Raw genomic sequence first — 144,179 nt, forward strand, 5'->3', positions numbered from 1 at the left:
CCTGTCGAAACAGCATGTTTCCTGGGCCTACCCTTACATTAGCCAGACGAAGACGACCGGTGATATACCCTACACTGACGGGGCTTCTATCATTTCAACAGGAGTAACAGAAAGCGAGGGATAGGATATAATAGAGACGGAGAGGTAGCTAGACTTGTGAGAACTTTCCAGTTTCTTTGGCAAATTTACAGGGTGGGCCATGTAAAATTTGCTTTTTGAATCGGCTATAAAAAAAAACTAATCCTAATATTGTCCAACTTTTTTTTATTTTGAAGATTGAACATTGTCATTTATGAATGAAAAATAAAATCGTTCAAATGACTGCCACGACTGGCTTTACAGTAGGCCATTCGATCAACCCAATTTTTAAACACATTTTCGATTGTTTGGGCTCCAATTTCATGTATGGCAACTTCGATTTCGTGTTTTAAAGCATCAATCGTCTCTGGATGGTTTGCATAGCATTTGTCCTTAACGGCTCCCTCCCCAAAAAAAGTCCAACGGGCTTAAATCACAGCTCCGAGGCGGCCAATGGATATCGAAATTTCAGCTGATTATTCGGTTTTCAACCGAAAACCCATTGGATGGTCTTTAGGCTTCAGTTCTTGCACCAATTGAACTTTATAAGCCTTCATACCGAGGTCTTTATGCAAAATTCTCATCAAAGAAGTGCGTCAAATGTTCAATTCTTGAGAACGATGACGAGTTGAGGTTGTTGGATGTTCACGCACATTTTCGGCTTCAGCAGCAATGTTTTCGGGTGTACGCACTGTAAGAGCACGTTCACGTGCTGTTTTATCCATTAACGGTTCACTTTCACGAACACGATTAACAAATTGATCCACAAACTGTCTTGTTGGCAAATCTTTTTTTTTGGAATTTTTTTTTACTTTGTAAACAACTTCTGTCGGCCCCTGTAGTTTTGAGAAAAACACATTTCAAGTTTTGCTATCTATTCCGGAGCGCCCGAGCGCCCTTTGTTAATTGTTGAATAACTCGAAAAGTATTTGTCGGATTCACTTAAAATTTTCACACAATATTTGTAAGATATTATTCTTTAAGAAAATGCAAAAAAATTTTTTTGAAAATTCTGACTACACCTAACCCTTAAGTCCCATGCCCTTTGCTCTTCACTTCTGTGCACTTCTCTCCCCAGCGTTGGAAAAGTGAAAAAGTTGAGATAAAAAATGTTAAGCCACACAGATTTGTTGTCAAAAAACGAACCTTTATTCAAATTTCGATGCAAAAAAAAATATATATATATATAATTTAATATCATAAGCTTTTCATATATGTATAAGAGCGGCTTATCGCTTTCAAACTTATGCGCTAATATCGTCTAATTTCTAAATACAATACGATATTTTATACAACTTTTAATTTATGTAATAAATACTGCGATGTTTTCAACTCGCGAGCCATGTATTTTTAAATGATATTTTCATATATTTTACTTAATTTCTTTTTAAATGATACAAGTAATTTAAATATTTTTTATAATTAACAAAACAGATCACATCGATTTCCACTAGCATTGTTGTATGTTTTATACGCATGTCTCACTTGAATCATGCCATAACTTGGCTTACACGCTAACAACCATTAACCAAAAACAAAAAAAATATTTTTACAGCTTAACTGCAATTAAATATATTTTTTTACATTATTGTACGAATATTACAAGCTACACAAAGTTTGTTCTCGAATTAAATATCAAAAAACATAGTGCATAAATATTTGATATTTGCAAAAACAAAAAAGCACAAACTTTTTAAATTTATCTCGTTTTTTCTATTTTTTTTTTTTTAATTTTTATTTTCAAATGTTTCTTTCACGATGCTAAAATTTTGAAGTCGCATCAGTAAATCTTAAATCTTATAAATAGAAATCAAGTCTTTTTTCATGTAAGAAATTCACAGTTGTATCAGTACGAACTGATTTCAATACTCGTGGCAGAGATGAGAGCGTAACGCCTACTTACATATGTATGTATGCACGCATGTAGGTATGATTGTGGTGTGTATCCTTAAGTAACCGTGTGTTGTACATTTAGTAATACAATAAAGTTTATATACAACAACTTTCAGGTCATAAATGTTTTCCATATGCTTCTTGGTACAATAAATACATATTATGTATATGTAGGTATGTTTGTTTGTATGTATAGTTTGTGTATGAGTAATATTTAGTGGGGTATGCATATGCATATGTGAATGTTCTTTGTATTGTGGTGTGGGGAGGGGAGGGGTAGGCATGTGTGGCTTGACTACTGGAGCCGCTCACTACTATGCAATCAATGATCATCATAATCAACGAGAAGAAGAACGTGCGTGCGCCTTTTGCCTCAAGTTCGTTTAAATGACAGAAATTTCGCAATTCAAAGCAAATAATAAAAGATGAAAATTAAAAAACAAAAATTTTTGTATGAAAATTAAAAACAAAATTTTTTTGTAAATATGACAGTTAAAAAAAAAATGTTTGCCTGAAAATTTAAAAAAAAAAAAAATTTGTATGAAAATTAAAAAAAAAAATTTTTGTATGGAAATTAAAAAAAAAAATTTTTTGTATGAAAATTAAAAAAAAAAAATTTTGTTGAAAATTAAAAAACAAATTTTTTGAATGAACATTAAGAAAAAAAATTTGTTCGTATGAAAATTAAAAAGTATTGAAATTGCTTCTCTATTTTTGTATGAAAATTAAAAAAAAAAAAATTCTTTTGTATGAAAATTAAAAAATTAATAAAATTAAAATTAAACAATTTGTATGCAAATTAAAAAAAAAAATTTTTTTTGAATGAACATGAAGAAAAAAATTTTTTTTTATGAAAATTTAAAAAAAAAGAAATTTGTATGAAAATTAAAAAAAAAATTTTTGTATGAAAAGTAAAAAATTAAAATTAAACGTTTTTTGTATGAAAATTAAAAAAAAAGTTTTTTTGAATGAACATTAAGAAAAAAAATTTGTTTGTATGACAATCAAAAAGTATTGAAATTGCTTCTCTATGCAATTGGGAACAACTTTGACTTTGCATTCTGCCGTAATTGCACATATTGAAAATTATTATCGCTTTCGGTTTGGAAATATAAGAGACTGTTGCTTTTTGAAGTCGCTCAAGCTCTCTGCCATGTTTGCGTACAACTTTTAGCGTTGGAGTAGATTTTTAACTGCTTTTGTGTTTATATCCCCTACAAATAATAATAATAATAAATTTTGTTTTTGCCATTTATAGTTATGTATGTTTATAAATTTAATATTTGTTTTTGTTTTGCATGTGTATGTATATATGTACGTATGTGTGTATTTTATGATTGAGCAGCGCCTGCGCATTTACCTATTTTTTTAATTATTATAATTTTTCTTTGGGATTAAAGTACCAATTTCAAAAAGTTTAACGCCTCATGCAGTTGTATGTGCGGACACACAATATTAACCCTGCCTGTTAGTCCTTTCGACTACTAATTATAACGTATAACTGACGTTTAAAAATTTCATTGGCCGCGCAGGGTTAAATTAAATGTTCTACATTTTTTGTTATCACTGTAAAAATTATAGCGCCACAAATCCCTTGCATGTATGTATGCACACGTATTGTATTGACGTACGTGTATATAGGTGAGTGTGTATTTATGTGTGTATATTTATGTATGTATGTGTATATAAAATCAATGAAACTTAAGTAGAGGCATACACGTTCTTTTCAGTGTTGTTTTTGTTTTTTTTTTGTTTCTGTTTTTAGTTTTTTTTGTTTTTGCTTCTTATCTTCAGTGCAATATTTCTTTCTTTATCTCTCTCCATTGATTGATTGATTGATCGATCGCGAATCCTCACTGGGGATTTGTTGGATTCTTCTACGCCGTTAACTGCTTACGCTTGTGCATATGTATGTATATCCCCTCACTTGGAGGTGGAGTAGGATTTTTGTTTGTTCATTAGCAACAACATGCCGGCATTCATGCCCACGCTGCCCCACTTTACGCACTCGGACATCTGCGAAGTAGAAGAATAACAATAATTTAGCTTCGTTTTTTTTCTTGAATACACATGCATCTGTATGCATGTGTGTACTACAGTATTTAGAATTTAAACTAGCTGTGTGTGTGTGTATACCAACCTGTCGCTTCCGCACATCTTGCTGGCGGCTACCATAGCGGCACCAATACACGAAATGCTTGTTATTATTCCACAAACTGTGTTTGGCCTTGCGCGCAAAGGACACCTGTGTAGAAGTGAATTGCAATGAAAATATGTTATTGGACATAAACAAATATATGTAGTAGAATTATTTTATGTTTGTTTTAATCTTCCTTACCTGATTTCGTATGTCCTTTTCGTTATGTGCTGATTTCTCCTTGTCGGCGAAATTATTAATTCGCAGTTCCCAGCCTTGATTCCAGATATCCTCGAGTGTTAGTTTGAGCATTTTAAATGTGCCATTATCACGAATTTTCACACTATATATCTCGATAGTTTCAGGTTTAGGTTTATTGTCTGTAAGAAGAAAAAAATATAAAAAATTATTTTAAAATTGCTTGAAAATAAAATTATTTATTTAAAGAAGGTAACCAGATTTTTCTGCTTGCAAATAAAATTATTCATTAAAATAAGGTAACAGATTTTTCTGCTTGCCAATAAAATTATTCATTAAAATAAGGTAACAGATTTTTCTGCAAATAAGTTTAAAAAACTCGAAAATGTTTTTATTTTATTATGTTTTTTATTTAATTTTTTTTTAATCTAATTTGTTTTTATTAAATTTTTTTTTTATTTATTTATTTTTTTTTTTATTTTTTTTTTATTAAATTTTGTTTTTTATTAAATTTGTTTTATTAATATACATTTTGTTTTTATTTAATTTTTTTTTTTTATTTTTTTTTATTTAATTTTTTTTTTATTTATTTTTTTTTAATTAAATTTTTTTTTATTTATTTTTTTTTAATTAAATTTTTTTTTATTTATTTTTTTTTAAATTAAATTTTTTTTTTATTTATTTTTTTTAATTTAATTTGTTTTTATTTAATTTTTTTTATTTGACTTTTTTTATTCAATTTTTCTTTATTTATTTTTTATATTTTATAAACTTTTTTTATTAAATTTTGTTTTTTTATATAATTTTTTTTATTTAATTTGTTTTTTGTATATAATGTTTTTTATTTATTTTGTTTATATAATTTTTGTTTTTTAATTCACAAAAACGTCGTGGGGAGACCGCCCACCCTTTTTTTACGAACAGTATCGGTTTTTCTCTTAGCGGTCCTTCAAAAACTACATTCCAAGCTTGAGAACTCCAAGGTTTATTGATTATGAAAAGGCTTTTTCGAAATCTTGAAATTTATGTGTTGGATGAGCGTGTGGGAGAGATATCCCTAAAGTCAAGCTAACCTGCCAAAATGATTACTGCACAAAGTTTGATGATATATACAAATTGTAACCAACCGACAAGTATCTGCTATGAAAAAAAAAAAAAAACGAAACCTGAATCTATTTAAATAGTCTGTACCCAGTCTAAGCTAAACTCGATAGTGGCATAAAATGACTTACTAGTGATAAATAATTTTGATAGGCTTTTTAGTGCTTTCCAAGAGTAACACGATCATAGAAACAAAAAACAAAAAAAAAAAAAATACAAAATACAGTTACAGTGCAAAAAAAAAATACCAATACACTGCAAATTTCGTAAAAATTCTGCCTTACTACGATGCCTGTACTGTTTAATGAGGCAGTCACGTTTTTTAAAAATCCTGAATTAAAAAAATATTTTAGAATAAAACTGTAAATCTGCCGATAGGGTGACTAATTTTGCGCCAGGCATGTAGTTTTTATTGCTAAGGCAATAGCACTCCGCAGTTTACGTGCACTCCAGAAGGTGATTTTTTGATTTTTTTTAAGTACAATAGAGTTTAGCTCTTCTGGGCCTGGTTAAATATAGTTCATTTTCCTACTATGAAAAAAAATTAGGAAAAAAATTGTTGAGCACCTCGAAAACGTATTCCAACCAGGAATTCATAATATAACTCTTTACCTAATTTTGATAAAAAAAACTTAAGTCGATTTAGCCATTTTTTCTGTAACACGTTAAACTGCTTGCTTTCCCCGAATTTTTTAAACAATTAATCATTTATAGCCCTGACTCGAGTATTATCTTAATAAAAGTGGAATAAAATGGTAATTTTTCTTATGATAGTTTAGAATTTATTGCTCTTAAAAGCAAAAGCTGCTAAAGTCAAATATGTAAGTGGTTTTGCCATGAGCCCACAGGTTCAGACATCCAAGAAAATATTCTATAGGATTAAACAACAATGCCCTCTCTGCTAGCATGTATTTAGTTCTGGCATAAGTTCTTCTGTTACAAGTTAAGTACTTTATAGATATGAAACTATAATACTTTTTTTTAATGAAGTTAATTTTATTTAATCATGTAAATATTAAATAAATATTAATTAATTTTCCTTCGAAATGGTCACCATTTGTTCTGTGTTAAAAATAGTAAAAGTTTACTCTTCTTAAGTTTGATTATTCAGGTGCGTCATTGAAAAATCAACTGACTTGTGCGGAGGCTACGGCTGCCTACTGAAAGTTCTTGTTTGTCTCTAGTTTTATATTATTTTTGATAAATTTGTTTTGATTGCTTTGTCAGAGTACTGCTCTCATATTTGTGCTAAAGACATACCTACACACACATATACACATTTTAGTGCTAAAAGAAAAATAATTTGATTAAAGTCGCATTTAAATTTACATCTCACAGCAGCTAGCATTTCTTAAATGCCTTTAAAATATGTAAATCGAATATTTTATGCCTAGACTTCGAGCACGTCAGATCTCTGAGGTTTTGTTTTTTGTGAAATAACGAAAAAAGTGTACAAAGGTTAAACAGAAAAGGCGCAAAAGTTTGCTTGAAAATATTCTTGCATATGTAGGTAGGTACGTAGCTATGTATGTATATATACATATATGTATGCTTGTATGAGAGCCTATTTTTATCAGGCAACTCTTTTAGGAGTGCTGTCATAAATCAAAACATGTGTGTTCTCAGCTTTGGAAAATTCAAGGCCCAGTTCATTGTTGTGCCCGCTCGGTGCATCTAATTCTGTTATTTGATTTCGTGCTGTGCTAAATTTAAACAAAGCTAAGACTGAGAAAATAAATATTTAATTAAGGTGGATAATTGCAGTTGAAATTAAAAACTAATATAAAAAAAATCTTGAGATTTGTTTTGATGTTTGTTTGTTATTTTTATTTTTAAATTAAGTATTGGAGGCATACAAAAGCTTGCGCACATATCGCTCTTTTTAACTGTTTAATACTCTGCTGCTGCTGATGCTCAGTGCCTCTTTAGTTTCAAAAATCAAACTCGACTTTAAAGTCAAATCGACAACTCACCTACAAATTGGTTCCAGTGGCGCTAATTTTTTAATAAAAAAATTATGAATATACCATATTTCAGAATAAAATAACATTTATTACAAACTTTGCTTACTTTTCTGCTCTACCTCAATTGTGGTGTAGGAAAATTTTCGTGTTTTTCGTTGTATTTGCTTTGCTAGTGATGAGCAACAGAGATTGTCGGCATTTTCTCCTATATTGTAATGCTATCTCATGTAACATAAAGTGATAGTGCCGTAATTATTGAAGCGCGACCGCTACTAGGTTCTCAGTGAATTTGACGAAATCAGTTGTTGCGCTAATTTAAGCTAACCTAACTTTTTATTTTTGTTTACAAAAGTTCAGTATTTTATCACCTTCTACCTAGTGCTCTCCAACAACTCACCACCTAAAATTATGTTGCGGGGAAATTACTCTCAGAACGCCACTTCAGTCAGCGTAATTTTGTAATGTATCATAGCTGGGTGAGAATTGCTGAGAAATTGATTTTAAAATTACTGAGCATTACTGTTTTGATTTTAAAATAACTCATAGGGATGCATATAGCTTTAAAAACGTCATGCATTTGTTATATGGTGAAAATGCGCTACTTTATCAAGGAAAACAATTTAAAAAAAAGTAAACGCGATTTTTCAGCAACTTTCAGCTTGCACTTTGTTGTTATAAAATTTAATGAGCTATAAATTTGCATACCAAAAAACTTTCTAGAAATTCCATTTAAAAACCGAGATGTTGTTCCACAAAGGAAGGAATTAAAAGTTTTAAGCCGACTCCGAATGGTAGATATTTTTTATAAGGAGTTTTTTTCATGGCAGAAATACACTCGGAGGTTGCCATTGCCAGCCGAGCGGTGATCGCTATTAGAAAAAAGCTTTTTGTTTATCATTTTCGTTGTTTCATGCACGGAGATTCGCATCTACGCACTGCCAAATGGTAGTCACTCATCAACCCAATCTACGGCGGGCACTATAAAAATAATATATTATATTTAAAAAATAAAAAAATTAAATTTTCTTTGCTAATTTTGTAACTTGGCCTATATTTCTTTTTTTACAATTCCTAACACTAAACTCTATGCTTTGATTACTTTGTCACTTGCGCTCATTCAGTGATACCGGCTTTTCAAACTGTAAACAAGCTTTATCAGTTTTCAAGAAAAAAAAGGAAGCTAAAAATATCATCGAAGTGCACATTCCAACCATAATTAACCGATTCACGAGTAAACAAATAAATCTCACATCAGAGATAGACATGCCATATGTATATATGTATGTATACTCATTAAAAATTTATTTAATCGTTTTTCTTTCTACAAATCAATTGTTTGATAGTTCTTATATGATTGAGAGGTTGCTGAAATACGTCGTACATATGTATGTGTGGGCGAGGTACTTGGCATGGCATCATTTCTAAATATTTGCCTACTTCTATATTTACATACATACTACAAAAAATTATCAATAAATATTAAAAAACAAAAAACTAGTATTGTTTTACATACACTTGTTTATATGTATACGTAGATATGTGCACATGTATGTGTGTAACTATTGGCGCGTACCTATTTATAGTACATCAATCAAGTGTCCCCTTATTACGTTTGTATATTATGTAATCGAAATAATAATCCTCTAAATGCCATCGAGGTTAATAAATAAGGCTGCTCTGGTAATTTAGTGAACAGAAGTACTAATCAGAGCTAATCGGCGTTGTGAAATAAGGAACGTTCAATTTATTATTTACATACATATATACATATATGTAGATCGAGATTTGCGAAATGGCCGCTATTGCATTTTACAGCCTTTGAAACTTTATGTTTTGTTCATTTTCTAAGCTACGCACATACATACATACTTGCATATGCACTCGCACGTCATATGAGACTTAATCAGTTAGTCAGCACCGTTCATTTTTCTCTAGGCCTCATACCTGTCTCATCAGCTCTGGTCACATTTTTGTCGCACGTTATTTATATAGTACACGTATCTACATACATACACACATGCGAGTACAAGCAAGCAATTTCCCACTTTTCATTGTTTTGTGTTAAAAAACTTTGTCTTGCGATTGAGGCTTGACTTTTTTTGCGCCTTACTCAATTCGATTGCACATGCTCGAAATCGTGCTCATTCAAATAACGCTCATTGTGTGTGTCCAAAGAAATAAAGAGCAAGACGAGTATAAAGTAACAAAGAGCAGGAAATTGTAGATGGCATATTAAAAGTCTTACTGCAATTAGAGCAATTGATTAGTGAATTACTAATCATAAAGCAGTAATTACACTTATTCACAAAAATACATTGAAAAAAAAAATAGAAAAACAACAAATGTTTTTTTGAATGCTTTCGCTGATTAAACAATTAGCATACACTTGCGATTATTGAACAAAAACTGCAAATACAATTAGAAGTTTGTTATTGCACTAAAAAACAAAACCATTCACAGTTACTCGATATTGTCAGTGTGTTATGTGATGTAGGAGGAGAAGTGTGAAATCGATTGTGGCTTTTGAGAGTTATGAGTAACGATGTTACGTATAGGCTTTTGCATGGATGAGTAGACAAAAGAACGGTAACTGTAAAGAATCAAGTTGTGGTTTTTTTTCCCCTCAAATTATACACCTATTATGGTAAAACGAGTGTACAATTTATGTATAATAAATGAAAATGTTTGATTTCGTCTCTTTTTTAGTGAAATCTTTGATGACATTTAGACACAATAGTGACAATTTTACGTTGATTATAATGTTTCAATACTTAAATTTTATTTCTGGTTCATGCAAATAAACTCTTACTTTTGAGGTTTGCAGTAAGTAGGTGAACGGCAAATAGTTCAAAGGTGACCATATTGTTGCCGTGAATCTATCCCTGCCGGAAATTGCTTTTGCAACAAGTTGATTGCTGCTTCAGCTGTATGACATGTCGCACCGCCAATGTACAGCTTAAGAGCGAGGATACTTTGTTTTGCAATTTTGGTGGGAAAAATAGTTTTAGACTAACAGCAGCGGTTAATATAGATTGATGATAGATAAAAGATGGACTAAAATGTACAAAAATACACACAGTTGTTAAAAATTTTTTTCGACACGTTTCGCAGCATCCCACGCACGTACCCACCGCTACTGGACCAGCTGACGGTAGGTTTCGTCATCCATTGGATGGCGTCTGCCTTCGGTATTAAAATCAGTTGGCATGAAATGATGAGGTCAAAATGACCCCTGGCTCCCGGACTATAATGAGATAACCTTTTTTAGCAAATATTTCGAAAAGCCCTCGGCAGGCATGAGAGTAGTTAAACAATTCCCCGACTATTTGCGACTGCACTGCTAATAAAAGAGGTCTAACAGAATAAATGTTGATTTAAACAGCAAATGCGCAATGTTTGACTTTTATAATAAAAGTTTTGATATTTTTCTTCTTCGATAACCGCATAAATGATTTTGGAGTTTAACAAAGCGCGCCAGTCGTTTCTTGTTCTTAACAATATTATTCCAAAATTTTAAACTATTAAAAAAAAATTTTAATTAAATTAAATTAAATAAAAAAATAATATTAAATAAAAAACATAAAAAAATGATATGAAATAAGACATAAGACTGGACATTATATTTAATTTTTTTGTTAGAAAAGTTTAAATATATAATAAGCTAGTTTTTTTTCAATCAAGCATTAAATATTTTAAAAGTAAATTAAGTGCTTTGCTGATAAGAGCAACAAAGTTTTAATTTAAATTCTAAAATATATGTAATTCATGATAAGTAATAAGTTGTCGATAAGATAATGTGTAAATATGAAGGTGTATTCAATTCGACAATCTTATATAAAATGCACCCAAAGAAGATATGCGTTTATAAGCAGTTACAAAGCAACTTAACTCGACTCAGCACTTTCTACCTGATAAGCACTAAATTGCCGAGTTCTAATATTGGCGGCTCTGAAAGTTTTCGATGCGGTACCAGCTGGTGATAGCAGAGGAAGAGGAAGGCGTTGAAAGAATCAGGTGGAGAAGGACTTGGCTTCACTTGGTGTGTCGAACTGGCTCCAGTTAGAAATGACTGGCGCGCTTTGTTAAATACAGCCAAAATCGCATAAGCGGTTATCGCGCCAATTAAGAAGAAGATGAATACAATTTTTAAACTATTAGTCATCATTCAGAGCCTTCACACTTGGTAATGCGTCTTAATAAAATTTGTAGAAAATTAAAATTTTTTCCATTAAATATGATGATTTATTAATCTGAAAGTAAAACCTGCTAAAGTCAGATAGGTCGCAAAAAAAAAACTAATATAACTCAGCGCTGAGTAGCCACCTGGGCAGCACTGCAATTAACTATAGTAGCACTAATGCATCGAATGCGTAATTTTTTAACAATATTATTAAACAAAAAGTTAGGTTAGGGATAAAATATTTAATTTTAATTGCCCACTTTCTAGGCTCCCGGGGCCAGAAATTCGTTTCCTTATGAATATATCAGAAACTTTCTTAGTTTTCGAAATGCTTCAAAGGAGTCGGTTTTCGCTTGACATAGAGGTAGGTAGGTACTTCTGAACTACATCCTCCGATATACGGTTTACTAGACAGGACAGCCCTTGGTCGGAAAAAACCCGCGTCATTTCCGGTAACGTAGAACCGGCTGCCATGAGAACGACTAAAGCCTCCCGTCGCCGTTCCTGCAGTTTTCGCAATACAATCAGCTGTTCGTAAAACTTGCAAATTGTTACTGGTTTTGCGTTCATGTGCTTTTTTTTTTGTTTTTTGCTTTTTTCCTCGTTGAGAGAGATTTTTCGAAAATTGAGTTACTGGATAGTTTTTACATGAACAGACCTACTGCCGGTAAGCAAATCCAACTGCTATTTATTTGCATCGCTTTAATTATCTAATTTCACTGTGACACTTAAATCCTACTATACTTTTACAAAGGTCACAAGGTCCGTGAGGGTAGCAAACTTTTAAAACATGAAAATGTGTGTGTATCGTCCCTATAGAATATATTGGGCTGTAATGCTAGAACTATAATGTTGAGAAACCGGCTCACAGCAGAAACACTTTCTCCTCACTAAATCGGTCGAGGGCAAGGATGATAGATACCAGGTTTGCTTGTTGTTGTAGCAGCATAAACATTCTCCATACTTACATACGGGGAATGCTGCTGGAGTGACAGTCCTTGGCCGGATATAAATCCGAGTCCTTCCGGTTACGTAGAACCGACTGTCGAGGGAACGTACCAGATTTACTCATTAGGTATGGTGAAAATAAAACAAAAAATTTGAGGGGAACTTTGGATTTTACGTCATTCATTTTGTGTTTCACAAAATTTAGCTTAAGCTTAGTGAAACACGTCGGCATATGTGTCAAATTCGCTCAGATCCGAATAACGGTCTGCTAGGTAGTATACCTCTAAAAATCTCTTCACCATGGGTCAAGCGCTAGGTTAACAACCTTTTGAAAGCATGAAAATATGTTTATACCTATGTTGAAATAAAAAAAAAAAATTCAAGAAAATAACGGCACTAAATGCGAAAAAATTTCTCTGCTGATTTTTGTTTCTTGAATGAGGTATGTACGTACTAACTATTTTGACCGTCCGCTCCGCATACAGGGCAAAGTTCCCCACATCTAACTTCGAAGGTGTTGCGTTCAATTTGTCTACTAGGTTGAGGTGGGGGGAAACATGCGCACACATATGTACATACAATACGTATATGTACTAGTTTGCGTGGATTTACCTACACCTGCATATTTATCGGCACACAATTTGTATGCACTTGCAACACTTGCAACAAAGTATCATAGTTACATATACATAACTACGGACATGGCTAAGTACAATGCAAATAGTATGAAAAATGTTACTTTAAAAATTGATCTGCCTCTTATCGCACTCGCGCACAACAACGCACCAATGGATCCATATACATACACACATATATAAAGAAAACTTACTCAAGCGATTAAAATTGCGATGGATGTGAAGCACGCGACTAGTTATGTACACAAGCACATACATCCATATGTATGTATGTATATACAAACGAGCAGACCTTATGAATCGCCTACGTAAGCACGCCCAGGATTTATAACACGAAGAATTTAACAATTATAATGATAATATAAGTAAAGATACGCGACTGTCTCTAAGAAGTGCTGGCAAATATTACAATATTCGATATGCATGTATGTATGTATGTATGCATAATATATACCTTCATCTACATTTGCAGCCATATATACGAGTATATAATACAATATGTACATATGTACGTATGTTTGAGAGCACACTTTTCCACATACCTACAAGTAAATAAACTTAAGAGTGTAAGTCACTCCAAGTCATCGTGTGGTGAGTAGCGTTTTAAGAGCGCGTGTCCCTAACACTCTTCGGATACTCGCGGCGTGACAGCGTAATAAATGTAAAGTACTTCTGTACATATTCAATTACCATATTGAAAACAATTAAAAATAAGCAATAAACAATAAAGTGTAATAACTAAGGCGCCACTCGCCACGCTACACTGGGCAAATGTGGGGGATTGACGAAATTAATGGCTAAAAGCAAGCACCTGCTTCCCTATATACCGTTCGTTTACCGCTCATACACGTTCATACACGCTACCTTCTGGCTGGCCGGCCGGTTGGCTGTCTGTCTGGCAAAACCGTAAAAACCGGACTGCGGCGAGTATGGCTTGCGGCGACGGAAAGAATGTCTTGCTTTCAAGTTGGCTAACAAACACAAATTTATACAGCCATTGCACTTTGTTAGAATACAGTTTTTGGCTATTCAACATGCGATTTTTTCACCAAATAAGTTCTGTTTACTGTTTTTTTAGCGGTTTTTGTTTTTGCATATTCTCTTAGCGCTCTTCGGCTAATTTTTGTATGATATTTTCAAGTCGCTCCACTCAACACCATTCTGTGCAGATAGTGTGAAATGTGCCAAAAGGCACGTCATTCATTCATTCAGTGTTTCATGTTTTCTAGAAGATTCGCGTCGTCTGTAGTGTAGGTTTTTTTCTTCGTTTACGCGTTAAGTTTTTATTTATTACCAATTGTGTACAACATTTGTACATATGTATGTATATTTGTATGCATGTATACATGTAGGCACGTATTTATTCATTGGAATCATTGTTTAGTCGACGGCATCCAATTTCGATAATTCTACTAAGGTTTTCACTGATTGATGTCCAAATTATGTCGTTTAAGAGCAGTTTTATGACTTATTTGGCAGGCAGGCGATTAGATTAAAATGTGTTTATCCCTACATATGTACGCACATAAGTAGATATTTATATGTGTATGTACATACACATGGTAGAAAAAGTCTGCGTTCACCCACTGTTATAAAGTATTAAAATAATTTAACGTGTTTATCTTAAAACTCTCAGTTATTTCTTTTCACTTATTTCAAAGAAAATTATTCATAGAGGTTATGAACAAAATTTTTTGGAGTTTGAGCTGCGTCGTGTTCAGATAACGGGATTGTAGTACAGTTACTTAAATAGGCTAAGCAGAAAAAGTGTGCGTTCATTTCGAATAGTGACGATTATTTGCATGGCAATTACGTTAAATTAAATTTTAAATCACTCATGTAGTTGACGCGGTTAAGAACAAATCTAAAGAGGGAAAAATTGATATTAGAAATACATTTTTTGTTACTATGGACCAAAGGCGAAAAGAAATAGATATTGGTGAAAGGAAAATCATTGTAAGCTTGTGGCAAAATAGTATGAGCTATCGGGAAATCGCGAAAATTGCTGGGAGGCAATACTCCTCGGTCCAAAGAGTGATAAACAACTTCAAGCAAACGAATTGTTTGGAGTCTAAGTCTCGTTCTGGGCGTCCAAAAAAACCGACGGAAAGAGAAGAACGCAACATAACTATTCTTGTGAATTCTAATCCACGACTAACAGCAAGCCGAATTTCAAAAGACATAGAAGTAAAATACCAAAAGAAAGTACATCCAGATACAGTAAGAAAAATTCGAAAAAGAATCGGATTTCACGGCAGAGTGGCCCGAAAAAACCCTTCATATCGCGAGTAAATCGACTTAAGCGGATGGCTTTCGCCAAGGAATACGTAAACAAGCCACCTGAGTTTTGGAATAGTGTGATTTTTTCAGATGAGGGCAAGTTTTGCATTTTCGGGATAAAAAGTCGTAAAATTATTTGGAGGAAAAACGGAACGGCACTTGGAAAGCAAAATCTGGTACCTACGGTAAAGCATGGGGGAGGAGGTGCCATGATATGGGGGTGTATGGCTAGTTCGGGCGTTGGAAATATGCAGTTTTTTGAGTCGATAATGAACAGACATGATTATCTCGATATTTTAAAAACGAATTTGTGAGAAAGTGCAATCAAACTGGGACTCGGTGAAAGATTTGTTTTCCAACAGGACAACGACCCGAAACACACAGCAGAGATTGTTAGGTTGTGGTTGTTGTATAATGTTCCAAAACAACTTCGCACACCCCCACAATCACCTGACCTTAACCCCATTGAGCACTTATGGGACGTTCTAGAAAAAAAAATACGAGAGCGTACAATAACTAGCAAGGAAATGCTTAAGAACGCGCTTAAAGAGGAATGGGTACCCATAAGTCCAGAAATAACAGCCAACCTAGTTGGATCAATGAAAAGACGCCTCCTAGAAGTCATAAAAAGCCAGGGATATCCAACTAGCTATTAATTTTAAAACATTTCTATGATCTTAAGCCTTTTATTTTATTATTATTGAAGTGAACGCAAACTTTTTCCGTTTAGTTTGAATGGCCTTTTTAATTTTATGTGGTCTCATTTTAAATTTGATTTTGTTATTGGTAGCGAAATATGTGTGATAGTTACGTTTAAGTGAACTTAATAAAACTCATTAAAAAAAATTTCTGAAATATTTATTGTTTTGAACTTTTTCTAATGCAAAGAATATTTGCATAGGTGAACGCAGACTTTTTCTACTATGTGTATGTGTGTGGTGCTGAATTTGCGTGCTTGTGAGTAATCGTTTATTTAATGCAAGCAGTCACAACCCTATTTTAACTGCTTTCAGTCATCATTTTATTATCCTATTTTTGATTAAAATTTTTGTTTCGCAATTTGCATGCATTTCGATTTATGGGGCTGTTGACTGCATTCGCTGTGGTCGAAGGGTTCATTATAAGTAATTGATAACCTAACTATCCATATCTATGCATCTAATCTTTATATAGAAAGGCTGTAAAATATATTTTTGTTTTTCAAAATAATTTTTTTTGTCAAAATGATTTTTTTTTGCAATAAATTTTTTTTGTCAAAATGATTTTTTTTTTCAAAATAATTTTTTTTGTGAAAATGATTTTTTTTTCGAAACAATTTTTTTTTCAAATTATTTGTTTTTTTTTAATTTTTTTTTTCCACTTGATAACCTAACTATCCATATCTATGCATCTAACCTTCATATAGAAAAGCTGTAAAATCTATTTTTGTTTTTCAAAATAATTTTTTTTTGTCAAAATGATTTTTTTTGCAAAATATTTTTTTTTGTCAAAATAATTTTTTTTTTTCAAAATAATTTTTTTTAAATTATTTGTTTTTTTTTAATTTTTTTGTTTTTCAACTTGATAATCTATCTATCCATATCTATACACCTAACCTTTATTTATAAAGGCTTTAAAATATATATTTTTTTCAAAATAATTTTTTTTTTCAAATAAATGTTTTTTTTTTAACTTGATAACCTAACTATCCGTATCTATGCAGCTAACCTTTATATAGAAAAGCTGTAAAATCTATTTTTGTTTTTGTCAAAAAGACTTTTTTTTTTCAAAATATTTTTTTTTTGTCAAAATGATATTTTTTTTCAAAATATTTTTTTTTTTGTCAAAATGATATTTTTTTTCAAAATATTTTTTTTTCAAATTATTTGTTTTTTTAATTTTAATTTTTTTTTTTTAACTCGATAACCTACCTATCCATATTTATACACCTAACCTTTATTTAGAAAGGCTGTAAAATCTATTTTTGTTTTTCAAAAACAGTTTTTTTGTGGAAATGATTTTTTTGTTTTCAAAATAATTTTTTATTTTCATGTTTTTTTTTCATAACATATCCTTTTTTTCATAATTTTTTTTTTCAAAATAATTTTTTTTTCATAATTGTTTTTTTTATCATAATAATTTTTTTTTCCAAAATAAATGTTTTTTTTTAATTTTTGTTTTTCAAATAATCGGTTTTTTTATCATTTTATGACAGTTTAAAAGATATACTTGCAAATTTTTTTATTGAAATTCGTTGTGGTTTAGACGTTACAGTAGTCCTTTAAAAACGAGACCAATTTGAAGTACGGCGCCCAGGTATAAGCGTGCAGGGAAATTTGAACCGTGTTTTTCTCGAAACTATTTTTTCAGAGTTGGCGTTGGTAATTTCTCAAAAAGTACTGAACAGATTGATTTGAATTTTTAATATGTTACTGAGTAGACTTGTGGCTCTTGCGGCAGAATTATAATTTTATATTAAATTTTTCTATTTTTTTTAAGAACGAGAACGTGAAAAAAATCCTTTTTTTTGTTTTTTTAATAAACAGATAAAATATCTAAAAATTTTTTTTTGTTTGGAATCCGCTACCCACCACAGCGAGATATCTCCTGATGAATAATCGACCGATTTTTGTTTTTCAGACGTATCTGAGTAGCCCAATCAGTTACGCCAGTGGCATGTGTTACGTCAGGGGAAACAATTTTTTGTAGATAAAGAATTGATTTAATGCATAAAAACGATTTTCAATTGATAACGATTGACTTTTTTTTTTAATTTTCACGTCTCTAGACCAGAAAGGTGCCTTAAGGGGTTAGGGGTAGTCAGAATTTTCAAAAAATCGATTTTGTTTTTTTTGCATTTTCTTATAGTATAATGTTTTAAAAATATTGTGTAAAAATTTGAAGTGAATCCGACAAATACTTTTCAAGTTATTCAACAATTAACAAAGGGCGCTCGGCCGCTCCGAAGCCGATAGCAAAACTTTAAATGCGTTTTTCTCAAAACTATGTTTTTCAAACTGGTGAACACTGTAACTTAAAAACCGCTACGTAGATTTCAATAAAATTTATACAGCTTTTGAAAAACATAAAAAACTTGTGCCTGATCGAAGGATTTTTTTTTTTCAAAAATTTCGATTTTTTTTTAACAATTAACTGTTGGTTTTTTCCCGAAAATCTGAAAAATATTTCCTGAGGCCGCCATTTTGTTCATTTTGAAAAAAAAAAAAAAGCTTCGATCCGGCTCGAGATTATCTATCAATAAAAATAATTTTTCTCATCCGATTGGTTTTAGATGAATCTGCAAGGACTTGTGATGTTCACCGCAAGGGACTTCTGGAGAAACGGGCTTCACACAAACAGCGATAACTTTTGCAATTATTAATTTTTTTTTTTGAAATTTTGGCGAAGTCAAGCTAAAACATGATGTTTTTATGCTATGTTTTTATTTTTGTTAAATAAATTAATTAAGTAGCAAAAAAAAATTCGTGAAAATCATCATTTTTTCGGGCCTCTGACTACCCCTACCCCTTAATAACCATTTTTTTCCATCAAAATAATTGCCTCTAATCAAGTGAGCCGGAGTGTATAGGAACACACCTAAAGAGTATTGACTAATATCGGTTTGGTTTAACAACTGTGTGACACTATGCATATGTGCGTATGTATGTGACATTTTTTTTGTTTTTCTGTCCTTGTTCACTCCTGTCAGGAGCATAGGGCTTGCGTTGGTTTCGTCAATCTGGTTTGATTTCTGACAGGGTAGTTGGTTGCCCTGCCGCTAACAAATTCTCCAGTTAGCCTAATGAAATTTTAGATCAGGCCGTTTTTATAATTCGAATTAAGGCATTTTTGTCTTCAAACTGTTGTCCATTCTCATAAACCTTACGAGCAGGCCATCCCCATAGAATTTCAATAATGCTGAAATCTGTTCTGTTCAGTATTCCTACTGTAGCCATATTGCATATTATTAATATACATATTTCTAAAAAAAACAAAACAAAAATACAATTAACCACTTTCGCTGTAAATACTAATATCTCCAGCTGTAATTAAAGGTGAATAAATAGCAAATAAGGAAAAAATATATTTCGCTAAAATAGCTTTTGTATTTATAAATTGATTAACGCGTTGCTAACTGGATGCAGCAAGGATTTTACCGCTTTTAAATATTTTTAGACCATAATTATTTTATTTATCACTTTTTGAATGCTCGTGCGCCGATTATTGACCATAAAATGGCTATTAAATGCTAAAATATTATATTTACTTACAATTTTTTTTTTGGATACTTTAATGAATACTTTACTCTATTTGCAAAATCGATACATTTCGAGCACTTTGAGAAGTCGACGCACATGCACATATACATATATGAATACATATATATATTATATTATATATAAATTATATAAATACAATTTAATGCATATGACAAGAATTTCATTTAAATTAAGCGCGTCCTCACGTTGAAATGGTTACATATGTACAACTACACACACACAAATGTATGTTACACAGTATTAACAATTTCGCGAACCATCCACATCGACTCCTAATGGATCTAATTAATCTTAGCATACATACATACGTACGTACACATGCACTTACACACTCCTTCAAACTTTATCTGCCAATAAATCTAACTGGTATAGATTATAAATTAAATGCGTTTGAAAATTAGCAGAGATAAAAGAGATTGGTTTTTCAGACTTTTAACTATTTACGCCACAAAATATATTTTACTACTCAACTTGAAAAGTGAATGCGTATCTACATATAAATTTCACATTCTTCTTCTTCTTCATTTTCACTTCCAAATCTATTTCATTTCCCTTATATTTGGAAATAGTTTCTCGCAATCTACACTGAACACTCGGTTAAAAGTCATTTCCTCGATACTTTTACGTTATTCGGTGGCTAAGGGCTATCACTTTGGCGGTATTCCACAAAAATTTCTAGATTTCTTTATGCTTTCAACTCAGATAATATTCCTTGTTATCGGTTGGGGGGCCGGGCGAAAGAAATTCATTCGAATTAGAAGGAAAAATAGTCTTAACTGTTGTCAAGGTCATGATTTTAGAGCGATTTTGACGTCATTTTTTTAGGTAATTTTTCTTTTGGCGCGATTTGTGTGCGTTGAGCGCTTGTTTTGGGGTCGCACATGAGCAACTGATCTCCAGCTATAACACATTTCATGAGCCTTCTTGTTAGAAATTAAGTTAGGCAGGTGGGTAGGTATAGTGGTAGTCATTTGACACAGCTAGGTCTGCTGTAAGTGCATCGTGATACCACCAGGACTGTCCCCTCTGCTCACTCTACAGTGTCCTCATTGAACCAGCCTGTGGCTTTAATATACATATCTAACAAGGCTTGTTATTTTTATATTGGCTACTTCTGTCAAGTTATTCAGGGAACTTTTTCCTAAAATAATGAGCCTTCTTCTGTCCAGAGTCTCACACCCGCATAGAAAGTGTTCTATAATCTCTTCTTCTTCAATGTCGTTACAGCTTCTGCAATATAGGTATAACGAATGGGTGCTCCCAATCTACTGGCATGCCCGCCAATCAGACAATGCCCTGTTAGGAGCCCGCGAAGATTTCTCAGGTTCTTCCTGTTCAGTTTCAACAGTCGGCTTGTGCGGCCCATGCTCCATTCTGGCCACGGCATTCTACTTGCTGCACAGGTCAGGGACTGAGCCCATAGCCTGTTGGCAGTTCTGATAGTGTGTTTATCTATAAGCATTTTACAAGTTGCTAAAGCTAAGAAATTAAGTAAAGAACTCTAAAAAAAATGCAAGCTTCGGCCTATTTGGGCCAGTTTTTAAAACTAAAGAATCTGAGACATTAATTTCTTTTTCCTTCTTATGACTCATTTGTAAAAAATGCAAGGTCATGTATGTATATATATTTTTTAACATATTTTGTATTGTTTCTTTGCGATATTTAAGCGCCGAAAGCGGTAGTGTAAACATGGCAATCGAATTTGTGTTAATTTGAAATTTACATCTTCCCGCTATTAGCTTAAAAAAATATATATTTTTATATTAGCATCTTCCTGCTATTATTTACAAAAAAAATATATGTATATATTTATATTAACATCTTCCCGCCATTAGTTAAAAAAAAACTACATATTTTTATATTAACAATAAAATATACCGGCGCATATAATTTTCGAAAACATTCGAATTACAAGCCCTTATGCCATACACAAGTAGCTACATACATACATACATACATACACCGATCGTAAATTGAAATTTTTCACGTTCGCATAGATTATCACTCACTCAAAACGTAAACTTCCATTCTGCCTTCATATGACAAACGTCACGTGCCTCTTGCTGCATGACAGGCAAAAAAAAACACGTTATCTAATCACTCATTCGCATACAAATATATGTGTACATATGTATGTACGATGTAAATATGGTATGAATGTGTGCACACATTTTGTTTCTAACTTCAATTAAAACGCGATTGTTTTCAAAAAGCCCAGAACAACTTCACTTTCATTTTCAAAAAGCACACCCAAAACTTGTTCGCTTCAATGAAAATATAATATTAATAAAAACATCTGCTTCCTCTTGGGAGCAAAACGTGTAATTCAGCCGTGCATATTTATCTGTAATTATCTGTACCGTTTGTGGGCTCACCACGCACAGTAATACAGTTACATATTCAAGTATACACTTGTTGTTGTATGTACAATTGGCCCTGCATTTAATCTGACCTAAAAATGTTCAAACACACGGATATATATTTATATATTAGTGTATACAACACAGTTTTAGTCGTCCAACGCTCCATAACCTCCTCATAAATACCACTCGACGAGTACTTCATGTACGTGCGTGCATACATGCATACATATATACTTCATTTATGTTCCTACCAAACCCCAACCCTACCCCTACATACATACTTAGATACACACTTCATTTCATGTTCATACCAAAACCCAAACCCTACCCCCTACAGCAATTGTCCTTCGTACGTTTACTCACCTTTTGCCGTTTTGCACAGGACAATGCCGAACCATGACGTCATTGGTGTTTCGTTTTCATCCTGCGCCCTCATTGGCAACGGCAGCGTCTCCTCATCCTCATCGTCATTGTCGTCGTCAACATCATATTCGTCAACACCGCTGCCTCCGCTGCCGCTACTATTACTGCGCATTGTACGTTTGTTATTTCTGTTGTTGGTGTTGCTGCTGCTGCTGCGCACCTCGACAATGAAGCCACATTCAACGACGGCACAGAAAATGCGCTGCTCATCGCGCTTGAACCACTTAGATTCACGTAGCTTTTGCACCGCCACAGAGCTGCCAAACGTTGAATTTTTATTGTGTAGATATCCCAACAAGCTTAATCCGCTGGCTGCGCTGGCGCCGCCACCTACACCCCCACCTCCACCACCAACACCACCACCGCCGCCGCTTCCTTGTGCTGCATTGTTCGACTGATGGTTGTGACCCTGGAGTGGCCACCACCTCAGTGCATTCACAAAACTATGTGAGCGATTTAGATTGGTGGCTGTCGCACTTGTCATTTTAAGGCTGTTGCTGTCGTTGACTCTGCTTTTATCACTATTACGAGTACTATCACCGTTGCTGGTTTGCTTTGTTGTAAATATGGAACCAATTCTTTGGTTAGCGTTGAGTGTGGTCGAGTGGCTAAATGAACGTATACAATTTGCTGCACCAATGTTTCCCTCGAGAAATGCACGCAAAATGTGCAAGATTTTTGTTATTGAATTTTTTTTACCCTTTCAATATATTTGCAGTTTGTATTGCCAGCCCGCAAATAGCTTTTGTGACTTTCACTATGTTTGTCGTTGTTTCTTTTTCTTTAACAAATTTTCACTGTGAGTTTTCACAAGTTCCCTATTTCTTTAAATTACAATTTGTTGCGTGCCTCACGCAATTTTTACTGTTCACGCTTTCGTTTGTTTTTTAGGCTACTTTTTGCAAAAATGTGATTTTTCTTAATGCAAAATTTTTTGTATAACAAAAAATGTCTTAATTTCTGTGATTAGTTGCATCTATCACTGAAATGCACTTTGGTTGTTTTATTCGCAGTGGGTTGGTTGAATAGAGGAAAATGTCTCGCTTAACTTTTTCTAATTTTTATTTTTGAAATATCTGTTGTAATATTATTTCTTTCATAAATTTTAAAAATATTTAAAAATTCTCCCTGTTTCTCGTAAGTTTTAGCAAAATAAAACAATTAGTCCCGCTCAATTCGAATTCACTTCTGCTCTGCAAGAGACCTTAAAGGCGAATACCAGCTAACAGCGCCGAGTATGTTTATTTAAAGCCGGTTTCACTCGCTGACTCTTGACACTTTGTACCACGAGATACGTTTACCGATGGTGTCAATTGGTTCTCTTATCTCCGTTGGCTCATGAGCCCCCTTCCCCTCAAATACTTTGCTCCATTCATGAGTACCGACGTTCATAGATATGTATGTATGTAAGTGTGGTGAATTTGTTTGCTTCTTTGCTGTTGCCTCATCGCTCATGAAAATCAACCCGTTTTAATCTCATTTTTTCCGGTAGAAAACGTGCAAAAAAAGAGAAAAGAGGTGAATAATATGAAATAGTTCGATAGAGCGTGAGAATTAAAGAGGGGAAGAGAGAGAGAGACAGAGAAATAGAGAGAAGTATATAGATATGTATATACAAGAATGTACGAGTATATAAATGTGAATTATATTTTGTGTTTTAATATTGAATAGGCCTGCATTCGCAGTGCTTGTCGCATACCTTCGTGTTATTAGTTTCGTTTTGGAAGGGGTGTTAAATATGAGTTTTTCTTAGTAGACTTTTGATATGCTCAATTTACTAATTTATTGTTGTGTGTGGTCGTTGATAAGGGGTAAATTGCATTTGTTGGTTAAAAGTTAATAAATAATGTATAGTAAATGGTGGGTTTTTATTTAATCGAGAATGCTGCTTAAGTGACAGTCCTTGTCCTATATAAATCCGGGTCGTTCCGGTAACGTAGAATCGACTGTCGTGGGAACGATCACCTCCGCGTAGTCTGTCCCGGGTAACGCTAAATGATCCACGGCCTTGACTGCCTTTTAAACCTGAACGGTGACGACCATTTTCTTTTGCTTTCGGACTAACTCTTTTCTATAAACAGGGTGCATCCGGTGCATGTATATATGTATGTGCCTAGAACATCCCGAAACCATTATTTTCCTTTCTGCTCTTTTTTAGCTAAGGCATGGAGCACTACGACTTAACTCAAGAAATCGCAAAAAAAGCAATTATTGTTGCTACAGGGTTGCCCATATTCGATGGACCCGACGGATTTCGATGACTCTTTGGGCCCGTTCCAATCGACGAGGCTTGTCCGCAGGCAACACTCTTTGCGTCAATTGAATCTTATACGGGCATAAGTGCAAATTAATGCGGATAATTCGTTGTAAAGTGGTGCGAGCAATGCCTAACTGGTGAGAACGGCGATTTTGGGATGTCCTTGGCGACGCCTTGGTGGGTTTTGATTTGGCCTCTTTGGATTAGAAAGAGCATCACCAGTCGAAAACCTTTCGTACAAACGTTTAATGGTGTTCTTAGAAGGCGCACTTTTCACATTATTTAATTTTGTATACCGACTTTGAAATCTCTAATTTTCTTCTTCTGCGGCCGTTCAATAGTTTATAAGGTTCGCCGTGAATTGGAAGCATCAGGCGGCGATGTAGAAACTGTTGAAAAACGCTTAAAACACGAGGAAGGTTCTGACACTGCCCGATCTGCACAATTTGTTCGACAAGTGCAAGCGACCAACGACAAAGATCCTTCAAATCAACGAGGCCCTTGCAAAGCAGCTTAATTTTTCTGAGGGTCTTATCCGTCGAGTTGTTCATGAAGATAATATCCCGGTATAAATCCTACGTTATGCGCAGAAGACGGCTTATGTCGAAGCAATCACGAGAACAGCCAGTTATCAGTCTTCGAAACAAAATTGAGACGTTATGGGTTTTTTCTGACGAAAACCGGCGGGCGGCAGTGTGAGAGGTATAGAATGAAGCCAAGCTTGAGCGGTGGGCAAGCAAAATTCGCCTATGCATCTGCGAGTCCGTGTCTGACACTGTTGCGAACCCTCTGCTTCAGAGAAGATGGGCGAAATCCTCTGCAATTGTAAACCGAAAGGTTCCGCGCATAACTGGAAGGTGGTTAATGTGGAGAGAAGCGAGGTGCTCTGCGAGTCCGTGTCTGGCTCTGTTCCCAACCGTCTGCTTCAGAGAAGTTGGGGGAAATCCTCTGCTATTGCAAACTGAAACGTTCCACGCATAACTAGAAGTTGGTTAAGGTGGAGAGAACAAGATGCTCTATCGAAAAGCTCTGTTTCTGCTAAATGCTTAGACTATCCGGGCTTTCGGCGAAACAAAGGGGCTATTACGTATGGCTTTGAGAGGGTTGGCCTTAAGCTCTACTGAACTGATGCTATGGGGATGCCCCTAAAACTATAGGAAACACATCTGTTGTTTGCAAGAACTTGATCTTGACTCCGTTCCCAAGGATGATAGGATTGCAAGGTTTGGCCAACCGAAGCAAAATTATGAGAGTAGCTTCGACTGTCACGTCATAGGGTATTCGGCAACAGAATTGTGCCCACTCATTTCACACGTATTCTTAGGATTTTCTAATCAGTCGTTCAGACGGCAACGAAGTGCAAGTGAGCAATGTCTGCGTTGATTTTTTCTTATATTACCCACACAATCTTAGTTTTGTTGTAAACAAATCGCCGTCACATCACCAGTGACGTCAGCAAACCAGTTGATTTCTTCAAAATCGCTGAAAGTCTGATGTTGGCCACACCTTCTGAATTATCTCCACCGTGCGGGAGGCCAACCCTTTTTTGCTTTCCCTGACGCGCCTGATTCAAAAAGTAATGCTAGCGATGCTCATTGCTTATTCACGTAATGCTAGTTTTTGGCTTACTTGGCTTTAAATTAGTCATTGTGACCAAAAAAAAATGTGTTTGAGTCGAAAAAAAAATCAGTACTTACGAGTGTTTTTATTTTTTTATTTATTTTTTTTTTATTTTTTTATTTCTATTTTTTTATTTTTATTTTTTTTTTGTTTTTTTTTTTTTTGTTTTTTTATTTAATTTTTTTTTACATTTATATTTTTTAAATTTTTTTTTGAATTTTTATATTTCAATTTTTTTTTAATTAAATTTTTTTTTTTTTTTGGAGTTGGCAAAAAGCATTGAAAGCCAAAAAGTCTGAGGGGGAGCGGCCTATCGCCTCTACATGGAAATCTGCGCTGCTGTTCAGCGTGACGAGGTTTGGTAATTACTAATACGGATAAGCAGGACTTCACGGGAGGGGGATCGCTTAGTACTAACTATGATACATACATATGTATGTATGTATGTATGCAAATCATAATAAATAATTATGTATTAGAGAAATATTATGAGGGGATGCATTTTCCCCTATTTTTTAGTCAGTTGAAAAGAATGCCCACGTTTGATAAAATACAAATTAAAGAGTTCTTTTTTTTAATCCAATTACATTTCACATTTTTACACTGTAACAAAATTCGTAGGAGGTAAAAAAATATGCGACTTAGGCTCGCTCAAAAGTTTTATAACTTCACATTTTATGGCACACAATCCACTGTTGTCTATTCTTGCATACGCACGTATGTATGTATGTCTGTAGTTAAGTATGTAATAATAAGTTTTATGTTACGGTAATTAATTTCACATTCGACATGAAAACGACAAAATGTAAACAAGTCGAGCTATAAATAAATCTTGAAAGTTATTTTTTGTATTAGAACTCGCCAAGTTCTAAATTTAAGTGTCACATGAGACTGGCACTCATTCAAGCACCCCCCCACTCATAATCGCTGATTATTTTCCATTCATGCATATTAAATTCGTATGTGAGTAATGTTTGTGTGTGTGTGTGTGTGCAAATATCTGGAACGCACTAGTAAAGGCCTGACAAAACTTAAAAAACAATGCCTATAAAGATGTGCCATTCTAATTAACAATCTTTCTTAATCATAGTGGGGGCGTTTTTTTTCTTTTTGTCAGTTATAAGCACATTTCGGGAGGCATAATTTATTAATTTTTTTGATTCTCTATTTTTATTTTCAAATAAATGAATGCCATGCTATTCAAAGTAATATTAATGGCATTAAGAGTTCATTACAAAGATGGCGATTCATATTTATTATGAAATATTCTCTTAGTAAAAAATAAGCGCGGGCGGGTATAGAAATTCACTGCACGTTTGTTTTTCTGAAAAATTTTAAGCCGCACACCTGGCATTTGTAGAACGAATTCTATGAGTCACAAGCATGGGTTAGGTCATGTTTGAAATATTATCGCTAGGTAGCGTAGTGGTCGAGATATTTTGAAAAATCGTAGTTAAGGTACGACTTAATTCATATTCAGTATTTACAGGAAAGATTATCAACTACATGAATGGAAATATTTTTACGAAAAATGCATCCAGCAGGTTGCGCTGGAATCGAGATGTTCAGAGAAATCGAATTTATGCTACGTTCATATTAGGAAATACTTATTTGAATTACAGGAAAAAAAAATCTATATAAAAAAAGATAAATAATTATCGCTTACACCCTGTTTTGGGTGTTCGGCCGAGTTGCTTCTACTGTTTGTGGTGTGCGTGTTAATGGTTTCCACAAATGGAGGGATCTATGTCACCTTCTTATTTAATTTTTATTTTTAATTTTTTTATTTTTAATTTTTTGATATTTAATTTTTATATAGCTTTTTTATTTATAATTTTTTTTTACATTTTTCATATTTAATTTATTTTATTTTTATTTTTAATTTTTTTATATATTTTTTTATTTATAACTTTTTTAAGCTTTTAATATTTAATTTATTTTTAATTTTTTTATATTCTTTTATTTGTTTTTATTACATATTGTATATTTTTTTATATTTAATTTATTATTTATTTATTATTTTATATTTTTTTTAATTTTTAATTTCTTTATATATTTTTTTATTTGTCTTTTATATATTTTGTATATTTTTTTTATATCTAACTTATTTATTTTTTATTATATATGTTTTCAATTTATAATTTTGTTTTACATTTTTTATATTTAATTTATTTTATTTTTAATTTTTTTTTAAATTTGTTTTTTATATATTTTGTATATTTTTTTATATTTAATTAATTAATTTATTATTTTTTTAATTTTGTTTTATATTTTTTTCTTTATAATTTTTTTTTAATTTTTTATATTTTATTTTATTTTTATTTTTAATTTTTTTATATTTTTTTAATTTTTATATTTTTATACAATATATTTTATATTTTTAATTTTTTTATATTTTTTTTTAATTTATGATTTTTTTTTATATTTTAATTTATTTTTATTTTTTTATATTTTTTTAAATTTTTTTAAATTTTTTTTTATAGTTTTATTTTTTTATATTTTTTCTAATTTTTAATTTTTTTTTAATGAAGACATTTTTTTTAACAAAAGAGGGCCACTAAAAAATTTGTTTTTTAATTTTTTCCAAAAATTTTATATACAGTAGGTTCTGTTTTTATGCGGTAGATACGTTCCGCAAGAAACAGCATAAAAAAAAAAACAGCATAAAAAAAGCTACTAGTTCTATAGTAAAACTATAGATACGTTTCAAATGCTAAAACCGCATAAATCTGAAATAATGTAATAAAATCGCATAAAAAAGGGCACTAGTCCCATATTATAACTATAGATATGTTCCATAGACCGCATGAATCTGTGATGAGTTTTTGCTTAGCTGGTTTAGAATCTTGTTTATATGTACAATTCCCGATAGGTCGACATGCATTTTTTAATTAAAAAAAAACCGCACTATTTCAAAACCGCATAAAAAAAAGCCGCATAAAAACAGAACCTACTGTATTTTAAATAGCATCTTTTAGTTTCAAATTTTTTATTTCGAATTTAATATTGAAAAATTTTTGAATGTTAAAAAGAACCGAAGAAAAATTTTGAACTAAAAAATAAATAAAATTTTTCCAGAATTAAATAGCATATTTTATTTTAAAATTTTTCCTTAAAAATTTAAAAACGAAAAATTTTTGAATATAAAACTTTCAGGAATTACTGGAAATAGTCTAAGCTATTTTCCAAAAATTTTGAATAAAGACAAAAAATAACAATTTTGATATTTTTATTAAAAAAATTGCATTCCCTAAAACTTGAATTAAAAAATTGTTTCCCAAAAATTTTGAATGAAAAAAAATTTAAAAAAAGAGAGCCACCAAAAAACAATTTTTTTTTTTCAATTTTTTAAATCATTTTACATTTCTTTAAATATCATATTTTATTTTACAATTTTTCATTTTAAATTTAAAAACGAAACATTTTGACGTGATAACGTCTTATAATTTAATGTAGCCGGCTGCACGCACCAAAAAATGCGTCGTTATCTTGCTCATGCGTCGTTACCTTGCTTTAACTGCAAGCGAAAGCGCGGAACGAACAACAAAGAGGCACAATCGGCTCCCGCGTTCGGCAACGTTCGACATCTGGCTCTCTCCTACTTGAGTGAGCATACATAAATATGTATGTATGTATGCGCATATGTATACGAGGGGTGCCTTTTATATGTCGGGATTTGGAAACCCCTGGTGTTGCAATCTGGCAACTGACAGCTGTATCGCAAAGTTTGACATTTTTTGGCTTTTACGTACTCAGAACGTTTTGAAATACCAGTGCTATTTGTGTTGTTTGCAGTAACTTAAAAGATTCATCTCCGTCCAAAAATGGAATTAAATCGTGAACATTTTCGTGCGATTATTTTTTACATCTTTCGACGTGGATTAACTAAGCAACATTGCATGGATGAACTTAGTTCATTTCTTGGATGGAGCTTCATCAAGGACCAGTGTTTATCGATGGTATAGTGAATTCAATCGTGGTCGTAGTTCACTCCAAGACGAATTTCGTGAAGGTCGTCCAAAATCAGTTGTATTTCCGAAAACCATTGATGCTGTGCGCGAACTGATATTGCAAGATCGTCATGTGACCTATCGTGAGATTGAGACAATCTTAGGCATTAGTGGGACCAGCATACATTCAATATTACATAAACATTTGACTGTCAAAAAAATTTGTTCGCGTTGGATCCCACACAATTTGTCAATCGCTCAAAAAAAGGCTCGTGTCGATTGGTCGAAGGAAATGCTCAAAACATACGATCGCGGGGCTTCGAAACACGTCTATGACATCGTGACAGGTGATGAATCATGGATTTGCGCGTATGAGCCCGAAAGTAAACAGTAGTCGACTGTATGGGTGTTTCAAGATGAACCAAATCCAACAAAAGTTGTTCGCGCACGAAGCACTTCCAACCAAATGGTCCCCTGTTTTTTCGGAAAAACTGTACATGTCGCAACCGTACCACTAGAACAACGCAGAACAGTAAATTCTGAGTGGTACACAACCATTTGTTTGCCAGTTGTCTTCCAAGAAATTAGGAAAACCAATCGCCAAAGACGATTCACCAGGATAATGCGAGCTCTCACACATCGGCTCAAACAACTACATTCTTGAGCACCCAAAACAACGAATTAATGGGTCATCCGCCGTATAGTCCTGACTTGGCCCGAATGACTTCTTTTTATTCCCGTACGTAAAAAACAAACTGAGAGGTCAACGTTTTTCGACACCTGAAGAAGCGGTTGCGGCATTCACATTGCATGTTTTGGAGGTACCTCATTCAGAGTGGCAAAAGTGCTTCGACAATTGGTTCAAACGCATGCAAAAGTGTATAGATCTTCATGGAGAATATTTTGAAAAACAATAAAGTGATTTTCGATGATTAAAATTTGTTTTTGTTTTTTAATGCCGACATATAAAAGGCACCCCTCGTATAAATTCTCATATTTATATTTGCATATGCCTTCTTCCTGTGTGCAGGGTAATGAACCAATTTTCTGTTGAGAATAGGACGATGATAGTAAAAGTAGGAAATGAAAGGGAGTGTTTCGAGTGCAATGTGTCTTGAAAAAGTCAAATCGATGATGGTGCCTCTTAGTGTTGTTGACTTATTAATGTCTGATGCACAATAGAAATTGAACATATCTTTGATGAATTTGATAAATGTTTCGTAATTTTTCACGTTTGTGTAAATGTAACTTGACCTATTCCATTGCGATTCCATTTACCTCCTTCTCTATATCCATACAAAATATCTATCAAACAAATAAAATTAAAATTTTCTTTTGAAAATTGCAACCATTCCATCAGTATTTTCTTATGACGTTGTCACGTTAAACTATCGTCAGTAAACCGACTTTACAGACAACCTCTTTTTTTAATGTAAAAAAAGAACCGAAGAAATTTGTTTTTGCTTACACTATTGAACTTTTCCTCCATATAAAAAATGCTGCACAAAACCATTAATAAAAACTACAAAAAATTCATGCGATCTTAAGTCACTTGAAACTTCCCTTTTATTATGCTAAACTTCTAAAATTTATATCCGAAATTCTAAAAATTCTCATTAAAAGGCGTGGAATTGTGATGAAATTTTGTTGATTTTCTTTTTTATAACAACTATATTTTCATAAAAAATGATTCAAAATAAATAATAAACAAATACAGTGTCAAAATTTGTCAACAAGTCCTTGTGCTATGGTTATTAAACGCTGTGTATACCTGCGCAAATAAATACTCGTATAGGCATGCATTTGAATGTCTAAGCGTGCCAGCTGCCTTTTGATATTTAAATTTCTCAACGGAAGCTTTATAACTGCCTTTAATATTTTTGCATATTAATTCCCTAATATGCAGTGCTTTTGGATGAACACATAAACACATTCGTTCATATGGAAATCACATGACTCCTTCGTATAATGCATACCTACTAACATACATGCATGCAAACATACATACATATATACATAAACACATTCATACATACATTCATACATACGTACCATACATACGTACCATACATACATATCCGAGTACACGAACGAACTGTGCTTAATGAATTCTGCTGAGCTTGGGGTTGCGCAATAGCATCCGCGCTTAGCCGGTCGCATTCGCTGTGTAGGTCAGTTTAGAAAGATAAGGCACACGCATAAACACACATACTTATATATATACATACATATGTATATTTACCCCTTAAATGCCTCTTGCTTAGTTCTTGCGCTCTTGTTGACATGCAAAAGTGAACTGTTTCTAAAATATAAGAAATGTATTATCTTGAAGTTAGTTAAAAAAACTATTTACAATTAAGAAAAAAAAAAAAAAAATTAATAAAATTCTATAGGAAAAGGTCTCACCGCTCAAAAAAAATCGTTTGCTCAAAACTATAAATGTGCTTTCTCTGTTGCAGAAATGGAGATATTCCATTTTAGTTTTTATCACAAATCGAGAAACGCTTGCTATGAATGTTAGGTTAGACCAAGGATGATAGATATCAGGTTTGCCCGTTAGGTATGGTGAACAAAAGATTTTTGAGGGAGACTTTGGATTCTATGTCATTCGTTTTGTGTTTCACTTAGCTAAAGCTAATTTAGCTTTTTTTCATTCTAATTTAGCTTTAGCTTAGTGAAACACAAAACAATGTCAGCATATCTGTGAAATTCGCTCAGAGCCGAATAACGGTCTGCTAGGTAGTATATCTCTAAAAATGTTCCATGAGGTTAAACTATAGTGTTTACCACTCTCTAGTTCCCCTCACTAATTCCCAATGTAGGGGCACCGCTTCGTATGTCTAATCAACTATGAGCTATTGTGGATTGCAGCGGACTCGTAAGTCAGCCAGACATCCAAAGAAGTATGATTGTAGGCAGCGATGCTTCATTCTGACAAAAGCGTAACAGCGAGAGAGAAAATATTCGACACTTTCCATTTCCTTTTCGTTCCTGCAGCTGCCGCAAATAGTCATTAGAGAGAAACCCTATACGCTTCCGATGTATTCCCATTAGGCAGTGTATATTGATGATACCAACTACTGTATTAAGGAAACGTCCATTGTAACCTTTTAAAATTCGCCCTTCGGAATTGCTACCTTCAGTTCTATCTTCGACATTTTCTTTGACATCAAAAATGCCTGAACGGAATCGACAAAAACAAAATTGCACGTAATTAGCTGTTACAGTATTTGGGCACCCTAAACACCATTCACCATTCACAATTTCAGCAGTCTGGCTTGTATTTTTGCCTTTATCTTTTATCTTTTTATCGTATTTTGCCTTTTGAATGGAACAAACAAAGCAAAGTAAAATAATTTTTTTGGTGTGAAATGCCAGCTTGACAACGAGCATAAACTTCAAATCGTTTTTCGATACTTTACGAGATATCGATCACTACAGCCGTCTACCGAGAAAATAATGAATTTCTTTTTCCTCAAACTAATATTACGAAAAAACTTCATCATTCTGCATATACAGTACCCTTCCATTGAATTATGACCGATGATAAAAATTACATATTTATGGCTTTGAGAGCGAATAAAAGCAAACGGTTTTAAAGCATTTGAAAAAAGTTTACATATTTGTTTTTATTAAAAGCTTCTTGACATTTTTGCATTAAAAATATTTATTTTAAACTAATATTTCTTGGCTCCTCCCCTTGCTGTTAAGACGGCCATTGCGGCCTTGCATTGTTGATTCATACTGATTACGCACTGTGTTATCTTCATCTTAAGATTTTGGTCATTATACTACACATCTTCGATGTTTTTCTTAAGCTGTTGTATTGTGGTATTATTCCGCTGGTATACTGTCGATTTGAGGTATGCCCAACAATTTTCGATGGGGTTAAATTCTGTTGAATTACCAGGCCATGGTAAAACCATTATTTCCATTGAATTCAGACAATTCATGCTCCTCCTGAATGTGTGACATGGAGCTCCATCTTGCATAAAGGTATATTCGTCTCTCGGACACTTCAAGGTTTCTAAATATGGCAGCAAAACGTTTTTCAGCACCTCCACATACTGGACAGAGCGCATTGTAGCGGACCTGGCCCCTCTGAGGTTATACATCCCCAAACCATAACACTGGGGGGGTGTTTGACCCTTGGAAGCACACAATCTTCAGAATATCATTCTCCGGCTCTTCTGCGAACAAAATTTGCTGTTTTTGTGACCGCTTCCAATCGGCATTCATCGCTGAAGATGATCTGTAAGAAGAAAAACACAACCGCAAAAAAGTGTGACTATTCATTTCTTCTAACTACTGCTATTTGACAAAGGAAAAAATGTTTGTTTTAAACTTACTTTTTACCAATATTCCGCGTTGAAGTCTCTGTGAAATTGTTGTGCCTAAAGTGTCCGCCGATTTCGCATACACGGAGTCAGTTTTGGCTTTTTTGCTGGTCGTCTGCACAAAACTCCATTTTCGTATAAGCGTCGTCGTAACGTTCTTTCCGAAATATTTACTCCAGATTCCTGAACCTCTCTTAAAATCAACCGACTTGAAGCATTTCTGTTCCAGAGTACTATGTATTTGGACGATTTTGCGATCCTGCCTGGTTGAGGTGATGCGTTTTCGGCGACAATTTTGGCGATTGTTTGAAGTTACCGCTAAAATGTTGTTAGTATTTTTCACCTTTTTGGCAACATTTAACAGACGCCTTGGATATTCGAACGGTTCTTGCTATGTCTGCATAGCTCAGGTTCTTGGCTTTAAAGAACTGCAATTTGTTGCTTTTGTCCCAATGTCAAATCCGACTTTCGGCCCATTATCTAAAAAAAATGGATAAATTAAAAAAAAAGGGTAATCCACGTGACAAATTCAAAAGATATGTATATTTTGTACTTACTGTTGTTATATTTTAGATATATGACTATTCACTATTCAATTCTTTCACTTTTCAGACGATCTCAATTAGTTTTTTTATGCTCCTCACACAAGTTCGAATTAATTCGCACTGGCACTTGCACACTTAACTTTTCACTTATTAACCTTGTTTTTAATACCCAGGGGGTTTTAACCTGTTCTTAGTACCCTTTTTTATTTGGAAAAGCCCAAATTAGATTGAAAATTTTACCTGATATTTGCAGTTTTCAGAAAAAATGCCATCGGTCATAATTCAATGGCCAGGTACTGTATGTATATAATTGGCGCGAAAGTCCTTTTTTGGGTGCTTAGACGAGCTCCTTCTTCTATTTGTGGCATGTGTCTTGATGTTGTTTTACAAATTGATCCCCTTTCAAGCCGACTCCGAACGGCAGATATTTTTTCTGAAGAGCTTTTTCATGGCACAAGTTCCCTCGGAGGTTTGCCATTGCCTGCCGAGAGGCGACCGCTATTAGAAAAAACTTTTTCTTCATTTTGGTATTTCACCGAGATTCGAACCTACGTTCTCTCTGAATTCCGAATGGTAGTCACGCACCCAATCCATTCGGCTACGTTGACCCATCATTCCGCATAGAGTAGAGAATTTCAACTTTTCAAACAGAAACCAATAAAATTGAATACTGTCTTGTGGTGTACATCTGTTCATGGGATAAGCCACTATTATCAGAAAAGCAATCGTTTTCTTTCTCCCATATTTAGCTAGAAAATTTTTGAATTGTGAAACATTTTTTAAATGTTCGCACAAAGAAAGTGCCGAATGATGTGAGAGATGTGCCTTAGAATAATGAAAAACTCAAACTAAACTAAAGGGTTTTCCAATAACAGGTGTTATTTTGGAATGGATTGCGCTATCGAGAGATGATTAACAATTTTTTATGGCCGGAATTGGATGTAAACTACACTGTGTGACAAAAAAAAAATTAAATAAACTTTTATGGAGACCTAGCACAACTTATGGCTACAGAAAAACTAAACAAAATGGTATAGGAGAAATTTCCAATACACCCCCAAAATCTCATTTTATGGCCATAAAACCGTTTTTCAGTAGGTTGATGTGAAGAATCACTCCTAACTTCGCCAATTTCCATCCGATTTCGGATTTGTTTTTTTAGTTCGAAAGAACAAAAACAAGCCTTTTTGACAGTGTGTTGACAATTTTTCTGAAATGACAACTGCCGAGACTGTAGACGGAAGTATTTGGATTTTTTTTATTTTTTCTCAATTTTTTCAACTTTGACATAATTTTTATGATATTATCCGATATTCAGGATTTTTTTTAGTACACTACTGTTATAGTAAATTTAATTTTGCGTCGAATGAATTATATTTGACTGTAATTGAATTAAAATTAAAAGATTTGTGTGAGTTTTAATTTTTTTTTTTTTTATTTTACTAATTTGGTATGTAGACATCGAAGCATCAACCTACTGAAAAACGGTTTTATGGCCATAAAATGAGATTTTGGGGGTGTATTGGAAATTTCTCCTATACCATTTTGTTTAGTTTTTCTGTAGCCATAAGTTGTGCTAGGTCTCCATAAAAGTTTATTTAATTTTTTTTTTGTCACACAGTGCTATTGATCTTTTACGAGAAAAGTTTCCGCACCTTGTTATCTCACGGAGAGGTGCTCACAATTGGTCACCGAGATCTTGTGATTTAACACCTTGTGACTTTTTTCTTTGGGGCCACGTGAAAGAGAAAGTGTACGCCAACAGCCCAGGGTCGATTCAAACCCTCAAAGATGGAAGTCGTGAGGCTATCGAGGACATAGGGCAGTCACTTTGCAATTCGGTTGTGGAACAATTCATGAAAAGGGTATGGTCCTGTAAGCGTGGTCATGGTGTTCATTTGCCTGATGTTATTTTCCACTACTAACGACATACCTTTCTCTTTATAATGAAATAAACATCCGATCATTTATATTAAAAAATAGAGTCTTTCTTTGAATATCAAAATAACACCTCTTATTGGAAAGCCCTATATATTTTTGGCCAACATATAAAATTTTCCATTAATGAAATTCTAGATGCTTCGGTGATTATATTAAAGAAATATGTAGGCCAATACAAATTAGATATCACAAGTGTGTCTGGACTGTTATTGATGTGTTGAATGCTATAATAATTAAATATTTATTATCTAATTCATTTATTTCGATATATATTTTAGGTAATTGACATATAAAATTATCCATTTTTGCTTTAATATTTGTTTGCAGATACAAAAAGTTTTCATACCCAATGCGCTACGAATGCACCAGGTTACTTTAACGTTTTTCCTGCATAACGGTTGTTTGTAAGAGCTTAAGAGAATCGAAATAATAGATATAAGCGGATAATAATTTAACAAAATTTCCAAAACGACGATAAAAATCAATTTTTTTCTATGCCTTCTGTTGCCAACTCCGCCACACTTCTGCCTCTTGGTCCGCCTGTCTATCGCCATCCGTCGATCGTTGTCTTTACGACCCACTTTTCGCTGGCGTCTCCTCAATACTGTTAAATGTAACACTTCGCATTGCAAAACGCATGCCCTTCGCCGTCGCGACTGCTTCCGACCCATTTTCATCGGCTTAGGACAAATGCTCTCAAGCCTTGAATATCGCTCAACGTTGCTCTGTACTCCGGCTGGGGCATCATTAAATGATGATTAGAATTGTTGGCTTATTGCAGCCAGAATGTGAGAGCAGAATTACGTGTATATAGTTGCTGTAAAAGCAGATGTCTTTATATGATTTATAGTATGTGCCAACAGTGAAATTCAACATTTCGCACACGCCGTATCACTAAGCTCGTCGTAGAAGATAACCTTCCGCTATGACTATGAAAAAATTGCTATCACTCAATCCACGTGAACTCGAATGCCTTTAATCCTTTGAAAATGGATGACACTTTGTAAGGCGAATTGGCGCTCCTAGGCTGTTGAGCTCCTTGGTAACATTTTCGCAAAATCTACCTACCTCCAATTTTTGCCACTTGCAGGGTTACACGCGCCAATTCTGGACTTTCTTGCAGTAATTCCAGCGACCAAGCGTATTGGCGATGCATTGTTAAAATTTTTAACCGCGAATTACATATGTGTAGGCAACATTTTTATTAACTAGTTTACCATATTTTTATATTATAAATTGTTGAAGTTGAAGTGAATTTTACTTTGAAACTTTTCCCCGACAACCAAAGTCACCTTGCAATACATTTTTTGAAAATCTGTGAAATGGCGCTAAGGATAAGCTCAGTGATATCACTTGTTTGGGCTTAAGTTCCCTCCTCTAATTCTCAATGTGGGGAAAACGCTTCGTATTCCTAACAAACTATAAAAATATTGCGGATGGCTGCAGATTCTAAGTCAGCCAGACGTCCAAAAAAGTATGAATGTAAACAACGATATTTCATCCGGGTATAAGCGTAACAGCGAGAGAGAAAGTGTTCGACAATCTTACAGAAAATATTATTACACGGAGTGCCATAAAATAGCTCGACTGTCCGAGTGAATAGTGATTATACAGCGCAGCTTTTCTTTAGCTCTACGAATTTCGAATTTACGACAAATCTATTCGAATTTAGTGATGCGCTTTCGTAGAATCTATATTATGAAAATCGTTCTACGATGGATTCATTGATAGGGCTGATCCTTTAAGAGCAACGTTTAGCAATTGCCAGATTTTTTTTGATCATTCGATTACTGGAGTTTATATGGTCGCTGTACTCAAAGCTGCGAAGGGAATAACATTTATACCGTTCCCACTACGGTCGGTTCTAAGTAACCGCAACGACCCAGATTTATATCCGGCCAAGGGCTGTCACTTGAGCAGCATTCCTCGTATATGTATGGGGAATGTTTATACTGCTACTGCTACAACTGAGAACACGTTGTTTGAAAAAAATTTTGTCGAAATATACCTAAAAGTTGGGCTGCCAATTGCGGTCTCAGAGTCAACTCTGACAAAACGGAGGTGATGCTATTCACCAGGAAATACAACCCTCGGCCTTTTAAGCTTCCAACACTAAACAACCAGTGTCTTACACTCGCATCGGAAGTCAGGTATCTTGGTGTAATACTTGACCCCAAGCTCCACTGGAAGCTGCACATAGAAAATCGAGCTAAGAAGGCCAGTATAGCCTTTTACGCCTATAAATCTATGTTCGGCAAACAATGGGGTATCAAGGAACGTGTCGTACTTTGGATGTACAACTTAGTAGTTCTGCCAATTTTGACATATGGTTGCCTAGTTTGGTGGGTAGCCCTTCAGAAGGGCTACAACACCACTAAATTAGAAAGAGTGCGGAGAACTGCATGTGTGGGCATCACTGGTGCTTGTAGAACATGTCCCACTGCTGCGCTCAACGTTATTCTGCACTCACTTCCTGTGGATCTGCAAGTTAAATCCATTACTGCTCAGAGCGCTATTAGGTGAAGGAGATTGGCCTCTAGAGACAATTTCCTGTAGGCCATAGTATCATCTTGAAGCAGATGTCCCTTTCCTTCTCTGTTCTTCGCACTGGTCTCAACATCCGCAAACTGGGATTTGAGGTTTTTGCTAGGGCTATCTTTCCGAGCAGGCAAGACTGGAAAGAGGGGAGAGTCGGCAAGGATATAGGTATCTCTGTTTTCACTGACGGATCCAAGATGGAATCTGGAGTGGGAGCGGGGGTTTTCTCTAAATCAGCCAGCATTTCTGTCCCTTTAAACTGCTGGAAACGAGCAGTGTTTTTCAAGCAGAGGTGTTTGCGATCCTGCAGGCATGCAAAATGCTTCGCGATCGCTGTTGGGCGGGAGACATTAATATTTTTTCCGATAGCCAAGCTGCGATCAAGGCACTGTCGTCGCCGTATTGCAGCTCTCTTCTGGTGAACTCCTGTAAGGAGGAACTCAAACATCTCGAACGAGCAGGAAACATCTCCCTTATCTGGGTTCCCTGGCACTCCCTTATCTGGGGAAATATAGAGGGAAATGAAATTGCTGACGAGCGTGCCGGAAAGGGGTCGATAGAACCGGTTTCAGCTGTCCTCCTCTCAGACATCGGTGTCCCTTTGTCCGTTGTTAAAGGGAAACTAAACAATTTCTTTCTGAAAAAAAGCGCAAGACAGATGGAGGTCTGTCTCATCGAGTGCTATCTCGAAAACACTATGGCCCCAATACGATAGAAATAGAACGCATAAGGTGATGGGAATCCCCCGCCATTCAATTTCCAAACTCATTGCGGGGTTCACTGGTCAATGGGTGATCGGTACTCATGTGGAGAAGCTTGGAATTCCGTACAACCCCTATTGCAGAAGCTGTGGGGATCCTGCAGATAAAGAGACTGTGGAACACTTTCTCTGCAAATGGCCGGGTCTGGCGGCTAGGCGCTTGAGCGTGCCCTTTGGGGATGACTTGAAGAAATTCTCCAGCCTAGATCCTTTTTCTCTCCTCCACTACATCAACAGCACTGGATGGCTGTAGAAGGTTTTCTCTTCCCAAACATTTTTCTTTGCACAGGTAGTGGCCCATATTATGGTATCAAAACGGCACGTAAGTTCTACTTGAAGTGTGCCTGTGCCTCTTGCCATTCTACCTACCTACCTACCTATAGCTAAAAGAATTTCACCTGTCTTTTCTATCCTTATGCCTGCCGTAGTGGATCCACCATTTCGAGTTTAGTAACATAGATCTCAGATTCGAGCTCAGCGGCTCTATAAATTGCAATACTAGCGGGATAAGAATAAATGAAATTTTAAAGCCGGATACAAATTTGATATTCCTGAAGTGAGCACTGGGTTTAGGGAATTGAGACATTTACAAAAGTGGCCGCTTTAATTAAACCTTGTAATTGACAATGAAAATAATAATGTAACTTTGATAAGCACAGCATAAGCATAAGTGTTCCACATTTGATGACTGCCAATGTAATTAACTAACTGGAAATTGAAAAGTGCCGATACATTTTATTAGCCACTTACACTCGTTTCAACACTTTAGGCTGCACGTAAGCCGTTAGCAGCAAATGCTTTCGAGGGGTGTGTACTCTACTATTTTTGTTAGTTCGACGAAGCTAAATTCAATTCCTGATATTTATCGCGTCAGTTTGTATCTAGATGGCCAAATTATTGACTAATGCTACATAAAAAACAAAAACACAAAAAATCCATTGAAAAGATTAACGAACTTTTGATTGATAACAAGGACAAGTATGCATGCACAAATGTGCGTATGTATGTATGTCTGTATGTTTGTATGTTCATTAAGGTGCCTCGCGCGAAAGGTAGCTGTTTTCACAGTCGTTTAATAAAAATTGTTACATTTTATGACTTCCACAAATTATTTCGACGCAATTCAGGCGCATTCGTGAATTTAACCGTTTTTTATAGGAAAATTATGTTCCATTGATTTGTTCCTATAAATGGCATTCAACGATAGAAAAATGTAAAATGAAGAGTGCGTTGATATCATTGATAGTCAAGCGGCTATGGCTCCTTGCACTAACTCGAAATGTGTTCAACAATGCGGATCCAAAATAGATGAACTCTGCAGAAACTGGCGGGCCACTATTTACTGAATACCAGGACACGAAGAAATGGAAGGAAATAAGAGAGCTGATGAGCTCGCCAAGGCAGGTATTCGCTAGCCGAGATTAAGCAGGCCAGACGTACCCTATGATCTGAAAATACCGGGAATGTTTAAATAAAACAAAACAGAGTTAAATTTCAGGCAAATTTATTTTATCCCCTTCAAAATATGATCCGCCTAAAGCAACACACATGTGCCAACGTTTAACCCAGTCCTCCATGCACCCCTGGTAGGCCGACAAAGGAATGGCCTTCAGCTCCTTCGTTGCATTCTCGTTGATCTCCTCTATCGACTGAAATCTCTTTCCACGAAGTGGTAACTTCAACTTGGGGAAACAAAAAGAAGTCGCACGGGGCAATATCAGGTGAATACGGAGCTTGCACGATGGAATTTACTTGGTGTTTGGTCAAATAATCCAACACAATTTGGGCTCGGTGCGATGGCGCGTCATCCTCATGCAAAATCCAAGAATTGCTTGCCCACATTTCCGGCCGTGTGCGGCGTACTGTATCTCTCAAATGATTCGATGGCGCTAAAAATGACAGATCTTTGTATGTCTTACAGTCCTACCAACATAGGAAAAAAATATGGACCGGTTTCCACGTGCGCGGTTCGTTTCAATTAAACATTCCCGGTACTTTCTTTTCTGAAAACGGAACTAAACGAGGAACTTCACTCTGCTTTCTGAAAACAGAATTAAATGTGCGACTAGCTCTGGAAACGCAGTCGAAATAGGAACACTCAAGCTCGTATAAAACTACCAAAATTATGCTAAGGACTTGGAATACCAAACTGCAAACATTATTTTGTCACTGTCTAGGAAAGACTGTAAAATATTGGTTAGAGTACTGACGCTTCCAAAGCGGAATTAATCCAGAGCGATGCTTCTATTACATACATCGAACTGAATTCCAGACATACTTTGGTACATCTACTTTTTCACTGCCATGCTCTTTGTAGGACTCGACAAATGTGCGCTTAGGATCAACATATTTTTTATCCTGGAAGGATATTGCTCACAAGAGGCTGAATGGCTTGTTAAGACCTGGGAGATGTGCATTATGATTTACATATATAAAATAATATCTTCTACTCTTCTAAGTGATATCTTTTTAGAGATCAGCCAACACTACCTAACCTAACCTTGATACACGGTCCGACACTCGAAATGTAACCAATTAAAAAGGCCCTAAAGTTTAGTTTGGGAAATTACTTTTATTCAATTCGAAGTAAAAAATGTATGAAAATAATACAAAATTAAGACTCAGTTCATTTTTGCTCGATATGACCACCTTTTGCCTTGACTATGACCATGAGATGGTCCAGAAACGAATCGCAAGCTGCCCGAATGTGATTTGCAGGTATTTTGGCGCACTCGCGGACAATGGCTTTTTTTTATCACCTCGAGACTGGTGAATCTTTTCGACTTTGCTCTCCAAAATGGCCTAAAAATAATAATCCATTGGATTCGCGTCCGGTGAATTTGAAATCCATTGTGCGGACGTTATGTAGTTCGGAACGTTGTTTTTTAGCCATTCTTGGTTCCTTCGAGCTTTGTGAGACGGTGCCGAGTTCGATTGAAACATCCACGGTCTGTCACCGAAATGTTTGTCTGCTTCACAGCTTCAACGCAACCTCTGGAATACTTTCCCGATAATAGTTCGCATTTACCTTGACGCCAGGCTCGATGAAAACGATTGGAGAGCGCTCATTTGCAGTTACAGCGGCCCAAACCATTACCTGTGGCGGGTGCTGCCTCCTGGCGGCCAATTGATGACTTAAATTCTCGTATTGAATGGTTGGTTAAATAAATCCTATCGTTTTCTTGTAAGAAAACACAATGTTCGGAAATTTACCGCTTTCGGCCAAGTGAAGCAACTCCTTCGCTCTCCCAAGTCTGACTTGTTGCTGCTTTAGTGTGAGATCATGCACCTTTTGGATCTTGTAAGGCTTGACTTTGAGATCATTTTTCAGTATGCGGCGGATGCTACGGTGTGATATTTTCAGTTCCTTTGCCATTTGATTGGCACTTCCTCGGGAATTTCGCTCAAGTCGCTTCTTCACTTTTTGAACCATTTCACGCGAAGTTGCAGTCTTTTGATGACCACCTCCATGACGCTTCGCGATGCTATCAGTACCGTTGTAACGAGTAATGGTGCAATAAATAAAAACTTTATTTACTTTAAGGTGCCTGAGCTCACGAACAATCGCTGGTTGTGATCAATAACACTTTGACGTTTGAAATCCATTACTGATTTTCTTTTTTCGTGTTTACTCTCGGCAAAATGCTTCCGCGCGCTTGTAAACCATACTCTGGACTGTCATTTAACCAACTAACAGACAGCTGAAGCGGTCTGAAGTTGGTTGCACTTCGAGTGCCGGAGCCTGTAATAATGAAATTTTTAAAGATGTTCTCAACACGGCGCAGCGTACAAACAACCTTGGTCATAAATGAAAAATTTCACCAATTTGTAGTACGAGGCTTGCCTTTTATATTTTGCACCCAATAACGAAAACACAGTAAAATAATAATGAAAATGGCTTTATTGTTTTTCAAAATATTCTCCTTGGAAGTCAATACACTTTTTGCAGTCGCTTAAACCAAAGCATTTTCGTCACTCGGAAGTGGACACCTCCAAAACGAACTGTTTAACTGCTTCATCGGCTTCTTCAGGCCTAGAAAACATTGATCTCGCATTTCATTTTTGATGTGATGCTCGGGCACAAAAATAAATCATTAGGTGCCAAATGAACAGGTCTGTAAGGCGGATGACCCATGGGTTGACCTTTTGAGTGCTCAAAAATTTTCTTCTGTGAGCTGTGTGAGAGCTGGTATTGTCTTGGTGAAAGATGTTTCGCCTTTGGCGGTTGGTTTTTATCAATTCTTCGAAAATTCTGGCAAACAAATGGCTGTGTACCTCTCAGAATTTATCGTTTTAAGTTTCTCTAGTGGTACAGCTGCGACATAGCAAGCCTTTTCGAAAAAGCAGGGACCATTTGCTTTGAGGTGCTTCTTTCGCAAAGAGCTTTTATTGGATTAAGCGCCTCTTGTAACATCCATACTGTTGCTGTTTTGTTTCCGACTCACCTGCATAGATCCAAGATTCGTCACCGGTTATGATGCCATAGACGTGTTTTGAACCACCGCGTCTGAATTTCTTTACTCTAACCCATTCGAGTCATTTTTTGATCAATTATCAAATTATGGGGTATCCAACGAGAACAAATCTACTTGACGACCAAAGGTTCATGCAATATTGAATGCCCAACTAAAGCCCAATGATGCCTTTATCTCGCGATATGCCACTTGGCAATCTTGTGTTATCCATTGACGCACAACATCGATTGTTTCTGGCACAGTAACCATTTTTATACGGCCGTCACGAAATTCATCCTGAAAGGACCGACAACCAAAATGGCACCCGTTGTGCCAGCGTTTCACAGTGGCTAAGTGTGGTGCTTGAGGTACTATGTTCTACTTAGGAATGAAGGGAAAATATGCGTTTATGAGTGTGGTGCTCCAACGCCAATGGTCGAAGTAAGTTGATCAATGCACTGCTGTCTCGATAATCCACATCGAAAATCGTAATAAATTATCGCACAAAAATTTTCACGATTTTTTTTTCTTCCACGAGCGCTACCCTCAAGTGGCCGTTTGAAACCAGGACAAGCCTGTTGTTTCGTCGAACTCCTCAGCCCACGGGACAACCGCCAAGCATTAAATCGTGGGGGCGGCAAGGCGAATTAGTCGCCGGTCCTTTGTCGTAGTCTTTCGAGGGTCCTTAGTTTCTTCGTAGTCTCTCCTACGACATCGCATGCTGCCATCCATTTTTCCTCTGCTTTTTAGCATGGATTGCACGAATGAACCTGGATCTTAGTTTCCTCCAAATATGCTGCGAAGCTTCAATCTAAGGCCATAAAAACGCTTACATACGAAGAATACTTGGTGGACCGTCTTCTATTGCGTTTATCCCACAGTATTCACAAGTGGAATCCGATTCGTGTTTGAACCGATGGAGGTATGCTTTGAAGCATCCATGCCCGGTTAAAAACTGAGTCAGATAAAAATACACTTCTCCGTGTTTTCTTTCGAACCAGCTTCGAAAGTCTGAAATGCAGTGATGTGTCCAGCGACCCTTTGTTGTGTTATTCCATTTTTGCTACCAAGTTTGTGTACTAGTTTTCCGTGCTACGATGCGTTGCATTTCACTCTCAGCCAATACTACAGCTTCATTTGTCAATATATCTACTACGAATAAACTCCATCTTTTGGGCGAGCTGAATTTTTCAACTCACTGAGAAAAGAAGAAATAAAGCTCGTAAGTGCAAATGTCATATGGAAATTTACACTAAAAACTACCAAAGTTTTCGATAAAAATATCGAGAAATTGTTTATCACACTTAGTGTTGCAAAGGCGCAAAATATAAAAGGCAATCCACGCGCCTTTGCGTAGGCTTACTTACTTAAATTTAATTACTACTAAATTTTTTTGAGTGAGTCTACCTTTTCAGTTCTTATCTTCTTGTGATTCATAGTTGAACTTTTACTTTGCCTTGATATGATAGATAAGCTGGTACCAACCGAATCAAAGTAACCTGCAACCGGGTTAGTATGAAACAACCTTGCTGGCAAGTGACGTAGTATCGCACACCTATTTCACGTTCAATTTATCACAGTTGACGGCATTGCAAAACAAAAGAATTCTAAGTTAAGTCGCAAGTTGCAAATGTGCTCCTATTGACGCAGAAATCTGTAGATGAACACACTACTAGTTTCACATACGCACCCATACATATGTATGTATGCCAACAGTTTTCACAGTTTCTTTTTCGCATTAGATAATGAGTTTGCGACAAACACCTGATAAAACCCACTATGATTAAACTAGAAAAATATCGACGCATTTTACTAGGTAAGATTAGATTAGGTAGCCAGATGCGCATCCGATTGCAAAGTAGGAGAGGTCAGGTAAAAACTGAGAGAAAAAAAATAACGAAATAGGCTGTGAGTAGTTTCCTGGTAAAACTTTAATATCTTTAAAATATTTTTCTGCAACTCTGACATAACAGATCTGACTATGCGTAGCTTTTGATTCATTCTTATGCCACACAGAGCTTAGAGAAATTCTCTTTCGTCATATTTTCGGAAAGAAAAATTCTTTTCAACTTTATTTTGTGCGAAAGTTATCTTAAAAAAAAATATCCCACGACCATACGACTTGATGAACTTGAACAACATACCTCTGGATTAGATTTATTTCATTGTCACTAATTTTGCATACGAGTATTTAGATGACCGTTTATGACGACAAAACGCTTCATTTTTTTTAAAAGTCTGCGGGGATTAATTGTAGTTGTATGTATGAGAAAACAGCTTGAAATACTTGTGCAGAACTGCCGCAGTGATTGTCTGCTAATATTCGTACTTATTTTTCTAAATTGGTGCGATAACCGCTTACGCGATTTTGGCCGAGTTTAACAAATGTAGAGGAGGTCTTCCTCTTCCTCCACCACCACTAGCTGGTACCGCATCGAATACTTTCAGAGGCAGGGCGTTTGTATCCATTCGGACGACATGACCCAGCCAACGTAGCCGCTGGATCTTTATTCGCTGCGCTATGTCGTCGTAAAGCTCATACAGCTCATCCTTCCATCGCCTGCGATATTCGCCGTTGCCAACGTGTAAAGGTCCAAAAATCTTACGCAGAATCTTTCTCTCAGACACTCCAAGGGACGCCTTGTCATCCAAACTTCTGCGCCATACGTTAGGCACCTTGTAGAGTGTTAGTTATGTGCGTCGAAAGGGGACTTTACTACTCATTTGCCTACTGAGTCCAAAGTTGCATTTGTTGGCAAGAGAGATTCTACGTTGGATTTCAAGACTGACATTGTTATAGGTGTTAATGCTGGTTCCTAAATAAACGAAGTCTTTTACAACCTCGAAATCATGGGTGCCGATACGCGATTGCGCCGACTGTTTGATGACAGGAGGTACTTCGTTTTGTCCTCGTTCACCACCAGACCCATTCGCTTTGCCTCTTTATCCATAAATCATCTTATCCTAAAATCCATTGGACCTCATGGTCCAAGGCATATATATTACAGGTGTTGGCATCCGCTCAGCTGATTTTTTCGCCGTAGATATGAATAACATCAAAATGAGTTGTTTTGTTGACATTCGTGTGTTTACTTTGCCATTTGATAATTTATAGTTGGGGATTCAAGTAATATCTAAAGTGAAATATAATAAAATAAAGCAAGGAGTTATGCAGGATGGTGTCCTTTCACCATTGCTTTTGAACTTCTATTTCTCGAAACTCCCCCAGCCACCAGATGGAGTCTCCCTGGTCTCCTACGTTGGGCATGGACATTGATGGCCTGTGCGCCAAGGTAAGCGACTACCTCGCCTGCCTTTCTCGCTTCTTCACTGCGAGTAACCTTTCCTCCACAAAGTCCAAGGCGACCCTCTTCACCACCTGGACAAAGTTAGATGAGCTACACGAAGACGACCGGTGATTTACACTACACTGACAGGGCAAAGTTACTGATACAACAACAACAATGAACTGAAACGGCAAATGTGGATTTTAACATGATGGAATTGAAAAAAACAAAAACAAAGTCCATATATGCATGTTTTTACTACCTGTAAAAAAATCGCCTTGGTGTTGTCTATTTGCAAGTGTGCCGAAAATGCCTTTACACCGAAATACGAGCTTATTACCCCTTTTTATTAAATTTAGATAATAAGCATCAAAAAATTAAAAAATTGAATTGCATTGAACAAAATTACAAGAAAAACACTTTCCGTCTTCCTATTTTACTTTTTTTTTGACAAGCCTCTAGGTGTTAGTTTGACAAGCCCCTAGATGTGTGATGGTGTGAGTGCTTGGTCTGTCGCGCAGCTACTAAAGTCACTTTTTAAAATATTCGTATATTCTTCATGCTACATTCTTTTCGTTAATTTTTTATATAAAAACGAAGAATAGTCATTGCATAGCAAAAAACTTCTCAATGAAAGCTCTATAATTTGTGCAAAATGAAAAAAAAAAATTAATTTAAAAATCTTTTTTTTTTGAAAATGATCAGTTTTTTAATCAGAATCTTTAGAAAACTTCTGTGTAATAGAACCCTTTCAGTTTTGGTACAGTAGTGAATAAGTTTAAAGTCGCTCAAACCATTGATTTTTGAAATTTTTTTTTAAATTATGTTAAGGACTTCCTCCCATACATAAAAATACTTCAGAACCTGCTAAATTGAATGAGTAAAAAACTTCTTGCTCAGAGTTTTTAAAAAAATTTAAATAAAATATTGGGAAATTTTATAGTTTGAAACTTTGAGTTATTTGATTTTTGTTGTATTAAACTAAATGTGAACTATTTTTGTAAAAAAAAATTTAATTTTTTATCTAAATTTAATTTTTTTATCTAAAATTTCTTTATAAAAATATAATATTTTTTATAAAAATATAATTTTTTTATAAAAAAATTTTTAGATAAAATAATAAATGAAAAATAAATTAATGGTCAAAATGTGGCAATATGTAGCGCTACTATTATTTTGGCCGCCACATATACATACATACATATGTATTATTATTCAAATGCAGAAAAAAGGTTCTTTCGAAACGCATTTCTATGATTGTAACCAATAACTCTTCAGGAGTTTCTCAAGGCGGACATATTGAGGCTAGGTTAGGTTAAGAACGCTTTCAAACGGAGGTACATTTATGTGAAAAAATCCCAGTCTGTTATCGAATTTGACACGTATTTAATGCCGAGGTATTGCCTCAAATTTAAATTAATGCGTATTTAAAAAAACATAGAAATTCAAGCATTTCCACCGCACACAGATCATCCACATCAAACCAATTAAGTGTTGTTGAGAGAGATAGAAAAATCGTCGCTAAAGCCAAATCAGGTCCACCGATAGTAAATTATGAATAGCTAAATATATATGTATGCATGCCCAATAAATACAACGTTACATTTGATTATGAACATTACATATTAATTATACTAGAGCGAGTTGAGGCTATTTTTAGACCGCACGCCGCTTATGTCGAAATCGTCGTTTGCGGTGTCGTGCACAGTCACGCTCACCCTGCTTACGCTCACGTCGAAAGAATGCGAACGTGAAATTGAAAACAAAACAAGTAAAGAAACACAAAGAAGTAGAGAATATAAAGAAATAAAATGAAAAAAATAAAAAAAAACAAAGTTATAGAAAATGTGCTTGGGTGCACGAGATCCAGTCATAGTCCCACCTGCCTACAAATCTCCCTCGTGTACGCCAATTTGTGCGCTTCTCAATCGGCGATTCATTCAATCGTCGTCTGTGTCTCAGCAGTCAACAAAAATATATAAAACACAAGTGAAGTAAAGCAAAGAAACAAAACAAAAAAAAAACAATAGCGATTACTTGAAGCTATGAGTTCGCGTCTTGCGTTCGACAAGGTTGAATTTATTCAAAGCGAGTATGGCAAAACCAACTTCCCGCACTTGCCGCCCACCGCTACTACAGCTTCGTTTGCGTGTTGGTTGCATTTATGATTACCTCGACCAACACCGCGCGCGCCACCTACAGACCCCATACAGGCAGGCACTCATGTCCAGTCTGTATGTTGTTTCACGGTGTATTCAACTTTGCGTTTTATATAGCTTTACACGTCATTCGCTGTTGTCTGCGCTTATAAGATTTTTTTTGTTTTTGTTTTGTTGTAACCGCTTATTCAATTTGCAAATGGAACACAACGGAGCTTATATACCACATACATACATTCCCCATGCACTAGTAGAAGGGGGAGGGAGGAAAATATGCGCTTAAAAAGCATACAAATAACGCGTGAATTTCAAAATGAATGTGAAAATGCCGAGAATATGCATTTACATACACACGTACATACATATATAAAAAGCGGTGCAGTTGACATAAATCACATGAACCGCGCATAAATGCACGTACGTACGTAGGTACCTATGCATATCTGCTTAGGCATACATAATAAGATTATTTTTAAGATTTATGGGAATAGTGAATAAAAATACAATTAGAAGTGTTTGGTGAATGCGAATTTCTTTTAATCGGCAGACTTTTTCATGACATTGAGGCGGACTGGACAATTTCTGAGACACTTAAAGCATGTAATTTTTTTCCACAACAATTTTTTTTTCAACAATCTAACATTTAACATCTAAGACCGTAGGTCATGAATGTTGCGATCGCTTTTGGCTTCTCAGGCTGCAAAAGTCGTTGATTTCTTGTTGTGTGGTCAATGACCTGCATCAATAAACCGAAGGCGTGAAGTAATATGAGCTTTTATAGCTTAACTTCTAGCGATCATCGAATACTTCTTAAAAAAGTCAATGCCTTCGATGCAGTATTGCAGGTGGCGTAGACCTGCTGAAAAACCGGTGTAGGGGAAAACAGAAGTTGTGGTCCACAATGGAGAGAAAAACAAGGTGGTACCGCTACTTTGCTCTCAGCGAATGTGACAGAATGGTTGTGTGTGACGTCGCACTTGTGCAATTTATTCGTGTGGCTAACATCAGATCGTTAACCGGTGCTCAGCGATTTTGAAGGGATCAGCTGCTTTGCTTACTTACTTACGCCTCCTTGATTGCGGCTATCTCTGCCTGGAACACACTGCAGTGGTCCGGTACCCTGAATTTGAGTCTGATGGGGAGCTCCTCGCAAAAGACTCCTCCGCCAACCTTTCCTTCCAACTTCGATCCATCCGTGAACAAGTTCACTAGGCCCTGCCCCCAAGTGTAGCCCTCCGTCCACTCTTCCCTTGACGGAATATAAGTGGAGAAGGTTCTGGTTGGACTAAACGAGGGTGTACACTGGTCCGTTGACAGAGGGATGAACTCGAAGTTTCTGAGGATGCTTGAGTGCCCGTAAGTGAGGTTGAGCTTATAGCTCCAGCCCCTCAGTCTGATTGCGGTACGCGTAGCGGCAATTCTGCCTGCGATGTCTACGGGTACCACATTTAACATTGCGTTGAGCGCCAGAGTAGGAGTCGTTCGAAGCGCCCCACTGATTCCAATGAGTGCCGACCTCTGAACTCTCTCCAGCTTCTTCACCAATGTCGTCTTCTCTAGTGAGTTCCACCAGACTATGACTCCATATAACAAGATAGGCTTTAGAATAGTATTATATAGCCAGAAAACAACTCTAGGCGGAAGGCCCCATCTTTTACCAATTGCGTAAGTTATTTATTTGTGAAGAGGAAAAGTAGGCGAAAGCAATAGAACCTATTAAGCACAAGAGATTATACACATTTTCTTGCCATGGCGTCAGCCGTTACATCTTTCGTTGGCGATATTTTTTTAAACCTTCGGTTGGGCACCCGGGTCTGGCCTTATTTTCGTCTTGTTCGAGGATCCTTTTTAAAAGGTTATATCCATAAATCGATAGAAAATTAAATTTTAGGAAGCTAGCTTGATGCTCAAGTCGTTAACTTTAATAGAAATATGTTAAATTCACGTCCAAAGTCGAGAAATCCAGTCAGGCCAGACCTGGGTGCCCAACCGAGAGTTAACCACGCAAAAAACTGCATTTGGAGGTATTTTATTTTCCGTGCTTTTACAATTTAATAAGCGGCGCTTCATTTTCATTAGTTTGTTAGGTTAGGTTAGGTTGACTTGGCTGGCTGAACGCCATCACATAGACCTATGGTCCTTAGTGTTACCAGATGGACCTTTACGTATTTTGTAGTAGACATCTTGTAATACGTCTGCGTCTTTTGTGAATCTAAGTAAACTCTGAAGCTCTATCCCCGAGAAGCATTCTTACTTCTCATATTGTAAAGCTTCTAAGCATTTTAATCTGGTTCTAGCTAACGCAGGGCAAGAACATAGAGGGGGTTCTAGCGTTTCCCTCTCTTCTACTTCATGGCAAGATCTCCCATCTTGTATGCGTGTGCCGCTAACAAATTGTGGTCTGTCAGTATACCTATGATAGTTCTGCTTTCCTTTCTAGACAGAGCTACTACGAATCTGGCGTATTTGTCTGCATTCTGTGTACAATGATTTTCGCTGTTTTGCAAGTGGCTAGATTATTCCACCTCTTGTATTTTCATGTTTTTCATGTTTTATATTTTCATTCATTAATATCATTCATTAAACAAATTAAATTTAAAGGTCTGAAATTTTGAAATCACAAATATATTCACAAACATGCAAAGTTCTCTTCCTTTTGTTTGTTTTCGATTGTTAAGGAGCCTGACGTCACATTTGTCAAAATGGCGAAAAATAAAGTAACTGTTCACGGAAGACGCCACCTTCTGTATTCAATTCGCCTTGGAATCCCCTACAACGTGGCAGCCGAAGTTACGCTTGCAATTTCGCTTCGTCTAAACTTTGTAATTTAGCATCCTTGCCTTGCTTTACACATTGATTTTCATTTCATTCGTCCCTCTCTCGTTGCCAAAACTTTATGACGTAGCTGCCAAAGTTACTCTCCTAGATTTGGTTGTGATGCCTAAACCTTGTAATCTGTCAGACTTGCTGCTGAAAGCTTTTAGTAGCGGGTGGAAACAATCTTCCATTTCCTCTGTGAATGTCCTGCCTTACGGAAGGACAGAATGTTAAATCTGGGCAAACCGCTGTTCGAGAGTCTTGAACAACTGTCTGACTCAGATGTCAACAACCTAATAAGGTTCTTAGACCGCACAGACTGGATATAGTCATGCCGTAAATAACTGGTAAACAAGATGGTGACGAGGATGTGGCAACAAAATGGTGCGGAAGCGCTTGTTGGATTCTGGGAGAATCACCACTCAAACCAACCAATCAAAACGCTGGACAGTTATCCTTCGTCAAAACGACGATGTGCGCTTTTTTTCAGGCCTACTTATGTTTTCATCGTTTATTTTGCTCAAATTTTTTAGTTATGAAGGTGCAAATTCTCCAATTTTGAGTTATTGCGTTGCCTTGATTGCTTTGGTTGCCTTAAAAAAATTTCCACAAATATTTTTTTTATATAAGAAACCTTGAAATTTCATAACATTTTATTTTTTATACATTTATCTTTCTGGCATAAGGGAGATGCTTCGTATTACTTTCAATTTTCATTGAAAATTAACTAAATATAAAAATTTAATCTACTGTGGACATCATTTAGGTGTGTACAGGATCCTTTTAATATGAATGTGAAATAGTTAGACGTCAAAACGACAAAGGAAGAGCTAAAAACGAGTGATCCAATTATGCCTTCGACTCACAAATCGCACATGGGGAATATTCTGCAAAGCGATGCGAATGGTAATGCGAAAGGGATTTTGGTATTTTGTATAGCAATTCGCATTTAAATATTTATTTTTATAGAAAAATAGTTTAAAACAAACTTAACTGCATTGTTACAATTTTGTGCGTATACAGAAATTTTTTTTAACAATACAATTTTTCGCATCGCATACGGGGAGCAGAAGGCCAAGGCGCTTCTAGAAGTGCTTCAATATTTTACGAGTTCCATATGGATTAGTGCCACTCCAAATACAAAATTTTGCAAATAGTCGAGTCACTCACGAACATGTGCGAACAGCTATTTTGGAATTACATTTCAAATTTGAATTATGAACAGTTTAACTTCTCTGCTTGAACAATACTTAATAAAATGGCGGCATGACTTGTCAAATTAACTGTAACAAAGTCAAGAGTTAACCACTCTTGAAAAAAAAAAACAAAAACTCAAAAGCTCGCTGTGTAAAACACTAGCGCATAAGGTCTTAGCTGTTATTGTTGTTTTGCTTTATATTTTTATCGCTCTTTGCACTTTGCACTTAGTTTTATCACTCGCCACGTTGTTCTGTTTACGTTTTGCTTTTTTTTTTTTTTTTTTTTTTTTGTTTAATTTCATTATATTCGTCCCCGCTAAATTACACGATTGTACATAGTTACATATTTATCGTCGTTCTTTGTTTTCATCGTCTTTGCAGCAAACTCACTGAAGTGTCTCTCAGCTCAGTTCACCACTACTTATTCTCGTACTCACTTTTGATGGGTTGTCTTTGGCAAGAGTAAGCAGAGAAGCAAATTTTCTCAATTTAATTCAATTGTGCGAACGCTCGTTGCCTACAAATTCACCACATTCGAGGGCTACAAATGCAAGTAGAAGAAGAGAAATTAACTGCTCTCGTTAACGGTGTGTTTCTCTTAAGCGGCACACGATGTGCACGTCTTTCGTATACGTGCAGTTCGTGCCGCTCGGCTGAGCTGAAAATTTTATACGAATTCATTAATTTCTTAAATTTGATGGCAAATTCTTCAGGTTGTCTATTTAATTTTATTCTCTGTTTACTTTTCATATTTTTGCAATTCTTGCCAATTTGGGAATGCCGCACATTTTTCGAATTCATTTACTAGTAAATAAATGCATATCTACATATGGATGTGCATCATTTGTATTTACAAGTGAAGTGAAAAGTGGTTTTCAATGCATATGTATACACGTACATATCCATATGTGTGTGTATGAATATGTATTTGTGTACAGTGCCGGTAAAAAATAATATCGCCATGATGAGCTGCATGCTCTGCGGAAGAAAGAGATGTACATTTTTATTGAATTTAACTTTCAGCTTTTCATGATTTGCAAGATTTACATACTCGTACAAATATTAGATTGGGGAAAAATAAATTCATTATTTTTATTTTTTTTTATTTTGCGTAAATGGTTTAAAACTGTTTTATGGTTCATTTATAGCTCCTGGGCGATGCTACGACTGCCGGCCAACTTCGCTTATTTCTGTGGTTTTATCGAAATTTTCATAATATTACCCGTGAATAAAAACTCGTGACAGTTTTTGGAAAATTTTCCCACTCCGTACTTCTTTCTTACCTGGAAGCTTTTGTACAGCCATATTAGGTGAGAAGAATAGAAAATAGCTGACGTTTATTCACTTTTTGGAAATAAAGGAAACGAATAAATAAATACATTTTCCATAATGTTATTGAGGCTAAAGAAAATATACATACGTATGTATGTATATATCCATGTTTCATCTTCAAAGTAGATTTTTGTTTTAAAAGGTAAACAACTATCCGCTGTTGTTGTCGTCTTTATTGCATTACTCTTCTTAACAGTCACACGACAATTTGGCATAGAGCCAACATTTTTTATTGGTATTTAGCTTTAGAAATATTTAAATGCCGTCCAAATGATTACTACAGAGTCTTGCATAGTGAACCATCTCTATGGGGAAGCTCTCCATCCTGTTGATAAACTGATGCTCAAACACTTTTTTCCTTCTATATATGTAAGTGCAATGGGGGTATTTTGATGGAATATTTGCTGTGGTATTTCCATTTGTTCGATCCAATATATAGGACATTTTGCATTATTATGTAATCTAATTGTTGAGACGATTTGGCTCTGAATTAGGGATTGTACTCAGTGTTTGGTGGTCTCCTAACACAAGACTGATCACCTTTACAACGCTTTACCTTTACGAAACGTTATAGCTTTACTTCATCCATAAAATGTTCGTTTGTCCTTCTATCAGCAGTCCACGTTATTTTCATCAAACCGAATATGTTCACTATACGCTTACAATTGAAAGGAGGGGAGCTTTTTTGGAGAGTATGAGTTCGTGTTGGCGAGAGTATGGCGAATGTGAGTTGTCCTTAGCCGCCTGCGAAGTTTTTCTACATATGGTGTGATACGAAATGTTGGTCGGCTGAGTTGACATGTTCTGCTTGCTCTCCTATATGCATACATACATACATATGTATTATATATACTCATGTATATTGTGCGTTGTTCTAATAGATGCAAAAATCATTGAAGCTAAGTATATTCAGAATTGGCGCTTACACCCTGTGCTGAGTTTGGCGGAACTCCTTCTCCAATTTGTGTTATACGTTTTGATGTTTTTCCTCAAATGAAGGGACCTACGAGCCCGCCTCCGAACGGAGAAATTCGGTGAATTGATATTGGCTGCCGAGGGCGACCGCTGTTAGAAAGAAGTTTTTTTATTATTTGATGTTTCAAAAAATAGAAAAAAACATAATAAAAAATAGAAAATAAAAAAAAAAAACAAATATAAAAAAAAAATAAAAAAAATATATATAAATAAATAAAAAAAAAAAGATTAAAATGAAAAACAAATTGAAATAAAAGAAACAACTACAGTGGAGAAAAAAAAGGTAAATAAAAAAATAGAGAACAAAATATTTGAAATAAAAAATGAAATAAATAAATAAAATAAAACAATAAAACAAAAAAAAATATAAAAAAATATATAAAAAAAGCCAAAAAAATTAACTAAAAATAATAATAAAATAAAATAAAAATATCAGGTCAGTCCATATGCTCGTGCGTTTTTAAAGGTGGTTTTAAAAATAATTAAAGGTATGTTTAAAGTATTTATTAATCAAGAATATATTTTCCTTCATTATTTACAATGTCTTACCAACGTTTAGGCAAATTTTTAATTCCCTGCTCAAAAAATTTTTATTTTTTGCTCCTGGAGCCAAAATACGCTTCGATATCCCTTTTTATAGCTTCTTTTGAGGAGTAGTTCTTATTACTCATATGGGATTGAAGTCCACGGAAAAAGTGATAATCACAAGGTGCAATATCCGGAGAGTATGGTGGATGTGGCATTAGCTCCCATCCGAGCTCGTTCAGCTTGCCTAATGTTTGCCTTGCGGTATGAGGTCTTGCGTTGTCGTGGTGAAACAACACTTTGCGTCTATTCACTAAAAACGGTAGATTTGATGGGTGTAATAATCAGCAGTTATCGCCTGGTTTGGTTCCAGAAGTTCATAATAAACAAAACCGGCCATATCCCACCAAATAGACAGGAGAATCTTCTTTGGGTGAAGGCCATCTCTAGGGGTCGGTTCTGGTGTTTCAATCTTTATCTAACCATTGGTGTTTGCGAACAGGATTATTGCAAAGGACCCATTTTTCATCACCACTAACGAGACCGTTCAAAAAACTTTCATTCTCAAGCCGTTGCAGCAGCTGAGAACACGCATTCACTCTCTGCTGAAGGTTGGCGACGGAAAGTCTATGCGGAACCCATTTTCCCTGCTTTGAAACCTTTCCCAACTGAACCAGGTGCCTGTTCCCTGCGATGAATTTAACCTCTGAGCTATCATATCGACTGTCAAATTTGGCTCAGCTTCTACGAGTTCGAGCAAGACATCGGAGTTAAATAATTACTTCAGGACGACCAGCGCGCGGGGAATCCTCCACGTCGCAGTTACCACTTCGAAACTTTGAAAACCACTTTTGCGCAGTCCTTACACTCACGGTATCCTCTCCGTGAACAGTTTTATTTCTGCAGCAGCAGTTGTTGCATTTTTACCACTTTTATAAAAAAAATACAAAATATGTCGAACATTCCATTTTATTTTTTAACAACACGTGCTCTATCCGCGATTAAAATCACTTGTTGATTGCACAATATATCAAAGAAAATATAAATAGTTTCGTTATATTCCGCGAATAATTTTTTGTATGCAAAAATCGTACAAAAGTGAAATTATGGGTAAAATTCGCACGAACTTATGGACTGACCTGATAAATAAAAAAATAAAAATAAAACAAATAAAATCGAAATAAAAGAAAAAAACAACAGTAGAGAAAAAAATTAAAAATAAAAAAATAGGGAACAAAATATTTGAAATAAAAAAAAATAAATTAAAAAAAAAAATACAATAAAAAAAAAACAATAAAAAAAAAAATAAAAAAAAAAAAAAATAAAAAAAAAAATAAAAAATTAAAAATAAAAAAATAGAGAACAAAATATTTAAAAAAAAAAAAAAAAAAATAAAAAAAAAAAAAAAAAATTAAAAACAAAAAAAAATTAAATAAAAAAAAATAATAAAAAAATAAAAAATGAAAATTAAATGCAAAAAAAAAATTAAAAATAAAAAAATAGAGAACAAAATATTTGAAAAATAAAAAATAAAATAAAAAAAAAAATAAAATTAAAAACAAAAAAAAAATTAAATAAAAAAAAAATAATAAAAAAATAAAAAATGAAAATTAAATACAAAAATCGAATCTTAAGCTCGTCAATAAGAGCGAAATTCCAAACCAACCACGCGGCAGAGCCAGAATACCTCTAGAGCCATCCGATCCGGAAACTATTCTGGAGCTACTGAAGATCGGAAACCCGAACCTACCCACCGAAAACTGGAGGGTAGTTAAGGCGGAAGAGCCTTCAGGAAACTCCAGGCACATCACGCTGCTCCTGGACCAGGAAAGCGTTAAAGCACTGGACGACCGCAAGGGGATTGTGGCGTTCGGGTTCATCACCACTACCATTTGGACCTATCAGCCGAAAAACCTCCTCGCACCCAGCGAAGAGAGTACGGCGGCCCCCAAGATGGATGTCGATAAGCCTCTCTCACAAGCTTCGACGATTGAGTCCGACTCGGAATCGAACAGCGAACTTGTGGGACACTTATTTAACATTCAACTCGGGGACGAGGATAGACTTCTAGATAGCAGTGATGACGCGAACGACACAGTCATTGAATGTGCGTCTAAAAGTGCTGCAGATTAATCTGCACCACTCTAAGGCTGCCTCGGCAGCCCTCATTCTTCGTCTCTCTGACCTCAGAGAAGACATCATTCTCATCCAAGAACCTTGGATATCAAACAACAAGATATGCGGCCTGAAAGATAGGCACTACACCTTGTTTCAAGGTGAGGCTAACGTTAGATCGCGCTCTTGTATTCTCATTCGAAAACATATTAATGCTTTTCTTCTTCCCTTTAGCAACGCTGACACCACTGCCATAGAGGTTGAAGCTGTCCACGGCCCGATCTGGATTGTGTCGGCTTACATGCCTTACGACGCAGCGGAGGCGCCTCCTCCTGAAGCAGTGAGAAGGCTCGTCAATACGGCGCATCTGAAGCAGAAACGCATCATCATTGGAGCAGACGCTAATGCCCATCATATCGTTTGGGGTAGTACAAACAACAACACACGAGGTGAGCAACTCTTTGACTACATTCTAGCGAATAAGCTTGATATATGTAATAGAGGTGATGTCCCTACGTTTCTTAACTCGTCTAGAAGAGAGGTACTCGATATTACTCTTGCTAGCGAATCATGTACACAACTGGTGCAGGACTGGAGCGTTGATAAACAGCACTCTTTTTCCGACCACCAATATATAACATTCACTTTAAAAGCCGAAACGGCAAAACCCATGAAGTACCTTAACAAAAAACGTATGAATTGGATCAAATATAAAGAACATCTTGCCAATGGACTTCCTGACATCAGGCAGTTTGAAATGGAAAATAAAAACGAAATCGAAAACGCTGTCAACATGATAACGAAGACGTGTCAAAGCGCAGCACGACAATCTTGCCCCCTGACGAAAACAGGAGGTAAGCATAAACCTTTTTGGTGGACTCCAGAAATCTCAGAACTTCGCAATCGAACTCGGAAACTCTTTAACCAATCTAAAATAACAGACGAATGGGAAGAATATCGACAATGTCTCAAAGACTTTAAGAAAGCCGTCAGAAGTGCAAAACGCACATCCTGGCGATCATACACTCAAGAATTAGAGAACACTTCAGAAGTAAGCAGGCTACGCAAGATTCTTGCATCAAACCCAGTCTCTCCCAGTTTTATCATGACTCAAGATGGAACTTGGACTACTTCAACTGACCACACTCTTAGAATACTTCTAGAATCTCACTTTCCAGGCTGTGTTGCCAACCTACCTGCACTTCCCAGTACTCTTCAGAGTAATTATGGGAATAGATCAGATCTAATCAGCTCTAATAGCATCTCTACAGCAATACTAAGCTTTAAAAAATTTAAATCACCAGGTCCTGACAACATCATTCCAGCAGAACTTCAAGAAGGACTGGAAGTTCTACTGCCTTGGTTAACAAGGATCTTTAACAAGTGTTTAAATCTCTCTTACCTCCCGACAATTTGGAAGAAATCGAAGGTAGTATTCATTCCGAAAACGGGGAAGCCTTCACACTGCAAACCAAACGACTTCAGGCCCATTAGCCTAACCTCTTTTTGCTTAAAGGCTTTTGAAAAAGTCTTAGATGAGCAAATCAAAACCCAACTTGATACTAAGTTGATCTCTGAGGCACAACATGCCTACACTAAAGGGAAATCGACTGAAACGGCACTTCATTCACTGGTGCAAACAGTGGAAACTTCCCTTCACAATAAGGAGTACTCTCTTGTCGCATTTATGGACATAGAAGGTGCTTTCAATAATATTGAACCCAACGCTATTTTGTCTGAAATTGCCAAATTGGGTATTAATTGCTCCATCCGAAAGATGATCGAACAAATGCTCCAAAATAGAATAATCACTTCAGAGCTTGGGTTAAGCCGCATGAGAATGTACGCCGTCAAAGGCACCCCTCAAGGCGGAGTACTTTCACCCCTTCTCTGGAATCTCGCTGTAAACAGTTTGCTTCGAAATCTCGAAAAAGCAGGCTGCAAGGTTGTAGCCTATGCAGATGATATTGCACTCTGCGTGTCAGGCAAACACCTGAATACCCTCACTGAGCTCATGCAACGCTCAATCAATATTCTGTCAAAATGGTGCACCGAATGCGGACTAAATGCGAATCCAGCAAAGACAGATCTTGTTCTCTTCAATAGGAAACAACAATCTCCTCCACTGCAAACAATAACTTTAAAAGGGGAATCATTACTCCTATCTGATTCAGCTAAATATCTAGGAGTTATTCTAGATAGGAAGTTGAGTTGGAAATTGAACATCGAAAACAGATGTAAAAAAGCTTTCATAGCTCTCTATACTTGTAAGAAAGCTATAGGCAAAACCTGGGGTTTTTCACCTCGGATCATTTATTGGATATACACCTCGATCATCAAACCGATACTCTTCTACGGTGTGGTTGTATGGTGGACAGCACTCGGAAAACGATGCAGAGTAGCCACAATTGATCGAGTCCAAAGAACAGCCTGCCTCCTGATAACAGGATGCTTAAGTACAACACCTACTAAGGCTCTAAATACGTTACTTCACTTGCTCCCTATCGATCTGGCTGGCAAAGCGATTGCAGCGAAAGCAGCGACACGCATGAATGCTATATCAAAATGGAATAAGTATCTTGGCCATTCAGCCATACTGAACAGGAACACTGTTATCTCTCCCGACATAGACTATCATGTAAGTCTTCCATCACCACCCTTGCTATTCTCCTGTTCACTCCCAACTAGGGAAGAATGGAAGACAAATCTAACCGAAACCGATGGCCCGCTGATTATATATACAGATGGTTCAAAACAAGACGGCAAAGTGGGATTTGGAATCTTTTCCAAATCCCCTCACATCAATCTATCATTTAGATTACCCGACTACTGTAGCGTATTCCAAGCGGAAGTATGCGCTATCTGGTATGCTGCGAAAACTCTCTTAGAAAATAGAATATCACTAGAGGATATCCGCTTTTTCACCGACAGTCAAGCGGCCGTTCGAGCACTCAGCTCCTCTTATACCCACTCAGATGTGGTTCGATCCTGTCTCTTATCTCTTAACGAGATAAGTGTTCAGAATTCTGTCCAAGTTATCTGGATACCGGGTCACAGTGGATTCGAAGGTAACTGCAAAGCTGATGAGCTCGCAAGAGCTGGAGCTGCGCAATCAAATGTTAGTGACTTACCCACAATCCACATTCCGCTCTCAACATGTAAAATGCTCATCGATCGAGAATTTCACAGCATTGCTGATCGGAGGTGGCGAGTGGAAACTACTTGCGTTACGACCAGACAAATCTGGCCATCCTACAATCTGAAACAGACAAAAACCCTTATAAGTCTTTCGAAACACGAACTAAGGCATATAACATCTCTTATCACCGGCCACTGCCTTTTGGGCACTCACGCACGTCGGCTCGGGGTTCTTCAGAACGACCTGTGCAGATACTGCGAGGACGAAGATGAGGAAGTATCGAGCAGACATTTGCTGTGCAGTTGTCCGGGTCTAGCCAGAAGTCGACTCGCTCTTCTAGGCTCTCCAACAATTGACAATCTTTCAGTACTCTCGGACCTGAAAATCGAATCTCTCATCAAATTTTCGAAACGAATTAATATCTTTGATCAAAATCTACAATAAAAATCTCGGTTAGGTGGGGAAATCATTCAAAATAATGAGCTCTAGGGCAACACAACGGACCCAACTTGCGGTCTATGTGGTACTCCGATGCGGGGTCACCCTTAAACCAACCAACCAACCAAATACAAAAAAAAATTAAAAATAAAAAAAAATTAAATAAAATAAAATAAAGAAATAAACAAAAAATAAAATAAAATAAAGAAATAAACTAAAAAATAAAATAAAATAAAGAAATAAACTAAAAAATTACTAAATTTGCACTACGCCGAATGTTTTCCCATCATTCCATATATACAATGTAATCTGCTACATATAATCTCCATTGTCCGTTACCCCAACAGTCGGTTCTATGGTACCCGAGCGACCTGGACTTACTATATATGCGGCCAATGACTGTCATTCCAGTAGCACTCCCAGTATATGTATGGGAAATGTTTTTGCTCCTACAACAACAACAACAACAACAACATATCCGTTGTCGAATTTTGAACTTCCTTTCAAACAGAAAAAAATGGGTGTTATTACTTTTGTAAAGGACAGTATGGATAATAAAGTGGACTCAGCTGAACTATTATCTTTTTTGCCTTTTAATGTTCTCCTTAGACCTCTCAGAGATAAGTCCACTGTTTTTAATGAAAATCATAGAACAACCTGTTGGCTTGAATGCACCGATTCATAAGTTTGTGTCGTTGCTTAATACTACTTCGGCACAAATAGCAGCTGGTCGTAAACTAATCAAAATCTGTTGATGGTGCCCAATGCTGATTTATGCATATAAATGTATGTCTGTATGTCTGCTTGTGTGCATTTAAATGATTCAACAAATTATTACCATATTTTATTCTGATTTCAATCAAAAATGGAACACTTGCAAGTCTTCTAAATTTGTTTTGAATTTATTTATAAAACAATAAAGTATACCACCTGACAACAACAATTAGGAGAAGAAAAACGTTTGTGTATAAAAAAAAAAATAAAGCAAAAAAAAAAAAAGAATCTACGCATTCAGTGTGTTGCAGAAAGTAAGAAAAAGAACAAAAATCAAAATCACATCACAAAAATTAATGAAAAGGTCACACAAGCAGGTTGTTGGAAATTCGCCAAAAACAAAGAAAAAAATGTCTTGCTTTATTATTCTTACTTTTTTCTTATGTTTGAATTGTACGTCAGCTCATAAAATTCGCTATCATATGATTTTTTCATGCTCCCGCGGTTTGATACACATTTTGTTTTTGCTTAGAAAAGTGTGTCCACAAATACAACAAATACAACATCAACATTTATACATATAAATACATATTAATTTAATTGTTTTTTGTGCATACATACGTACAAATCCGTGCGCACTGGGGTATTATAATTTTCATTCATGAACCTAAAATAGGACAGCTAAGTTTTTAGTTGAGTTCTGGCCTTTGGTTTTTTCACACAATCAATTAATTTTACCCAATTAGTATTTAATAGCCGAAATTGGTTTGATTTTGCTTGTGAAAATTAAAAAAAAGAAAGATAAAATAAAAAATTAAACTTAAGAAAATTTATCGAGGTCAACTGTTTTTTGCGAAGATGTGTATATTTCTCCGTTGGCTATGGAGCTTCTACATTCGTATTGGTCGCAAATCAAGGAGGGTCAATCTTGCCACTCCAACCTCTACCTTTCTGATTTCGATGCTATTTGTTGTAAAATTTTAAAAGAATGTGCAAAGCAAATCTTCATATTTTTGAAGTGAAACTTCTTAGGCGTCGATGGACGAGCGACAATGGAGAGTAAAATTTCAAGGCCATGCAACGTTTTGGGCATTTTCGTTCCGCGAGAGAGAAAAAAGATATAACGTAGTGGAAAAGGCGAGAGAGAGCTATACCTTATATATATTTTAGCTACACTTTAGGCTATTTTTCCTGTGGGTTTTCCTTGTGGTTGCTAATTTCTAGTGAGAAAAACACTGCCTACTTTTTGGCGCTTGTTTGTTGGGGCAAACTTGTAGGAAATATATTTTTGGTGCCTATTTTTTGGCGAAGGGCCGTAGCCGAATGGGTTGATGCGTGACTACCATTCGGAATTTGGAGAGAGAACGTAGATTCGAGTCTCGGTGAAATACCAAAATTAAGAAAAAATATTTTTCTAATAACGGTCGTCCCTCGGCAGGCAATGGCAAACCTCCGAGTGTATTTCTGCCATGAAAAAGCTCCTAATAAAAAATATTTGCCGTTCGGAGTCGGCTTGAAACTGTAGGGGTCCCTCCATTTGTGGAACAACATCAAGAGGCACACCACAAATAGAAGGAGGAGCTCGGCCAAACACCCAAAAAGGGTGTACGCGCCAATTATATACATATGTATATATATATTTCCTTTGTGCTTCCTGTTTGGGGCGTTTTTTGTTCCCAATTTTTTCGGCGTTTTTGTTTTGGTTCCTACTTTTTGGCGCTTATTTCCGTTTCGTGGCTAGTGCTTGTGCGTACTATAAAGTGCTACCCATTCCGGCGTCGGATTTATTGGTTGTTTTTGTAGCAGCATAAACATTTCCCACACTTACATACGGGTAATGCTACTGGAGTGACAGTCCTTGGCCGGATATAAATCCGGGTCGTTCCGGCAACTTAGAACCGACTGTCGTGGAAACGTAAGTTGGTAATAGTATTGCCTTGCGGTAATTTGTGCCGTTGCTGCAGTCCTGGACTCGCTGCGTTTGCGCGGGTGATAATCGCTCGGAGTGGTGCGCGTTGTTGCCACGGTTTGTGTCCGGCGTTTACGTACACCGGTCGACCCTTCTCCGTTTTTTGTAAATTTTTACTATTTGTATTCTCGGCAAATGTTGTGAATTTATTTAGATATTCTTTCTCTCTCTCTCTCTCTCTCACTCTTTCTAATTCTCTCTGGGGTCCCTCTTTCTTTGTCTGCCTGGAAAGTTTCACTTCTGTTATGTGTACTACGCTACACGCACTTTTTTTTTAATGAAAGGTCTTCCAAAAGACGCATCTAGATGTTGTTTTAAAAACGTGCTAAAATTATTCACTATTTTTATTCAAAATACGGCTCTTAAGGTAGTACCCTCTTAATTTTTAACTTTACTCTTAGTTTTAAAGGGGAGGATTTTCGCGGATTATAAAAATTGTATGTATTTTTTTATTATTTTGTTAATTATAATTTTTTTTATAATTTTTGTTTTGTTTTTTATAATTTATAATTTTTTTTTTTAATTTTTGTTTTTTATAAAATGTTTGTTTTATAATTTTTTTTTATATTCAGGCGTCACTTTGAATATGCCCTTTATACTCTCCATTATTTGATGTTGCTAAAAAATCCCGTTGATTTTTTATAATTTTTTCGCGATAGTGTTACGCATTTTCTTCATAAAGCAAATGTGCGACATTTTTTATAAAGAGAAAATATGCAAAAACGTCAGAGCGGGTTGCTGTTAGGTTAGCTAGGTTGCTTGTCTAAGACTTAACACTTGGTGACCCTATGGTCTATTCTGATGCCTGCATTTGATTTCCATCCCCTAACTAAGTTGCTTAAACCACTTACGCTTTCTAAAGAAGGTGACTAGTCCTCCAGTGAGGCATTTTGCAAATTTCCCAGATCTTCAAAGAAATAATCGCCAAGATATTTGGCGCGGCTTCTTTGAAGTGCAGGACATTCACAGAAGTGGTGTTGTACCGACTCAATTTCTTCTTTATCTCCATAACTCGTGCAGAAGTCATTGTGAGGTACACCCATTCCACTTGCTAGGGAGCCAATAGTGCAGTGTGTGCCATTATAACACCTGTGAGGCCGCTGGTTGGTAGCTGATCTGTTGAATTCATACAAACATATTGTCCTTTTAAGATTCAGTTTTGGAGTGCTATGGAGACAAAGTATGTAAATTTATTTTAGTTGAGAAATTTCTCGAACCGAGCGCCACCCAGCAGATCCAGAATAACAAATAAGCCTTCGCGAGCAAACTCGCAAAAATTTGATCGCCTTCGGATGAACGGTTGGAGAATGCATACAAAACGTATGCATGTATGTACATATGTGTGTATGTATGTAGAGCGAACAGACATTCACTTTTCTATATTCATATGTATGTAGATATGTAAATATGTATATAATTGCACATGTACAACTAGATATGTATGTATGTACATATATATGCACATAAATTTGTAAGCATCGCGTAAAAGCTTGTCTGACAAATTTGTATATCATACATACATACATACATACACACCTACTTATTTTTCGTTTAATTTTATTTATATATGTAAATATGTATGTATGTACATACATAAAAATATTTTATTGCATTTCGTCTGCTTATTTTTAATTTAATTTATGCATACATATGTATGTATATAAGTGTATGTATGTATGTGCTTACATATATTCGCTATGCCTGAGACATTGAAAAAATTGTTTACGTTCTTCTTACCATTGCTACCGAATTGCACAGATAAATATGTATGTTTGTATGCAGATACACGTACATGTATTTTTGTCGGCCATATTTCAGTGCATTTCCTCATTTTTATATTTCTCTCAGTACAAAAAAATCCATTGAAAATAAAAAGAAAATAAAAAGAAAATAAAAAATATATTAAAATTGTCGCACACTTTTGCAAAATTTTGACACATGCCATCGAAAACAAGCCTTTCCACACAAAATAAAAATACTTACATACATACATATATGGGAATGTATATGCAACATGAATGCATGTCTTTATTTACTTACATACATACATGAAGAATATTTTATATTAGGCCTCTTCGATACGCCATTTCTCTGCTCTGCTTAGTGGACGAAAAATTTGCATGTGAAAACAACAACAAAGTTAGTCCCGATTTACACATACAGAGCCATACAGAGGAAGGGAGACATTGGAAATTCTCTTTTCCTGCTTCATTCGCGGTCATACAGGCCAGAGAACGTTAATGAATAGAGAAGTCTTAATGACTGGAAAGTGTTCATTTTCGAGGGGTACTCGTCTCGCGAAGACAATTTCACCACAGACACATTTTTCAACAAAAATTAACAGTAAGGGGCTGAATTATGTAAATTTAGCAGCAGTCGATAAGGATTTGTTGGTGATTAGAAGCAAAGAATGCTAGGTAGCTTTTTAATATGACCTATATATTTGAATTTCTCCAAATCATCCAAATTATGTACATATGATATGTCTGTCTGTCTGGTGTCTGTAAAACTTTGTTGAATTCCCTTCAACTGAATCAAAATCCTCTATAGCAAACGCTTCATTACCAGGCGCACAGGAAGATGGCATATGCAAATGTAAATTTGTGAATTTATATACATTTGTGGATTTATATACATTTGCGCATATGTATATGCTGTGTGTATGTGTGCTCACCAGCCACAGCTCAAGATAAAACGGTAAAACTTCGCAAGAAATCCAGCGCGCATTCAAAGGCGCAGCGCACATTCATAGGCACAGCATTGTATGTACAGTAACCTTGACATGTTTACAGGCACCTACAAATGCTCTGATTTCAGAGTAAGTTTCTAACTGCAGATATATGCATATGTTTTGTGCACTTTTTATCAATTGAAAAACTACATACGTAAAGTAATCTACTAATTAACTATTTGCCTACTATCAGTTAACATAAAATAATTGTTTCCAAATTTTATCTTAGTATTAAAATGTCCGAATCAGACCTTTTTTTTAAGCTACTTGTTTTCTTCTGCAACTTACTGTATGCTCATGCGCGCACTTGACGCACAGCAGCTGCGGCTGTCGAGCATTTAGAAAGACATATTTACATACATATATTTTTGCATACATATGTACGATGCCGCGGGCACTCGACTTGACAAAAATTGAAGATTTATCAAATATTGGCAAATAATTCTACGCGAAATATTCAAATATTGACTATTTTCGAATTGTCGAGAAAATTGGCATATGGGCGGCTCGTTTTATGAATGAAAGTTCTTGCTCTTAGAAGTATGAGCTCGAATTTATCAATGAATTTTTTGATGATGAGTTTTTGTTGCACAGTACAATAGTTGAAACTGTTCGGCGCCGCCGCGACTGTTCAGCGCTATGGCAACTAGAATGATGGCCGCTACGCCTGCGTCTATGACTGCATTTTGTTCTTGTAGTCGCTAGGCATGGAATTTTAGCTTTGAACGACATACGCATTTTGAGGAATAAAGCGAATGCCCTGTGTGTGCGGTTGTATGTACATGCATATGTGTATATTAATAAGCATTGTTTTGCTTGAATTCAATATTTATATTTGCATATGCCATCTTCAGAGAACGTTAATGAATAGAGAAGTCTTAATGACTGGAAAGTGTTCATTTTCGAGGGGTACTCGTCTCGCGAAGACAATTTCACCACAGACACATTTTTCAACAAAAATTAACAGTAAGGGGCTGAATTATGTAAATTTAGCAGCAGTCGATAAGGATTTGTTGGTGATTAGAAGCAAAGAATGCTAGGTAGCTTTTTAATATGACCTATATATTTGAATTTCTCCAAATCATCCAAATTATGTACATATGATATGTCTGTCTGTCTGGTGTCTGTAAAACTTTGTTGAATTCCCTTCAACTGAATCAAAATCCTCTATAGCAAACGCTTCATTACCAGGCGCACAGGAAGATGGCATATGCAAATGTAAATTTGTGAATTTATATACATTTGTGGATTTATATACATTTGCGCATATGTATATGCTGTGTGTATGTGTGCTCACCAGCCACAGCTCAAGATAAAACGGTAAAACTTCGCAAGAAATCCAGCGCGCATTCAAAGGCGCAGCGCACATTCATAGGCACAGCATTGTATGTACAGTAACCTTGACATGTTTACAGGCACCTACAAATGCTCTGATTTCAGAGTAAGTTTCTAACTGCAGATATATGCATATGTTTTGTGCACTTTTTATCAATTGAAAAACTACATACGTAAAGTAATCTACTAATTAACTATTTGCCTACTATCAGTTAACATAAAATAATTGTTTCCAAATTTTATCTTAGTATTAAAATGTCCGAATCAGACCTTTTTTTTAAGCTACTTGTTTTCTTCTGCAACTTACTGTATGCTCATGCGCGCACTTGACGCACAGCAGCTGCGGCTGTCGAGCATTTAGAAAGACATATTTACATACATATATTTTTGCATACATATGTACGATGCCGCGGGCACTCGACTTGACAAAAATTGAAGATTTATCAAATATTGGCAAATAATTCTACGCGAAATATTCAAATATTGACTATTTTCGAATTGTCGAGAAAATTGGCATATGGGCGGCTCGTTTTATGAATGAAAGTTCTTGCTCTTAGAAGTATGAGCTCGAATTTATCAATGAATTTTTTGATGATGAGTTTTTGTTGCACAGTACAATAGTTGAAACTGTTCGGCGCCGCCGCGACTGTTCAGCGCTATGGCAACTAGAATGATGGCCGCTACGCCTGCGTCTATGACTGCATTTTGTTCTTGTAGTCGCTAGGCATGGAATTTTAGCTTTGAACGACATACGCATTTTGAGGAATAAAGCGAATGCCCTGTGTGTGCGGTTGTATGTACATGCATATGTGTATATTAATAAGCATTGTTTTGCTTGAATTCAATATTTATATTTGCATATGCCATCTTCCTGTGTGCCTGGTAATGAAAATGTAATGAAGCGTTTTGTATACAGAATTTTTTTTATTTGATCGATTGATTGATATATAGATATAGTTAGGGATCAGGTGTGCATATACAGTGTACGACAAAACTAAAGCACGAAACTTCCCATACCACCACAATCAGAAAATAAACTTTCCAACAAATAGTAATGGCAAATCTTTTTATTGTATTTAGAAGAGGGCACATTGGTTATTGTGTAAAAAACAAAATTAAACAATAAACTTCATTCTAAACTTAAATATTAATTCAAACATAAAAGTAGTATTAAATATGCCGCGACAAAACTAAAGCACATTGGTATATACTTGTAAAGAAAAGTTGGTTCTTCTAATATTTCGTAGCGAAGCCCTTGTTTGTCAATACCGCTGCACATCTTCGTGGCATAGACTCAATCAAATTATTTAAAACATCTATGGAAATGCTTTCCCAAGCTCGTTCTACCTGAACAAACAGGAAGTCCTTGTTTTTGCAGTTTTCGGGTTCTATTTTCCGATCTACAATCTCCCATAGATTCTCTGTGGGGTTGAGATCGGGTGATTGTGCAGGCCACTGCAATACCTTAATTTTATTGGCAACAAACCATTCTTTCACACATTTAGCGGTATGCTTAGGATCATTGTCCTGCTGGTATATCCAACTCAGTGGCATTTCCTCCTCAGCGTGGGGCAGCATAATGGTCTGGAGAATGTCTTTGTACACAAATCTGTCCATTATGCCATTAATTCTATGAATTGGGCCCACTCCATTGCCGGAAAAACAGCCCCACACCATTACGCTGCCTCCACCATGCTTTACAGTACCTTTACAGTAACATGGGTTTAAACGTTGCCCTTTAGGTCTGCGTACAAGCTTCAGTCCATCAGAATTTTGGATGTTGAACTTGGATTCATCAGAGAAAAGGACGGTTCGCCACTTGCTGATGGTCCAGTTAATATGCGCCTTCGCGAATTCGAGTCGTGCTCTCCGATTCTTTATTGAAATGAAAGGTTTTTTAGCACTTCTATACGTTTTGAAGCCGCCTTCGACAGTTCTTCGCTGAATGGTTCTAAGGCTAACGGGCAATGATAATTCACTTCTCAGGGATCTCGCCGATATAAAGGGGTCTTTCTGGACCTTTCGGATAATTAATTTATCCTCACGAGTAGTTGCTTTTCGGGGCCTACCACCTGAATGTTTGGTTTCAAAGGAGCCGGATGACCGAAAACGACTTATTGTGCGGGAAACTACGCTGTGATGAATCTTGAATTTTCGAGAAATATTGATAACCGATTCACCGCCATTAAAGTCATCTATAATTTTTTGACGTAATACCGTATTATACTTGTTTCGGGCCATTTTTAACGTTTTTTTTTATTTCTTTAGCTCAAAAATGTAGTAAATGCCGCTAAAACCACGCAATAACACTGATAATGCTTTGCTTATGCTTGACGTATAATATTTTAAATCCTAACGGTTCTCATTAATAACTAACTGCCAGCTATGGATAGAAAGAGGGAGTTGTGCTTTAGTTTTGTCGCAGCAAGTTTTTGCACGTGCTTTGTTTTTGCACATAACAGTACTATTTTTCCGTTAAGAAACTGGAATATTGTATTTTTGTATCATATATATTTGTTATTATCAGATTAAGAAAAAACAATTGAAGGATATAACCATTTGTTGTCTTTTTTTAACTTAAAGAGTTCAAGAGGGACTTCGTGCTTTAGTTTTGTCGTACACTGTACATACGCACATGCACATGCGTCGATGCATATGCAGAAGAAGTTGTTTTAGCATTTGCAGGAATTCGATCATTCGAATATTTACATCCTAATTATTGCATGAAATATGATAAGGCGATGCTCGTGAGGTAGGTCATGTTGCTTCAGTGCATACATATGCGTGCAACACTATATTAAAGATGCAATAGAACTTAGTTGTCCCACATATGTATGCAAATACGTTTCTTTGAAGTTTTCTTTTATTTATTTTAAATTTTAAAGTTTTGTACTATCTATAAAATGCATACATATATGAATTATTCCCTGTAATATACATAGGTAAATTTAAAAAATTTTCGTTTGGCACAGGACCAAAAAATGCATATTCAAATGCACATAAATATGATAAGGCAATGCGTCGTGAGGTAGGTCATTGTTGCTGCAGTGCATGTGCACATACATACATTTCTAACACTATAAGAATTGAAGATGCAATTGAACTTTTGCACAAATATAACTAACAAAATATATGTATGTATATATACATATATTGATATACATACATATATTCAATGCTCTTTGAATTTTTGTCTAAAATTAATTTCGACTCGAAAAATTAGTAAAAATTTTCATCAAATTTACTAAAACGCACACAACAAAATGTGTGCATTAAAGTTACTTTGATTTTAAATCTTGGATTTTAAATCTTTATTTGGTTGTATTTGTTTGAAAATACAAATTGAATAAATTTTCGTTTACCAAGGGAACATAAAAATGCACAAGCAAATGCCTTGCAAAATGCCGTCGGCATTTGTCAATTTGATTTCATACAGAAACCAAAAACTGAGCAGAGCCAATGTACTTGTACATAATTCACTGTAATCAGGTCTGTTAAGAACTTCCCCGCCTTCGAGTTAAGCGAGGTGAAATAGTGTTCGCGGTTTCACTTCATTTTTGACAATTCACACTATTCGTAGCTCGTGAGAATTCTCTATATTTAACGTTCTCTGTACAGGCCAGCACAGGCCGAAGGGACATACATTCTGTCAAAAAAGTACCGGGAATTGTTCAATAAAACGCAAAATAATTGTTTATTCATCAAATTTTTCCTTCAACATTTGCCCTCAAAATGGGCTCCATTCGAAGCAATACATTTATGCCAACTTTTCAAACGCGTTTGAAGAGATCTTCCTCCTCAGCTCCTTCAGCGGATGCTCCTTAAAGGCCTCTATGGACTCAAAGCGGCATACACGAAGTGGCAATTTAAGTTTCGGAGAAAAGGAAAAAATCACAGGGGGCTAAATCCGATGAATACGGCGGTGATTGTTCGATGATATTTGTCGAGTTTTTGGTAAAAAAAAATGTTCACAAAACGAGGCATGTGAGACGGTGCGTTTTTATGGTGCAAGATCCATGAGTTTTCTTTCCTCAGATTGTGCCGTTTTCTATGCACTTCCTTCCTTCTCTCTCAAACGTCGCATAATTTCCAAATCATATTCTACATATATAGGGTGGACCATGTAATATTTGTTTTTTGAATCGGCTATAAAAAAAACGAATCAATATTTTTTCAAACTTTTTTTTTTAGTTTGAAGATTGAACATTGTCATTTATGAATGAAAAATAATATCGTTTAAATGACTGCAACGACTGGCTTTACAGTAGGTCATTCGATCAACCCAACTTTTAAGCACATTTTCGATTGTTTGGGCTCCAATTTCATGAATGGCAACTTCGATTTCGTGTTTTAAAGCATCAATCGTCTCTGGATAGTTCGCATAGCATTTGTCCTTAACGGTTCCCCACAAAAAATAGTCCAACGGGCTTAAATTACAGCTTCGAGGCAGCCAATTGATATCGGAATTTCGGCTGATTATTCGGAATTCAAAAACGGTAGTCAAAAGTTCGAGTGTAACTTTGGCAGTGTGACAAGTTGCACCGTCCTGTTGAAACCAAATGTCGTCCATGTCATCCTCTTCAATTTTTGGAAACAACTCGTTGAGCATGTCACGGTAACGCGCGCCATTTACTGTAACCGCGGCTCCTCGCTCATTTTCGAAAAAAAAAATGGCCCGATGATGCCGCCAGACCAAAAACCGCACCAAACAGTGACTCGTTGTGGATGCATTTGCTTCTCTATAGTAACGTGTGGATTTTCTGAGCCCCAAATCCGACAATTTTGCTTATTGACGTAGCCACCGAAGGCTCACCACTTTGGAAATAGGTTTTCAATATTTCCCAATTTCGTTCAAGCGCATAGCGTCCCATTTCGTAAATGTCAAACCTTTAAGTAAATTATGAACACATTTCACATGTAATTTGTGTTATCATTCTCAAAAACATAGGTGGTTCAAAAAGCAAACTCTGTATGGCCCACCCTGTACATATATGTGTGTAGGTATGTATTCATGCATGTATGTATGTATGGATTTTTTGCCTTTATTTAATTAAAAAATATATATACATATGTACATACAATGCATATACATACATACGTAGTATGTTTGTGTTGTCGCATTCAGCTTCCTTCCGTGCAGAATTTGTTCTGGAACACGATTTTTAAATTACAAATTTTGTTACTTCCACGCCTTTGAACACCTGAATTTACTTGAGTGTATTCGGGTATTGCTTTTTGGAGTCACAACGCATTCATGCCATTAGTATGCATATTAAATTTCGTACTTATAAAAACAAATATTTGAAGGCATGCCTGTACCTACATAACCATATATGTACATATGTATGCCTGGTTGTGCTCGCGCTGCGACTACCTCAATGACACACCTTCCAGATACACACAAAATATAAACAAAAGGCGCATTTTGTTTTGTTGTGTTGCTATGCACTTTCTGCACATTTGCAATGAATTATTGAGAACTTTTGTTGTTGTTTGAGACATTTCATTTAATGATTCGCGAAGAGGTCACAACAAACGCCGCTATAGGTAAATACAAACATACATACATGCATGCTTATGCACTGATAATTATGTATGTATGTGTGCGTGAACTGAAACTGTTTCGCAGATGAACGAGAGCATAGCTGAGTAAAAACTTGTATGTATGTATGTATGTGACAAGGTCTACTCGTAAATGTAAGATATGGCAGTGGAAAGCAACAACAACGTGCCTACGTGCCTCGTCGCATGTTCCTCTGGTGTATATGTCTATATCGTGTACGTGCACATTGCTGCCAATGGTTTTTGTTATTTTACTTTTGGTAGTTTTTCGATGTGAGTAGTATGTATATTCCGGGCTACAACGCAATATCAAAAATATTAAAATTTTAATATTTTTATCATTTTAACTCAAAAATTTAACATTTTTACCATTTAACTCATTTTTTTAACTTACAGTTACTCAAAATTTTAACATTTTTTAACATTTAACTCATTTTTTTAGCTTATATTATCTCAAAAAAAAAGTTAAAAATTTTGAATTGGGTCGATTTAGTCCACCCCTAAATTATAGTTACTCGTAGTTAATATTTTTAAGATATTAAAGATATCTATTTTTGATGTACTAGTAATCAATATTTAGGTTGGTACAGTTAAAATTTTGAGTTGGGTCGATGTCTATTAAGTGAAAAAATGTTAAAATATTGATTACAAAATATTTAAAGTAATCTATTCAAACAAAAATAAAAAAAAAGTTAAAAATTTTGAGTTGGGTCGATGATAATTTTAAATATTTATTACAAAATATTTAAAGTAATCTATTCAAACAAAAATAAAAAAAAAGTTAAAAATTTTGAGTTGGGTCGATGATAATTTTAAATATTGATTACAAAATATTTAAAGTAATCTATTCAAACAAAAATAAAAAAAAAGTTAAAAATTTTGAGTTGGGTCGATGATAATTTTAAATATTTATTACAAAATATTTAAAGTAATCTATTCAAACAAAAATAAAAAAAAAGTTAAAAATTTTGAGTTGGGTCGATGATAATTTTAAATATTTATTACAAAATATTTAAAGTAATCTATTCAAACAAAAATAAAAAAAAAAGTTAAAAATTTTGAGTTGGGTCGATTATTATTGATTGATAATTTTAAATATTTATTACAAAATATTTAAAGTAATCTATTCAAACAAAAATAAAAAAAAAAGTTAAAAATTTTGAGTTGGGTCGATTATTATTGATTGATAATTTTAAATATTTATTACAAAATATTTAAAGTAATCTATTCAAACAAAAATAAAAAAAAAAGTTAAAAATTTTGAGTTGGGTCGATTATTATTGATTGATAATTTTAAATATTTATTACAAAATATTTAAAGTAATCTATTCAAACAAAAAAAAAACAAAAAAGGATACATTTATTTTTTAAAGTACCTTTCAAAAAAAACGACGAACTCCTCAAAACAAGAGTCTTTGAGTCAGATTTGAACTTGCAACAAAATTATTGTTATAATTCCAACTGCTTAACCAACTCATCTAAACATCATATTCTAAAGTAATGCAATTACAGCTGAGTAGTATGCAAAGCAAGCAATGCTGATCTTATCAACATTGCTCACAATCTATAAATAGAATAAGCATAAGCACAAACCAAAAAAAAATGAAATACTGTTGAATACGAGTCACAAACTGCAAGATAAGCATAATATTTGATAAGCTTTTATACATCAACACATGTTTCGACTCTGTCGAAACCGTTTGACAAAGTCAAACATGGTTACAAGTGCAGTATGTATTTAGCGTTAGAAGAGGGTGGACGCAAAATAATTGAAACTTCAAATTTGAACTCTTTGAAGTTCAAATTTATAAAATTTACCCAATATTGGTTCATAACTTAAATCTCTTATTAAATATGTTATTGGATTAGATGGATAAATTTTACTAATATAAAATATTTCTCGAGTCCAATTATTTTTATATTTGTTTTCAAATTGTTTTTTATGTGATTGAATTCTTACTTTCTCTCCAATTTTAAAAACTGGTTTTTCTAAATTGTTTCTATTAATTTTAAAACAATTATCAAAAATTAATTGTTCATTTTTTTCATTTACTTCACAAGGTTTCATACCAATAGTTCTATGTACATCTTTGTAATTATATTCATATAATATTTTATCAATTACATCAATCCAATTAGTATTTTTCTGAATTTCAAATCGTATTTTTAGTTTTTCATTAATGGTTCTATTAAATCTTTCTACAATTGATGATTTCTTTTCACTAAATGTTTGATACATGTTAATATTGTATTTATCTAAAACTTCTTGGAAATGTTTATTTAAAAATTCTTTACCAGAATCTGTATGAAGTAATTTTGGTGCACAACCTGCTTTTTTAATAATATTTAAAAATGCTTCAGAAGTTGTTTTTCCATCTTTCTTTTTTAATGGTTCTATATAAGCAAATTTAGAAAATGTATCAATTACATTAAGCATATATTTGTATCCTCTATTAATTCTAACATTAACTGTTGTCATAATTAGTAAATCTGCTGCCCATAGTTCATTTATGCCTTTAGTAATAATTTTTCTTCTTTCAAAATTTTTTCTTACTGGTTTATGCAACTCTTTTGCTATTTTAAAATCATTATTTTTAGTATCAATAAATTCATCTTTATCCATTTCAAAAATATTTAAAATTTATTTTAATTAAATAACAATGATATCAGATAAAGTTTTAAAAGAATATATTAAAACACAAAAAGACTTAAAAAATAAACTTCAACAATTTAATTTAAACAAAGTAATAAAACAAGAAAAAATTAATGAAGATCTTCAAGCAATTATTCAACCATTAAATCAATCAGTTATTAATGTTCACAATTTAAATGATAGCTTTAAAAATTTAATAGTAGATTTAAATCAATCAAATCAATCATATAAAAAAACAATAGATGGACATTCACAAAGTGAATATGTTTCAACGGAGTCGAAACCGTTTGACAATAATATGAATTTACAAACTAATGAATTTAACGAAAAGCAACTATCACCAATTAGAAAAACAAACAAACAAAAATTAGTTGAAAGTACACCAACAACTAGCACAGGTTCACGGAGCGAACAGTTGACTCCATCAACATCAAAAGACGCTCTTTTGCGTAGTGCAAATGAAACGTTATCTACACCAGTACAATTTATTTCAGAAAAAATTGGAAATATGGCAATGAAATATTTAAATTTAAATAATTCTGATATGAAATTATGTGACAATATTTTTGGTCTAAGATCTGAAGATGGAAAAGATTTATGGATTGGTAATACTGAAGTAAAAATTAGTAATAATGATATTATTTTAAATAATAAAACTTATAATGGAACAAAAGGGTTATGGGAATTAATAACTTTAAAAGAACCATCAACAGCTGTAACAAATAATGATTTACAAACTTATGAAGAAATTATATTATCAACATATGCTTACATGCAAAATAATGACAAAAGTTCTAAACGTATTAAATCTAGCGTTGGAAATAAATATATGAATTTTATTAGACCAATATTGATTAAAAATAAAATTATAAAAGAAAAAGTAGGATCTGGTTTAAATTCAAAAAATAATCTTTCAAAATCATTACAAAATTTTAAAATTAAAACTAGTTTACCTACTGAATATGTTCGTTTTGCGAATAGTTCACAATCTGAACGTGTTTATTGGAATGATATTAATGAATTAAAAGATAGATTAAATTTGTTGTTAGGAGAGTATAATGCAGGAAATGATAGTCCAGAAATACATAATGAAATTATGAATATTATTGAGGAACTAAGAGAAGAAAATATGTTGACTCTCTCCGAAGGAAACGTATTAACTGTTTAATTAAATTACATATAAATTTAAATAAATTAAAAAATTTTTTTCTAATAAATGGGAATTGATAAGTTTGGACAAAAATCTTTTTCAGAAATAAATTCATCTAATGAATATTCTCTTAATAGAATAATATCATTAGAAAATGAAGTTGAAGAAATTCGTTCAAATAGTGATCAAATGAAAGATATTATTAGTAAATTAATGGAATTAAATCAACTACTTCAAAAAGAAGTTGAAAAACAAGAAAAAGATAATGTGGTAGCTTTTGGTGTTGTATATAAAGAAATAGAACAATTAGAAAATAATTTAAATCAAGATATTATTAACATAACTAAACAAGTAGATTTTGTAGAAACAAATATTGAAAATTTTAAAAACAGTTTAGAAAAACAATTGGATAGTTATTCGGAAAAACAAATTTTAATTGATAATTATCTTAAAGATTTAGTTTTACAAAATAAAGACAATATTAATCAAAATAATATTACTAAACAAAATGATGAAACTAATAATAAGATTGATAAAAGTATTCAAGTAGATGAATATATAAAACAATTAAATATTGAAGAAAGTGAAACAGATATTGAAGAAAGTAAACTACAAATTGAAACAAATATAATTCAAAAATAATTTAAAAAATTCATACATATATAAATGATAAACAAAAATAATAAATCAAAATAAAAATTCAAATATTCAACATCGTTGGAATATGTTCACATCATATTTCATTTGAAATTAAAAAAAAAACTTAATCTAATATAATTAATAATTTAATGTATAGTAAAAAGGAGGGGGTTCGTTTTAGTTACCTACATTTCCTATTTCATAATGTCCCCAGGGTAATTTGTAAGTCTTATTTAACTTATCGTTATCATTATTATTCAACTTTTTATTGAAATAAAACTTATCATCATAGGGTGACAATCCTATTTTATTCTCTTCTGTAGTATATAGTTTATTATCATATGATCTAATATTATGAACAGTTTCATTTTTATTTTTTAAATTAATTAAACAATTCTTATAATCTTCAATTGTTAACTTTTTAATATTATTTTTCTTTATTCCTTTACAAACTTTTTTATCACAAACATCGGTCTTAAATGCATACATTTTACTTCTAAGTCCACAAAATTCTCTAATTGGTATTCCATTATATTCATCTTTAAATTTTCCTGGTACTTTTTTATTAATATTAGATTTTAAATCTTCAATTGGAAAATTATCTATATAATCACTGGTATCATAATTATCTAGATCATCTTTCATTTCAGAATAAATATCAAAATCATCATCAATATGTTTACCTTCAAAATAAAGAATAAATGAATCAGTATCTGTTCCTAATAATTTCATTCTATTACCATATTTAGTTTTAAGTTGTACATACATTTTAAACATTAATAATTTTGATAAATCTAAAATATTTTGACCTCCAAAGATAGGTTTATTTAATTTAATATTTGTATTTTTACCAAACACTACACACATATTATGATCTATTATTTTTCTTGATTGATATGTATTTCTACTTATTAGTTTTCTCATAATTTTTTCAGTTTTAACTATTCTAACATTAAGTCTATTTCTAACATTTTCCATTTGCTTACCATATACACTATTATTCATAAGTTTGAAAAAATCTTTTTCAAAATCGTTTTTAGCTTCTTTTCTAAGTGTTGTATTTTTTTCAATATAATTTTTTAACCATGCTTCTTGTCTACATTTAATACCTCTATGAATTTTAGTTAAAATTACACCATTATTTAAATATTCTTTTAATAATCTTATATCAATTATATAATTTTTCTTTGGTAACAACGTACACATTAATTTTTTAATTTTATCATTTGGTTTACTACCAATCCCTTTATTAATTAAGTCTGTTTGATTTGGTGATAAATCTTCAAATTGTGGAACATAATGATGAGGTGCTGGAGCATAATCATTATAAAAGTTGTGTAATTCCGGAGGAATACTTATATCAACTTCTAATGTATATCCAATATTATTATCATCAAAATCTTTATTTAAAATATTATCAACATTACAAAAATATTTAATTTCATCTTCATTTAACCATTCATGATTACCAACACTTAATTTTTGTGACATGGCCCATCCATATAAATTATTTGCATCTAAATATAAAATATAACTTGTTAATTTTTTAGAATCGTATATACCTTTAAGAGAAGCTTCCTCTTTACTTAATTTATAAACTTGTTCTACAATATCAGCATGTTCACTCTGTGAACCGTTGACAGAGTCAACATGTTCCTTTCGGTAACCGTTGACATGGTCAATATGTTCACTCTGTGAACCGTTTCCTTCGGAAATGTAATAATAACAATTATTAGCTTTAGCATAGTTATGTGCAATTTGTGATATTCCACCTCTAGTTCCACTTTCATAAAATTCATACATATCTTGATCTGTTAATAATTCTAATTTTTGTTTGGTTAATTTTAAAGCAGATGAATTACTTAAATGTGGTGAACTTATATAATGTATAGGATCTAAATTATAATTTTTAAAACATTCTTTTCTAAAATTATCAAATACATCACTTAAAAGTATAACATCTAATTTCAAATACCAGTTATGATAGTCTCTAAATGTTTTACAATTAAAATGTTTCCAAAATTTATTTGCAAATTTATAATCGTTAATATTAATATTTCCATTTAATGATGAATGAAAATCTTCAAGATTTGGAAATTCTGTTATACTTAATTTTTTATAATCATCAATAAATTCATATGGATATACACCTTTTCTAAGTAAATAACATTTATTTTTTAATGATAGATTTTTAAAAATATTATTAAAGTTTTCTAAATGATCAAAATTAATAGGTTTTATATTTTTAGTATTACAAACTGAACAAATACTACAAGCATATATTTTATTCTCAGTATTTTTACCAACTTTATAAGATACATAATCTATATTTCTTATTTTCTTACATGTTACACAATATATATCATTAACATCTAATAAATTTTTAACAGCTTTATCTAATGAAGTATTTATAAATTCCATTGAATCTATAAATCTTAATTCTATTTTTTCGACAACTGTATATAATTCTAAATCTGTTGAATTACAATTACGACAAGTGTTTCTTGTCTTTAAATTATATTGATATTTACATTTTTCATTTTTACATTTTAAATATTTAGTTTCACCTACAATAACTGGTTTTTTAATTTGTTTAAATTTTTCAGTGCTCGTTGCTAGAACACTAGTTTCAGTTTCAGGATGAAATTCATCTAAATATTTTAGAAATAATTTTGAATCATAACCTTTTAAATTATGAATAATAATTGGTAAAAATTTTGGCATCTTTAACTTTAGATTACATTTATTACATAAAGCCATTCTATATTTACCAGTTGTATGGTCATGATCCCAACATTTTTTATTTTCTTCAGAAAATGGAATATCACAAATTTCACAATTGTTAGTATTATCAAACTTTAATATCGATTCTTTATCCTGAATTATATTATTCAATTTTCTTACTTCATAATAATCTTTAGCATATTTTATTAAATTATCTAAGAATGATTTCAATAGCACTTTTCTATTAGAAGTATTCTTTGAAATATATTGTTTGTTATAAGTGTTATAAATACCATAACTATTTGGAATGTGTTCATGAAGTAATATTGTATTTTTACATTTGTCAGATTTTTTTTTATTAATTTTTTCCAAAGTACATTCAAAATCAGCATATAAAGTATATGGATGAAATAATTCTGCACCATTAGATTTATATTTTAAAATATTTTCACCCTCTTTAGGTAACTTTATATTTTGTATTATATTATTATCATCTTTTAATAAATAACATGTTTTTATATGTTCTTCTAATTCATCAGATTTTTCAAAATGTTTAAAACATTTATTACAAATATGTAGATGTTCATGCTGATGATGAATTTTACCACTTAAAAATCCAGATAAATTTTTAAGTAGTACAAAGTGAGATTTGTATGTTTCTTCTGTAATATTTTCTTCTATATATAAAATATTAACATGTTTTTTTGGCAAACCATTAACGAAATAATGAAAAGAGTTACTTTTATACATTAATTGAATTTGGTAATATTCATCATCATTTTTTTCTGAATCATAATGATAAAAATTCATGGTAATATTAAAATAATCTTCTAATTTTTTAACATTTTCTTCATTAATTATAAATGGAAATTCTAAATTTAGATTTTTAAATTTATCATCATTTTCTAAATCTTCAAGATATTTTTTATATTTTGTTGGTCTTTGAGGATCTTTAACAATTTCATCTTGATGAATAGAATATAAAATACAATATAAAATACATTTATTATCAGTATTTTTAATATTAACACAATTTCTATTAGTAAATGGAATATATGATCCAGCAAGAATTTGAGACTTATCTCTACTAATATGTGTTTTTACTATTCTAACAAAGCTAGCTGTAGATCCTTTTGTACATTTTTCTGAGAATTTATTATTTATTTCCTCTATCATTAAATAAAATTCTTTTGTATAGTTTAATTTATTAACATAATGTATTTCTGATCTATACCAATATTCATAACTTTCTTTAATTTTATTAGTTTTTTTATCAATAATCACAATATTTACCGCTGTTCCTAAAGACACTTTAAAATTACTATATTTTTTAAAACCTTTGAAAAAATATTTGAAACAATTTCTTTTTATTAATTCTAAATGCTTTTCAATATCAAATTCTTCATTATTTGTAAACTCTAAATCAGCAACCATATTGTTAAAACATGAACCATTTAATTGTTTTTCTTGAATATCAATAATATCAAAATCATAATCATCAAAATTTTGAAATATATTTTGAATAACATCATTATTATGCTTTTCTATTAAAACACTTATTATGTTTAATAAACTATTTTTATTTTTATTATACCAATATTTTGGCAATTGAAAAATATGTTTATTTGCTCTAATATATTTTTTAGATTTTTTAAATTTTTGGATTTCAATTCTTTAATATTAAATGAATTCATTTTTATTTATTTGATATTTTTACTTAATTTTTCCTTATTTATATAGAAAAATTTTTTTTAATAATTTAACTTCGCACCTCAAACATTTTAATACTTTAAATTGTGATGTAAATACTAATTAAATTTATTTAACTTAATTAGAAATTAATTTTTATCAGAATTTTTTTCATTATTTTCTTTATTATTAATATATTTAATATGAAATTGAGATTTTAAATGACGTTGTTTATGTGGAAGAGTATAATTTACACCACATTCACACTCTACGTTTGTAGTTCTACTTGGTAATGAGTTACGATATGCGAATTTTTGATTGTAACATTTTTTACAATACCCCTTATTCAAATTAGAAATAGTTGTTTCTTCTAAGCATGAAAAACATATTTTTTTACCATCTATAATAGATAAACATATTTTTTCACCATTTATTATTTTATGATATAATCTTTGTTTTGGTATGTTTCCTTCGTGAATGGTTTCTTTTGAAAACATAATTTCACTCATTATTTCCAATTTATTAACAAATATTTTTTTTAAATTTTATATCAATTTACATTTCTAATATTTAATCTTATACTAATTTTTTCTTTTCTAAAATCAATGAAATTATTATCCTGATCAACTATATAAATAGTTATATTTCTAATAGTATTTGTATTTACTGGATAGTATATTAAATTTGTAGGTATTTCATTTATTTTTTCACCAGGTTTATCATTGATAAAAAATTCATGAATAATATTTGTTTGTTTATTATTTTCATAACTACCTCCTACAATATTACATTTTATTCTAATAGAATTAACATTCATAATATTTACTGGTAAATCAGATGATACTAATGTATTAGGTTGAATAATTTGTTCACTAAATCCTAGTAATGAAGCTATGGAATTTTTTTGTGTAAAATCAATAATATAATCACTTTTAATTTCAACTTTTAATGTTGTCATATTTGGTTTAATAGTAATACCCTTTATTTTCTCTTTTATAAAATTGTTTATATCATTTATTTCATATGAACCAGTTGGGAATGTAATTATTTTGTTAACACTGTTAATTGTATGTAAATTATCTTGTGAATCATTTCCTTCGAAAATATGTTCACTTTGTGAACCAATGACAGAGTCAACATAATGTAAAATATTATTTTTTAATTTTTCAGATATGTTCGGTATAGAATTATAAGTAGAAAAATTAAGCAAACACATTTCAAAATCATGTTTATTATCTAAAATTATTGGTTCATCAAAATTACATGAAATTATTGAAGTATTTCCATCTAATGATATAGTCGGCATTATTTAATTAAGTAAAAATTTTAAACATAGATGACCACAAATTATTTCATTTATTTCTTGATCAATATTATTATTAAAAATTACAGTATTTTCATTAGTTTTGAAATATTTCTCTATTAATATTGGTAATTTATTTATAGCAAAGGAATCATAGTAAAAAATATGATTATTATATTTTTTATATGCTACCCAGTGTGTACCATTACCATCATTATTATCTAAATTTATTATTCCACATTCTTTATCTTTTATCTTTTCTGGTAATCTATCTTTCATGAATACACCCCTAAAATTTGCTATATTAAATTTTCTAGCATATTTTTTTAAATCATAATTACTTAATGGTTTAATTGGAATTAATTCAAAATCAAATTTTTTTTAAGTAACATACCATTACCAGATTTTTTAAGTAACATACCATTACCAGATTTTATATTTTTTTCTTCTAATGCTTTATTATGACGTATTTTTTCTTCTAATAATTTATCGTTAGTTTTTTTATCATTATATGCTCTATATAATGTTGTTCCTGCAGTAACTGCAGCTCCTATTGCTGGAATAAATGGTAATAGTGCTGGTAAAAATCCACCAATTTTTTCATTATTAAAACTTTGTAACTGGGACATAGATAATTTTAATATAAAAATTTTAAAAGTAGTTTTATTATTATCTAAATGTTTTTTTATAGAATTAATTTGTTTTCTAGTTAATGGTAAATATGTTTCATTCATTACACTTTCTTTAGTTCTTTGTAATTGAATTGGTTCTAATTTTATAGTAATATCTGTTTTATTTTTCATAGCATCATAAACTTGTTTTTGTTGATCTTCATTTAGAGATATTGGATATTTAATGTATCGTCCACATTTTGGAATAAAATTAATTTCATTTTCATTTGTATTATGTTCACTTTGTGAACCGTTAACAGAGTCAACATTTATCAATTCTTCAGTTAATGAATTGTGAGTTGTTAAACCCATACCCATTTTTCTTTTAAATTTCATAGCATTAGTAGTTAAATATGCATTTACTTTTTCTGATAAACTAGCATCTTTTGCTGAAACTCTTGACCATGCTTTATCTTCTAAAATTTTATCAGCTTCATGTCTTTTCTTTATATCGTTACTTTTAGAATATGCAATATCATGTTCTTTAGCTGCTTCATCTAATTTATTAATTGGATGTATATCTTTTTCAAGTTTTAATTCAAGATTAGTACCAGGTCCTAAATAATTATATCCTGGAGAATGTAATTCAAATGGAAGATTATTTATAAGATTATTTATAATACCACTACCATAATATCGCACCATTTATTATAATAGAAAATGTGATGTATTTATTTATTTATTTGGATAATTATTAATCATGAACTGAAGGTAAACTTGAAATATCATCATCAACTTTTTTATTAATATTAGACAATTCGTTTTTATTTTTCTTATTTATTTTAGTTACATTCTTTAAAAGTTCCTCTGTTAAACTATTTGATTTAGTCTGTCGAGAATTGTATTCATTTGTCGAGAATTGTCGAGAATTGTCTTCTTTTGTCGAGAATTGTCGAGAATTGTCTTCATTTTTAGTGTTTTTGCCAATAATTTCAATACCAAGTAATTTAAGTCCATTATTAAGAGAATCGCGTGAAATATGATTTTGTTCGCAAAATTTTACTTTAGTTAATTTTAAAGTACTAGCTTGTTCTAAATAATTAATAGCTAAATTTCTTTCTCTAATTTGTTTAAGTTCATTAGCATTTTTTGGAATATGAATATTTTTTGAATTTCTAAAACTTTTTGTTTTCCCTTGTAGTGATACAAGTGGTGAAACAGTTTTAGTAGAAGGGCTTGGATGATTGTATAAATTAGTTATATTCTTATACATTTTATTCATTTTAATTTATTTATAAAAAAATTTTTTAAAATAATTATATTTTTCTTAGTGTTTCAATATAAAAAAATATTAAAAATTTTTATTATAATAAATGTCGAATATACATACAATTGAAGAATTTAAAACAAATACTGATGTGCCTATCTTGAAATTAAGAGGATCTAGTATAAAACTATTAAATAAAGAAGAAATAGAAAAAGAGGTTAAACAAACACAAGAATTTATTAGGCAACATAAATCTCAGTTTAATAATAGAAGTGGTTTTGTTCAATGTTTAAATGATGCACTTAAAAATAATGATCATGTATGGCATGAATATGCTGTTTGTATTATGAAAAGTGTTAAAAATATTAAAGATTATAATATTGAATTACATTCAGAATCAAATAAAATATTAGTAAATGAATTATTAAATGAGAAAGCTATATTAGAATTTAGTTTAATGAGTTATGAAGAAATTATTGGCAAATTAAATGATGATATGTATGAGTTACAAGTAAATTATGATATTCTTGAATCAGAACATAATAACCTTATAAATAGCATTGAAAAAAAAAACGCTGCATTAGCTGAAAAATATAAGAACAATTTTATTAAAAGACAAAAAGCTATTGAAGAATCTAAAACAATGAAGATTGGACTAGTAAATAAAAAAATTACAACACAAAAACTCAATGATTTATTGAAAAGTGTAAGTAAAATGAAATAAAAAAAAATATTGTTAATAAATGAATACTTGTGTTAATATTATTCCATATCAAAATAATTGTATATCACAGTTATACATAATTGATGCTAATAATAAATATAATGGAGGATGTAGATGTGTCATAATGGATCCGTCTTTATTAAAATTAATTTCTATTGTAATTTTTATTGTAATTGCAATTCTTATATTTTATGCAATATATTTAGATACACAAAAAAGGGTAATTGAAAATGAATGTAAAAAGATTAACAAAAAAAAAAATATTAAAAATATTTAGGATTTTTTCTATTGCATTAAATGAATAATTGTAAAAACAATTTTGATAAAAATAATCAATTATCAAAAATAGATTTTATTATTTCAAATGGAATAGATAAAATAATGCAAAATGAATACATTTCAATGGTACTAATTATTATTCTATTAATAATGTTTTTTTATAATTTGATAAGGCAATTAAATGCAAGACTACAATTATTTTAAACATAGGTTTCGACCTAGTCAAAATATATTAGTAAATTTTTAATAATATTTTTTAGTTAAATAAATGAAAGAAGAAAAAGGTATTGAATCTTATGACTTTTATGAACATTTACCAGCTAATTCAACTTTATTAAACGAATATGGAAGACCAATAGAAATAAATATTAATAATCAAGACATTAAAACGTTACCATCAAAAAGTTTACTTAATATTAGAGGTCAAATTATTGCTAAAGATAAAGATGGTAAAATATTAGATAAACTTAATCCTGATAAAATAAATTTTGTGAATAATGGTATAATAAATCTGTTTAGTAAAATTACATATTTTATTAATTCAGTTGAAATTGATAAAATTGAAAATCCTGGAATAACAACAACAATTAAAGGCTTAGCATCATTTTCTAATGATTTACCATTAAATAATGCTGGTTGGCAAATTGTAAATAAAGGTAATGTTTTTAATAAGAAAGGTTATTTTTCTGTTAGCATTCCATTGTGTATATTAATTGGGTTTTTTGATGATTACAAAAATTTCATTTTTAGAATTAATCAAAAATTAGAATTAATAAGATCAAATGATGATACAAATTGTTTAATTATTGATAATAGTTTAAGTGATCATACTTTTTCTATTGATATTAATCAAATTATATGGAGAATGCCTCATGTTAAATTTTCAGTTGAAGTTGATCATGAAATTAATAAAAAAATTTCAAATAATACAAACTTTCAAATGTATTTTAGAAATTGGAGATACTATTGTACTACTGCAATTCCAGCTGTAAAGACTTATACCTGGAATATAACATCATCTAGTGCTAAACCTAGATATTTTCTTATTGCATTTCAAACATCAAGAAATCAGAATAATTATGAAGACAATAGTAAATTTGACCATTGTAATTTAGAAAATGTTGTAGTTAAATTAAATACAAATAGATATCCAAACTATGATATGCAACTATCTATTAATCAAAATAAATTTGATACATTATATAATATGTTTCTAGATTTTAAAAATTCATATTATGGTTCTAGTATAAATAATTTACCAATAGTTAATTGTGATACATTTTTAAAAGAATATCCAATAATATGCATTGATACATCTAAACAGAATGAGGTAATTAAAGAGGCTGCTATTGATATTAAAATTGAATTTAAATGGACAGAAGATTTTCCATCAAATACAGTCGTTCACTGTTTAATTATTAGTGATGATAGTTATTCATATAATCCACTAACAAATCAAGTGATGCATGTTTGACTTGTTTTTTTAAATTTTTATAAAATTAAAATTAACTAAAAATTAATTGAAATAAATATGTAATTAATTATATTAATAGATTAAAAAAATTTATCTAAAATTCTAAATTATGGATGGTCATTTAAAAGTTACTAAATTAGATAATAAAATTAAATTAACTATTCAAAATTTTGATACTCATAAACCAATAAAAAGATTAAATGAAATATTTCCGAATATTATTAGAGCAATTATTTGTGGACCAAGTAATTGCGGAAAAACAAATGTATTATTAAATATATTATCAAAGATTTATTATTCTGATATAATAATTTGTTCAAAAACTTGCTATCAAGAAAAATATAAATTTTTGGAAGATATGATAATTCAATTCAATAAATTGTGTGTTAAAAATGATTTGGAATCTAAAGATATAAAATGTTTATCAATTCAATCTCTACCAACACCTGAAAATATTAAACCATATTCTGTAATAATATTTGACGATATCTCTACAGAACAACAAGATAATATTGCCAATTATTTTGCTTATGGTAGACACAATAACATTTCTTGTTTTTATTTATGTCAAACATATTCAAAAATACCTAAACAATTGATAAGAGATAATGCAAACTATATAATTTTATTTAAACAAGATAAGACTAATCTGAAACACATATTTAATGATCATTGTAATGATATTGATTATGATATTTTAAAAAATATGTGTATTCAATGTTGGAAAGAACAGTTTGGATTTTTAGTAATAGATAAAGAACAAGAAACAAATGATGGTAGATATAAAAAAATGTTTGAATTTTTCTTTACAATATAAAAAAATGTTTGAATTTTTGTTTGAATAAGATTTTTATTTTTTATTATTTCCATTTATTTTGGAAATCTTTATATTTTTCATTTTTTTCATCAAAAACTTTATCTAATATTTTTCTATATTTATATAATCCATCAATGGTGGGCAGCAGATTTACTAATTATGACAACAGTTAATGTTAGAATTAATAGAGGATACAAATATATGCTTAATGTAATTGATACATTTTCTAAATTTGCTTATATAGAACCATTAAAAAAGAAAGATGGAAAAACAACTTCTGAAGCATTTTTAAATATTATTAAAAAAGCAGGTTGTGCACCAAAATTACTTCATACAGATTCTGGTAAAGAATTTTTAAATAAACATTTCCAAGAAGTTTTAGATAAATACAATATTAACATGTATCAAACATTTAGTGAAAAGAAATCATCAATTGTAGAAAGATTTAATAGAACCATTAATGAAAAACTAAAAATACGATTTGAAATTCAGAAAAATACTAATTGGATTGATGTAATTGATAAAATATTATATGAATATAATTACAAAGATGTACATAGAACTATTGGTATGAAACCTTGTGAAGTAAATGAAAAAAATGAACAATTAATTTTTGATAATTGTTTTAAAATTAATAGAAACAATTTAGAAAAACCAGTTTTTAAAATTGGAGAAAAAGTAAGAATTCAATCACATAAAAAACAATTTGAAAACAAATATAAAAATAATTGGACTCGAGAAATATTTTATATTAGTAAAATTTATCCATCTAATCCAATAACATATTTAATAAGAGATTTAAATTATGAACCAATATTGGGTAAATTTTATAAATTTGAACTTCAAAGAGTTCAAATTTGAAGTTTCAATTATTTTGCGTCCACCCTCTTCTAACGCTAAATACATACTGCACTTGTAACCATGTTTGACTTTGTCAAACGGTTTCGACAGAGTCGAAACATGTGTTGATGTATAAAAGCTTATCAAATATTATGCTTATCTTGCAGTTTGTGACTCGTATTCAACAGTATTTCATTTTTTTTTGGTTTGTGCTTATGCTTATTCTATTTATAGATTGTGAGCAATGTTGATAAGATCAGCATTGCTTGCTTTGCATACTACTCAGCTGTAATTGCATTACTTTAGAATATGATGTTTAGATGAGTTGGTTAAGCAGTTGGAATTATAACAATAATTTTGTTGCAAGTTCAAATCTGACTCAAAGACTCTTGTTTTGAGGAGTTCGTCGTTTTTTTTGAAAGGTACTTTAAAAAATAAATGTATCCTTTTTTGTTTTTTTTTTGTTTGAATAGATTACTTTAAATATTTTGTAATAAATATTTAAAATTATCAATCAATAATAATCGACCCAACTCAAAATTTTTAACTTTTTTTTTTATTTTTGTTTGAATAGATTACTTTAAATATTTTGTAATCAATATTTAAAATTATCATCGACCCAACTCAAAATTTTTAACTTTTTTTTTATTTTTGTTTGAATAGATTACTTTAAATATTTTGTAATAAATATTTAAAATTATCAATCAATAATAATCGACCCAACTCAAAATTTTTAACTTTTTTTTTTATTTTTGTTTGAATAGATTACTTTAAATATTTTGTAATAAATATTTAAAATTATCATCGACCCAACTCAAAATTTTTAACTTTTTTTTTATTTTTGTTTGAATAGATTACTTTAAATATTTTGTAATCAATATTTTAACATTTTTTCACTTAATAGACATCGACCCAACTCAAAATTTTAACTGTACCAACCTAAATATTGATTACTAGTACATCAAAAATAGATATCTTTAATATCTTAAAAATATTAACTACGAGTAACTATAATTTAGGGGTGGACTAAATCGACCCAATTCAAAATTTTTAACTTTTTTTTTGAGATAATATAAGCTAAAAAAATGAGTTAAATGTTAAAAAATGTTAAAATTTTGAGTAACTGTAAGTTAAAAAAATGAGTTAAATGGTAAAAATGTTAAATTTTTGAGTTAAAATGATAAAAATATTAAAATTTTAATATTTTTGATATTGCGTTGTAGCCCGGAATATACATACTACTGATGTGTGCTTCGCCATGCACGCATACTTCCTCCACAATCACCGCACTAGCATGGTGAATATACAAACGCTAATTCTGCTCATTTTCCACCCTAATCAAACAAGTTTCGGCACTTTCTCTTATTTGCCGAATTCTTTTCCTCTTATATGTAAGAGGAAAATGTGTGTGTGTGTGTGTTTCGCGCAAGCTGGCGAGCAAGGATTTTTGCACAAACACACCTATCTGCATGAACCTACCCCCAGAGCTACCTACTATGTATTTATTTGGCTTCTTAGGCCTTTAATTTTCACCACAATGCTAAGGATTATGCAGGAGACTGTACATTGTTATTTCACTATTACAAATTAAAGTTGTACATATGAATGTGTGTAGGTATGTGCATGTGCAGAATACAGAATACAGAATCCACGTGTTGCCTTGACCCAATACCCATCCATTTCGATGAGGTTCCTTCATACCAAACACAGCTGATTTTAGTTGAAGTTGGTTGTTCCATATTCCGTAAGCAATACTTGGAATATACTTTTCTATATATGATACACACACACATACAAATCTATGTACATATATACATAAGTTCATGTGCATCTGTTTACTTTTGATAACACAACTGGGTCTAAAGTAAATGCCTCCATTCCAAAATTACTTATTCAAATGGACTCCGAAACTGCATCTGAGAATATTAACCGATTAAGTCGTTAAGCATACAGGTATTTTAGAAATACGTTAAGCTGTTCACGTTGATCCAAACCATCACTTATCAGAATGGCGATGGCGTGCAAGGAAGCGGTGATGCTCTGCATGTTTCGGAATTCGTGTTAATGCGCGATGGCAATGCTCAGGACTTATTCCGACTGGGAAGCAGTGATGCATCTAAGACGGGGAATAGGAAGGGGATCTACCGCTACGATGCTCATACGTTCGCCTCCATCTCTGTTGTAATAACATCCATTTGTCCGTACCTTTCAGATAGGGCAGGGGCACATTTAATGTCGCGGTTAGGTGCTCGACTTTCGGTGGGCCTAGATTTTGTAGCATCTGCGTAGAGATTCTGTCTTGTTCTGATCGTTTTTGGTAGAATCAAATAGAACGTTTAAAGGTTTGCACTTCGATCGAACGGTATTTTGGGCCCCCCTACTTATCACAATACCTCATCCAGACCCAGTTTCCTTATGAAGCTTAAGATAAAGCTGGGTTGGGCTGAGTGTATATGCCTGTCTTCTGGCTGAGATGTTTCAACCTTCTCCGCGCCTTAGCGCTGCATTCAAGGAGAAGGTGCATTGGAGTCTTCTGGGATTGGTTACAAAAACGAAAAGAGTCGATTTATATGTGTATAAAATAAATGACGAATGTAAACCGAAATTAGTTACCAGAAACGACAGGAAGTTGTTGATGTGGCCCTCGATAACAAACTGGTTGAAAATGCAGTCTCGGATTTGGAAGTTACTTCCGAACCCTCCCTGTCTGACCTCAGGATCATGCAGTTCGAACTGGGGAGAGAGCTCACTCAAGAAAAAACTAGAAGGAACCCTGTTTGGCATAAATTTAAAAATCTGCTAGAATTACTGACTATATACAGTTGGTAGAAAGAGTAAACAGATTCAACAGCTTAAACACTATTGCCTCCGAATGCAGCTGTTCTAAGATCAACCAAGGCAAAACCAGCACGCCGTGGTAGTCGATGGAACTCTCAGTACTTCAAAAGACGGTGCGGAGACAATTTAATAAAGCTAAAGGAACCGGGTCCTGAAATGAATATGTAAGCCTTCTAACTAAATAGGAGTAAGTAAGGAGGTTATTAAGAATGCGAAATGGAGTAGTTATATAAAACTCTGTGAGGAGATTATTTTAACCCCTTTTGCGACAAGGCTCCATACAGCCCCGCTAACACTTCCCGGGAAGTGACTTACGTCTCGGAGCTCTATATTCGATAAGGCCGGTTTCATCGGATTGAGAACTGGGTAAATATCCCTTCACCCTTCCTGACTAACAACGGCATCCGTTGTTGATATTATAAGTAAGTTCGGCTGCCGTAGCCGAATGGGTTGATGCGTGACTACCATTTGGGAGTGCTTAGGCTCGGATCTTCGCGCATGAAACAGCAAAATGATAGAAACAGTTTTTTCTCATAACAGGCTTAACCGGAAGAAACATGCTTTTACAGCATTACAGCCAAAGCAAGCCTTAGTTAACTGGTGTCCAAACGATTAGCAAGACAATCGTGGGTTTGTAGCCCGAAAATCCTGAGATGGATGTAGACCAAGACAATTAGGCCGGCCTACATATATATAGAGCGATTGCCTGACGAGATCGGCCCAATTAACAGCACCGGTTGGTTTGTCTAAGCATCGACGCATGGCCTGTCCAATAGCTGCATGGAAGAGGGTTCTCGAGTTAGCACCTCTTCATATAGTTTTTCAGCGATCAACCAAGCGTTCCCTAATTAATTCATTAGGGAAGGTTTTGGCAAATGAATAGCATGGAATTGCTGAGCGTGTAGCTCGCTCAACTCTCCAGAGATGATATTACAAAGGCTATAGATTATGAGAAGTGGTTCAGAATTCAACTAGAAATTAAAATAAATTGGAGCACCTTCAGTCTTTCTGGATGGCATAGGCACTGAAATCTACAGTCCCAAAACAAAGCTGGCCGAGCCAACATATAGTTTCCCAACATTTTCGCCCTGCCTATGTGTAGAGATCGATTTAGAAAGGGAACTTCAGAATTAGCAAATTGCCATTCTAAGCGACAGTCAAATTGGATAAGTCCTTACTAATACTTAAGTGCATAGTTAAACTCAATCTATTAGGGTTGCCGATCCGGCTCATATGGGTCCCAGGACATATGGGAATATCTGGAAATGAGACTGACCTCGTCGTTCCCATGATAGTCGTTTCTACGTTACCGGAACGACCCCGATTTATATCAGGCCAAGGACTATCACTCCAGCAGCATTGCCCGTACATGTGTTTATGCTGCTAAAACTACTGCGACCTCGTTATTAATAGGGACAGAGTCATTCCTAGCCTTGGGGAGAGATTAAAAGCGAAGAGCTAAGAGAAATGCTTAAGTTGATACCAAATAATGGGGCCTTATTGGAAGGGTCCACCAAAATAAAAAAAAACTCCCTAGGACAAACTGGCATTGCCACAGGTAACTGCAGATTACATAGGCTCAGATCAATCCCCGGAAACTCCAACGCACCTTCTTCTCGAATGCGACGCCATAACGAGAAATAGAAATAGATATCTCGGCCTGGTATGGTAGGCAGAAAGGTACATACACTCAGCCCAACCCAGCTCCATCTGAGGTTCACTTAGGGAACTGGGTTTGGATGAGGTACTGTGATTAGTAGGTGGCATAAAACACCATGAGGTCGAAGTGCAAACCTCAAATGAATATAAATCAAAAAATATAAATCGCTACTAAAAATAAATTTGAATAGGGACTCATCCCTATTGATGTTGGTCCTTCCCCATTCCTTGCTGGGGAGGGCACTAAAAAATAAAAACAATAATTTTCAATTTTCCAAATTTTCCAAATTCCACAAATTGGAGGGATAGCTAGTCTAAAACACCTGTACTTAGAGTTGGGTATTTCCCGAGAAAATCCCAATCTCGAGAATCGGGATTTCCCGAAATAACGAAAATTTCAATTCTCGAGATGCGTGATTTCCCGAAAATAATTTTTGAGATTTCTCGAGAATTCTCGAAAATTCGGGAAAAATTCCAAAAAATTAAAAAAAAAATCTAAAACCAGTGTAAGAGCAATGAATTTCATAAAATATTATTTTTATTTATTTTTATTAAAGTATAAATTACATAAAAAAATATTTGAAAATATTACTATTTCAATTATTGCAAACAAAAAAGTGAAACAAAAATAATTACAAAAAAATTCAAAACAAAAATAATTCAAGATTATACATACTTATTAAAATAGGGGAAAAAAGTGATTGTAAACATTATTTCCCAAAATGGTGTTTTAAAAAACACAGACTGTCAATGGCTTCGTCTGACAATCGCGTACGCTTTTTGGACACAAAATTACCCGCTGTAGAAAAATTCCTCTTATTTTGAGTCGATGTTGGCTTAACAGTGTTAAAAGCCCCGATCAGTCTTTCAACATTTTGTGTTTTCTCTTCAGTTTTTTCATATAGTTTTAGCTCGTTTCTAAGCGACGAAAACATCTGGTTCGCCGCATGTTGCGCAATGTCTGCTTTCGGTTTTGAGCATTGCTGAACGTATTTTTCAAGCTGTTTCTCCATATCTTCTTCATCGACGTTGTTGGTTGCAAATACGTCATCATCGTCAGAACTAGACACTGCTTGGTCTTCTTGAATGCTCGTAGAAAATAGACGAACCAAGTAGTTTTCGGCTTCTTTTATCAATTCTGTTTTAGAACAGGTGTGGAAAAATTCAGATTTGTCACTAGAGCTGTTAACTGGATCGTGTAAATATTTAAAGGCCGATAACAAACGGCTAGATCTACGAGCTGTTAAGTTTTTTTTTAGGCTGGATAAGAATTCATTGCCCAATTCGGTGTGCTGATTCTCCAATTTTGTGAACAAAAATTTGAGAATAGAATCCGCAGCAAGTAAGTTCACATTTTGGCGACTAAGTGCTTCTACAGCAACACGTATAGGTTTAAGAGCATTTATAATATCCTCGCAATACTTTTCTTCTGCGTCAGTAGTGGCCATAAAATTTAAATTAAGAGTGTCGAGCGCCTTACGAACATGCTTGCTGATGCAATTGTATCTGGCCAGAATAGTTTCCAGGCTATTCCAACGTGTTTTGCAATCCAACAGCAAGAAAAGCTCTTTCTTCTCGACCTCTTTAACATTATTCTGCATGATGGCGAGTTCTTGAATTTCAAAACTATCTTGCGAACCTTTTTTACGATTTCAAATGCAGACTTTATAGTGACCGTCTTGTCAGCAACAAATACGATATTGTCGTCCTCGTCATCGGAAGCGTTTTCCGCATTAATGTCGGAAAATGAAGTACTGGCTGCGTAGTTTTCATTTTCATCGGAGCCTCTATCATCCGAATCGTCTCCATCGCTTACGTCACTATCGTATATTCTGTTTGCGACTTTTCGTTTCTGGTACATTACCTCCATGACCGCCAAATGTATGCCGTGATTGTAGCAAATCTGTTGATGCCCTGGTGATAGTCTCCCAAATTTTAGCCACGATGTCGGACTGTAGTTTTATATTGAAGTCTGAAAGCTTTGCATTTACGAGCTCATATACTTTTTCAGCGGGACATGATTCCTGAATGCGAACCAGGCCAAGGTTGTCAGATTGTCAATCGTCATAATATACATATGTATATGGATGTTCATGTAACGTCGGTTTCGCACGCTTGTCCACTCGTCGATGCTCAAGCTGAACTTACGCTGTGCAGATTTAAAATTTTCAATTTTGATCTTCAAATCGCTTTTTATTTTCGTGCAGTACTTCATAACCAAACCCAGAACAGCTTTGTGACACTTTGGAAGATGAAATCCTAAGCGGCTGATACAATTACGAATGAACTCACTTTTTGTTATCGCGTTTATTGGAATTCCATCTTTTGCAGCCAATTTTGCAACAATTTGTTCAAGCGATACAGGCGAGGAAGAAGTATTGAAAAAGTTGTGAAGAGTTCGGGTCTTCTTGGCTGGTGGCTGTTCTTTTGGAGCCTCATGTTCCCTTCGCTTCATGTTGTGTATCCTCTCCATGTGACGGTGAAGTCCAGATGTTGACGATGACTTGCATTTAATGATTTTATTGCATTTCAAACATGTTGCTTCGTCGTCAAATCGCTTGAAAAGCTGCCACACTTGGTCGTATTCGTATTCTGAACTCATGATTTTTAATGCTAAAAATTCAAAATTTGTTTTAAATTTTGTTTTTTAAAGGAAGTAACTAACCGGTACTCACAGTCAACGATACGTCGATTCAAAACTTAAAAATAAGTAATATTTGGACCACAAAATATTTTATTATACGGTGTATAATTTATACTTAATCAGGTACCACAAAATGAAACGCACCCGCTCACTACAAAAAATAAATTTACAAACGTCGTCTGTGCAGTCTGCGAACAAATTGAAATTGCTTGACTATTTTCAAAGCATTTCTAATTGCTTAACTGCTGCTACATATAAGAAACACATAAAACTAAACTTCATTAGCTTGATGTTACAGTGCTTTCCCTCGACATAGCATAGCAACGCATCTAGCATTTACTCTGTAGTCACCCTAAAACAAAAAAAAAAAAACAAACAAATAAATGGAACAGTTACATATGTATACTGTTGTGGCTTTTCGCATAGCAATTGAAACTATGGTGTGAATTGTATGTGATTCTGCGAAACAGTATGTAGTGTGCATTCTTTGTAACATAATGGCCGTTACAGTTTGGTGTTTCCAGGTATTCATCATATGTACATATGTGTATTCTTTTACTTTTGAAAGAATTGTTTTTTTTCTTAATATTTGACAACAAAAATTAAAAAAAAACAATGGGTTTCTCGAGAAATCTTGAAACATTCTCGAGATTCGGGATTTCCCGAAATGCTAAAAATTTCAATTCTCGAGATTCGGGATGGAAAAATATCGAAAATTTCTCGAGAATTCCCGTCGGGAAATTCCCGAAACCCAACTCTACCTGTACAGGATACATGCGTCATTATTAAAGCTGAAATTAAACAAACTCAATTTCCCCGTTCCCACGACAGTCGGTTCTACATAACCGGAACGAACCCAGAGTTGCCCATATTCGACGGACCCATGTGTTTTTTGGACCCAGGCAACACACATTGCGTCAATTGAATTTTATACGGGAATAAATGCAAATCAATGCGGATAATTCGTTGTAAAGTGGTCCGAGCAATGCCCAACTGCTGAGAACGCACGTTGAGTTTTCACAATTGACTTCTTTTGTTGAATGTAAATTTTAACAATTTGGGAGCGCCGCGTGGCGTGTACTGTTCCATGGTAAAAATCTGCTTGGACTGACGCTTCCATCGGGGTATGTCATTAAGCGATCTGACGTCTCTGTCAAAAGATCAGATGAGTCCGTCGAATATTGGCAACCCCGTATTCGGTCGAGAACTGTTACTCCGGCATCCTTCCCCGTACAAACTCAATTCCCTCTAGTTAAGACACATCGGTATCCACATCGACGCAGTGCATAATTGAAAATATTTGTAATCCTTTATCAATAACTGAGTGCATAAAATATTTTTAATTTGCTCTCCCTCTCTTACAGATCGTTGCAAGGCGCCATGATTTGAAGCTGATCGTCACTTCAGCCACTATGGACTCCACAAAGTTTGCGACATTCTTCGGCAATGTGCCCACCTTCACAATTCCTGGTCGTACTTTCCCAGTCGATGTGATGTTCAGTAAGAACACTTGCGAGGATTACGTGGAATCGGCGGTTAAACAGGCGCTACAAGTGCACCTCACACCCAACGAAGGCGACATGTTAATATTTATGCCCGGTCAAGAGGACATCGAAGTAACATGCGAAGTGCTGGCCGAGCGCTTAGCAGAGATCGACAATGCACCCGAGTTGTCCATATTGCCCATCTATTCCCAATTACCGTCCGATTTGCAAGCGAAAATATTCCAAAGGTCACCAGAAGGTTTGCGCAAGTGCGTGGTGGCCACAAACATCGCTGAGACTTCACTGACTGTTGATGGTATTATATACGTCATCGATTCGGGATACTGTAAACTGAAAGTCTACAATCCACGCATCGGTATGGATGCTCTACAGATCTATCCTATCTCGCAGGCGAATGCCAATCAACGTTCGGGTCGTGCAGGTCGTACTGGTCCCGGACAGGCGTTTCGCCTGTATACACAACGACAATACAAAGAGGATCTACTGGCGCTGACTGTGCCCGAGATACAGCGTACTAACTTAGCGAATACGGTGTTGCTGCTGAAGTCGCTGGGAGTGGTGGACCTGCTGCAATTTCACTTTATGGATCCGCCACCTCAGGATAATATACTTAATTCCTTGTATCAGCTGTGGATACTTGGCGCATTGGATCACACTGGTGCGCTGACACCACTCGGTCGGCAAATGGCCGAATTTCCACTCGATCCGCCGCAATGCCAAATGCTGATTGTCTCCTGCCAAATGGAGTGCAGCGCCGAAGTGCTCATCATAGGTAAGTATTGCTGTTTTTCTCCCCGAATAGTTTACAACAGATCATAATAAAATCGTTTTCTATTTTATATTTTTTTAGTATCTATGCTTTCCGTTCCCTCCATTTTCTATCGACCCAAAGGACGCGAAGAAGAAGCAGATGGTGTACGTGAGAAATTCCAAGTGCCGGAATCCGATCATCTAACCTACCTCAATGTATACCTGCAATGGAAGCAAAATAAGTGAGCCATTTAAATTCGTTACCTAAATTTTCTGCATAGCTGACTTTTTTTCTTTCTTCCCCCGCTGCAGTTACAATTCCAGTTGGTGCAATGAACATTTCATACACGTGAAGGCAATGCGTAAAGTACGTGAAGTGCGTCAACAGCTCAAGGATATTATGATACAACAAAAACTCAATGTAAAATCTTGCGGTACTGATTGGGATATTGTGCGCAAATGCATTTGCTCGGCGTATTTCTATCAGGCTGCACGCCTCAAAGGTATCGGCGAGTATGTGAACTTGCGTACGGGCATGCCTTGCCATCTGCATCCCACATCGGCGCTTTATGGACTTGGCACAACACCCGACTACGTTGTGTATCATGAACTTGTGATGACTGCCAAGGAATATATGCAATGCGCAACCGCTGTCGATGGCTATTGGCTGGCAGAATTGGGTCCTATGTTCTTCTCTGTAAAAGAAACTGGGCGCAGTGGGCGCGAGAAGAAGAAGCAAGCGGCTGAGCATTTAAAGGAAATGGAAACACAAATGCAGTTGGCGCAAGAACAGATGGAGGAACGCAAATTGCAGGCAGCACAACGCGAAGAGCAGATGACACCGAAGCAGGAAATTATAACGCCCGGCGGTGCTACACCCAGGCGTACGCCAGCGCGCATTGGCTTGTAATTGTGGCAAGATCATTTCGACCTACATTCGTATGTACATACTTAAGTGTTCTTGTAGCCTAATTCATGACTCTGTATTTTTACCAGCAACTAATGGAAATAAAGTGGTTAACAGAAAAATGTTAAGCATTTTAGTTTTAATATAATATTTTAAAGGGTAAAGGGTGTATCTGATGGGGCATTCGTAAAGTCCTAAACGTGTAGTAAAGGGTAATCAGATTGGAGGTACTTTTTCCAATAGGAGTTTTTTGACAGATCACGCATGACTACTGCCAAACTAAATACATATAATTTTTCAGTATCCATTGACATTTCATCGTGGAAAGACTTACGCCTCAACGACGTTTACAAGTCGTACGAGTGTATTACGAAAATCGACGCTCTCTGAAAAGTGTTGATCGCGCACTCAGGCTAACTTATGACGACCAGCGATGAGGCCCATTTTTGGCTTAATAACTACTTCAATAAGCAAAATTTCTGTATTTGGGCTGAAGAGCAACCGGGAGGCATTCAAAAACAGCCACAACATCCATTGAAAATAACCAATTGGTGCGTGCGTGGCGTCTATGGGTTGCAGGAATCATCGACCCATATTTCTTCCAAGACGAGGCTGGCGTCAATGTGGCAGTGAATGACAAACGCTGAAAAACGAAACGCGCCGTGATAAACGACTTTCTGATGCCGGAAATTGAAGCCCGTGATCTCCACAGCATTTGGTTCCAACAAGACGACGCTACTTGCCCATATAGCAGGTGAAGCAATGGATTTATTGCGTCGTCGTCTCGATGAGAAATGTATCTCTCGTCTCCGAACAGTGGATTGACCACCAAGATCGTATGATATCTCATCTTTGGACTTTTATTTGTGGAGGTATGTAAAGTGTCATTGTTTTGTGGATAAATCAGCTTCGACTGAGCCATTGGAAGCCAACATTACTAAAACCAATCACGAGATACCGAACGAAGTTCTCCAGCGAGTCATTCAAAATTGGCGTTTACCGATGACCGAATGAAACATTCTACACAAAAATAGCGAAGATTACCCAAACAATTTTGAATTTTCGTTGTTTTATTTCAATTTAAAAACCGATACCTTTGATCACCCATTATTTTTAGGTGCGTAACTATATAGTTCTCGCTGTTTTTTGATGAAAATACTACTTTATTCTCGTATACCGTCGCGGTAAAATTGTTCATCTTTTGAGGCTATCCACGGATCAAGCCATTTTTTGATGTCTTCATATGAATGGAACTGCTGGTCAGCTAGGCCATGTGCCATCGATCGGAACAAGTGATAATCGGACGGCGCAATATATGGAGAATATGGCGGGTGGGGTAGGATTTACCATTTCAGTGTTTCCAGGTAGGTTTTAACAGGTTTGGAACGTGAGGCCGAGCGTTGTCATGCTGTAGAATCACTTTTTCATGGCTCTCCGCGTATTGCGGTCGCTTCTCGCGCAGTGCTCGGCTCAATCGCGTTAATTGAAGTCGATACCGATCCCCAGTGATGGTTTCACTTGGTTTTAACAGTTCATAACAAATAACACCAACTTGGTCCTACCAAATACAGAACATAACCTTCGCAGCGTGAATATTCGGCCAAGGCGACGACGTAGAAGCATGACCGGGCAGTCCCCTTGACTTTCTTTTCTTTGGATTGCTGTAATGAATCCATTTTTTCATCACCCGTCACGATGAGATAAAGAAAAATCTTCCTTTTTTGCCGCTGGAGCAGTTGTTCACAGGCGAAAAAACGACGTTCAACATCCCTTGGTTTTAACTCATAAGGAACCCAAGTCTCCTATTTCTGAATCGTTCCCAAAGTATGAAATAGCTTGGAAATGGAGTTATCCGCCAACTTCTAATACTGAAGCAAGCTCTTCATGCGTTTGACACGTTGAGCAATGTCTCCAATTCAGCGTCTTCGAGGGTTTTTGGCCTTCCTTCACGCGGACGGTCGTCAATATTAAAATCACCGTCTTCGAAGCGACGGAACCAATCTCGGCACTTTGTTTCGCTTAAAGCGGCATCTCCATAAACATTTTGTAGTTTTCTCAAAACTATGTTTTTGAACTGGTGATCACTCTAACTTAAAAACCGCTTGGTAGATTTCAACGAAATTTATTGAAAAACATAAACAACTCGTGCCTGATCGAAGGATTTTTTTTCCAAACATTTTTTCTCGAAAATCTGAAAAATATTTTATGAGGGCGCCATATTAATTTTGAAAAAAAAAGCTTCGATCAGGCACAAGATTATCTATTAATAAAACTAATGTCTTGTCCGATTGATTTTAGGTGAATCTCCAAGGACTTGTAATGATCACCGCAAGGGACTTCTGGAGAAACCGGCCCACACAAACGGCGATAACTTTTACAATAAATTTTTTTATTTGTGAAATTTTCCCAAAGTAAAGTCGAAATATGATAATATTAATGGTATGTTTTTATTTTTTAAAATAAAGCAATAGACTAGAAAAAAAATTGAAAATCATCATTTTTTTCGGGCCTCTGACTACCCCTAATCCCTTAATTAATTACTTGAAGGTGCAGGGTCACGAAAATATTCGCATATATCGGCTAAATCTGATCCGATTTTCATGATGTTAGCGTAAAAAAAGGTATCGCTGACTTACTATGGAATTCACTATAAATTTTATCGGTTCAAAATTAGCACCAACTTACCGGCCATACCAGTCAAATTTGTAGCAACCAGGTAAATTTAGGTTCACGACTGTCGTTCTTCGTAACCGGAACGACCCTGTTTTATATACGGCCAAGGACTGTCACTCCAGCAGCTTTCCCCGTATATGTATGGGGCATATTTATGCAGCTACAACAACAACATGTCTAGTTTGATTTAGATCCGTGAATTTTGAGCGTAGATGTGTTACTAAGTTGCTTGACTTTTTTATTCAATAACAGATATATAAAATATGTAGTAAACATGCAATAAAAAAAAAGTAAATATATGTAACGATGTGATAAAGCATATAGTTCTTTCTTTCTTGGTAGGTACAATACCCATATAAATCATCGATGACAATCTAATCTGCACTTGTGCTTATCACGGCACTATTCCATTCAATCAATATATATTTGGGAGAGATAAAGTAGAAAATATATTCCCAAGTAACAATTTTTTGGTCATTCCTTGCGAACAGCCATCGTCTTCTCGATTTCCTCCACAGTGCGTGGCACAATGGCGAAATTCTCACATCCAGTTTTAGTGATCAGCACATCGTCCTCAATGCGTACGCCGCCAAATTTGCGGAATCGTTCATACACCTCTGGCACGATGAACTTGTTCAAATTCGGGTCGGCAAGTGCACGATCCATTAGGTATTCGATGAAGTAACATCCCGGCTCGACAGTCACGTACATGCCTGCTTTCAGCGTACGCGCAAAACGTAGTTTACTTAGCCATTGTTCGGTTGGGCGCGTCGGTTGCCCCGCTAGATAGCCACCGACATCATGCACATCCAAGCCGATCAGATGCCCCAGACCGTGCGGTTGGAAAACACCCGCCAAACCTGCGGCGAGCATATCGTCTACATCTCCTTTCAGCATACCGCCATCCTTCAATTTCTCCAGCATAACACGGCACGATAGCTTGTGCATATCCACCCAGGAGACGCCATCACGTGCCTGCTGCAATACGGCATTTCGCCCAGCCAATACAGCATTGTAAATGTATTTCTGGTCTTCGGTGAATTTACCATTAGCTGGGAAGCTACAAGTTATATCCGCTGCATAGCCACAGTAGTTGGCGCCCATATCAAAGAGGCACATATCGCCATCGCGCACAGGTCCATCGTTTGGCGCTCCCGCATGACCATAGTGTAGTACTGCCGAATTTACGCCACTGCCGCAAATGCAAGTGTACGAGGCGTGTCGGCAGCCGCCAACAGCGTACGCATGATGCAAAAACACCGCCTCGCCTTCATACTCGGAACGACCAGGACGCATGAACTGCATAACACGAATGTGTGCATCTGAAGAAACTTTTGCGACGTAGCGCAGCACCTCAATTTCCTCGGGCGACTTGATAACGCGACACTCGGCTATTACTGGATGTAGCAAATCACAGTCGACAATAAATTTTTCAATTCCTTCAAATCGCGCCGGTTTCGAGGCTAAGCCACTGTCCGTATTGATTCCACTCAGAGTAAGTATTAGAGAGGGATCAGCACTCTCAAAGAACGCATTCAATTCGTCTACATAACGCACCCTGTCTACTTCGTACATTTTCTTAAATTCCTCCAAAGTATACAACTTGCCCATCCAAGTGGCATACTCTTCAGGCAAACGGGGCACAAACAATGTTGACTTGCTTGTGTCTACTTCCAATACACCATAGCAGCCGGGTTCTTTTACTCCAAACAAGTACTGGAAGTAAGATTCCTGACGAAAAGGATGGCTTATATCCGTGTCGTTGAAACTCACGTCATCGCCACCAGCGAGTAGCACGTATGATTTGGCTTTTAAGGAACCCTTTTCCCTTAGAGCAGCACAGACTTTTTGTCTATTTTTCTGGAAGAGTGACATTAGCACTGAAAGTGTCGTTGGACCCATGCGAAAGGTGGCCATTTTGGTGTCAATTTACTTGCTTTGACGCTGTAGAAATGTAACGGCAAATTAGAAAACGAAAATTTATAAGTTTGTGCTATCGCTTACGTGTGTATGGTTACAATTTAAGACCGCAACTGGAGTTCATTCCCAGTAGCTTTTATCTGGCTTTCCGTGGCCGTTTATTTATTAGTGCAATGGGTTTTATTGCACTTCAACTAATCAGTATACAAAGTAGAACAACAAAAAAATGTAATCGACAAGTTTCAACGTTTTCTGTCTGGTTTCGGTTTTCTTCGTTTTATTTTAGTTTATTCAGCTGATTGGAGCTGACAACATTCATTTTGCCATAGGGAGGGTAAAACAACGATTGTTGGTCGATAATTTCCTGATTATTGTTTTTATATCGCGGGTGTTTTTCAGCTGCCTGAGAACTATCGATATCGATAATTATGGTTTGAAAGCTAAGAATAGCAAACTGTGTTGACATTTCTGTTCAGTAAAAGACTTTGGGCGTGACTTCTCTTTTTCTTAATTGGCGCGATAACCGATTACCTCATTTTAGTCGAGTTTAACAAAGCGCGCTAATAGTTTCTTTCTCGTGCTAACCGGCGCCAATTGGACACACCAAGTGAAACCAAGTTCTTCCCCATCTGATATTTTCAACGCAGAGGAGGCCTTCCTCTTCCTTTGCTACCACCAGCTGGTACCGCGTCGAATACTTTCAAAGCCGGAGCGTTTGTATCCATTCGGACGACATGACTCAGCCAACGTAGCCGCTAGATCTTTATTCGCTGCGCTATGTGGAGCGTGACTACCATTCGGAAATCGGAGAGAGCGTAGGTTGGAATCTCCGTGAAACACCAAAGTGAAGAGAAAGTTTTTTCTTATAGCGTTCGTCCCTCGGAAGGCAATGGCAAATCTCCGAGTGTATTTTTGCCATGAAAAAGCCCCTCATAAAAAACAATTAGGCGTTTGGAGTCGGCTTAAAACGGTAGGTCCCTCCATTTGTGGAACAACATCAAGACGCACACCACAAATAGGAGGAGGAGCTCGGAGAAACACCCAAAAAGGGAGTACGGGCCAATTATATAAATATTAGTAAAAATATTTATTTGGGAAGGAACTACAGCTGATCTCCGGGAACTCCTCTCAAAAAAGACGTTTTGCGGTGACCACAATATCTCTGAACTGGATCCTCTGAAATTTAAAAACCAAATAGATTTCGTTAAAGTAATGCAAAATATAGTAATTAATCGAAGGAATAAGCAAAACAATTACATTTTTTTGACAAAATAGCAATTTTTAAAAACAAAAAATCGATTTTAACCAAATTTCGGCCCTTAATTGTTTATAAAAGGAAATATTTATCTTCGATTAATTAATAAAAAAAATATTTAAGGTCGTGTTGAAATTTCAGACTAATCGGTGTAGCCGTTTTCGAGTAATGTTGGTCAACGACTTTGAACACACCATTTTGAGAAAAACGCGCTGGCCTTTTACTTACATGCACTCTGAAACGCCTTTTTCAAATTTGCGTGTAACTTCGAAAATATTCACCGGAGCGATATTAAATTCTGTGTATATTCTTAAATATATGTACCTTAAGAAAATAAATGAAAAAATTGGTTTTTGAATTTTAACTATATATAACCCCTTAAGACAACTAACCTCAATGTAAATTTTCAAGTCATCGACATAAAGAAGAAGTCCCGTTGAAGAGAAACACGACGAAATGTCATTTATCAGGCTAACGTCAAAGGAGCCAATAAATGGTTTCGATGAAATACCATCAATATCAACACGAGAGCTCCTCTTGTCCAAATCCGATTTAATCCTATCCCAAAAATACAGATGAAAACCTAAATTTGGCAATTTAGCAGCCAAAATTTTGTGAGAAATCGTATTAAAAGTTCTAGAGAAATAAGAAATCAATTTGGACGCTATGCCGAAAAGAAGCAAAGAGGTCTGCCGTAAAAATTGAAAGATTAGTTGATACGAGTATAGATCGAGCCACAAACCTGTACTGACCCAAAGTTGAAGACTAGTTTTTTTTTTTTTTTTTTTTTGGTGGGACAACTAGCAAGTAATTGTCTATTGTACTGCACTCGGATTCGCTTTTAATTTTCTTTAAATCTACTCGATCTCCGAAGTGGTGCCAAGGAGCCAAGCCTGATTCGAGCGAAGGCGGGGCAGGCGCAAAGGAAGTGGTCCGCCGCCGTTGTTTACATACGGCGAATGCTGCTGTCACTCCTTGGCCAGATATAAATCCGGGTCGTTTCGGTAACGTAGAACCGACTGTCGTGGAAACGAGTGGTCCGCAGTCTCATTCTCCTCTTCACAAGCTGGACAGAGTACACTGTATGAGATGAACAACAAAAGTGGCCCGTCATCAGTCCAACCAGCTGCCTACAGTCCCTTTTGCTTAATGACAGGAAGATCTGCGACAGTCGATCAGACTTGACAGGTAACATCAGTTTTGTCCATCGGCAATCTCTCTCAGCCTGCCAAGTTCACTTGGGGGTTGAAGTAACCCGTTTGCTAACCGTGGCTTTGATTGCTGCTGAGGGAGTGGTCGAACGGGTTCCGAGCCAAAGAATGTGATCTCAGAGCCCATCCTAGCTAAGGAGTCAGAGGTCTCGTTACCTACGATACCCACGCGCCTCGGGACCCATGTTAGCATCAGGCTATTATGTCTACCGACATAGTTCAGCCTAGATTTACAGGACTCGAGTACCCCTGAAGGCTGGTAACAAATTACTTGAGCGATTTTCAAAAATGTCATCTCATTCATGACACCAAGCACATCTCATGAGTTCTCTTTAACGAACTCAATTAACACGTCTCTCCTTCTGTTTATATCCTGCAAAGATGCGCGAGTCGATGCGTTAGACAGCCATGCTTACTACTCCAACCTAATTGCAGTGCAATTACAATAAAAAATATAATTATTATTGTATTTAAATCTAAAATCGTTATATTTATTCCGCACTAATCGATTTCTTGCATTTTAGTTAAAAAAATATATGTATAAATGAATTCGAAAGCAAATTATGGAAGATCGCCTTTTCCATACCAATAGATACTACGTTAATCAAATTTGGGTCAGCTTGTTGTTAGACTACTCGCTCATCTAGACGTACGATTTTCGAAGGCATTTTTCAAAGACATACTAAAATAGCGAAAATTAAAACTGCACCAAGCGCATTAAAGCTAACCGTAATTGTGTACGAATAGATGAATGTAAAAAAAGGCGCATTATTTTTTATTAACCACTACTTTCTCGAAATGTTCCCTTGCTGTGTGGGTGGTGTGCGCGCCACCTGCATGACGTGGCACGCACATTTTCATCGATACCTTTTGTTGGTTTAACCAGGCGTTTGGCGCATGTGGAAACTCATCTTTGCGATAGTAACCCATAATGCCTGACTTGCGTATCGAGCCAATTTCATAGGTGATCAGCGGGCTCAATAAGTTGCTGGCGTGCGCATTCGGTAGTTTTGCCACTTTCGATTTCTCCATCGTGCGCATAACACAAGTCGTATCGCAGGAGATGCAGGCGAGATCTTGCAACACCTTTATGCGTGCACCAGCTGCGGCACACTCATCATTCGTAGCGTCCATGTATTTTTGGAGTGTTTCCTGTATTACCTGGATTTTTGCCTCTATTTTCTCTTTGAAACGATTCAGTATATCATCCACCGAAGCCAGACCGAGTGAGGTGCGCATATTGTCTACCGCTTGGTACATATTTTTGTCGTTCAATTTAATCTGTTGGTGAACTTCAGTGAATCGCTTTTCTAAACGACATTGCAGCTCTTGCATTTGTTCTTGCGAGACTTTACGCTGCAATTGATTGTAGTCAACTTTGTCAGCCAAAATAATCTCGATTTCACTTTTGTCGATCTTTTCGTTCATCATATCCTCCAAACTCTTGCTTAGTTCTTCGAGCGTATTACTGTTGCTTGCATTTTTTGATTCTATTCGATCTGCCGCCTCTTGCAAACTGGAAACATAGAATTTCACATCTTTCATTTGCTCCTGCAGATCCGCAATGTGCATTGTTGTGCGTTGACAATCCTGATCCAGTATCGTAGCTGATATTTCATTCACTTTGTTGGTAAGCAGACAGAACTCCGCCTTAAGATCCATCAATTGATCTAGAAGTTTGTCGGGTGAGTAGCACAGGTGCATGTCCAAATCATACTCTTCATGTTGCGGTGGCGGCGGCGGTTGCTCCGTATGCGATGTCAAAGGCGATTTAATAGACGGATCGCTTGGCAAATCAGTTTCTTCTTCTCCTTCATCTTCGCCATCTTCTGCACGGTCCGGTTCGGTGTCAGGGAAAGCATCAGATATACGGAAGCCAAATGCATTTTCAATGTATATATTTTCCTTCCGAATTGCGAGCATCTTTGGCAATAATAAGCTCAGCTTATCCAATTGTGCATTTGTGGTTTTTTTATTTATAGCAATCGTAACTAAAATGCGCACCTGCTCCATGGCTAATTCCAGCTGATCTTTCATAATTGAAGTGCCGCGATAGATGGCTTCTGGTATTTGTAATTGTACCACTTGGTTAGCAACCTCTAACTCTCCGCCAGACGGCGGTTTTTGCTCAAGCGCTTGTTCAACAGCTTCCTCCTCTTTGTATTCAGATACTGGAGGAATAGATTCTAAGTCTAATGCTTTCTCAGACTGTTGCTGTTCGATTGTTTCTACAGGGGGCTGGTCTTCAACGATAGGAGCCTGCTCGATGGGGACATCCTCTTCCACTTCAGGCTCAATTGTATCCACTACATTTGTTTGCGCTTCTGTTACTACTTCTTCAATGTCAGCTTCCTCCACAGTAACTGGCTCATCAGGATCAGCGCCACCTGACTGCCTTCTACTTGAATGTTTTGTATTCTTGGCATGTTTATGGAAAGAAGTTTTAGCAAGTGAAGTGGCATCATATAATTCACTTCCGAACTTGCCACTGCTCATAACAGTTTCGTACTTTTCATTGTCCACGGGCTCATCGATGATATTCAACTTTTCCGCAAAAGAAGAAAGCAAAATGTGAAGCGCATAAAAATTTACATGCCCTGGCTCCGGCGAACCAATGGCGAGGTCAATTAGCTGTCGAAAATTCAAGTCAGTTCTCATATCTTCTTATGGATGTTAATTAATTTATTTGCAAAACAAAATGTTTTAAAAATAAGTTTTCCGAAAAATTTTTCTATAAATTTATTTATTGTGTCAAACTGGAAATATAACGCAAATCTTTCGAATTTTTGTAGCCCAATAATATTGGAATGTTCTAAGCATTTCGAAGATTTTATTGTATTTTTCTTTTAACTTTTCATACGAAAAAATTAAATTTTGGAATGAACGTGGAAGTCGTACCTCTAAAGCCGGCCATACACATACAGTTTCAACTGATAGTTTAAACTGTACAATTCAACTGTACAGTCTAACATCCACGTGTGTGAATATTTCAGTTTCAGTTTCAGTTCAATTCAACTCTACAGTTGAACTGAGACAAATGAAATTTTCAATTTTTTAAACTGAAAGTTTAAACTGATTATTACGTGTGTGGGGGTTCGCTGTACATTTCTCAGTTCAATTAAGAGGAGGTGTGCTGTATTCTGTGGTCATGCGCAAGTAATTGAGGAAATCTAAGGTTCTTCACGTAATTCTCTCAATAAATTTATGTCTGAAGATTGATTTCGCCTTTGTAACCACTTTTTACACCATTGTTTACGCTTTTTCGATTTTTTTCTATTTTTTAACAAGATAAAAAGTAAAGCGAAATGGGCGATATCGTCTTGTTTCTTCGAATCCATTGCCAAAACTGAAGAATTGAACTGTATGTGTGTTTGCTTCAACAGTGTACAGTTTCAACTGATAGTTTATGTATGTGTATGGCCGGCTTAAGAGTATATGTGTGTATGTGTGTATGCGTGTATGTATGTATGTATGTATTTATGTATGTTCGCTGCAGTTTGTCCAAATTTGAGACAATTTTATGTCAATTAATTTAGTTATTGTCCAATACAGTCGGGAGGGTCAAAACAGGTTAAATGCGTTTTAAAGGTGAAAAGTTATAAATAACAGCATACAACAAAATCCAACTTTTTTTTTCAAAATAGCGGGTCTTCACACCAAGCGCGTTGCTGCGCTAGCTGACAGCTTTATGTTGCTGGAGTTTTACGTATATTTTGCATTTGTAAATCTAACGAAAACGCCTAAAAGCCCAGACAGACGGCGGCGTTAGTCGGGATTATCGCCGCTGTAAATTCTGATTAAAATTGTAGTGTGACAGACGGTTGTTACGCGGATTAGTGAACAGCTGATTTGTTTATTGGCTAGTTGTGTCAGTAAAAGATGAACCGCAGGCAATAAATATGGGTATTAGCTTCCCTGATACTAAAAAACAATTGCTTATTAAAAACAACAAAAAAATAAAATAAATTGCAATTTCTCAAACTACTCCGAAATATCAAAACAAATAATGTATTGGGTATGGGAATAAGTGTCCGTCCTTTCATAGCCAAAGTTACGAGTTATTTAAACAATTAAAAAAAATTATTATGTGAAGTGTGTGCCATTGGAAGCTACAACTTTGCTCCATCTCTCAGGCAGCATACGGATTCCTCTGATGAAAAATTCGAGTTCTTCTGACTTGATCCATTAATTGAACCAGCTTGCGATACTCTCTTAAGAAGTGAAGCGCTTTCCAATAAGGGCTGACTGCAGTGATCGGTAATCGGAACAGATGGTAATCCAAAGATGCAATGTCTGGAGAATACGGCGGGTGGAGCAAGATATCTCAATTTGGTCCCTCTAAATATTTCTGGATCGATTTAGCAAGAAGTATCTCACACGTCACCAAACGTCTCTCGATATCCCTCCCCTTCAATTGATGTGGCACCCAGTTAGCTGTTTTCTGGACCATTCCCATCACGTGCAGAAGTTTACCAACGGTTGATCTGTCAACATCAGCTACAATTTGCTTTAAAATATAATAATGAAGGATGACTTCCCGCGAATGCTTCTTTTTCGGGACGAACGTAAACATTTTTGACGTCAAATAAAAAAAAGGATCTTTACTCTTCAAACGAAAGGAAACTACTGCGATCAAGACCTCACTGGAGCAAACACAAAAATAGTTTCAGAATACAAAGTCTGTTCATGAAGCAAATAATTTGTAGCAATTATTACATAATATAAAGTTTTGTTGTTCTGTTTGGTGTTTTGTGTCCAAAAAACTTGCAAAGTAGGGTAAAGTGAGAAGCATAATGACATTCCATTTTAAGGGGAAATCGCAAGTTTTTAGTGGATAAGTAAGAATTTACGAGTGAGAAAAACAGCTGATGCCAAACTACAAATAAACACGAATTAAAATTTGTGAATTGAGTCAAAGTTCCAAATTTAAAAATGAAATTGTATTTAAGACAAGATTTATAAAGTTTATTTGAAGTGATATATTAAGTAGGAATTGTCAAATGATTTAGAGGTATGTACTTCTGAATCACAGCCTCCAGTCACCCGAAAAGTTTCCGAAATACAAATCGAAAGCATTGAATGTATCTTTTGTGTTTTATGTTTCTACGCCAAAATAAATATATACGTTGACAGCCAAGCGGCGATAAAAGCAATAAACTCATATAAAATTTTATCTAGAAATGTTTTAAAGAGCAGGGAAACATAGAGAGACTAGCCGCAGACAGACAGTTGCATATTTATTGGGTACCCGCATACAAGAACATTGCAGGAAACGAAATTGTAGATGAGATTGCCAAAAGCGCTGTTTACAGACAATTCGAACAAGAAAACGACATACTGAAACCTTTAAATACGGTATACAATGACTTCATTGCAGACATGAAAATACGGATAGACAGGAGGTGGAATAATTAGCCGCTTGTCAAACCGCGAAAATCATTGTACACAGAATGCAGGTAAATACGCCAGATTCGTACTAGCTCTGTCCAGAAAAGAAAGCAGAACTATCGTAGGTATACTGACAGGCCACAATTTGCTAGTGTATGCGTGCGCCATACAAGATAGGAATTGCAGACAACGATAGCTGCAGATTTTGCAATGAACTGGAAGAGAGGGAAACGTTAGAACACCTTCTATGTTCTTGCTCTGCATTAGCTAGAACCAGATTAAAATGCTTAGGAGCTTTACAATATGAGCAGTTAGAATGCCTCTCGGGGATAGAACTTCAGAGTTTACTTAGATTCGCAAAAGACGCAGACTAAGGACCAAGAGGTCTATGTGGTGGCTTTCAGCCCGCCAGGTCAACCTAACCTGACCTATGTTTCTATGCAATTCAATGCAACAGCTAATGCAATGCAATAATCCAGCTGGCAGCGATGATGAAACGGATCAAATTATTGTGGACAAAAAAAAAAAATCATGTGATGCTAAGCTCATTATTTAGCATTTTATTTGCTTTATTTTTTATATGTAAAGTTAATACGAGGTAACTCCACTGACAACTTTTTAAACTTGCAACTCGTCAAACTTGCAAATTATAACTGGTTTTGATATTTTGCTCTTTGAGAGCGAATTTTCAGAAATTAAGTTATTGCGAAGTTATTCGAATGAAATTATCCTCGCAATTTTGCGCCGAAAATTGCTGAACATACTATACATATTTCAGATCTCGGATGTATGCAAGCGTCTGTGTTGCCTTTGTTTGTATGCCGTTTCCTCCCAAGGGTGGTTAACTTTTACTAAAACAGTGCAGTTGGAAACTTAGAAAGCTGCGTATGCCAGATTCCGTTAGCAGAACTTATTTACTAGCGTTCCTTTAATTTTTTATTAGTTGACAGTTCGGCAAATGCGTTTTGTTGTGAACGACCTCTTTAACTTATTTCTGTAACATTAATACCTGTCCTATTCTATCCTGATATCCCAATTCCCGCTCAAATTGCCAAGTTTGCCCATCGCGTCACTTCGTTTAACAATTTAATTCGGAATTATCTCAGGAATTAAGTGCATCTAATGCGATTTGACAATCCGACTTAATTCTCATAATTTAAGCGGATTAGGGGAATTTTCGGTGGCAACATTGCCGATAAATGACAGTTAATATCTATTGTGAATGGAAAATAATGAAATTTTTAAAGAGAAGAACCAGAAAACTGGAAGCAATGCTAGTTTGCACTAACACGTACGAAATTATTGGGTATGGGAATAAGTTTCCGTCCTCGTAAAAGAGGAAGTTGTTGTTGTAGCAGTTTACTAACGATACCTCTTCCACGTATGGTTTTTTTGCCTCTTTTAGGTAAAATAGAAAATATCATAAAACATAAATTTTTGTGTTATACAGTGTAATTAATTTGTTAGTGAAATATGTATATAGGGTGTTCCAACACGGATCCTATACAACATTTAAAATGTTTATTTGCGCCACATTTGAGTCCAGACTAATTTCACTAATTGATATTTTATATCAATAGGAATTGTTAAAAGAACACTTCAGTAGTGATTGGCTGTTATGAAAAAATTAAAGCAAAATAAACAAGACAAACAATTCAAGAAAATAAAAGTGACTGGTAATCTTTATCGATCGATGCTAACAGATTACTTGGTACCGGAACTTAATGAAATTCATTCAGGAAGAATGCAATTTTTTCAAGTATGGGCTTATAGATGGTGCAACGAGTAAGTAAAAATATGGAAGCTTGACAAATGTAATAGAGCTTTTAATTCATAAGTACATTAAGGAAATCATAACTTTTGTGCTTTACTTTACATTTGCTTTCGTTGGAAAGAAGGTAGGCAATTTCCTGCTGGTGAAAGAAAAGCCAATTTTTTATACATTGGCCAAGTATGGCTATCAATACCAAAGTAAGTAAACCCGGATTTAGATGTGCACCTAATTCTCTTTTTACATGAGAGATACGTTCCCAAAAAAATAGTGTAAAAAAACTTGTAAAAAGCGAATTATGTGAAAACAATATTGAAAAACTCCTTTTAGAGTTCACTTAAGAATTTATTTCGTGCTTACACATTTTAATTCATTAAATATATCATAAGAAAAAAAGTATTAAACAGCGAGCGCAAAATCTACCGAGTCTCAGAGATTTTTCCTGGGACCAATTTAAACTCTTCGTACATGCATCGAAAAATCTCACTCTATTTGGTCTATTAGATTCAAGGCGTATTCATTAAAGGTGGGGGCACTAGAGCAAAAACAATCTTTTGTGCATTTGATTGTCATGGCAAAGTATTGAAAAAGTAAAAAAGAAAAAAATGAATTCGCCTTGTTTCATTCTGTGCTGACAGCCACATGGACACGGCGAAAGAAAAAAACAAATCAGTTGATTTACCGATACCACCTTTAATACTAGATTCGCCTTGATTAGATTAAAAAAAAAAACATAAAATATTGAAAAATTGCGTTAAATAAAAACAATTCGTGTAAAAAAGTATTTTTTATTCTTTCTAACTCGTGTAAAAAAATTCGTGCAAAAAAAATTCGTGTAAGAAGATCGGATTTGGATCGTTTTTGATTGACCCATTTTGTATCACCACTGATGATTTATTTCAAAAAAGGTTCGACCTCATTGCGTTTGAGATATATTCCGCAAATATTGTTCCTTTGTAAAATGTGAAATAATTTCAAGAAGCACAACACCAACCTTACCTTACCGCTTCAACCTTACCGCTCTCAAAATTGCGTAAGTCTTAGTCTTAGTTAGTCTAGAGCTCGAAAATTTAAATTATTTTCCGGAATTTTTTTGCAATAAAATAAACGAAAAACGATATTTAAATTCCTTTGGCTTTTTATTTCACTCCTTTTACGTACGAAAATAAAATAAAACATTTTTGTTTTTAATTTTAAAAATGGCGCTGAAGTTGACCCTCCCGAAAAACTGGACCTGAACGGTGTTGTACATTTTGGCTCTTCTATTTATCTAATACACAAAAACCCAAAAAATTATTAATCAGTACTACTGTAGCTATGTCCTTATGTACTAGAATAAAAAAATTAAATTTGACAAAATAGCGCGATTTTCAATTCGACTCTCTAAAAACGGTTTTTTATCAGTTTTTTAATAAAAAAAAAAACGAAATAATTGAAATACTAATATGATTGTAGTACGGGCGATAGCTATTGATGTTGTGTAAAGCATATTAAATTTTCAGACGATTCGGTAAACTTTTTTTTGGGACTTCTACTTAGTGAATGGGCTGTAGAAGCTAAAAAGCTGAAAATTTCACAGTATATTCTTAAGATACAATATTTTCGAAATGTCAAAAAAAACAAAAAATCGATTTTTTGAAATTTCTAGACCACCTTAAGTGACGTTTAAGTGAGTGTAGAGTGCGATATACTCGTATTTAATTTCTTAAATTTGTTAACTTTTAAGTGGCTGCATGAGGATGCGACCCAACTTTATTTCTTTATTTTGTTCGTAACCAAGTTCAGTATTTAGACCAGACCTTTGCTTATCTTGGAATGAAAAATTTCCCTAATGAAATTTCATAAGCCAATTCTGACTTAACGGGAATCAAATAGAAAGTGAAAAGTAAACATTTAAATTTCTGTACTTCACGTTAAAATAGACTCTGAGCTAACAACTGCATCTCGACCCTTTGCAGCCAGACGAAAGGCAGTCTAACCCAGCTCTATCTTAAGTTTAAGTGTTGCAAGTATTTGGGAAACTATCGCCGATTTTTCTGAAAATGAGTTTATTTTTAAGTTTGACTGTAATAAAAAGTAAGCTGGAAATTAAAAAAAAAATGTAAATAAATGTTTAATGTCTCAATAAAAAAAATCAATGTTGAAAATTTTATTATAGAATTGAATTGGTATGAAATATCTCCGTTTTTTTACACTAAGCAAAAAATGTTGAAGGGAAGTGGCTGTAAATCGAGATCGATGGCAAGAAGTTGTGAAGGAAGCAATGGTTCACCAAGGACTGTGACGCTAAAAAGAAGAAACAAAAAATGCTCATTATTTTTTAGTGATTCGCTGGGGTATGTTTTTCAAAAATTAAAAAAAAACATTTTCACCTAAAAATTTTATGCAAAAAAAGTTAAAAAAAAACGCTTCAACTCGCCTAGGAAATTAGAAAAAAAATGTAAATAAATTTTTAATTTCAATAAAAAAAATCAATGTTGAAAAATTTAATGTAGAATTTTTTAAAGTGGAATATCTCCGATTTTTTTACACAAAAAAAAATGCTCATTAGTTTTCATTGCTTTTAAAATTTAAATTAAAAAAAAAAAACATTTTCCCCTAAAAATTTGAAACAAAAAAAAAAATAAAAAAAAATGTTTCAACTCCCGTAGAAAATTAAAAAAAATGTAAATAAATGTTTAATGTTTCAATAAAAAATTCAATGTTGAAAATTTTGGTATAAATCTTTTTAAAGTGAAAAGTCTCCGTTTTTTTTTCCTCTAAACAAAAAAATGCTCGTTATTTTTCAGTGGTTTGCTGGGGGTGGGTGGACTTTTCAAAAATTAAAAATCATTATTTCCCTCTAAAATAAAAAATAATTAAAAAAAAAAAAAATGTTTCAATTCACGTAGGAAATTAAAAAAAAATGTAAATAAATTTTTAATGTTTCAATAAAAAAAAAATCTATGTTAAAAATTTTACTATAGAATTTTTTAAAGTGAAATATCTTCGGTTTTTTGTTTTACACTAAACACAAAATGTTATCTTCCACTGGTTCGAATATACCAAAAGCTGAAAAGTTGTGGCAATGCCACTATGAAACTTTTAGGGATTATTCAGCAATTAATGAAACAAATTAAAATAAAAATCTGTGAGTGTGCTTTTCAAAAATGACAAAAAGCAATTTTTCTGCCGAAAAGTTTTGAACAAAAAAATATATATAGTTTTTAAGTTTTCTAAATTTTCTTTTTACAAATTTTTTTGTTTTTTAATTTTTATAAAAAGTTGTTTTTACAAAAAATATTTTTAAATAGTATGTTTTATATCAAAAATAAAAAGAAAATGTTTCAACTGAAAATTGGAAAAAACGAATATGTAAATACATTTTTAATGTTTCAAAAAAAAAAAAAAAACTTCAATGCTAAAAATTGTACTATAGAATTTTTAAAAGTGAAATATCTTCGCTTGTTTTACACTAAACCCAAAATGTGTTTTTCACTGGTTTGAAAATACTATAAGTTGAAAACTTGTTAGAGTCCTACTTTGAAATTTGTATGTAATAATAAGAAAACTTATTAAAAATCCTTTTTTTTTGTTTCCCGAAAATTTAAAAAAAATATGCTTTTTTCCAAAAAAACTAAAATGTACTTTTTAATCCAAAAAATTAAAAACTAAATGTTTCACATATTAAAAACCCCGAAGATATTTCCCTTTAACTCTATACCACAATTTTCAACATTGAATAAATCTCGAAATCATTAAATTATTTCCAAACTTTTTGCAGTTTACTGCTTAGTATACTCAAGTCTACAATATTGACATGGAAACGCTTAGGTGCATAATTTTTCTGCAGTTGTTAGATTAGATTTAGATTCATTTGAGGTTTGCACTTTGACCTCATAGTACAATATTTTGCACCCTCTACTCATGACAGTGCCTCATCCAGACCAAGTTCCCTTATTAACATGGAAACGCTCATCTATCAAACGTCAGAAACGAAAAATTACAAAATTAACAAAAGTACCTCAAAACATATCGATGGTTTTCGAGAAAAGTGACATAATTCAAAAATACAAAATACTGAGTTGGGTCAGTTTACTAGATAAGTGACGCGCCAATTCGATCACCTGACATCGATATATCACACCAGCAATTATGTTTTTTGCCGAATAAACCGGAAACAATCTATGAACTAAAAACGAATTTATAAGAACTATTCCACAGACTCAACGAAAATTGAAAGTTTTACTTATTTACCTTCTTTCTGCGAACAAAATTGAGCAGTGCTTTCAGAATTCTATTAACTTAAGTTGTACACAGAAGTAATAAAAAAGTTCTACTTCCGACTAAACTTCTTGGAGGCCCCTTTATATTTCATATCGGTTTTATGTGACGTCATATTTTGTGATACTTGCGGGAGACGAAAGCTTCATTAGCACGTACGCATACACACGCACACACACATCTAAATGTGTACATTTGTAAAAATAATAGCTTTGGAAAGCTTTTATTGCTGTCAATCAATTTGGCGACTTTCGACGAACCAATAAAGGTGTCTAGGCGACAGAAGTTCGAAGACGTTCAAACGTTCGAAACGTGTACGAGTATTTGAGTTGGGAAACGGAAACGGAAAACGCATTTAAAAAATAGAGATCTACAAAGAGTTATAAAAACGTTAACATTTGCAGAATAAGTAACAAATTGGAGAAAAAGAACAGGAAACCTAAAAAATAAATATAAAAATAAAAACAAAATAAATAAATAAAAATGAAAAATAAATAAACAAAAATGCTAGTAAACCAAATGTTTAAACAACCCGTAAGGCCGGAGTGTTAATAGCAAATCAAATAAAAGCGCGTGCAGACAGCCTACGGAGTGCGGTTGTGATGGGGAGTGAGTGATTAGTTTAAGTGTGAATTTGCGCAGAATGCTGGATAAGGGGAAGCATCAAGTGGTAGCGAAAATGAGAGGCGTGATTCTTGTGTTTACATGCGTCTACGCGGGCAAAGAGGAGTGAAGTGCAGTGGCGAAGTATAGAATACAGCCTACTCGAAGCTATTAAATATTGCAATTAGTCAAGGTAATATGTGTATATGACAGGTGTATGTGTGTATTTGTGCATATAAATATTGAATATTATTGGCCAGAATTTTAATAAAATTCAAAAATTTGAATTTAAAATTTTAATAAAATTTAAAAAGTTAATAAAATTCAAACATTTTAAGTAAAAGTTTTAATAAAACTTAATAAGCTAATAAAATTCAAAAATTTTAAGTAAAAATATTTTCGATTCGAAATGGTGTTTCAACTGAAATCCGGGTAAAGTTACAAGAATCAGAGCGATTAAAAACAAACGCCCCTATGTATTTGTGTTGTGCATTTACTTTTCAATTAAAAAGGCATACAAACACAATAAATGTGGAATAATAAAATGAAGAGCTATCGAAAGGTTGTCACCATCTAATTAGGTGAGTATTTCGCTTAATGATAATACAGTTTTTTGCGTAGTGGCACAATTTGCTGCGGGCTGCTTAAAGAACTCGAAATGAGAGAAAGTAAGGAAAGGGTTGACACTCCCGAAAGTTTTGCAATGTATCGCTGTTGGTTTGATGTTTTTTTTTTGTGACTTACATAAGGGGTTAGGGTAGTCAGAGGCTCGAATAAATGATGATTTTCAATAATTTTTTGAAGTGAAAACTTCTTTAGAATCGTTGGGAGTGATTTGAGACTAGATGAAACGAAAAAGCGACACTACAAAGCGTTATATGTTGATATACGTATATGTGTGCGCGCCTGCGTATTACGGAGCCACGGTGAGCGAGAAGGCATTATGTATACCTGCTTAGACCAAGCGTCCTACGAATGTTGGTGTGTATGTTAGTACGTATGTGTAATATACGCGTTACGACGCTCATCATAGCAGCCGCGTGTGCTGTATTGCGTCCGTATTTTTATATTCGTAAATATTTTCATTTTTAAATATTTACCGCAATTGCAGGCGGTGTTGCAATATACCACAATCAAAATGACGGTGCTCGTATTGTAACTCCACAGATAGATCTGAATGCACAGCAACTAGAATCACTGTCTGTTCAGCTCTCTAAAGTGGGAGAAATATGTGCATGCGAAACCAGATTGAGCAATGGAAAAACAGTTTTAATTGTGGCAATTTATATTTCACCGAATCAATCAATAAATAGCATCACGGAATTCATTCACGAAAATTTAATAAAGTATACACCAGAAGTATCGCGGATACTTAGAAAATATTAGGATAAAGTTCCAATGATTTTAAGTGGCGATTTTAACGTAAATTTTGCATTGGACACAGCGGTTCCGTTAATTGACTTTCTCAATACAACATTCAATTTAAAAATGTGTAACAATCGCACTGAATCGACAACACGATCAAAAACAACAATTGACGCGGTATTTCAAAGATATGTTGACAACATCGAAACCAAAGCATTTGTATCATATTTTAGCTATCAAAAGCCACTCGTATCATTTGTTGAAATTTAAAACATTGAGGATGAATAACAATAAAATGAAGAAAATAAAATATGAACTTTATAGCAATATTATAATGAACCTATAATTATCCCGCTCCTAATGCTGCTTTCGCTTCATTCCCTCTCAGTTTATTTTACGGAAGGTTTCACTTCTATCGCGTCTAACCGTTAGACTGGTATTTTTTTTTTACTAGTCAGTTGATTTATTTTACAAAAATAAAAACATAGCATTAATAAATCATGTTTCGACTTGACTTTAGCAAAATTAAAAAAAAAAAAAGACTAATAACTGTTGTTGTTGTTGTTGTACCAGTATAAAGATTCCCCTCGCGTTTACGGGGAATGCTGCTGAAGTGACAGTCCTTGACCGGATATAACTCCGGGTCGTTCCGGTAACGTGGAACCTACTGTCGCGGGAGCGAAAACAAAACATTAAAAAAAAAAATAGTGTAAGAGTTATCGCCGTTTGTGTGGCGAAGCTTTTTTTTCTTTTTTCAAAATTATAAATATGGCGGAAATCAGAAAATATTTTTGAGATTTTCGAGAAAAAAATTGACAATTAATTTAAAAAAAAAAAACCAAATTTTTGAAAAAATAACACTGAATAACAACCCAAAAATATCTTGTTTGATGATTACATTTTCTAAAGCAGTTTTTCATGCTGATTACAAATCTGAAAACCGTTTTTCTCTATCACGTCAGGTTTTTAAGATATTAACATAAACATATATTACATTTTTTAATCCCTTATTGTTACGAATGAATAAGAAAATAGAGTTTAGTTTACTAAGTTAATAACATATTTGCTATGCACAGTTCATTTGTTTGACATGTGCATGCAACTTACGGGGTTGGATAAGGAAGGCTAAAAATAACAGCAATGTTAGCCGACTATTGCTGGATGCTTCAGCGCAACATGCCAAATTGTCAGCACAAACGCAAGTCTACAGCCAAGAAATTCAAACCAAACTAACTTTTAATTTAAGGAACTTTACGTTATACCTATGTATTTTACAAGTGTATTGTATCTTAAACTATGTGTATTTATGTTAAGTAGTACTCTATTCAGCGATATATGCTCTACTGTGACTTGCCTGCGAGTTGTTTGCTTTGATACAATATCAAACATATATAAATGGTCAATGCCAAATATCTCAACAACGGTGGGTGATAGAGACAAACGGTTTCTATATTTGTAATCAGCATGTCTTACTTGTCTTAAAACAAGTGTTGGTTTCCAAGATATTTTCCGAAAGTTTTTTTTTGTTGATCAGTGTAATCTTTCGATCAGGCACGAGTTTTTTAAGTGTTTCAAAAGTAGTACACATTTTATTGAAATCTACCAAGCAGTTTTTAAGTTACAGTGATCACCAGTGTAAAAAACATAGTTTTGAGAAAAACGATTTTAAAGCTTTGCTATCGATCTCCTGTGCGCCCGGGTGCCCTCTGGTAATTGTTGAATAACTCGAAACGTATTTGTCGTATTCACTTCAAATTTTCACACACTATTTTTAAGATATGTATTATAAAGGGTTTTCCAATAACAGGTGTTATTTTTAATAGCCCGCTATTTCGGTAGATGTCACTTTTGAAGCTGTCATTATTTGATATTTTTGACAAGTAGAAACTACGCCATTAATAATAATGGACCGATAGACGCTTAAATAACGCACTGAAATTATAAAAATTCGAAATAAAAATGCAGGCAGAGACGGTTCGTAAAACTCGAACATTTTTGAGTCATTGTGAAGCATCTTGTCGGACCGCAATACAGAAAAAAATGGTGAAAAAGTTCGTGCTGTTGGGACAAGTTGTTGTTGTTGTTGTTGTTGAAGTGGTTGAATATTTCCACTGAAATACTCCTAATTGTTGACCAACACCATTTCATTACCACTGTCTCGTGTGATGATGCCTTTTTTTTGTGTTTTTTTTTTTTGTTTCCTAGTCAGATCCATTTAGTGAGGTCCAAGTATAACAGCAAATCCTTTATCTCGATGCCTGAGATCTCCTTAATTTGCTGTAGGAAAGGCTTACCAAAGGAGCGGAGTCGTGCCTTGGCTAGTCCAGGACATTCACATAATTAGTGGAAAAGACTTTCCTTCGCCCCTTCCTTTGAGTCTAGCTGCATGATCCCCTACTTTCCAATGACCTGTAAGGGTTGCATTGATGCGTGAAATATTTGGCCGAGAACATCCTAACAGGTCATTCGTCCTTTGGATTTAGTATGACGGCCATGTGTTTTTTGTTGTAATACATATAGTTATTTGCTTCCATCTTCTTTCGGCTAAAGCCAGATAGTGTGAAGTAATGGATGCTTTTAAAGTGTTCAGTGGAGTGGAGACTGCCACCGCCTCTGCTAATTCTTGAGTCGAACCTTTTCTTGCTAGCTCATCCGCTATCTCATTACCCTGTATGTTCCTATGACCGGGAACCCATATCAGAGAGATTTCAAGCCAATTGCTAAGCAATTCCAGCTTCTCAGCTGGGACAAGTTAGTGATGTGAAGAATAAAACCCGTGGACGTCGCTCAAGAACAGCCGAAAATATATATATAGAACAGCAGAAAATAGCGCCAGGTTTGTCCATTCCTCGTCGTTCTTTGGAATTCGGCATTCCATAAACGTCATTACACCGTATTTTGCATAAAGATTGATTTGGGTCTTAAAGCTTATAAGGTCCAGTAACACAAGAACTCAAGCCGGCCGATCATCAACAACGACGTGTTTTTACTGGTTGGGTAGTTGAAATGCATGAAAATGAGCCGGAATTCCATTAAAAAATCATCTTGAGGGATGAGATCTATTTTCACCTCGGTCGGATCTGGGGCTCAGAAAATCCAAGAGTTATTGTTGAAAAGCCTCTCTATCCTCAACGTGCGACTGCTTGGTGGGTGCGGTTTATGGGTCCGGCGGAGTCGTTGGACCTTACTTTTTCGAAAATGAAGCTGGAGCAACAGTTACGGCGAATGGATTGCGCTATCGAGAGATGATTAACGATTTTTTATGGCCGGAATTGGATGGTATTGATTTGGACAACGTTTGTTTTCACGAAAACCATTGATATTTTACGGGAATAACACCTCTTATTGGAAAACCGTTTACGTTAAGAAAATGTAAAAAAAAAATCAAATTTTTGAAAATTCTGACTATCCATAACCCCTTAAATATATTTGATGAAGGATCGCCACCCCAGCAGCATTCCTCAAAAATATGCTTCACGGTATTGCAATAATAACAATGACTAATGTTCTTGATATCTCACTTGGTTTATGAGGTATCACAAAAAAACAAAAAAAAAAAAAACAGTACAGTATCTTCGATAAACACTTTTTTAAGTTCAAAGAACTCTACGCAGTATTTCATGATTGATAATAATGCTAAAAATAACTTTTCCCAACTTCACCATTTGAAGTTAATCTTTTCCATCAAGTTCATCGAATTTTATTAAAATTAGTTATTATTAAATTTGACAATAAACAAAGGGTGATCAAATTGGAATTTTTGACAGATCACGCGTGACTTCTGTTAAACTAAATACATAAAAATTTTCAGTATTCATTGACATTGCATCATGGAAAGACTTACGCTCACAAATCGTACAATTCTTCTACCGAAATCGACGCTCTCTGAAAAGTGCTCATCGCGCGCTCAGACCAACTTATGGTGCAAAGCAATGGGACCCATTTTTGGTTTAATGGCTACGTGAATAAGCAAAATTTCCATATTTGGGTTGAAGCCAAAGCCATTCAAAAATAGCCATTACATCCATTGAGAACAACCGTTTGGTGCGTGCGTGACGCGTATGGGCTGGAGTAATTATCGGCCCATATTTCTTGAAACGCGAGCCTGGCGCCAATGTAGCAGTGAATGGCGAACTCTATCGCGCCGTGATAAACGACTTTTTGATGCCGGAAATTGAAGCCCGTGATTTCCACAACATTTTTTTTCAACAAGACGACGCTACTTGCCATACAGCACGAGAAACAACGGATTTACTGCGTCATCGTCTCGGTGAGAAATTTATCTCTCATCTTCAGTCGATTGGCCACCAAGATCGCATGATATCACACCTTTGCACTTCTATTTGTGGAGGTATGTAAAGTCTAACTGGTTTGTGGATAAACCAGCTTCGATTGAGGCGTTGGAAACCAACATTAGGAAAGGTATTCACGACATACCGACCGAAGTCCTCCAGCGAGTCGCGAGTCATTTAAAATTGGTGTTTACGGATGGTCGAATTACGGCGCAGTTGCGGCCAGCATTTGAAAGAGATTATTTAAAAAAAAAATAAATGTCATGAATGGCTCTACACAAAAGTAATAAAGTTTGCAAAAACAATTTGAATTTTCGTTGTTTTGCTTCTCTTTAAAATCCGATACCTCTAAATTGATCACCCTTTCTAAGTATGATTAAAAATTAATAATAAAAGTTGTTAATCTCGGCACCTTGAAAACTAAGTGAGTTATTGTTTTGTTATTTCATGTTATTTCTGTTATCCACTTTGGCCTTAGCGAGTTCTATGAGAACACATCATTAAGTTGAGTCCCTACGCATCAACGAAATTCACTTCTTTCTTAATGTGCCAAAATAGCAATTACTAAAAATGTTAAGAATATCTGATAAGAAAAGATGCGGCCAATATGCGCAATAGAATAATTTGGTGAAGTGTAAAATAAATGTAAAATAAATTTATTATATTTTCTAGCTGTCGTATTTATATACAGTGGCTCACAGTTTATTTCATGCAGGCGAACTAATAAAACTTCGAATGCTGTATTTTGAAACCTAAAACGTTTTTTGGAAAAATTTAAATATCAAATAATTTATACGCAATTGGAGTATAAAAAAGTTACTTCATATCGTCCCCTTAGTATAACAATAGCCTATGTGCTCATAGGCTATTATTTTTTTATTGAATTTTTGGATTCTCCATCGCCGATTTTATATGTGGTCAAAATTTTGTCAAATTCTAGTTCCACAAAGTGGGTCAAAACGTCAGTCAAAAAATAATAAATATTTACAGACATAACGAGATTTGAGTGAAAGCTACTTTCGACAAAAAGTTTGAAATTCATTTTGTCAAAACATCAAAAAAAGTATAGGCTATTTTAATACTAAGGGGACGATATATATTTTTAAGCTTTAAATAAAAAATATAAAAAACAAAAGTACAGAACAGTTCAAAATTTTATGTCACAGTTGATTGTATTCATTTTTTAATTTTAATTTTAAATTTAAGTTAAACTAATGATTTAAAAATTAAAAGTTTCGCAGCACTTTGGAGTAGATTATCTTTTAGAATATTGAGGTACATTGTTTTGGCCATAATACGTTCGACAAACTCTAAATTGTAAGTATAAAAATCTGGAAGAAAATTCTTACTATCGTATGCAAAAAAATTTGTCAAAAATCAACAAGATTTTTGAACGATTTCTACTTTATACTTTACTAGCTTTAACCCGTGGCCCCGCGCGCTTAAGAGTAGTTTTGAGGGATTTAAGATATGTATATAAAAGAATTACAAACAATAATTTTTTATTAATAACGATAACATTACAATACCCGGCATCCGTTGCTATGCCTCGTTGAATAAAATCAAAACAACCAATCAGAAAAATATCAAGCAAAATTATTTTTATTAATTTTCTATCTCAAACCGTTTTTGAACTTTGCATTTGGGTCATAGTTGAACAGCTTATGCGGATTATGATGTCTACAGTGTGCTATAAATAGTGGGAAATAGGAAAAACTAAGATTTTTTAGATTAAAATTAAGCAAATATTCGATTATTAGTGGCGAATGAGAGTGGTGGCGCGGCCTGGGGGCTGTGGGAAGGGAGTTCCATCATAAAAACATGCCTAACATATAACCTTCATTGGGTGAAAATATGAATGAGTAAAATTTTTTACGTCATTTGGTGTTGTCGTTTCGTAGTGATGCGCGGACAACGTACAGACATTCACCTTTATAGTATAGATTATACCAAAATCGAAAAGGCTATAAAACTGCATACCTTGAAGTTTGCTAAATATTCTATTTAAATATTTGAAAATTTTGTTGGCATTTTTTTTTTAATTTATTAAAGTTTTGTAAATTTCATACAAACTGGTACAAATGCACTACAAGTATTGTAGAATGCACTACATGCACTTTTATAACATAAAAATAAAATGAATGCAAAAAACTAAAATTTAATAATAAAAAAAATTTAATATGATATAAAATTTAATACAAAAAAAAAAAATGGCAAAAACTTACTATGTTGTGCTCCTATAATTTTGAACACTTACAACTATGCGGCGTATATTATATATGTACTAGCAAACCCGGCCCCCTTCGCTGGGCACACTAAAATAGAATAGATATGGTTTAGAACAGAAAATATATGATTTTCATATTATTTATTTCTTTATTCAAGCGCTTTGTTTTTGAGTAAATATAAAATATAAATTGAAAATCAGGAAAAAAGAAGATTGTTTTTAAATTTCAAATCAACGCATATGAATAAACAATCGTCTTTTTTCCTGATCATCTATGAATTTTTCGTTTCAATTTATATGTTTTATTAAGCATTGGAGCTTTTTTAACCATTATCCATTTATATTTAAAAAAAAAAAAACGAAAAAAAAATTTTTTTCCACGAACACATAATTTCATTCGGATTTCACATTAAATTCTCAAATTTCGTAAGAAATTATTCACTGTTCCAAAATCCACTCCAAAAAAATTCACAAACAATTTTTACATGTTGCAATTACGTTTTTTCCTTATGGCATCCAAATCAGAAAGAAATATTGACACATTGTAACTCACACTGTCAATTTGACAGTTCAGTTCCGCCCCAAGCGTTAAAAAAGTAAGCGACATTATGGCTGGTTCAAAAGAACGCTGTACCCGTTGCCAGTGCTCCGAATTACAACCAAACTTTACGAAACCCATTTTAAATACTTACTTAACAATGTGCGTAAGTTTGGTTTAATTCGGTGCAAAGACACGGCGGGTCCACGTTTTGGCATATATTTCGAGACCCTAGTCATCAATAGGTATGAAAATTACCCCGTATTAAAGCACTTATCCACAGCTTTCATTTGATACCCATATTGTACATACTCAACCAAAGGTTACCCGGGTCCACGTTTTGACCTATATCTCGAGACCCCAGTCACGGAGCGGCATGAAAAATACTCTGTACTGAAGCATTCACCAACAGCTTCAATTTGATATCCATATTGTACAAACACATTCTAGGGTCCACGTTTTGGTCTCTATCTCGAGACCCTAGTCACGGAGCGGCATGAAAAATACTCTGGACTAAAGCATTCACCAACAGCTTCCATTTGATACCCATATTGTACATACACGTCCGAAGGTTACCCAGGTCCACGTTTTGACCTATACCTCGAGCCCTATTCCCAAAATCAAATATAATCCATGTTACTCGTGGATGATGTAGCTTTCGAATGGTGAAAGAATTTTTAAAATCGGTCCAGTAGTTTTTGAGCCTATTCATTACAACCAAACAAACAAACAAACAAAGTTTTCCTCTTTATAATATTAGTATATATTAGATATAGATGTATATGTATAATAGTACTTCGACTACATATGTACATGCATATACACATGCCTACACCCTTAGAAAACCATATACACTGTTCTGAAATACTGCAAGACAGTTTAATATTTCTCATTTCAGCAACCGTTACCTTCCCCAAGTTTCAATGAATTATACATAATTTTCAGTTGAATAATTTTATTGGTATCCCTGTACTTCCTCTCATTCAAATTCACTCTTCATTTGAAGTCAATTATAGCACCATTAAAGTAAATTGCAGGGAAAAATTTAGTAGAAGTCAGATGCTAAAATATTTTCTACTCATTTTTCTTCTATAATTTTTTGATAATTTTCCTGGATTCTTTTGACGATAATGGATATGATATATGTATGTATGTATTTAGTTTCGCTTTCATCCTTAGCGCGCTCCCACAGCTGTTAAGTCTATTGGATGAACTTGAATTCTTAGCAAATTGTGAGAATAGAATTTGTGGCGTCAATTCCTCTTTTGTTTTGATATACAAAGATTTGGGAAGCCACTTCAAAGTACGAAATTTTTGCATTTCCACGAAAGTCGGTTCTACATTACGGGAACGACCCGGATTTATATGCGACCAAGGACTGCCACTCTAGGCAGCGTTCTCTGTACATGTATGGAAAATATTTATGCTGCTACAAAAAAAAAAAACAACGAAATTTAAGCTTTTGCATCTTGGGCGTTATTCTTTATTTAGGTCCTTGACTTGACGAGAAAATATTATTTCAGCAGTAGTACCGATTTTTTTCCATTACACAAAACAGGTTTTGTTACGCGTATCAGTTTTGGAAATGCAACAACAAACTATTATTTTTTACCTACCAACTTTCGATTTTCTTTTCGAGATTATTTGGTGGAATTGCATTGGGGCTCGTGATCTAATATCAGATCCAATCACCAGATTGGAAACAGTTGATTTTAATCTCTTTGCGCAAAAATGGCTTATATTGAGTAGAGAAATGCATACAACAAATATGTAGTGCTTTTCAATGCATTCTTTCTGGCTCTCTTTTTTGCTTTTTTTTGTTTTTGTCTTATCTACCGACAAATATTTCTTCAGCACAAACGAGAGTTAAATCAAAAAATCTTTCAAATTCATATTTACCGATTGCTCCAAAACTAACTTCTCAACCTCTTTCGCGGTTATATCTGAGGATCTACAAGTTCTGAGACAAGTTTTGCACAATCACTGCTCGACATTTAGTAGTGAAATCTTTGCTACATATCAACCCGCTCTAATAGCCTCCAAAAGGAAAGGTAAATTTTGCATTTGTACCGACAGTCAATCTGCGATTGATACCATAAGAAATTTCAACAATAACAGTGTTGTAGTAACTCATGTTCGAGATTTACTTGTCAAGCAAACAAACAAAATTTAATTGATGTGGATACCAGGTCACTGCGGAATTAAAGGCAATGAGTTCGCTGATTATGTCGCGAAAAGGGTTCATAAGGAACCGGCTCTGTATTTTGACGTTCTGGCAAAACTGACTTAAAACGTCTAATAAAGCAGTACCTGCATAACAAGGCTCTATGGAAATGGAATTGGTACTTTCATCAATACGCGACAATTAATCCCTTCAGAATAATGCCTATCTATTCACCGGAATCTAAACCTGCAGACATTTTGTTGATCTCACGACTTCGTTTAGGTCACACGCAGATCACTCACATTTACTTGTTAAACTCTGGAGATGCATCCTGCTGTTTTTGTGGGTCATCTAGAACATCAGTAAAGCATATCCTAGACGAATGCACCCAGTTTAACAATACCAGGCGAAGGAGTTTTGGCACAGCTCTCCCTTCACAACTTCTAGTTAATACAACATTATCAAATGTAAATACTATATCTAACTTTCTTGTACTGTGTAACATAGCTCATTTAATTTAATATACCTATACTTAGACATATTTTTTTACTTGTATTAAACATATATTCCTTTTTTTATATATAAGACTAGCAAATATTGTAATTAATCCTAGTTTATTGTAAAATCAGCTGATGGCCTTGAGCTAGTGCTGTTTTTTCCTGCTAAATATTTTCTGTATATTCATTTACTTAAAATAAAACATGATTCATGATTCTGATTCTGTTTTTTGTACGCTGCAATAAAAACTTTACTTATTTATACTCTCATTTTGGCTCTTTTCTTCTTCTCTGTTTCCTTAAAGGGACGCGTTCTCCACTAACTGCACTGATGTTTAATATGTTAAGCAGGAGTGAAAGCTGGCCACCAAGTGCGCAAGATAACAAACATCTCGCTCACTGGTTTTTCTTGATCTCACCTTACCTTACCTTGTTCTCGGTGATACTTTCCGCTCTATTTTTTTAAGTCTTTGCACTATTATTTGGCTAGCATAAAATAGCATTAATTGCCACTTTTCTCCATTTCACATTAAAAATATTATTTTAATTTTTGTCTCTCAATCGACTTTATTCCTTGCTGTCATCACTTACATACGTTGAGAGCGGAGAGAAAAGCTACATATTTAGCTTCAAAATAAGCAAATACGGTAAAATGCGCAACTGAGTGTGAGTTCCAAAGTTTAATTTTGTTTTGGTAGATTTTTTATTGTTGTTAGATTGACTTCAAGCTCGTGTGAGAGGAAGAGCCCAGGTGTATCAGTAAAATTATTAAAAAAATATATCATTTTTAACTAAGAGATGATACCGGCTGCTGAAACACGAAGTGTTAAACCCTGTTGAAGTATTTCACGCCAGTGTATTTTTATGTACGTATGTATTTCTATGTATGTATATCATACAAGACTATATATATGTCTGTATATTACAATTACCAATTTCAAGAAATTGTAAACTATTGACTGCTCTGCGGGTATACATACATACATATGTTGCACGTACATAACCTGTCTGTTATGTTTACACAACTGTGCTATTGGTATGGCTTGTACGAACTTCGTGGAATATAGTTTTTTTCTTTCTGCGTTGTTAAGAAAGGTACACATTTTATTTTAATATCAGTTCCCTTACCAACAGTCGGGAAATTTTTATAAATCGAAATGCAATCATTCAAGCTAACTTAAAAAGAACAAAGATAAGATAACGCGGTGTCGCCCGCCATTGTGGTAACAAACATTGCAAAATAACAACCAGAAGTGTAGCGTGTAGGTAAAAAATAAGTAAGAGAACACAAAGTAGTAAATTAATATTTACAATAAGTCGAAATATAGATAAATACTTAAAGGGAAAACCAAATACAAGTTCAAAGGAGGCGTATTACGTTTCCCGAACTCGCAAAGAAAAATGATACTTACTTATGCTTGTGCGCATGCATGTGCGTTAAACCATAAATCTACTGAAAGTTTTTCTATTAATGTCTTAACGGGTTAAGCGGAATAAACTACAGATATGCCTTGGAGAAGAAAGAGAAAAATTAAGCACATAAATACTGAAAGTTTTTGGTATGCATACATACATACACACGTAAATATGTATGTATGTATTTTAATATTTTGATGGTATCGATAATATAAACGCCAGTTTCTTTTAATCTCTTAATAAAGTACTTCAAAGTACACGGCTGTATGCAAATGCATGTTGGCCGTCTTTTTCAACTCAACAACTAGTGATGTGTTCATAATTTCTACATCTGATTAAATTATATTTTACTGTATGACGACCTAAGCAAACATTTCACTCAAATGACATGTGGGTAGCAATTTCAACCATTAAAAATGTACATATGTATATACCCTGTAGGAAAAAACTGAGGTATTCTGAGACTAATTACTATTTCAGTATTGGTAGTTAATATTTCACTTTTTACTCTTACATATATAATATATAAATAAATAAATAAATTAAGTATTTCACTAATTGAGCTCCATCCTGCTACTCATTTTGCAACTGCACTACTGTACTCAGAGTGTACCCATGATGGAAAGTGTAATGAGATGGCGCCTATCGTGGTTCCGTTACTTTGCTCTCTTCGAATTTGACAACGAATTACGTGATTTTAGCACCAGTATGGCTAAATTACCATTTTCGTAACTCGATTTAGCTTTATTTTTGGTATTTAATCTCGGAGTTCTAGATCTTTCTTCATGACATTTTTCTAGCCTGTTCTAATTTAAATGTAATGTTTATAAATTTGTAAAATATAATTTTCTTAATAATTAGTTAAATATATTAATTCACTCAGTTTTATTTAGCTTTACTTTTTTTTAACATTGTTGTTGTTGCTGTTCTTCTGCTTTCGGCAGTCAAATCTCTCTCTCGCTACTGCAGTGTTGCCTAGCTTTGGATGCAAAAACGCACTAAAATGCCCATTTAAAGAAAATAAAACACCAAATTTTTATTGAATCACTTAAAGAACTTTATATGCGTGACAAATTGTCTTTAGGATGTGCGTTTTTTTTAAATAAATGTGTTATGCTTATGTACAATTTAATTTATGAGTTTTTTGTTGTTTTGTTAAGCGACACTCTTTTGTTAAGGGAACGACTGATTTGCTATATTTGAGGTTATGTAACTCGATAAGGTACTCTTTTTGTAAAAATGTCAGTATGGTTTCTTTAGTATTTTCTGGTATTTTGTGGCTTATTTTTACAATGACTACACCTCTTGATGCCCTATGTCGCACTAAGGATTGATGGCCGGATGGATTTAATCCGCATTCAGTAAATTCAAACGCCTTTTAAAATGTGTAAAAAGGTTTTCAATTTTAAGAAGAGGTGAGAGAGGGCCATTTAATATTCTTGCATAACCTTAAAAGGATTAAAAAATTAAATTTACACTTTCAAAATATCAAATTTTAATATATAAGAACCAACTAATTTTTATTAGCACTAAAATCTTCTCAGAGTGGCTGTTTTTAACCTTCTTTTGTATAATAATACAGTTTTTTTTAGCTTAAAGTTTCGGTAGCTTTAAATTAAAAAAAAAGAAACAAACACGAAATTTCAAAATTTTCGCATTTTCGGTATAAAAAAGCACTAAATTTATTGCGAAGAGCAAATTGTTGGCAATATTGCACAACTCGGAAAAACGTGACGTCCCGTACTCTCTGATGGGCGCAATCTTATTTCTATCATTCTTGGAGTGTACCAGTTTCAAAGCGCAACAACATTAATTCGTGTTTCTCACACGAGAGCTGTTTCGAGTTCGTACTGTTACATTATGTTGTTTTTCGAATGCAGTATTTATTAGATGAAATAAACAGTGCTGAAATGAAAACTTTGCTATCATTTACTGTTATATATTATAAAAAAAAAAAAAATTAAATTTGAATACATAAAAAACGCTACATTTGTTCGACAAACAAAGATAAACAAATAAACTTTGGGAAACATAGATCTGTGTTACTTATGATTTCCCCTGTCGACTATGACGAAAATGGTATCAGCGAAAGCTAGGCAATTTTTTTTTTGTTTTTGTCGGGTCTGCACAAACAATTCGTGCAAAAAGTAGCAGTAGGTACATTGTTCTGCTTTTGTGTTTATTTCAATCTCTCTTAAATCTAACTGATTTATGAATAGATGGTAATAAAGTATTGAGAGTTAAAGAGCTCATATATTCATAGCTCAACTAGGGATGCCAGTATTCGTGGTAATTATTGATGACGGGATTTTTCGTGATACAACTTTTTTAAATGGAGTCAAAATTCGCTGTGTTTTTGCTAAAAACTATACAATATTTTTATTATAAAGGGTGGTTAAGTTTCAAGGGCCGGTGTTGATTTTGAAAAAAATAGAATTTTTTTAGGAAATTATTGTCATTTCTCTTTATTATGATAATACTGGTATGGCTCAATTATATATGGAGCAAAATATCGGCCTCGGCGGCACATCTCCATCCGATGGTCCAAATTTTCGATGACGCTGAGGCATAATTGAGGTTCTATGCCGTTAATGTGCCGAATTATCTCATCCTTTACGTTTGAATTGTTGCTGGATTATCGACGTACACCTTTTATTTTAGATAACCCCAAAGAAAGAAGTCCAACGGTGTCGTTGACGTTTAGGTGTGGTTCACATTCAACATCGGCCCTTGAAATTTAACCACCCTTTACATATCACCTATCCAATTACATTAAGAAAACTGTTTCCCAAAACTAAACATAACTGGGGTTTGTTTAATATTTATTTGGTTAAAAACAACATAAACAAACATTTATTTGCAGCAGGAGTTAGCCTTAGTTAGCCTTAATACAAGTTTTAAATCGTATTGACTTAAAGTTAGGTTTAGAAACATCGGTCAGATGGAAAATTTTTATTTCTAAATATTTCTACAAATTACTGTTTGGGCTAAAAACACTAATGGCGAGGTGGCGCAAAATTAATAATCCAGTATGGTTTTCTATATAAAAATTTTATTTTGAGTAATGGAAACCTTTATTTTTACCTTAACGCACTCCAATGCTTGTCTTTTGTATACTGCAGCTGTTTCAAGGTGGCGAGGTGGGGCAAAATTAATCATCCAGTATGATTTTCTATATAAAAAATTTTGTTTTGAGTAATGGAAACCTTTATTTTTACCTTTACGCTCTCCATTGCTTGTCTTTTTGTATACTGCAGTTTCAAGTTTACAAGTGCCAAATATGATTGACTTACGACGCCATTTGCAAAAAGTATATATAAATCTTTCCGACTTTAAGGCATTTAAAGTTTAGTCGTAATCTAAATTTAATGCATATAAAACCGTCCGACGAAAACTCCACGAAGGAAAATACTTGGTTTAAACAGGCTGGAAGATGGCACATCTTCTATTAGATACAACTCTGAACTTGAGAACCTCATTCAAGGGCAAAACATCATGAAATAGTACATAAAATGCCAACGAAAACGCTGATTGCCAGAAAAAAGAGCACGAAAACGAGCCTTCAAGGAGCAAACGTATGGGAAGCGAACTAAGGGCAGACCAAAGAAAAGATGGGTAGATGCAGTTATCAGCGATCGCAATGAGATGAACGTGAAAATCTGGTGGCGCTTAGTAGCGGATCGAGAAATCTGGAGGAAGATAGTTGCGGAAGCAGTGGCCAATCCAGGGATGCCATGCTAAGGAAGAAGAAGAGGAGGAAGAAGAAGAGGAGGAAGAAGAAGAGGAGGAAGAAGAAGAATAATAAAATAACTTTCATTAATATCAAACGTCTATGGAAAGTTCTTAGCGCTGGTTCAACGTAGAATCTCTCTTGCCAACAAGTGCTATTTTGGACTAAGTAGGCAAATGAGTACTAAAGTCCTCTCTCGACGAATAAAACTAACACTCTACAAGGCTCTCATCATGCATGTCTTAAAGTATGGCGCAAAAGCGTGGACGATGACTGCATCCGATGAGGCGACGCTTGGACTGTTTGAGAGAAAGATTCTGCGCAAGATTTTTGGACCTTTGCACATTGGCATTGGCGAATATCGCAGGCGATGGAACGATGAGCTGTATGAGCATTACGACGGCATAAACCTAACGCAGCGAGTACAGATCTAGCGGCTACGTTGGCTGAGTCATGTCGTCCGAATGGATACAAACGCTCCGGCTCTGAAAGTATTGGATGCGGTACCAGCTGGTGGTAGCAGAGGAAGAGGAAGGCCTCTTTTGCGTTGGAAAGATCAGGTGGAGAAGGACTTGGATTCACTTGGTGTGTCCAACTGGCATTGGTTAGCATGAGAAACAAAACGACTGCGCGCTTTGTTAAACTCGGCCAAAATCGCATAAGCGGTTATCGCGCCAATTAAGAAGAAGAAGAAGATGCGAGGTCTCAGCAGACAGTTTCGTCAGAAATGATTTGTAAATGTACTTACACTTATTTTATAATAAATATTATATATAAGAAGCTCTCTTCGATTAAAGATATGCGGTTATTGTGGATTTTATTTCCCAATTATTGTGCAGCTTTTAAACATCTGAAGTGCTCAAAACAACTTTAATTCTTTGTGAGTGCATCAATTAAAAAAAAAAAGCATTTGGCGATCCCTCGACACTGCAGAAGGTGAAAAGTTTTTATAAGCATTCGTTATGAAATTTTTTATTTCTGTCTATTGATTAACCTGTTTATTTACTTTATATCCAATGGCTGCACGTGCCATTTCTTATACATATTTGGCTTTATCTAGTCAACATTTTAATTAGGGTGCGGTCGCTGGGGCTTCCGCTATAGAAATGTTTAATAATAATAATAAAAATAAACTCCTGAACGTTTTATGGTCTTTATATAATCAGTGTTTTTTGTTGTTATTAGGAATGCCAATATTAAGTATGATTGTCAATCTGGGTATTTTTTAGTTATTTTGATATTTGGATCGGATTTGGGATCAATTTCTTCAATATACGAAGCATTATTTGTAGCAACCAAACTAACACAAATATGATTTCAATAGCATAAACAAAGTATAGTATCTACAAAGTAACATACTTGCTCGAAAAGCCTACTATAGACAAAAAAAAATCCCAAAATCAACGGCCGTTTGCGACGTACAGCATCTCTCAAACGCTTCAAAACGCATAAATAATATTATTTATTGACTGTCTGGCCCAATGGAAGGTATTCATGGTGCAATCGTAGAAAACAGTCAACATCACCTTCCCGGTACTTTTTGATCATGTTGTTGTTGTTGTAGCAGTACCTTTGCCCTGTCAGTGTAGCGTAATCACCGGTCGTCTTCGTCTAGCTCATCTAACGGTAGGCCCAGAAAACTAGCTGTTTCGACGGGTGGGGTCCAGAGGGAGAGGGGTGTTAGATGAGTGGGTTTGATGGGGCATGTGAAAAGGTGGATAGTGTCGTGCGGGGTGCCTTCACATGCTGGACATATGTTTAGTATGTCGGGGTCGATTCTGGATAAGTAGGAGTTTAACCTGCTACAATATCCAGAACGTAACTTTTTGATCATAGGGTATGTCGATTTTGGCCACTGCTTGCTGGAGTCGGTTGGTGATACCGAGTGCTGCCTGGTATGCCTCACTTGATATCCCCAACGTAGATTTTTCGGAGAATTTGTCTTTCGAATGCTCCCTGTGCACTCTCATTAATTGTCGTAATCTACCAAGCTTCTCCGTCATATAAAAGGACTGGGATGATTAGGCTTTTGTGCTGCGTTGTTTTCGTTTTTCGAGAGAGGGCTGTACTTTTCAATTGCCTACTGAGCCCAAAGTAACACCTCTTGGCAAGAGTCGTCGATCTGGCTTTTAACACTGGGACCTAGATAAGCAAAGTCCTTCACCACTTCAAATTCGCGGTTGTCAACAGTGACGTGTTGAAAAGACGCCTGTACTCTTTGTATGCTATGTTGATAGCAGGTACTTTGTTTTACTCTCGTTCACCGAAATACCTACTTTTCCGGCTTCCTTCCCCAAATTGGAGTATGCTGAACATACGGCGCAGTTGTTCCCACTCTTCAACAAAATTAATCCTACCAAATGCGCAAATTACCGTGGGATTAGTCTTATTAACGTCGCGTACACGGTCTTATCGAGAGTATTGTGTGAGAGACTGAATGAAGCCCATCGCCCAAGAACTGATTGGACTTTATCAGTGCGGCTTCACGCCTGGTAAGTCTACTATTGAGCAGATCTTCAAGATACGCCAAATCCTGTAGAAAACCGACGAACGACAAATCGACACACACCACCTTTTTGCCGATTTCAAAGCTACTTTCGCAAACTACTAGCACAAATAGGAACTGGCTCTACGCCGCTGTGACGTTGAGCACTACGGTAAATTCCATCAGGATCGAAAAGGAACTCTCCGAGCCTTTCGATACCAAACGAGGTTTCAGACAAGATGATTCCCTTTCATTTGATTTCTTGAATTTTTTAGTGTGCAATGCCACCTTGACAACGAGTAAACACTTTAGATTGTTTGATCGATGCTTTACGAGATACCAATCAGTACAGCCACCTACTGAGAAAATAATGGATTTATTTTGCCCCAAACTGATATTTAAAATGAAAAATTCTTAATTCGTAAACAGAAAAACTAAACAGTGCATTTGTTCTGTAATTTGTACTGTAATTTTTCTGCAATGTTGCCCACTTATTTTTTTTTAATTCTAAAATATTTAATTGGTAAAAAAATTATAAATTACCCGATAATCTCGCATATCTTAATCCTAGGATTTATCGTTTTTAGAATCCAATATTTCGGAATTTCAGCAATGACATTCCTGGTTGGTATGCTCGGCTAAAGGGATTATTTTTTGGCTTAGGGTGAATTTTTTTTGCCATTCGCTTTTATTTGAAGATTTTCTGACACCTTAAAGAAAATTATAAATTATGCTGCATTAAAAAATTGCCTAATTCTGGTGCTTCAGGTACTCTAAAAACCGATATCTGTGAAATAAAAGGATTGATATTCCTAGTTGTTGTTGTTGTAGCAGCATAAACATTCCCCGTATATGCTCTTTTAACAATTGCTGGCAATTTGGGAAAACTACACTCGATGGCAAATAAGGGTCAAGAAAAATCTTCCCACTCAAATTCTTGCTTGTTCTTAAACCAACCTGATCTTTTGGAGGATGCAATAAGTTCTTCTTGTGTGATTGTGCTATTACTCATCAGATCCTTTGTGCAGACCGTCTAGCATGGATTCTGTCTGCTCCTGATATTCAGAGCTCCTTCAAAATTCATTATGCAGGGTGGCCATATTGACATTTTTGCCTCGTTGCCTTGTCTATCACTATCAAAAGTCCATTTAGCTTTTGCACCCAATCGCCGTACGTTGTTGTGTTCAATTTCAGTTTGTTAGTGCCAATTTTTCTAATTCTGGACTCATCAAGGCCTCGTATGGCAATTAATCATAAACTGCGCAGTAGTTTTTTGTGATGAAAAATGTTTTTCAAAAAAATCATCTCCTGTTCATCACTCCAAAAGCTCAGCCCAAACCTGCTAAGTATGCGGGCTCTCATAAATGCTTCAATAATGTGTTTAAAAAATTTAGTGAATGTAATTACTAATTTCACACATAGGTGTCAAATTCGGCCATTTAAATTCCGGTTTTTGTTTCAGGCAAAGCACATTCAACAAGTAATATCTCTAAAGTAGCTGATTTGAGTTTCATCTTCTTTCAGATTTTGTTTACATTACTCTACACCGTCAATTTTTGTTTAACGATTTTGACATTTTAGTGACCAAAGGCTAAAAGAAAATAAATATGTGTCACTTATTGGTTTTGCTCTACTGTTATTAATCTTGGTTTTATTATTATTATTTTTGTTTTTGTTCCTTTCAGATATCAGTCCGTACAAGTACTATTTTAAGGGGACAGATACCTGTAAACGGCCATATTTTCCCTGATTTTTATTAAAATTATTTAAAATGAAGGAGTCAATATATTTTTATCAAAATCGGCACGCAGTTTATTTATACATTAAAATAATATAAATTTATTTTTTTATTTTAAGCATTTAAAATGGCGGTTGTACACTCAATTCTTCCAGGAAGGTCGCAGCGGGCTTCTCAATCGGCGTCAGTGACCTGAATACAAAAAACCAAAAATTTGTTTGTTTATTAATGTCATAATTTCTATATGAATTAAACAAAAATGAAAAAAAAATTGCGGAATAAAATGCTTAAAAAAATGAATTTTGGGGCGAATTTTCCTAATATTTTTGCTTCGAAAAAATTATTTTTTCGTAAAATTTTCGCCAATTCGAAAAATATATTGTAATTTTGAGAAAAATGCGTCTAAAGTTTGAATACAACGTAACTATACCTCTCGCAGCGCTCGAACGCAAAGAATAAAGTCGTAATATTGGGTAGTCGAAAAAGTCTTTTCGTATTTTGTCAATAGATGTCTATCTCCAGTGCTACCAATCACATTGTGTCATATCATATGATGCTAGAAAGGCGACATTTTAAGCTTCATTTAAACAAAAAAGAAAATTTAATTCGGAGAAGTTGAAAAAAAGTTATAGCTGTTCAAAAATGAGTGAAAATAATAAAGAAATTGGCTATATTTTGAAATTTTTGTATAAAAAAGGGAAGATTGCCACGCAAGCCACCAATGAAATTTGTGAAGTTTACGGAGACGATGCTGTATCAGTTCGTGTAGCACAACAATGGCTCGCTCGCTTCCGTTCTGGAAATTTCGATGTGAAAAATGCACCTCGCTCCGGTCGACCTATCGTTGAAAAAGTCGATGAAATTATAGAAAAGATTGACCAGGACCATCACATAAGCTGCCATGACATCGCCAAGGCACTAAACATTCATCATCAAACGGTTTTGAACCATTTAAAAAAGGCTGGTTGTAAAAAGAAGCTCGATGTTTGGGTACCACATGAATTGTCTGTGAAAAATTTAATGGACCGAATTAACATCTGCGATTCTTTGCTGAAACGAAATGAAATCGAACCATTTCTGAAGCGAATGGTAACAGGAGACGAAAAGTGGATCAAATACGACAATAATGTGCGAAAAAGATCATGGTGCCAGGGTGGTGAAGCTCAACAAATGGTCGCAAAGCCAGGATTGACGCCTCGAAAGGTTATGCTGTGTGTTTGGTGGGATTGGAAAGGAATCATCCACTATGAGCTGCTCTAGCCTGCTCGAACGATTGATTCTACACTTTACTGTCAACAACTGATGAGATTGAAGCAAGCAATCGAAAAAAACGGCCAGAACTGATCAGCAGAAAGGGCGTCGTCTTCCATAAGGACAACGCTAGGTCACACACATCTTTAATGACTCGGCAAAAACTGGGAGAGCTTGGCTTGGAAGTTTTGATGCATCCACCATATAGCCCTGACCTTGCACCATCGGACTACCATTTGTTTCGGTCAATGCAGAACTCCCTTAATGCAGTAAAGTTGGCTTCAAGAGAAGCCTGTGAAAATTACTTGTCGCAGTTTTTCGCCGAGAGACCACACTAATGGAATAATGTCTGTAGAAGAAAAATAGCAAAAGGTGGTCGACCAAAATGGTACATATTTGGTTTAATAAAGTTCATTATATATATAAAAAAAATGAGTTGAAGTTTGATTAGAAATACGAAAAGACTTTTTCGACTACCCAATATAAGAAATACTTCAATTTACGTTCTAAAAATTAGTTAACATATTCTTAAAGGATTATTTAACATTTTATGAAAAAAAAATTTATTTTTTCGAAATTTTACAGGTATCTATCCCCTTAATGTTTTACAAACGTTTTTGAATGAGGTGATGAAATTAGATGCGTTCGATAACAAAATTAGCCATCACCAGACATCAATCCAAATCAAGAGCGTAAGCAAAAATTCTCTCTCAAAGAGCAGTAAAAATAAAAATGTTAACGAACTGTAAATTTGCAGTCACATGCAAAAACTTGTAGACGTAATGACATAAGACATGTATTAGCTGTGCTTGTTTACAAATTTTTGTGTTGCCCAACAAAACTACCATAAATATACTTTATACATATCTTCTTCTTCTTCTTGATTGGCGCGATAGCCGCTTACGCGATTTTGACCCAGTTAAACGAAGGTATTTTCGTTTCTTTCTCGTGCTAACAGGTGCCAGTTGATCTTCCCCACCTGATATTTTCAACGCAGAGGAGGCCTTCCTCTTCCTCATCGAATACTTTGCGAACCGGAGCGTTTGTATCCATTCGGACGACATGACCCAGCCAACGTAGCCGCTGGATCTTTATTCGCTGCGCTACGTCCATGCCATCGTAAAACTCATACAGCTCACCGTTCCATCGCCTGAGATATTCGCCATTGCCAAAATGCAAAGGTCCATCCCACGCTTTTAACTCTAATTTGAATTACTCTATTTGTATCTTAAATTTTGTTATAATTCTGTTCTGAGGTAGTTGACTATGACTGATCGTTCGATTTGCTATTACTTCATTATACGTCTCTTTATCATTAAAATTTATTTTCTACTTTCTAGTTCGATTAGCAATAAAAGCGTGTTTTTTAGTTTTTTTAGACTATTTTTTATTTTCTACTTTTCAGTTCGATTAGCAAACAAGCGAGTCTTTTTGTTTCTTTTTTTAAACTATTTTTTATTATGAATGAAAATTATTGATATCATTGCAGTCAGTGAATAAATGATTCGATATATTCGTGTTATATTTAATTCCTTTCTTATCGACTGTGAGTATAAAGCTATGCAGTTATCGGCCGTGATAAAGAAGTAATCGGGATGAAGAACTTATTTCGTGGAGGGAGCCTGAGAAACTGATTTACAAGAATAAATAAAGATTTTTCATTTTACAACCAAATTCACCTTACTTTTTGCCCACAGTAAAAAAAAGAAAATATTAATCCTGGCAATGCTAATAAGGATAATGGAAAACTATTATCAAATT

General features: G+C 34.4%; 4 protein-coding genes across 5 annotated transcripts; 1 reads left to right on the plus strand and 3 right to left on the minus strand.

Annotated features, from left to right (window-relative positions):
• Nucleotides 1–3,538: 3,538 nt before the first annotated feature.
• LOC128857223 (uncharacterized) lies at nt 3,539–23,669 on the minus strand. Its single transcript, XM_054092873.1, has 4 exons — nt 22,400–23,669; nt 4,310–4,488; nt 4,112–4,216; nt 3,539–3,987 (listed from the first exon to the last, which is right to left on the minus strand). Exons 1-4 carry the CDS (start codon nt 22,941–22,943, stop codon nt 3,895–3,897), a joined length of 921 nt encoding a protein of 306 aa, XP_053948848.1. The 5' UTR covers nt 22,944–23,669; the 3' UTR covers nt 3,539–3,894.
• Nucleotides 7,048–101,759, plus strand: LOC128857222 (pre-mRNA-splicing factor ATP-dependent RNA helicase PRP16). 2 transcript variants are annotated; one of them, XM_054092872.1, is made up of 4 exons: nt 7,048–7,157; nt 99,834–100,746; nt 100,825–100,966; nt 101,037–101,759. In XM_054092872.1, the coding sequence occupies exons 2-4, from the start codon at nt 99,882–99,884 to the stop codon at nt 101,632–101,634; spliced, it is 1,605 nt and encodes a 534-aa protein (XP_053948847.1). In that variant the 5' UTR covers nt 7,048–7,157; nt 99,834–99,881; the 3' UTR covers nt 101,635–101,759. The 2 variants fall into 2 exon arrangements, with proteins under 2 accessions (XP_053948847.1, XP_053948846.1); XM_054092871.1 differs by lacking the exon at nt 7,048–7,157 and adding an exon at nt 98,931–98,993.
• A 2,766-nt stretch (nt 101,760–104,525) lies between these two features.
• Nucleotides 104,526–106,507, minus strand: LOC128857224 (xaa-Pro dipeptidase). Its single transcript, XM_054092874.1, has 2 exons — nt 106,309–106,507; nt 104,526–106,248 (listed from the first exon to the last, which is right to left on the minus strand). The coding sequence occupies exon 2, from the start codon at nt 106,219–106,221 to the stop codon at nt 104,779–104,781; it is 1,443 nt and encodes a 480-aa protein (XP_053948849.1). The 5' UTR covers nt 106,222–106,248; nt 106,309–106,507; the 3' UTR covers nt 104,526–104,778.
• A 2,658-nt stretch (nt 106,508–109,165) lies between these two features.
• Nucleotides 109,166–111,429, minus strand: LOC128856318 (uncharacterized). Its single transcript, XM_054091614.1, has one exon. The coding sequence runs from the start codon at nt 111,346–111,348 to the stop codon at nt 109,459–109,461; it is 1,890 nt and encodes a 629-aa protein (XP_053947589.1). The 5' UTR covers nt 111,349–111,429; the 3' UTR covers nt 109,166–109,458.
• Between the last annotated feature and the right edge of the window lie 32,750 nt (nt 111,430–144,179).

This window comes from Anastrepha ludens, chromosome 3 (genome assembly GCF_028408465.1).
Source record: "Anastrepha ludens isolate Willacy chromosome 3, idAnaLude1.1, whole genome shotgun sequence".
Classification (NCBI taxonomy): Eukaryota; Metazoa; Arthropoda; class Insecta; order Diptera; family Tephritidae; genus Anastrepha; species Anastrepha ludens.

Coding starts and splice junctions, on each gene's coding strand:
- LOC128857223 (XM_054092873.1), bottom strand. CDS start 22,943: ATGACAAGTGCGACAGCCACCAATCTAAATCGCTCACATAGTTTTGTG. Junction 4,489..22,399: donor CCTGTGCAAAACGGCAAAAG/GTGAGTAAACGT, acceptor TTCTTCTTACAG/ACAATAAACCTAAACCTGAA. Junction 4,217..4,309: donor AAAAGGACATACGAAATCAG/GTAAGGAAGATT, acceptor ACTTCTACACAG/GTGTCCTTTGCGCGCAAGGC.
- LOC128857222 (XM_054092871.1), top strand. CDS start 98,967: ATGGCCGTTACAGTTTGGTGTTTCCAG. Junction 98,994..99,833: donor TTACAGTTTGGTGTTTCCAG/GTATTCATCATA, acceptor CCTCTCTTACAG/ATCGTTGCAAGGCGCCATGA. Junction 100,967..101,036: donor CTGCAATGGAAGCAAAATAA/GTGAGCCATTTA, acceptor CCCCCGCTGCAG/TTACAATTCCAGTTGGTGCA.
- LOC128857224 (XM_054092874.1), bottom strand. CDS start 106,221: ATGGCCACCTTTCGCATGGGTCCAACGACACTTTCAGTGCTAATGTCA.
- LOC128856318 (XM_054091614.1), bottom strand. CDS start 111,348: ATGAGAACTGACTTGAATTTTCGACAGCTAATTGACCTCGCCATTGGT.